At 41.3% G+C, this 144,179-nt stretch overlaps 1 protein-coding gene across 2 annotated transcripts; it reads left to right on the top strand.

Moving 5' to 3' along the window:
• The first annotated feature begins 762 nt into the window (after nt 1-762).
• Nucleotides 763-101,764, top strand: LOC124606755 (juvenile hormone esterase-like). Of its 2 annotated transcripts, none has more exons than XM_047138804.1 (10): nt 763-1,144; nt 48,021-48,158; nt 65,322-65,466; nt 71,335-71,520; nt 81,302-81,495; nt 82,339-82,495; nt 85,105-85,271; nt 88,797-88,941; nt 100,036-100,171; nt 100,676-101,764. In XM_047138804.1, exons 1-10 carry the CDS (start codon nt 926-928, stop codon nt 100,854-100,856), a joined length of 1,668 nt encoding a protein of 555 aa, XP_046994760.1. In that variant the 5' UTR covers nt 763-925; the 3' UTR covers nt 100,857-101,764. The 2 variants fall into 2 exon arrangements, with proteins under 2 accessions (XP_046994760.1, XP_046994761.1); XM_047138805.1 differs by lacking the exon at nt 763-1,144 and adding an exon at nt 11,081-11,227.
• Nucleotides 101,765-144,179: the final 42,415 nt, after the last annotated feature.

The following is a 144,179-nucleotide window of genomic DNA, read 5'->3' on the forward strand; positions in this document are numbered from 1 at the left end:
CGACTACCTTCCCCGTCCTTCCCTAATCCAATGAGACCGATGACTCGCTGTCTGGTCTCCTTCCCCAAACAACCCAACCCAACCCATGGAGTGTGGAAAAACAGAAAAGAGTTGCAGTATTTGTGGCCTCGTGCCACAGAAGTATTCTGAAAGTTAGTTTGATTGATAAGGAATGAGGAGATTCTCCAGAGAATATGTTCAAATGGCTCTCAGCACTATGGGACTTAACATCTGAGGTCATCAGTCCCACAGAACATAGAACTACTTAAACCTAAGTAACCTAAGGACATCACACACATCCATGCCAGAGGCAGGATTCGAATCTGCGACCGTAGAGGTCATTTGGTTCCATACTGAAGCGCCTAGAACCGCTCGCTCACATAGGACGGCAGAGAATATGTAAAACACTGAGAAGAAGAAGGGACGGGAGGAAAGTACGACAGCAAGACATCGAGGAATGACTTCCATGCTACTAGAGGAAGCTCTAGAGGGGAAAAACTGTAGCAGAAGACAGAGATTGAAATACATCCAGCAAATAATCGAGGACGTAAGTTGCAAGTGCTACTCTGAGATGAAATGGTTGGCGCAGGATGGGAATTCGTGGCGTACCGCTCAAACTGTTCAGGAACAGATGACAAAAATAGAAAAAAAAAGAGAAAAGTTTGGACTGCGAAACAAACTATACGAGAGAACACTAAATGAATCGTTCCTTGCTTCAGGCGGCAGATTTCCCTGTCTATTTTCTTTATATAACATGAAAAGGGAAATCAGTCGTTAACATCTGGCTCATGAGTGTACGCAGCTTGCTCCATACGCCGTTCACTTGAGCAGCGCGAAGAAGTTGGCACGGTGGGAGGTACCTAGTTAGCGGCTGAGCGCAGCAACGGAACACAGTGGCGCTGGCTACCGTTTTATCAGACGAAAGATGGCCGCGCGCCTGTACGCTTCGATGACGTCACTGCTGCTGCTGCTGCTGCTGCTGCTGGCAGCCTCGCTGAGCAAGGCGGGCGAGGGCGAGCGCGTGGCAAGGACCCGGCTCGGCGCCGTGCGCGGCGTCCACAAAGAGTCCAGCAGTGGTCGCCGCTTCCTGGCCTTCTACAACCTGCCATACGCCAGGCCGCCCGTGGGACCTCTGCGATTCAGGGTGAGTACTCAATGATGAGTCTTAAGAAAACCACAACAGCTGCTATTTCAGGTGCATTAATTAAGAAGCGACCGGTGTCATTGTATACGCGGGGCCGGCCAAACGCTGCACAGTGTGCAGACGTGCGGAAGTGCTGCACATGTGCGCACGTGTGCGACAGCGAGCGACAGCGACATCTGTTATTAGACATGTGTCCTAAATGATCGGCGGCGGCTTCAATTCCCTGTGGTACAAGCAAGAGCGCAACATATCCAGTCTCGTTTACCCCTGGTGACCGTAACCTTAACAGAGAAGTACTGAGAAATGGCAAGTACTGTGAAAAAGCAAAGGACGGGAGATCTATGTTCTCAGTCGTTTAAAAATGACTGGGAACTGCAATTATTTTTTGTAGCCGTTGGTGAAAACTCACAGCGATTGCTGTGCTGCCGAATAATAGACGTCCACCGTAAGTTTTCAATTGAAAGACATTACAATACATATCACAAAGACGAGTGTAGTGTACTCAACAGTGAAGAACGGCAAGCAAAATTAAATTTCCTTCAGAAAATGGATGAGACACATCAACTCGATTTCACTGTACGTCAATGTAACTGCTACTTCTTGAGCTCTTAGTTTCTTGTGTTACATTTATGTCTGTTTTACTGTACACTATACAATGTACCATTTTCAATTTTCCAGAGTGACAACCACACTAAATCTTCACTGCGAGCAAGTTTTAAAATCGCATTAAGAATTTTACAATCTGGGAAACCCTTTTCCGAAGGGGAGTTTGTGAAAGGGTGTCTGATTGATGCTGCAGAACTCGTGTGTCCCACGAACGTTAGCAGGTTTCAAGAAATCAGTCCATCCAAACAAACGGTGACAAGACGTATCAGTGCTATGGCCAGCGATCTGCACAGGCAGCTAATAAATAAGGCTAAATACTTTGTTGTTTCTCTGTTGCGCTCGATAAAGCAACAGATCTTACAGATACAGCCCAGGTTGTGATATACATACGAGGTGTCGATAACGCACTTTGTGTAACAGAGGAGCGACATCTGTGCCTAGAAACATGCACTACACGAACGCTGACGGCTGCGCCGTGCACGCTGTGACCCGGAAGTTGCACATGTGCAGGAGCACCGCACGCGTGCAGAATTTCTGGCCGGCCCTGCTGTATAATAACGTTGTCTGTTGACCAAGTGGGAGCTGTCACCTGAGGCTGTTGGTATAGAATGAAAACAGCAGTGCGTTAATACGTGCACCTAAAATAACAGCTGTTGTAGTTTTTTTTGTATTCGTATTAATCAGCTGTGGAAGTACAACGTCAGTATTACTCAAAGGTGTCACTGTGCCTGCGCATTGAGCCGTAAAGAGCAGTAAGTAAGGCGACCCACTATATTCGTAAGAATGCTATGCAGTTTGTTGAGTAGGTTACTACGCCAGCTGATGTGCAGAGCGTAAAGAAAGCTTCAGGTTTGTTTTATAGCCTTAATCGCATTTAGGTGCACTTGATTACTAGTTCCGGCATGGATAAGCTGCCATCTTCAGAATCTCAGTGTACAGTATATGAAATCATGCTGTACGATAAACCGCACGTTTGTCTTTATACCATGGTAAAGGACTCACAGAGACTAAAACATTAAGCCCTTTAAGAAAAATAAATGTCCTCGTAGCAGCACAATCATACATGTGTGACACATCAGGAAGTGCCACATGTGTCTGAATTGACTGGCAGCACACGTGTATGACTCTGTTGCGATGATAATGTTTTACTCTCTTTCCAGCATGATTTCACAACCTAAGCCGAAGATCTGAAGACGGCAGCTTAGCCCTGCCGAAACTACTAATCCAGTATACCTACATGTGATCAAGGCAATAAAAACTTCATATCTGGTTTTTTCTCATTGAATTCATGATCGCTCTCCAGCTGACAATGTGTTAAAAAGAAAACAAAAGAAAAAAACAATCCGGACGAGTGCGAGTAGGATTTGCGCTCCGAGGTTTCCGTAAAAATTTAACTATGAATATAAAGGACAGTCTGAAAACCTTGTAAGGTTGTTGAAACGTAGGCTGTGCTGAGATATAGTTGTCAAGAGAACAATTCTATACTTTGCGCAGTTTCCGAGTTGATTGGAAATGAAGTTAGCCACTCAAGTCACTGCACTCGCGTATTCAAGCGAACCGCCACATAGTGTCAGCTGTTCTCATGTTGTAGGAGTTAGTGTACGAGCCTGCTCAGACTTTGGCTTACTACCGTCCCACGTCTAGATTTTTGTTTCGCGCTCTCGTTCGGCTCTAAGAAACCAACAAAGTACATGTCTGGCGACACCGTCTCTGCCGGGCCGCCTCAATTTGCGCGAGCAACGACCTTATTGCCTAACTTCAATGTTAATTAACTCTGAAACAATGTAACATATCCAATTACTTTCTTCACAGTTATTCCCCAACAAAGCTTATCCTAAAACACCCTTACAGACCCTTTCTGGCCTCTCTCTATAAGATGGAAGACAAATTAGAATGAGACAGATGGCGAAAAAGTAAGTAAATTGTTTATTACTTTTTCTAGTTTCTTCCCAATACTACGTACTATAGGGATATATGACACTTTTCCTATACATCCTATATAATAATTCTGTGATGGTGTCCTTTGAATCTCACTACAAGAACGACGGCTGCTTTGTCAATTAAAAAAACGTATTGAGAATACAGAAGGTCTTGGAACTGAGAACAATACGAAATAAAATATCCGCATTTGAAAACCAAGTGAATTATATTACTACCAACACTAACGGCGCAATTTACGCTAAAAACGTTGGTGTGACAGCACGGAAAGGTTATTCTTACGACAGGCCTACTTCTCCAGAAATTTGAACTTCTTTTCGGAACTCCAAATTTCTAAACGTTAATTGCTCTAGATATTCATGCTTTTACTTCATGTGTCTGACGATATTTTCGATGGTGCGTACATTACTTTTCATCGGTGAAAGGACAATCAAAATAAATATTTGATGTTCAATAACAAGGGCACGGTTTTTGTTGTACCGTTTTTTGTTTATTTCTATTTAGTTTTCGGCTTACTGGGCCATCTTCAGGAAACAATTGACCAGCGTTTCAAAAAGGGTCATAGAACAGATATACATAATTACAGGCCTACATCGCAAACGTCAATTTTTGTACAGTTATATAACATGTTTAGTGCTAGACCGTTATGAAGCTCTAAGACAACTAAAAATCTCCTCCATAAAGTGACCTCTTATGAAACTCCTCTTTTTCTGTTCATCAGTGAGATGCATAGCGCCGTATGCGAAAGCAACCAGCTACATACGGTGCTCCTTGACTTCAGGAAAAAAATGGTTCAAATGGCTCGGAGCACTATGGGACTTAACATCTGAGGTCATCAGTCCCCTAGAACTTAGAACTTCTTAAACCTAACTAACCTAAGGACATCACACAAATCCATGCCCGAGGCAGGATTCGAACCTGCGACCGTAGCGGTCGCGCGGTTCCAGACTGAAGCGCCTAGACCACCGTGGCCGGCCTTCAGGAAAGAAATTATGAGTTCACAGAGTGTTGAACTAACTTATGGGTCTCAGAATTTCCTTGCATATAGAAATGAACACAGGCAAAGTCTCACGTATACGTTAAATAATACTTAAAAATTGTCAGAATAATTATTTCCATCTGTAGCTCATCCCAGCAGACTGTGAAACTACAAAGAAATACAGTTTTGATAATTACTGTGGGATCTTAAGGACTGTCCTTGGCTTACTGATTTCGTTTGGTGCGAAACAGACGCCGTAACACATAGGCAATGAGAGTCTCCTCCAGTTAGCTGCAGTCTTCAGTACTACGCTATCACAGATTCCTCTATTTATTTAATGTAACTTAACTCTATCACGTCCGTAGTTTACGTGGTTTCTGTGTGCCTCTGGTATCTTGATGCTAACCCAAAAGAATCTGTCTGTCTGGTATTACTCATTTAGCACATTTAAAAAGTCAAACGTCAACATTCCTTCGCTCTGAAAAAAAGGAACCGCGGAAAAGAGCTGCCGGTAGAAATGATCTATTTTACGTAACAAATAACATCATATCGATAAAATAAAACAGCCTGCATGGACAATGTTTTCATTCAGAAAATAATAACATAGAACATGAGTTAAAGCTGTTGCAGAGCTCAAAAGGCATGATTTTATACAGCATTTTTAGTTGTGCTGGGAGATAAGTGAACTCATACTACGGAAGAGGTAACGTAATAGTGCCATATAACCAATCGTGATGAATGACTGGACTCTCAGCGTACGCCACTCTGTCCTCAGTCCGAATCCGTGTACGAATATACCCTGTGTTCACGTACTGGATAAGCATTATAGCGAGGGGTAAAGGGTTATATAGTGCTAGCTATATTTGGCAGATGCGCTTTTGACACACTGTGAACCGGTAAAATTACTCACACAGAGGAGCAAAATAGTGATTACATTGTAGTCAGATCGTCCCGAAAGACAAATCACGATACCAAAAAGGTATTTTTGAAATCGGTATCATGACAACATTTTATTGCAACTGCTTTGCGAAAGAAGCCTATGGTTAAAGAATTGGGATCTGTGACGCATATTGAACATTAAAAATACCGTAAGCCACTTACTAGCAAGGAATGTATCTCTTCATCTTCAGCCTGTGACGTCGGTATGTATACCTGAACTATCTCTGACGGTTTTGTTAACCATGTTAAACCATTTTCGGCTACTGTTGATATTACTACACATTCGTCTGACCAAAAATTCTTATCATCTTTCCAGTTCACTTCACTGGCCCTCACTACATCTGTACTGAACCTTTGGAGTTCGTTTCTCAGATCTTCCTCCTTTCCTACTACTTTAAGACTTCTCGCGTTCCATTCTCAGACTCGTAGAATGTTATTCCATTGTCGGCTATTCCATCTTTCCCTCATAGTCACTTTCTCTTCGGCAGCGCTTCCCCTCCCCCCAGGGGATTTCTACAGAGGAGATATTCGGTCTCCAGGAGTGCCGTAACATTCTAGCAAGGAATGTGTTATAGCATTCTACAGCAGACCGACATCAAGAGATTTAGGCCTATAGGTTTGTATGTCTGTTCGACGACCACAGACAACGGGAAATACCTGTGCTTTTTTTCAATCATTAGGAACGCTTCGCTCTGCCTTTGAATTTTGGTACACTACTGATAAAAGAGGGACAAGTTCTTTTGCATATGCTTTGTAGAATGGTGTCTCATCAGAACTAATGGACTTTCCTGTATGGATTGATTTCAGTTTTTTTTATCCCAAGGTCACTTATTTCTAAGTTCTTGCGACGATTTAAAGCGGGAACAACAAGACACAAGATGTTTAGTATTTTGGCCTTCACTGAGTCATTTTCGTTTTCGATGCCGTTATTGTGACAGTGTTTGGAGAGATGACTTAGATTCGATAGCTGATTTAACATAACACGAAAACTTCTTAGGATTTTCTATCAGGTTGGTAGATGGAATTTACACATATCAAAAAAAGTTTTGCATCACCCTGGTTACCAGAACTCCTGAAGATAGACGTGGACTGTGAATATTTTATCACAGACATAGTCCCTTTGACTGTTCATAGATGTCACTAAACCTGCCAAGAGATGTAAACAACCATGCATGAGTAGTGCTTATTAGACACAGGGCGTCTGACAACTGATCAGTTCCAGTCATTCCACCAGGAAGGATGTACATGGCTCGTGTTGTCTGTAGTTCAACCATACCATGCCTAGGCAGTCAATACCGCGGTTCGATCACGTCCGCATTTTTTCTTTGTACTAGGAAGGGCTCTCAATAAGGAAGGTGTCCAGACGTCTGGGAGTGAACCAAAGCGATGTTCTTCGGATATGGAGGAGATACAGAGAGACAGGAACTCTCCATCATACACCTTGCTCAGGCAGCCCAAGGGCTACTACTGCAGTGGATGACCGCTACCTACGGATTATGGAATGGAGGAACCCTGACGGCACGCCACCATGTTGAATAATGCTTTTGGTGCAGCCACAGGAGGCTGTGATATGACTCAAACTGTGCACAACAGGCTGGATGATGCGCAACTTCACTCCTGTCGTCAATGTGTAAGTTGCCAGCTTGAATGATTATCAATTTCGCACCTTACATGAGATTTTATACATCATAAATGGTAGATGAAAATTTCACCTGACATACTTCGGCAATAACGGGCAGATTTGCCTGTCAAAATCTACAGTACGTAATGCAAAGAAATGACACTCGATTTGACGGTTTTAACACACCGAACCCAAATCCTGCATGTAAAAGAGCAAAAGCTGAATAAAGCTGCTGGAAGAAAAGTTTTTGTTTGGGAACAGACACGAGTAGCGCCGTCACGGCCCTAGTACAATGGAACTCTTCTAAAAGGGTTCCGTGACCTGCGGCGAGAGGGACAAGGAACTCACTAGGCGGTACGTCGAGGGGAGCAGGTAGCGGCGCAGCACTGCTTGCGATGGAGAAATCTTTTAGAAAACTCTGTTGTGGAATTTCCCGACTGATGAAAATAGTCCAGCGATGCAGTTGATCATGTGAAATTCTCGTGGTACACTCATGATGTACGCGTGTAACTTTTAGGTGTCAGGAGTGGGCACAAAATTTCCGATTGGCTGAAATAAACTCGGAAGGAGTAGAAAGGGGTGATATTTCGACGAAGTTTAAAGGTAGACCCTTTGCGATTGGCAGAGGTAGTTTCCACAAGATGAAAGGAATGCTCCCATTGGTTTAAAAAAGCCGTGACGTGAAGCAGGAAAGGACACAGACTCTCCTCTGAACCAGTGTCAAGTGTAGAACAGGGCCCATCTATATGACGCCAAAAGAGGAAATTTGTGTGAATCCTGCGTTCACTTTGGTTGAAATTCAGCTAGAAATAAGCTGAAGAGTCGTTGGCTCCAATAGCAGAGAAACGAAACAGCCACATAGTTAATTGTTCTTGCAAGACCTGGGAGGGCATTGAAGTAAAAACGCTGCACCATCTATACATGTGTATATCGCCATATTTTCCAGACTAGGGATGAGAGCATGTTTTCTCGCCTAACTAGAAACATAGGACACTTTCACTGATGAAATCAGTAAAGATTTTGATTAGCTTTTTATAGGATTTTCAGAGGGCAAGAGCAGCAATGCAGCCGACAGCACAGTGCAGCTAAAAGATAAATGCCGTTGGCAGAGGCATAAACTTGTTGCTTCACGAGCTGGCGTCCACTGTGAACTCTAGAGACCTTGAGTAATCTTTTGCTCATCTTGTCACAAAAACTAACCATCCTCCGTAGACTTAATTGTCATCCTAAATAGTACCGAACTTAGAACCGGAATTGGATGATTTGTCATAATATTGGCAAACTTCAAGGTGTGTAAGTAAGAAAAATCTTGTAGAGATCGTTCTTCAGAAATTTGATATTGTTGTGTTCAGTGTTATTTCTACTAAACAGGAGGTGAAGTGTTATCTCGACAACTGTCGTGAAAGTGTCGTGTCACAATCTATGTAAACTCGTGTACTTCTTTGACAGTAATTCAGGAATTAAACAGATTGTGTACAGCTAATCACCGATGTGCTCTGTCATAGAATAAGGTTTCACTCCTAACCCCAGTCATTTATTCTGGTGCCGCTAACGCACTCACAGGGTGTTTTGCTGATGTCTGACAAATGTGAAAAGGAGTGAAGTGTCAGACTTGGCTAGGTCCACCTTTGCAACCACGACACCATGCAGCTCGGTACAGATTTGCCCAGCAACATGCCGTACGGACTGCTAAGGACTGGCATTACGTTCTATTGACCGATAATTGTCGAATGTGCTTTCAACCAGACAATTCAAAAAAATTCAAATGGCACTGAGCACTATGGGACTTAACATCTGTGGTCATCAGTCCCCTAGAACTTAGAACTACTTAAACCTAACTAACCTAAGGACATCACACACATCCATGCCCGAGGCAGGATTCGAACCTGCGACTGTAGCAGTCGCGCGGTTCCGGACTGCGCGCCTAGAACCGCTAGACCACCGCGGTCGGCAACCAGACAATTGTCGGAGACGTGTTTGGATGCAACCCGGTCAGGCTAAACGCCTTAGACACACTGTCCAGCGAATGTAGCAAGGTGGAGGTTCTCTGGTGTTTTGGGGTGGCATTATGTGGGGCCGACGTACGCCGCTGGTGGTCATGCAAAGTATCGCAACGGCTGTACGATACGTGAATGCCATATCAGCAAACTATATCGGCAGCATATTGGCGAGGCATTCGTTTTCTTGGACGAGATTTCGCGCCCCTATCGTGCACATATTGTGAATGACTTCTTTCAGAATAGCGACATCGCTCGACTAGAGAGGACAGCATGTTCTCCAGTCATGAACCCTATCTAACATGCTTGGGAAGGATTGAAAAGGACTGTTTATGCACTATGTGACCCACCAGCCACTCTGAGGGATCTACGCCGAATCGCCGTTGAGGAGTGGGACAATCTGGACCAACAGTGCCTTGATGAACTTGTGGATAGAATGGCACAACGAATACAGGCATGCATCAATGCAAGAGGACGTGCTACTGGGAATTATAGGTACCAGTGTGTACAAAAATCTGGACCACCACCTCTGAAGGTCTCCCTGCCTTGTGGTACAACATGCAATGTGTGGTTTTCATGAGCAATAAAAAGGGCGGAAATGACTTTTATGTTGATCTCTTCTCCAATTTTCTGTACAGATTCCTGAAATCTCGTAACCGAGGTGAAGCAAAACTTTTTTCGATTTGCGTATTTTCGAATTCGTTTGAACGCTTCACGCATTTCGATCCTTAAAACCGTTTTGATTTCGTTCATTGACTGTGAAGCTTTCGCTGCGATTAAATGTGCAGTTTCCCAACACAGCTGTCGGTCCCTCAAAACTTTTGTCGGTAATTATATATCTCTATAGCGTGTTGTACAAGATTCTTGAACTTCGTCTATTGATGCTCAACACTGTCAGCGCTGGAGACGAAATTTTCTTTTTGACCCTAGAGATAATCAGAAAGCTGCATTCGTTTGGAAAGAATTAACCTAAATTTTTCACTGCCACGGTTGTACCACGTAAATTTTTGATAAAATAAGGATGGGCAATGTAAAACATGGAAGGGACAACGTACCAAGGCATTCTGTCTAGAACTCTGACTTTTGCTGCATTAAAACAGTAGAATAGCACAAAGCGCGGTTGCATAGCAGACAACAGATAAATCGCGAATGACGTCTAAGTTCTTCCCAGTAGGCAAATATCAGTGTGACGGACATCAGACAAGCCGCGAATGGCGTTTAACCTCTACGTAACAGAGAAATACCACAAAAATTCACAAAATACACAGTTGTGACATTTACCTAGCGATTACTACATACCCACGAAAGAGTAGTTTGGTACGTTAAAACATTTCTAAACTCAGAACACCATCGAACATTTTCCTCTTCTTTTCTCATCTCTGCTAAGAGTCTGCTGGGCATTGTTGTACAAGAATGGACATGGCTAAGAGTGCCTTAATCGCAGCTTATGGAACTGCAGTCAAAATAAAGGTTTTCCTTTTCTAGGAAAGTTAGAATGTCAGTCTATCAGGTTTCTCTGTTGATATTTTCCTCGCGCTGTATAGGGCCAGCTATAATTTATCCTGTACTGAGCTGCACTACTTATTATTGCTCAGTGCTAGAGGAAAGACAACTACATACACACTATGTAATGTGATAAACCACAGTAGAGCTCAGAGCTGAAGGAGAGCACCAAGACAAAGGGGCAACCCAGAGTAACCACATTTCAACCACTCCTCCTCCCCCTCCCTCTCCACCCTCCCCCTCCCCTCCCCGCCCCTCTCCCTTCCCCCCTCTCCCCCACGGGCGGATAAGCACGTCGTTGTCGGACAGCTGTGCAGTAGTATGACGTTCAGCCTGCGCTGGTCGATACCGTACTGCTAGTGCTGATGCTGCAAAATTGCTGTTGCCGACCGATCATCTATCCTCTGTCTGCTGCCCGATCGTCTGCGAGATCAGGCAGCCCAACATCCTGACCCCTGCACGGGTCTATGACGTGGATGATCCAGTCAGCTCTGCATCTGGTAATGTATCTTTGGACTACTTCCTCTCCATGGATCGGACATCGCAGCCTGACGTGTTCACAGGGACAACTGTGTTCGCCAGGCCAACCATGTTGCAAATGGTTCAAATGGCTCTGAGCACTATGGGACGTAACTTCTGAGGTCATCAGTCCCCTAGACCTTAGAACTACTTAAAAGCTAACTAACCTAAGGACATCACACACATCCATGCCTGAGGCAGGATTCGAACCTGCGACCGTAGCGGTCTCGCGGTTCCAGACTGAAGCGCCTAGAACCGCTCGGCCACACCGGCCGGCACCATGTTGCAGGCCAGGCGGTAACGCGTCACTTTTCCGACACAGCAGCAGCAGCCAGCGCAGTTGCGCCAGTGCAGTGCTATCACCTTCAAGGGCAGGCCGGAGGTCAGCACGCTGCCAGATCCCGTTAAAACATCTGTGACTCACTCGTTGTCGACGCTAGCAGCACTCAGATCTAACGAATCTAACAAAATGGTTGAAATGGCTCTAAGCACGATGACGTCTTAGGTCATCAGTCTCCTACACTTAGAACTACTTAAAAGCTAACTAACCTAAGGACATCACACACGTCCATGCCTGAAGTAGGATTCGAACCTGCGACCTTAGCAGCCGCGTCGTTCCGGAGTGAATGGCCTAGATCCGCTCGGCCTCAGCGGCCGGCGAATCCAACAAACAGCAGTAAAGGGGTATCGACGAACTCCCTTTTTCTGCCGCACCTATATCCACCTTCCACAGAGAATTGCCCCCCACAGGCAGCCATTTGAGAAACCACATTACAGTTGGTGTTAGAAGTTCTGCTGAACACGGACGACAACTAGAAGAAACCAGCTAATGCCATGGTTCGGCAGCAGGAAAATCGTACCCAGCAGTTTCAGTATGTGCCTATTCTAGGGTTCTTTTGGGCATGTACAGTTGTGTTCTGTATTCTGTCTTCTTTCTTATGTTCTGCGTATTCTGTTCAGTTATGGAGGTAGTAAGCAGCAATATGGCTGTAAAAGTACTAGGTCAGAGTGCGATTCAGCATGTGATAGATCAAGCACGAGGGACGTTCAATAAGTGACGCGATACTTTTTCTCGGCCAATTTCGGTTGAAACAAAGCGTAATTTGTTGTGGAACATCATCGAATATTCCTGCTTGAACGCCTGTTGTTTCATGAACTTCTGATAGTTGGCGATGCTTTCAAAATGGCGTCCGTAACGGAGGTGCGGTCCAAGCTGTGAGCTGTCATTGAGTTTCTTTTGCCGTGTAACCAGTGCATCACACATATTCAGAGGTACTTGCAGAATATCTACGGAGACCTGTCAGCGAAAAAAAGCACGATGGGTATGACTAGTCGTCTCTCATCATCTCTACGACGCCGTCCGCCCCCGTTAGCTGAGTGGTCAGCGCGGCGGAATGCCACGCCAAGGGGCCCGGGTTCGATTCCCAGGAGGGCGGGAGATTTTTCTCCGCTCAGGCACTGGGTGTTGTGTTGTCCTCATCATAATTTCATTACCATCTCCGACGCTCAAGTCGCCCAATGTGGCATCGAATGCAATAAGTACTTGCCCTCGGCGGCCAAGCTTCTCCGAATGGGTGCTCCCAGCCCACAATGCCATACGCTCATTTCCATTTCTATGACGCCGCACAAGTCTGTCCGATCTCCCGTGTGCCAGCCTCCCGCACACAGCTATAACTCCTGCAATGTTAGAACGTCTGGACACTATCATTCAAGGTAATCGACGGATTACAATCACTTCTCTTGTCAACCAAATGTCTCTGTTGGTCGTGGTGACACACTCGTCTAACAATTGGGGTACTCAAAGGTCTATGCCTCCTGTTTTACTAGCTGCTTAACAGAAGAAAATAACGAGGAATGCACGAGCATCTGTGCGGGGTTGCTTGTGCGTTCCGAGGCTGATCGCGACAATTATTTGTTGAACATCATCAGAAGCGATGAAACATGGGTTCATCATTTCGAATCTGAAACAAAACGGCAATCCGTGGAGTGGCACCGTACCACCTCTGCTCCACAGAAAAAGTTGGTAACCGCACCCTCAACCGGTAAAAGCATGGCCACGGTATTTTGGGATTCTGAAGGGATATTCTGTTTGCTCCAGCATGATGCTCCCTCAGGGAACTGATAAAACGACATCAGCATGTACATCGCCACAAAAATGCAAACGAACTTCTTCTTCTTCCCCAAGGCAGCGCTAAACCTCACACAATTCTGTGCCGCCGAGAGGAGCTCGCAAGACTTCATTGGACCGTTATTCCTCATCCACGCTACAGCCGGGATCTCGCACCTTCCGCCTGTTTGGCGCAATGAAGGAAGCACCCATGGGGAGGAGTACGTGAATGATGGGGATTTTATTGATGGAGCTCCGACGCCGACTTTCTAGAGTGGTACCATGTGGACATACAGGCCCTGTCAGCAAGGAGGCATAAGGTCATCTCACTTGACGGAAACTATGTAGAAGAACAGGATCTTGTAACCGAAATAGATGGGAAGATTATTGTGTATTGGAATTCTGAATAAAACCAACCTGTCATCTGAATACAAATGTGTTCTATTCCTTATTGAACAGGTAGAGTAGCTCAGTTGCAGGCAGATTTACGCCAGCTAAGGAAGGAAAGGAGGGAATGGTCATATCCTAATGAACATATGATACTAGCAGCGCTTTATTGTCACTCTATTATCTGAGGAATCAGGGGAAGTTTGCTTCGTGTTTCTCGGTATATAATATAGGTACATCTACCAGTTTGAGAAACTGGAATAATGAGCTGTTATTTACACCTGCTTAACTAAAGTTTGTTGGAGATGCTGCGGCATATTTAATGTGCACTGGAAATTAAGAGAAACACAGTCATTTGATGGTTCGAGCGAAGGATTAGTGGAGAAATAGAGGGAAAAATACAACAAGATGTTACTGTGTGCAATTTAACGGGATACTTGAGAAACGCAGGGTTTGGTCGAGAATTTTGCAGACCGAATTGATGAAATTAATATCATTAGATATCACCTCACTAAGGACGAGAACACTTACACACGCATATTACAGAAAGCCAAACTGAGAGCACTTGATGCGTTTCTAATGGGTTAGCACATGAAATGTCATGTATTGTTCGTATGGATTTCCAAAGGCTGCGAATGAAGCAATAGAAAGCGCGACAGCACTGGGTGAAGCTGATGTCGTAAAAACACTGGAAGATAAAGTGACATTTAATACAGATACAAAAGTTTTAGATGTAGTCATGCAGGGCATATGAAGCATAAGTGCAAGGAACAACAGTGACAAATATGTACACATTTAAGACATTGTGAACGTAACCGCAGTAATAATAGTTTACAGAGACAGGAAAAGTAGCCACAAAGTTTTCCTCCGTGCTGAGTGAGTCAGGGTGCGGTGTGTCCATCGTACAACGTTTCCAGTGAAGGTTATCACATGTCACCTCTGTGTGGAAACAGCGACAGGCAATGTACAAATAAACCCACTACACTGGAGATTAAGCATCACAGGGGTGGGTGTCATGTTGGTTCACTCTGTTCAGTGGATTCACAGAGGGCGGGGGTGGGTTGAGGGTTGGGGGGGGGTGGACGGGGGAACAAATGTCTGGGTTAATGCAGAGGTCCTCCCTATGATTGGCAGAGGCTACGAAATCATACCCGATTTAGATTTCCTTGTTGTGCATCAAGCCAGAGATGACAGAGCGGCATATAGTAGAACTGCACGCAACACCATGTCATTTCGTTTTTGCGGGCAGAAAACCATTACTATCAATAGAATTATTCCAGGCTAGGGGTGGCCACCTAAACTGTGTACAAGATCCCTTAAAGTCAATTCGCGGAGTATAATACCGAAACCACTGGAAAATGAATCTGGCGTGACGTAATGCCTGATCTGCTTGTTCTTATCTGTACTGAACCTTTGCTTGAGATTGAAAAGTCAGAAAAAGCACAATATTTTACATGTAGTTGTCCTACATACAGGAAATTAGTGGAAGCATTGTTGTGCTTGTCACCAATGATAATTTTAATTCTAAAGAGGGGAAACAATCATTTGGCACTCTGATAGCCAACCTGGAAGCACTGGATCAGGGTGAGTTAAACAGGAATTTCAAACTAGTTCACGCAACGCTAGAACAGTCTGTCAAATAACCATACTCATTAAGAAAGTATCAATTCAAGACAGATAGGAGAAGGTGTAAATGGAGAGACTATTGGAGGAATACATGGTGTTACTTGATCCTCCTGGACCATTACCTGCCACACCATTCGCTTTCTATCTTACTCCAAATGAGAGTGAGTTGACTGTCTACAGAGAAGTACACAGACTCCACACCATTTGTAAACAGTCGTAGAAGAGTTTATAAATCAACAACTTTACGATGTTATCATAGAAGAGAATAATAGTCTGTGGTCTGCATGGGTTATCATTGCTCCAAAGACATTATCAGATGGCAGTAAAACATTTACACGTTGTAGTGACTATATACAGTGTGATTATAATAAAAGTTAAACTTTCAAACCGGTGTAGAAGTAACATGACTAGTCAGAATGACGTCAAATTGCAACGGAATATTATCGAAGAAGGTGGAAAACGTATGGCAGAAGAAAAATAAATAGTTACAAAATCTAGCAATAGATGGCATGTTGACTGCAAATGACAAATGTATAATACAACAACGCCTAAGGTGTAAGTTTGACGTTAAACAAACTGTTCTACCCAGGATGCACGGGTGTACAGGTTCAAAAATGGTTCAAATGGCTCTGAGCACTGTGGGACTCAACATCTTAGGTCATAAGTCCCCTAGAACTTAGAACTACTTAAACCTAATTAACCTAAGGACATCACACACACCCATGCCCGAGGCAGGATTCGAACCTGCGACCGTAGCAGTCCCGCGGTTCCGGACTGCAGCGCCAGAACCGCACGGCCACCGCGGCCGGCCGGTGTACAGGTGTTGGTTCAAATGGCTCTGAGCACTATGGGACTCAACTGCTGAGGTCATTAGTCCCCTAGAACTTAGAACTAGTTAAACCTAACTAACCTAAGGACATCACAAACATCCATGCGCGAGGCAGGATTCGAACCTGCGACCGTAGCGGTCTTGCGGTTCCAGACTGCAGCGCCTTTAACCGCACGGCCACTTCGGCCGGCTTGTACAGGTGTGATACTGTTAGTTACGTAAGCCCGTAAGCCCATTCGCCAAGGCAAGGTCATATCATATACGATGGGAAATCGGTTTTTAACTATCCTGAGGCCGAAAACCGCATAAAAATCATCAATGAAAATCAAATCGGATTATTAATTTCGGTGTGACTGGCGCAAAACGTGTTCAATATACTGTCCACCGTTTTCTGCAACAAGCTGAAATCGGGAAATAGCATCCACAACTGATCCAAGTGCTTCCGGGGTCACGTTCAGAATGTGTTGCGCAGTGCGTGCCTTCAATGTAGCTAAGTTTGCAGTCGGAACACTGAACACAACATCTTTCAGATAGCCCCACAGCCAGAAGTCACACGGATTAAGATCAGGTGATCGGGACGGCCAGGCTGCAGGGAAATGGCGGCTGATAATTCTAGCATTTCTGAAACAGCGCTTCAGCAGCTGCTTAACTAGATTTGCAATGTGCGGACGTGCGCCATCTTGCATTAAAATGATCCTATCCACACATCCACGCTGTTGGAGAGCTGGAATGACGTGGATACGCAAAAGACACTCATAGCTCTTGCCAGTGACGGTACAGATAACAGGACCGGAACTAACTGTGTCTTCGAAAAATATGTCCCTATCGTAAATGATGCCGTAAACCCGCACCACACAGTGACCTTTCCATAATGAAGTGGTGTTGGTTGATTTTCCGTTGCCCGTATTCGACAATTCTGTGTATTGACATATCCTGTCAGATGGAAGTGGGCTTCGTTTGTGCACAAAATCCTCCAAGGTCAATCATTGTCCACTTCCATGCGAGCAAGAAATTCTAAAACAAAGGTCTCTTTTGCTGGCAGGTCCACAGGAAGCAACTCGTCCACATGGGTAATTTTGAACAGATAGCAAAGAAGGATGTTCGGGCAATTCTCCGTGCACTACACGTTTGCACACCACCACTCGTCTCCTCCTGCATTGCTGTGGCTTGCACACTAAAAGAACCCGTCTTTTCGAATTTCCGAACCATTTCCTCCAACCCCTCGGTAGTCATCGGACCAACACCTTTTTTCAAACTCTTCAGTGTCTGGAACTTTTGCAGAGCGACACACAGTCATCATTCTGGTAATAGAGCCTTACAAGCAGAGCGCGAGCCTGCATTAGGACAGTCACGGCGAACGTCGCAGATGCGAAAGGAGGAAGAACCATGTACCTGCGTGTTTATTCCAACTTCAGTGCGTCGTACGCATGACAGGTGTTTTCATTTACATATTCTGACACATACGGCCCCACCTAGTGATCTACTTTTCACACTGTTGTGTTTCTTCTGCCGTACGTTTTCCCCCTTCTCCGATAATATTCCGTTACAATTTTACGTCATTCTGATCAGTGGTTTAATTCTACAGCGTTCTGAAAGCTTAACTTTAATTACAAGTGTTGACTGAAAAATAATGCCTTCACCTTCGTAACTCTTCAACAGTTGGAAACATTGGTGTGCGGCAGGTACTGGCTTGTTCCGTAGACTCTTCTCTGCAGCTCCTTTTGGCGGGAAGCCTTATCATTGAACAGTTGTGTTGTAACAGTGTAAAGTATGGAACCCTGCACAAACGGTCAGTCAATTAGATTTAAGCAACGTGCAGTCATTGAATTGTTGACAGCAGAAGGTGTCACCCCAAAGGCGGTTCACCAGAGAATGAAAGCTGTTTGTGATGGTTGTGTTGACGTGAGTACCGTCAGAAAGGAAGTATTTCTGCAACATGTAATGCCAAACCACACACTTCATTTGCCACCACAGCAGAACTTCAGAGACTAAATCCCACCACCATATGGCATCCTCCATACAGTCCAGATTTAGCACTGTTTGACTTCCATCTGTTCCAGATAATGAAAGACGATCTGTGGGAATATCATTACGCTTCTGATGAAGATGTTGAGAGAACTGTGAGACTGTGGTTCATAGTTGGCAGAAATGTATCCATTTGGCTGGCAATTATGTGGAAAAGTGAATATTGACAATTAAAGATCACATTCTAAGGATTATTTCTGCGTTTGATTTATTAATATATTCCCATCCAAAACCAGTTAACGAAGGTGGAGGCATTACTTTTCATTCAACCCTTGTATGATCACCCTGTATATTTGAACCAGAAAGCAGTTACACATGCTAACCCTATGCCTAACATGAAAGAGATTTTAGATAATCCAGCCCATTGATGTTATTTTACAACTGTGGATCTGCGGACTGGGTACGATCAATTAGAGGTAACACATGAAGATCGTCTGAAAACTATATTCTCAACTTCGTCCGGTAATTATCAATGTCATCACAAGGCTTTTGGGCTAAAACACTCTCGAGAAACCTTCCAACACCTATTAGATGGTGTATTGCGAGGATGAAAACCAAAGCAGTGTATGGTCTAGACGATACAGTTGTGTTCTCCAAGGACGCCCAGGTGCCTATATTGTGTTAAGGCGCAATATTGGACCATTTACGTGCAGCACCATTAACGTAGCTTGTAAAAAGGCAATTTTGTATTACAAAAGTCTTTTAATTGAGCCATATTTTTGGCCAGAATGGTGCGCGCATCGATCTACAACTTTATGACGCGATAAAAAATTTCCCAGTACCAACTACAGAGAAGGAGCTGCAGTAATATCAAAGTATAGCCAACTTTTATAGAAAATATATTCCAAAATTCGCTGAAATTGCAATAGCCCTCACACAGTCCTTGAAGAAAGGAATAAAATTCCAATGGTCTTCTGATTGTGAAAGAGCATTTCTGAAACTACAAGATTTAGTGACTAGTACTCCTGTTCTCACTTTTCTAGGTTACCAAAAGCAGTCTGTGCTGCTGTGTAACAGCAGCAGTTTTCCCTTGTTCTGCATTTCAAGACAGGAGATAAACGGAAAATCCGAAATAATAGCATGTGCATTGCGACGACTTGTTAAGGTGGGGAAAAATAATTTAAACTACTGAAACGGAAGTGCTAGTGTTAATATACAAAAAACTTCTATATGCTGTTATTTGTTGATAATGCAGCATTGAAATGGTTACTAGTTATTTAATTCGATGGCGTTAGCACTGAGTGAATTCGATTTTCAGGTAAACACCGACCAGGTAAATCACTTGGAGACACGGATAGTCTCAGTCACAAAATTCAAACCTCGGATAGTGTTGGGATGGATATGGAAAAATGGAGAGATGCACAAATTGCTACCTAGATGGTCAGTGGTGCGGTAGGCACAGCTACAGTTCAGCACAAAAGGTGGGGTTGCTGTAAACGAAGACTAGATGTGGGTTATGAATAGTGGTACCAACAATATTGTGAAACGAATTGTTGAGTCACGTTCATGATTCAATTGTCGTCGGACACGGTGGGTACTCTGCTATGGAATGCAGAATTGTTCAGATTTACTGGTGGATGACAGACAAATAAGATGTCGACGATTACACCAAAAGTTGTCCCTTGCTATTCAAGAGCAGAGCTCATTCACCTAAAGATTACAAGGCAGTGGTTACCAGAGGCAGATAAACCGCTTCAGGTGTTAGCTATCTACATACTCGAACCATTCGCTTATACATCAGCAGAGAACTGTTATATGCTCAAAATAATTCATAATTTCTCACGTTTGGTGTCTATGATAGCAATACACAACCAACAGACAGAAACAGTGCCACAAGTGATGGTTAACCAATGGGCACCAATGACTGTAACATAGGAGACAGTGATAACAGACATAGGAATGAATATTATGGTGGGATTTAATTAAACAGTTCTGCCAGTTATTGTGCCTTAAGATATTCAGTACCAGTGCATTACACTCAAAGACGAGCAGACAGGATCAGAGTCCACCGTAAGATAGGAAAAATGGCGGGTTGCTATGTCAAGTGATTGCAACGATTGGGAAGCGCTATTTCCTTATATATTAGCAGCATATAACTAAGATATACATAAGAATACAGGCTTATATCTTAATGAGGATGTTTTCAGTGAGAATATACTGTCACCTTTTGATGATGATGATGATGTTTGGTTTCTGAGGCGCTCAAGTGCGAGGTCATCAGAGCCCATACAAAGTCCCACTTCTTTCACAGTCCAATTTTTTTCACAGTCCTATCTAGCCACAGTCACGAATGATGGGCATGATGATGAAATAATGACGACAATGCAAACACTCAGCCCCAGGCAGTGAAAATCCCCAACCTGGCCAGGAATCGAACCCGGGACCCTGTGATTGTCTCCTTTTGAGCTTTGTAGGGCCCCTCCAGGAAAAAATACATCATTGGTAATAAACATGGCAAGTTTAAAAAAATGTTTGGGACCAGGTTAAAAAGTTAAACACTAAATTCTTGCAACGACATGAAACCACCCATAATATCTGAGACCAGTGCACACAAACAATCTCAGTAAAATGGAATTGACACTTACTTCACCCAAAGAAATAGAATCCATCATAAAGTCCTTGAAATCAAGGCATTCTTGTGGTTATGATAACATATCAACAAAGTTAATAAAAGAGTGTTCATGTGCACTTAGTCATATCTTAAGTTATCTGTGTGATCAATCGCTTGTCACCGGAACATTCCCAGACTCGCTCAAATATGCTGAAGTTATACCTCTCCACAAGAAAGGGGACAAAGAAATGCCGTCAAATTACCGACCTATCTCACTTTTGCCAGCTTTTTCAAAAATCTTTCAAAAGTGTCTACTTAAGCACCTTAGTGAAAATAACATACTGTCAAAGTCACATTTTGGGTTTCTTAAGGGTTCTGATATTGAGAAAGCTATTTACACTTACAGCAAGAATGTCCCTAATTCATTGGACAACAAATTAGAGGCAATTGGCATATTCTGTGACCTTTCAAGGCGTTTGACTGTGTGAATCACAGCATTCTTCTAAGTAAATTAAAATATTATGGCATCACTGGTAGTGCTGCAAAGTGGTTTCAGTCATATCTTACTAATAGAAAACAAAGGGTGTCATTACGTAACACTTCAGCAGCAGGCAGTCAGACATCATCTGACTGGGAAGAAATTACATGTGGTGTTCCCCAAGGTGCCATACTAGGTCCACTACTGTTTCTTGTGTATATTGATGACCTGTCATCTGTTACATTACCAGATGCCAAGTTTGTCTATTTTCAGATGATACAAATATTGCAATAAATAGTAAATCAAATATAAATTTAGAAAGGGCAGCTAACCAAATTTTCACTGAAATTAATAAGTGGTTCATAGCCAATTCACTGTCGTTAAACTTTGAAAAGACCCACTATATGCAGTTCAGAACTTCCAAGAGATTTCCTTCTGTTGTGTGTATAAAATATGATGACATGGAAATAGGAGAAGTTGAGATTGTAAACTTCTTGAGATTACAACTTGATACTAAATTCAGTTGGGAGCAGTATACTAACGAACTGCTAAAGCGCCTAAACATGTCTGTGTTTCCAATGCGAATGATGTCAGACATAGGAGATATAAATATCAAAAAACTGGCATATTTTGCTTCTTTTCACTTCATTGTGTCATATTTTGGGGTAACTCCACAAACAGAGAAAAAATTTTTAAAGTACAGAAGCGTATAATAAGAGTAATGAGTAGTGTAAATCCAAGAACATCATGTCGAAACCTATTCAAAGAATTGGGCATATTAACCACAGCTTCTCAGTGTATTTATTCCTTAATGAAGTTTGTTGTAAATAATACATCTCTTTTTCCAACTAACTGCTTAGTACACAGTTTCAATACTAGGAATAAGAACAATATACATAAAGATTTAAAATCACTTACTCTTGCCCAGAAAGGAGTCCAGTATTCAGCAACGCATATTTTCAATAAGTTACCAGCAACCATTAAGAGTTTAGTTTCAGACAATGCACAATTTAAACATAATTTAAAATGTTTCAAAGTACTGCACTGAAAAGGTGTTTGAATGTTGTGCGGGTGTGGTTAAATTTAGTGGAGCTAAACTTCTTACTGTTGTTATTTATAGGTCCCCAGACTCCGATTTCACAACATTTTTGCTAAAGCTAGAGGAGGTTCTTGGTTCACTTTATAGGAAATACAAAAAGTTAGTTATATGTGGTGACTTCAATATTAATTGTATAAGTGATTGTGCAAGGAAAAGGATGCTGGTAGACCTCCTTAATTCATATAATCTTATGCAAACCATATTCTTTCCAACGAGAGTGCAAGGGAACAGTAGAACAACCATAGACAATATTTTTGTTCATTCATCATTATTAGAAGGGCATTCTGTTAGCAAAAAGGTGAATGGCCTTTCAGATCATGATGCACAAATTTTAAGTCTAAAAGATTTTTGTGCCGCAACACATGTTAAATATAGTTACCAACTTTTTAGGAAAGCTGATCCAGTTGCTGTACAGACTTTTGTAAACCTTATCAAGGAACAAGAGTGGCAAGATGTTTATAGTGCTGATACAGTAGACGATAAATATAATGCTTTCCTCAAGACTTTTCTCGTGCTCTTTGAAAGTTGCTTTCCGTTAGAATGTTCAAAACAGGGTTCTAGCACAAACAGGCAGCCTGGGTGGTTGACTAAAGGGATAAGAATATCTTGTAGAACAAAGTGGCAATTATATCAAAACGTTAGAAACAGTCAAAATCTAAATGCAGCAGCCCATTACAAACAGTATTGTAAGGTGCTTAAAAAAGTTATTAGGAAGGCAAGAAGTATGTGGTATGCAGATAGAATAGCTAAGTCTCAGGATAAAATTAAAACCATATGGTCAGTCGTAAAGGAAGTGGCTGGTCTGCAGAGACAGGTCGAGAATATAGAATCAGTGCATAGTGGGGATGCCCGTGTTACTGATAAGTCGCATATATGTACAGTACTTAATAATCACTTTCTGAATATAGCAGGTGAACTAAATAGAAACCTGGTCCCAACAGGGAATCATATAGTGCTCTTAGAAAAAAGTGTTCCGAGACTGTTACCTGAAATGCTCCTCCTTGATACTGACAAGGGAGATTGAGTTAATAATTAAATCACTAAAGACCAAGAACTCTCATGGATATGACGGGGTATCTAGCAGAATACTGAAGTATTGTTCCATGTATGTTAGCTCAGTACTTAGCCATATCTGTAACTCTTCCTTTAGGAGTGGTCGGTTTCCTGACCGATTAAAGTACTCGGTAGTGAAGCCACTTTATAAAAAGGGAGACAGGGATGATGTTGACAATTATAGACCTATTTCTATGCCATCGGTGTTTGCTAAAGTTATCGAGAGGGTTGTATATACAAGGTTACTGCAGCATTTAAATTCACATAATTTGCTGTCAAATGTGCAGTTTGGTTTTAGAAATGGCTTAACAACTGAAAATGCTATAGTCTATTTTCTCTGTGAGGTTTTGGACGGATTAAATAAAAGGTTGCGAACGTTAGGTGTTTTCTTTGATTTAACGAAGGCTTTTGACTGAGTTGACCACAAAATATTACTGCAGAAGTTGGAACATTATGGAGTAAGGGGAGTAGCTTACAAGTGGTTCGCCTCCTACTTTAAGAACAGAAAGCAGAAGGTATTCCTCCGCAATATTGAGAGTGGTAATGATGTTCAGTCCCAATGGGGCACTGTTAAATGGGGCGTTCCCCAAGGGTCGGTGCTGGGGCCACTGCTGTTTCTTATTTATGTAAATGATATGCCTTCTAGTATTACAGGTGATTCAAAAATATTTCTGTTTGCTGATGACACCACCTTGGTAGTGAAGGATCTTGTGTGTAATATTGAAACATTATCAAATAATGTAATTCATGATATAAGTTCGTGGCTTGTGGAAAATAATTTGATGCTAAATCACAGTAAGACTCAGTTTTTACAGTTTCTAACCCACAATTCAACAAGAACTGACATTTTAATCAGACAGAATGGGCATGTTATAAGCGAGACGGAACAGTTCAAGTCCCTAGGCGTACGGATAGATAGTAAGCTGTTGTGGAAAGCCCATGTTCAGGATCTTGTTCAGAAACTAAATGCCGCTTTATTTACCATTAGAACAGTATCTGAAATAAGTGACATTTCAACACGAAAAGTAGTATACTTCGCATATTTTCATACGCTTATGTCATATGGTATTATTTTTTGGGGTAATTCTTCTGATTTAAAAAGGGTATTTTTGGCTCAAAAACGGGCTGTTCGAGCTATGTATGGTGTAAGTTCGAAAACCTCTTGTCGACCCCTATTCAATAGTCTGGGAATTTTGACATTGCCCTCACAGTATGTATTTTCTTTAATGTCGTTTGTTGTTAGCAATATTAACTTATTTCCAAGAGTTAGCAGCTTTCACTCAGTTAATACTAGGCAGAAATCAAATCTGCATGTGGAATGCACTTCCTTGACTCTTGTGCAGAAAGGAGTGCAGTATTCTGCTGCATCCATTTTCAATAAGCTACCACAAGAACTCAAAAATCTTAGCAGTAGCCCAAACACTTTTAAGTCTAAACTGAAGAGTTTCCTCATGGCTCACTCCTTCTATTCTGTCGAGGAGCTCCTGGAAGAGCTAAAAAATTAAGCAAATTCCAGTGTTACATTCTTGATTTTCTTTATTTAAACTAACGACTTGTCGCCTGAATATGTTTCTTATATTTCATTTTATCTGTTTCTACAATCGTCTTATAATTTCATGTATTGACTCGTTCCATGACCATGGAGACTTCTCCTAACTGTGGTCCCACAGAACAATAAATAAATAAATAAATAAATAAAATTCTTGGTGGCTAATTCCTTCTATTCCATCCATGAATTTCTCAACAAGTGCAGTAGACCATTTTAATGAAAATTTATTGTACTTTAATTTTTGATAATACTTGGTTGTAACAGCCAAGTAACTACCTACTGTGTGAATGATGGATGTATGGAAAGCAGATGTAAGTCTTAAGTCTGTAAAGAGTAGAAATTTAATTTTAAATCTTGTACATAATCAGACTGTTCTTAATTGAGGATCACTGAAATGAATAATTTACTTTAATTTTTGACAATACTTGGTTGTAATAGCCAAGAAACTAGCAAATTTCTGAATGATGTACTTAATGAAAGCAGATGTAAGTATTAAACATGTAAATATTAGAAGTTTAAATTTAATTCATGTACATAATTTTACTGTTTATTGACTGAGGATTATTAAAATTAATGAAACAAGGTTTTCTAATTACATTTTTTAATGTGTTTAACTGACATGTTCCACACCCAGGATTCCCTCTTTTATGGGTCTATGGAATGAATAATTGATCTAATCTAATCTAATAAAAATCAGTATTACTGAAGTATCATGTCGGCCATTGGATTATGCTAACCAAATCGTATGTATGAAAGGGAAAGACTAAAATATCTGTTACGCATTGCCAATGACCCTATCAAGTGATAGAAATGACGTCAGCTGTTTATGTTAAATTACAACTTCCAATGGGTACCACACTGATTCACATTAGTCGTGTCTCACCTTTTAAAGGTACTTCACATGTACTGTGCCTCCATTTCTGGCAACATAGTTTGCCCCTCATAGCCTTTTTAATGGTACCAAAATTGACGTAATTATATGGAGAAAGGTCCGGACTGTATGGAGGGTGGCCGAGAACCTCCCATTAGGTACTGTGACTCCATTTCTGGCAACATCGTTTGCCTCTCATAGCCTTTTTAACGGTACCAAAATTGACGTAATTACATGGAGAAAGGTCCGGACGGTATGGAGGGTGGCCGAGAACCTCCCATTTGAATTTCTGCAGGAGTGCCGCAACTGTGTTGGCCGTATGGGGCTTTGCATTGTCGTTGGCCGGAATGACCTCACGGGTGAGCTTGCCTGGTCGTTTTGATTTGATCGCTTGGAGAAAGGTGGTCAAGGTTTGCGAGTAACGCTGGGCATTCACTGTTGTCCCGTGCTGAAAGAGGTGAATCAGAAGGAGGTCATCTTGGTCAGAGAAGAACGTCAGCATAGGGGCAAACGATTCACCTCGGATGACGACGTCCAGCTGTACGTGCGGAACTTGTTAACATCGCAACCCCGCAAATTTTATGAGACAGCCATTCGCCGCCTTGTGTCACAGAGAGACAAGTGTCTCAACAGCCAGGGTCAGTACTTCTAACATACAGGTACTGGTTTCTGTAATTATGCCTCCGGCTCGTTTCTTTTTGAACGCCCCTTATATACGGCTGTTTACAATAAAATCACTCGTAACTTTTTATGTAGCAAAGGTCCCAAGTCATTTAATTACTGTATCCAATAGCATATATTTATCATCATTTCGCGGTAAAGCCAGTTTTTGGTGCTAGACTGTTTCTAGCTAACTGGAATTAAGGAAAGGACCCAGCAATATAACTTGCTTTTCACTCAATCGGTTTATTTCACAATATATAATAATAAATATTGTCTTTTGTACAAAAAGAACAAATTTGTGAAGTGAATAAGTTATTACAAGAGAAATCGAAACAACAACAACATGACAATAATTACAAGACGACCGGACCAGCAGGCCGCCCGTTATCGGGTGAAACAGCGGTGTTTACTACCGCGCTGGACACAGTTTCTCTTGTTAGATGTCCTTCTGCAACACATGAAAACTATATAAGCACCATTGGTGAGAAGAGTGTTTCAATTACTCAAACAGGTGACGTAACTTTTAATTTGAAAGCTGCACTCGAAAGGTTCGGGGTTTAGATGCGCACCTGCACTTAAAGGTTAAACAGATTAGGAAACAATTATGTCAATGATAATGCTTACTCCAAAGAAAGCACTCTCTTACTTTCAATCGGCAACCAAGATGCGACTGGATCCCAGCCCGTCCCTTTTGACAATCTTAATCTGACTAAAGCCCTGGTGACAGTTGGCTGATAATATTTAAAAAGTTAGACTGATTGTTAGTTATGAAGACCGCTCTGAAGGAACGTTTTAAAACATTAGTTATGAATACTTATTACACGAGAACTCACTCAGCGGAATCACAAGATCTACTTAAAAATACACCAATAATGACCTGGCTTTTCAAAGACAGCAACGCACATTTTAGTACAATAAGTTGTTTACATTATAAGTAATGCAATTGCAATCAAAGAATTGAACCTGTTAATCATCTAAATCTAACCATAAGACCCCTGTTTGTTTAACGGCAACCTGTGCCGTAGTACAACTGTTCTGACTGGATTTTACGACCACGAGCTGATTCATTACAACATTAATGATTGGGTATAAACCAGAAAGGAAAAGCAATTTAATATCAGGACAAATTTTCAAAAGACAACTACTGTCTAGTACAGTAGTACGGTCTATATTTACGACCAAATAGCCGACCGAGTAAAACTCTGAGGGTCGTGTGTAAACCAGAAAATAATGAAGAGGTCAGGTAGACAATGACACAATTCACCCAGAGGATTACGGAATGTTACTCCCCTTTATCAGCTAGCTGTTCCATGGATCCACGGTGCATCGCGGCAGTTACTGAGTGGTGCGATGACAGTCAGGTAGAAGGGGGCAGCCAGGCCACGAGCGGTCGTCCGACACGAATGTTGCCAACCAACCGACGGGATGTCGGCCTGCTGCTTGTATTCGACGCTGACCCGTAGAAGAACTCGGGTATCCTTACTCTGCGCAGGCCCTGCTTGCGCAGCTCGTGGCTTCGGACGCTCTGACGTCGTGACCACCTCTTGTCGCGACGCTACCGCCAGTCCCCAAACTTGGTACCTCCACTCTCGGGCCAGCGAACTTGTATATACATCGGCAAGCAAAAACCTTCTAAGGACACAGCCAACAGATACTAACTCTTCCTCATAGAAATTGGCAATGGAGCCGCAAGAGGGATAATCGATACTACTATAGAACAGTCTACTAACTTAATGGCGCCATGGCTCACACAGCATATTGCTTTGTGCAATTACGAATTGCACAGTGATTTTTACTTCCGAATTTAGCACAAATGACCTATAATCGTCAATGGCTTACCTAGTAACAGAAGATAGTGTTATATTATTTGATCTGAGGATTATGCACCCAGACTCGGTTTCGAGGGTATACAATTTTGCTCCTAGACGACAAATTCTGTAATGGCTGACTTACTGGGCTGTAAAAGGTGAGTGTGGCGATCGCACTGTGCGAGTCGTCTGACCCGTGTAAGCTTTTCTTCACCGGCAAGAGAGCGCACTTGTAATGTAACCATTACGCATACTCCTGCGCGCAACATTCGAAGAGTGCACGGAACTCGACTGAGATCGCTCATGTGGCTGCCGCCTTTTCGCAGGCGTCTCCGAGCGATGTACACCAGCAATCTCACATCACTATTGCAGGCATCCAGGTGCCATGGTGCCGAGATAATAAATATCTAGCTGTCCGGATGGATAAAAAACTGCTATTCCATCGACATGTGGAATACGACACCCAAAAGGGGCAGGAGCTGATGAAAGTATTGTACTAGCTCTTCAACAGCAGGGAACTGACCTTAGATACCAAGCCCAACTGTAACTATGGCACCTCTGGATGGGCCACCATTAGTGCCTCTTGGATAAAGACTATCCAGCGCCTGCAGAATAAGATGCTTCGGTGGAGCCATTGTAAGATAGTAAAACATTACTCCGCCACCAAGACAGTTAGACCGCTCTACACCGGTGACGCTGTACTACAACCAGCCACAAAAGAAAAAAAAGTAATCTCCGGTGCTAAACCCTCCCCTGAAGATGGGCGAATGGTTGACAGCCAAAAAATCGTGGCAAGAAGTCGACGTCATCCGTCTGCATTCCCGAAATTTCATTCATTATTCTTTACACTGGGAAAATTTCAGGGATCACAACAGTGCTTACGTTGCTGTTGTTTGTGTCCAATCCATGCTGATGTTCTCTTTTTAGCTCGGCGCCAAATTTGACCTTTTTCTCTCTCCGCCCCCGCCCCCCCTTCCCCCGGCCTGTGCGTGACAGTGCGTGAGTGGGTGCACGTGCGTTCTCGTGTGTGTGCGTACATGTGTGTGTATGTGTGTGTGTGTGTGTGTGTGTGTGTCGTTTTGAGTCATCATTTCTGACAGCTCCTTCACGAAATAGTGTGCCATAGCGTAGTGTAGTGGAGCGCAGTATTTTATTAATGAATTTCTTTCTGTTAATGCCTCCTGTAGTTGCAAAGTTTTCTTCTGCCCCAGCCAGTCACATACACAATCAGGGGAAGAGCGAAAGTAAACAAAATTCTAATTTGTCGTCAACTTATATGAAAACACGTGAACGTACACAGCGACTGAACACACTGCACCAACATAAACCCTATTTTCTGCAAAGTGAAAAAGGTGATAATAACAAATGAAGTTTTGCAAAATGATGTATTGTGTTTGGGTGCACGTTTCAGCAATACGTGAGAATGCAGGTGAAGAAAGTTATTTCGAAACTGTATCTAAGTATTCGCAAAATATAGTCGCGAAATACACTCCTGGAAATGGAAAAAAGAACACATTGACACCGGTGTGTCAGACCCACCATACTTGCTCCGGACACTGCGAGAGGGCTGTACAAGCAATGATCACACGCACGGCACAGCGGACACACCAGGAACCGCGGTGTTGGCCGTCGAATGGCGCTAGCTGCGCAGCATTTGTGCACCGCCGCCGTCAGTGTCAGCCAGTTTGCCGTGGCATGCGGAGCTCCATCGCAGTCTTTAACACTGGTAGCATGCCGCGACAGCGTGGACGTGAACCGTATGTGCAGTTGACGGACTTTGAGCGAGGGCGTATAGTGGGCATGCGGGAGGCCGGGTGGACGTACCGCCGAATTGCTCAACACGTGGGGCGTGAGGTCTCCACAGTACATTGATGTTGTCGCCAGTGGTCGGCGGAAGGTGCACGTGCCCGTCGACCTGGGACCGGACCGCAGCGACGCACGGATGCACGCCAAGACCGTAGGATCTTACGCAGTGCAGTAGGGGACCGCACCGCCACTTCCCATCAAATTAGGGACACTGTTGCTCTTGGGGTATCGGCGAGGACCATTCGCAACCGTCTCCATGAAGCTGGCCTACGGTCCCGCACACCGTTAGGCCGTCTTCCGCTCACGCCCCAACATCGTGCAGCCCGCCTCCAGTGGTGTCGCGACAGGCGTGAATGGAGGGACGAATGGAGACGTGTCGTCTTCAGCGATGAGAGTCGCTTCTGCCTTGGTGCCAATGATGGTCGTATGCGTGTTTGGCGCCGTGCAGGTGAGCGCCACAATAAGGACTGCATACGACCGAGGCACACAGGGCCAACACCCGGCATCATGGTGTGGGGAGCGATCTCCTACACTGGCCGTACACCACTGGTGATCGTCGAGGGGACACTGAATAGTGCACGGTACATCCAAACCGTCATCGAACCCATCGTTCTTCCATTCCTAGACCGGCAAGGGAACTTGCTGTTCCAACAGGACAATGCACGTCCGCATGTATCCCGTGCCACCCAACGTGCTCTAGAAGGTGTAAGTCAACTACCCTGGCCAGCAAGATCTCCGGATCTGTCCCCCATTGAGCATGTTTGGGACTGGATGAAGCGTCGTCTCACGCGGTCTGCACGTCCAGCACGAACGCTGGTCCAACTGAGGCGCCAGGTGGAAATGGCATGGCAAGCCGTTCCACAGGACTACTGTAACCTCCCCAAAAAAATTTTAAATGAAAAGACAATATTTAATAGAAATGGGACCCAAACGTAACCTCTCTAGCAATTAAATTTAATGACAATAAAACTGATAATCGAAATCTGACTCAAATATAAGTTCTTCACAAAAAAATTAAAGTCCATTCAGTGATAAGAAAATCACAGTGATAATGATAATTCAATTAAACCGAAATATCAGTCTTTGGCCCTGTGCAAAACAATCAGAATTTACTTCTTACCTCATTGGAACTGCTACTCAAATTTCTGCTCTTATTCTTGCGCACGGCTTGGAGGAACTGCATTGCAAATAATAATATTGTTTTTTTTTTTTTTTTTTTTTTTGAAATTTAACTGAAACTTTTCTTTAAGGGAAGTGGAACGAAATCGTTAGTTCAATTAAATAAATTTTTTTTATTGTAAAATTGCTTTGAAATAAAATTAATTACAATAAATAAACTTTACATTATTTGATGGTTACCTACATTAACAATATACCTCATTCAGCATCTTGACCAGTGTTGCCGACAGACTACATCACACAACCGCACTGGGCTGCTACTACTGACCGACTGCTCTGCATGACGACTACTAGCGTACTGCTGGACGCAACTGAACTGAGCTACTGCTATCGACAGACTGCTGCTCGCAACTCTCGCGCGGTCAAGCGCAGACTAACCACGATAATAGGCTCTCTGGTCAAAGATTTTAACGTGCCTCACCATCGCTGCTATGTTACATACGTGTTTCATAACCCTCCACGGGGGGGGTCAAAAATTTGGCAGCGATGGTGAGTCATTTGGACTTGCCATCGCAAGAAATTTTTACAATTTACAGAGTATTCAAATTTAGTACATAAATTAAATGTGGTGCACACGCACCAAGTACAAAATATATCAGACAAAGACAAAATGTGAGTACAAAACATAGTAGTAAATCAGAAAACTGTATATACAAATTATTTGACAGAAAACAAAGTGCACACGCACTGAAAAAATTCTTTAGCATAAACAGAATGGCAAAAAAAAAAAAATCATACACACTGAAGTATTGAACATACAGAATGAGTACAAATCATATTGAAAAACGAGAAAAGTGCACAGGCACTAAAGTTCAGTAGAAAACATATTAACACATAACATAAGTGCACATGCACTGTAGTTCAGAACATATCATCAAAATAAAAAATGTATATACAATATCAAAGACAAGAGTGCACATATACTGTACTTCAGAACAAATCGAAAAAATGTCTTTAGCATTTTCGCAATAAATAAACATAATGGCAAAAAAAAAAAATCATATCGACAAGTGACATAAGTGTACTCGCACTGGAGTCCAGCAAATCGAAAAAAAAATGTATAACCCATGAACATAAATGATGTTACCAAAAAATGATTTTCACTATGTGACAAGAATTAGGATAGGAAAGGGAAGGATTGTATCATGGTTGTAGCACTTTAGATTGCACACAGCTGTTCTGAAAGTCCATATCTTTCCACAGAAGTACAACACCAAGTGACACAATTTGAAGTTCTTTTCCCATCAGAATTTATCAGTGTAGCCAAGACACTGAACTGTCGTAGTAATGTTCCATGTTCTCATTTTGGCAGTACACTAGGTACACCAAACAGTGGGACCATAATAACGTCTTCATCGCTCACGGTGGTGGACAGCATGTCGTGTCAACACCACGCTCTTACAAGGCACACCAACGTAGAATTAGTGCAAAACCAAATATAGTGCTCCATGATCACTAGGATAAACAGGACAAATGGACATTGCAGTAATTCAGGGTAGTTAGCTCATGAGGTGAAGGACATTAAGTCACATAATATTGACAATTACAGTCTTCATTAGTAGTTTGCGGCATTCATAGCCCAGTTATTGAACATTTCTGTACCAAGTATGTAGTATTACAGAAAAATGTTCATTAATTGTTTTACATAGAATCAGTAGCCTTCTTTTCCTAGTTACAAAGCATTATGAAATAATCGCGTTCTTTTCCAGTTACAAAGTATAGCATAGTTAATTAATCATTTGTCATTCCAATAGTATTAATCATTAGCCTTTCCCTAATTACAAAACATTATTAAACAGTCACATTCCTTTCCAGTTACAAAGTATGGCATCGTTAATTAATCATTTGTCATTTCAATATAGCAAGAATCATTAGCTTTTTCCTAATTACAAAGCATTATGAAACAATCACATTCTTTTCCAGTTACAAAGTATAGCATAGTTAATTAATTATGTGTCATTCCAATCTAGTAACAATCATTAGCCTTCTTCTAATTACAGTTAATTAATCATTTGTCATTCCAATATAGTAAGAATCATTAGCCTTCTCCTAATTACAAAGCATTATTAAACAGTCGCATTCTTTTCCAGTTACAAAGCATAGTTAAGAATCATTAGCCTTCTTCATTAGCTTTTTCCTAATTACAAAGCATAGCATCATTTGTCATTTCAATATAGTAAGTATCATTAGCCTTCTCCTAATTACAAAGCATCGCATTCTTTTCCAGTTGCAAAGCATCAACATTGAAAACAAGAGCTAATTAATGGCATAATTAATAACAATTCATTGAGTGACACTAATTATTGGCACTCAGTGTCCATCAAGTATCGAATAGTATAAAACATTGTTCCTCATTCAGTATTATTCAGATCATGAAGAAGTCAGTATTAAAAATCAGTTAATTACAGTCATAGCATTAATAATCATGGGCATTATAAGTAGTCTCATTACAATAAACAGTGGCAGTTATTAGCCAGTTACAAAGCATTATATTATATATATATATTTTTTTGTATCATTAAGAAGTCATTACTGAAGTGACATACTAATCAGAGCTAATCAGTATTACTCAGAACTTTCTCAAACTGGTATCACTATTTGGGACTGGTAATACATTTTTTTTTTTTTTGTTAGCAATGCATTGCGTTGGGATCGATAATTAATTGCTGAGGCATAACACTATTTGCTTTTGACCTATTGCTGCAAATGAGGATAGTTAACGTCATTCGCCCTGAGTCAGCTGTAGCAAGGTTATGTAACAAGGCAGTATATGTGATCACATTTATAAATGATGGACACAAATGGGAAAAAAATGCAAGTACTAGAACACGTATAATAAGTAACAGGTTTAGTAAGTATCATGAAAAGCTTCACCTGGAAAAAATACAAATGGATTATTGACCTGAAAGAAGAAACGCACACCATGCTGAAAAGTAGTGAACTTCGAATTAACAGGTAGTGAAATGTGTATAAAAATGTGTTCCATAGCTGTCCTTTCCAAAACTTTCCGTCATCCTACTATGCAATATAACACCTGCTGTCAAAACAAACTGCAACAAATACTTAAACAACTACATAGCCTAAATACATAACTTCAACATTATCCTCATCTGTAAAGAAAAAACTTCATTATCAATCACTTCATTATCCACATTATCATAACTTCATTATTATCATCACCTGTAAAGAAAAACTTCATTATTCATAACAGCATATTCTTCATCAATATTCATTATCATCTGCAAAAAATCACTTCATTACTCATTATACAACTATTCCTTATCTTTAGCATATTTCATCACTAAAACTAAGATGTGTAGTTCTGTCTGACAGCCTGCATCAATCACCTTGTATTCTGAAAGAAAAAATTAGTTAAGACTGCTATTCTGTGATGAGTACAGTATATTCTTGTTAATGTTTGTTAATCCTGATCCATTTACTCTTCCTCATAAAGTTATTGCATCTTCTTTCGTTTATTTCGTAGGTGAAATTCCCGTTTCTGTTGAATTTATTTCTTACACGCATCATTTCTGTCTGAAATTGATGAACAAAGATTAATGTCTTGCATTTAAATCATATACCCACTAAATAATGACTGGTTTATGGTAACATAATTAACCATACAGCATAACATGACAGAAAACGTAATATCTCAAAGACATTGACAGTGTTCAGATGCAAAATGTACAGAGAATATCACAATGCAGCAGCAAAAGAAAAATGTAAAACAGTCACGATCTTGAGATGTCATAGAGCAACAAATGTCAAAGTCAACTGGTGTGTGTTATATCTTAACTATTTCACAGTGCATATAAACAAAACTGGAGTACAATCATATACACAAAAAAAAGTGGAAAATGTGCACGGTCTGATGTGTACCGACAAGAAAAGCGACCTGCTAACCTTACCTTGCCGGGCACTTGCCAAGAAAAAATACGATAATCATCAGTAATTGGTCAGGTGAAATAATTGCATTAGTAAATGGCATCATAGTGTGTTGAATCATAAAGTGTCTTCATTCAATAAACGGTTTAATGTTTGAGATATGGTGATTGCCTTTCGATTTTCTGGTTCTCAAAGTTTCGACGTGTACAACATTGGGGTGAGGGATGCAGCGAATCCGATATGGACCTGCGTATAGAAGTTCAAATTTACTGCACTTACCTTTTATTCTGCTGGATAAATAGTGTGTACGTACTAATATCTTCTGTCCAACGTGAAAGTCGCGGCGTGTACAAACCTGTTTTTGCTGTCTTCTCCGGCGCTCTGCGGCACGTTTGATGTTGTTCAGCGCAATGTCAATTATTTCGTGGTGTCTTAGTCGACGACATTTAGGGAAGTTTACTAATTCTTTAATTTTGTTTGGTGGTTCAACGTTTTTCAGTATAACAGACGGAGATAGCATAGTGGATTCATTTGGAATGGAATTAATTACATCTTGGAATGAGAGTATGTATGTATCCCAATCAATATGTCTTTTGTGGCAGTATATTCGGCACAGCTTACCAATTTCTTTCATTAATCTTTCACAGGGGTTCGAAGAAGCGTGGTACTTGGATATGTAGATCGGAGAAATGTTTCTGGCTCGTAACATGCGTGTCCATACACTACTACGAAATTGTGATCCATTGTCAGAAATTACTTTCATCACATGCCCTACATGAAATAGAAAATGTTTTACAAATGCTTTCGAAACAGTTTTAGCAGTAGCTTTGCGTAATGGAGTGAAAGTAACAAATTTTGAAGTGAGCTCAACAGCGACAAAGATGTAGCAAAAACCTCTGTTAGTTCTGGGAATCGGACCAAAAATATCTACAGCGGCCATATGTCTTAATTTAACAGGTACAATGGGATATAAAGGAGGAATATGTGAAGTGGTGTCTGATTTAGCTTTCTGGCAAATTTTACAAGACGCTAAAACTCGTCGTATACGTTTCTCCATGTTAGTAAAATAACAGTTCTGTCTCAGTATAAGAAAACATTTTCGTGCTCCGTAATGTGCGTAACTTAAATGAGTGTACCAGATTAATTTGTTGACCAGTTCGTCAGGAATGCATAATAACCAATTGTTGCTGTCAGGATGAGAGCGGCGAAACAGAATGTCATTGCGTACAGTGTAGTGGTTTCTAATCGTAACATTATTCCTATCTTGCCAAAGGTGTTTAATTTCTTTCCACACATTGTCTTTATTTTGCTCCTTTGCTATGTCCTGTAATGACGATGAAATAAAGTTTTCAAATGCAACTTGCTGAATGTACATGACACTGAAATTTGTTTTGCAGAAGTTGGTTGCTACGTCTTGCTGATTGTTGCCGAGAGAACGCGATAGTGCGTCTGCTATAACATTTTGTGTGCCGGGAATGTGAACTATTGTAAAATTAAATTCCTGTAAATAAAGTTTCCATCTGATTAATCTATCGTGCGTGAATTTGGCCGAAAGTAAAAATTGTATCGCTCTGTGGTCTGTGTAAACAGTGGTATGTCTGCCATAAAGAAAGTGCCTAAATCTCGTGAAAGCCCATACAACACATAATGTTTCAAGTTCTGTAACAGAATAATTTCGTTCAGCGGGTGACACAATGCGACTTGCAAATGCGATGTTTTTAATTACTGTAGAACCATCTTCTTCAATTTCCTGGAAAATGTGTACGCCTAAAGCGGTGTTGGAACTGTCGGTGGCAATGGAAAAATTTCTGGTAAGATCTGGGTGCGGTAACAGTGGAGCATTCAACAAGGCATGTTTCAGGTTCATGAATTCAGAATGTGCTTGCTTATCCCATGACCAAATACTGTTTTTACCTGTTAATTGGCATAATCTGGGTGTGTCTGAAGCAGAGTGATGAATAAATTTACGAAAAAAGTTAATTAAGCCCAAAAAACTGCGTAGTTGTTTCTTCGTCGTAGGAACGGTAATGTCACGTAGAGCATGAAGTTTTTCCGGATCAGGCGCAATGCCCTCTGCTGAAATTACGTATCCAAGAAATTTTATAGAAGTTTTGCCAAAGTGCGATTTACTAAGATTAACTGTAAGTCCTTGTGCATGAAAAGTTTGCAACAGTTGTTCTAAAATCACATTGTGTTCGGACCAGTTAGCTTCTGCGATAAGAATGTCGTCTACATACGTTGTAATTCTGCCCTTCATGCAAACGTGTGTCGGATGGTGTCAAAATTAATAACATTTTCGTGAACAAAATTCTGCGTGTCAAAAGTAATGTTTGCGTTACTGTAATATGCAATCTGTGCTGTGTCTGGTTAAAATCTATCGTATGTGTTATTATTTACGGGAGAATGTTGTGGCATATCCACTATATGAACTGTTCTGTTATTTCTTACTGACGTGTTACGCTATGGATGACACCTATTGTCTGTTTCATTCATGATTATTTGTTGTTGCTGATGTTGTTGCTGCTCATAAGATCGACTGTTATTAAATGTACGCTGAAAATTGTGCTCATCATTTTTTTTTTTACGTCTGTCATGATAGTAATTTCTATACGGCGCATTGCGATACGAGTTGAAATAGTGTGTTGTCTGTACGTAGTTATTTCTTTGCTGCCATGCGTTACTATTTGTTGGAGCTGGGACTATACGTGCACGCGGCGAAACATTAAAGTTTGGTTGACCTTGTAGACTGCATTGTTGGATAGGTATGCTAACCGGTTGACTTTCATGTTATTGTGGTGAAAAACATCTATTGTTACAAAAATGCGTTTGCTGTTAATTTTACACATTCTGATGATTACGATTTTTATCTGTTATTTAAGTTCTCGTGATTCTGGAGTGCCTAATGAAAATTGTCACATTCGCTAAAAATTTGTCACATCGGGTTTTCTTTACATATTCTTAATCCTAGATAGAGCAATAGTTAAAGAGCAGTTTTGATAGATATAAAGGATAGTAGAAGAGAAGGCAGCAGTGCAGAAAACTAAAGATGAAACAGCACTACTACAGCTCGGGGCCCTATGCTCGCTACGGCACATATTCATTAAAGCGTAATGAATCCCCTGAGGTTGATTACGCACTGCAAATAAATTTAGGTTTTTGCGTTACACGCAATAGCGGTAAAATTCCAAAAGTAAATCGCTGTATTCTTGCTAATTCCAGTTTCTGCATAATACGTAATGCTGATGAAAATACAATAGCTAATTGTCGCCTCTGGTTCAAAGCTAGTTTCCCCATTACAGATAATAGCGGTGAAACTACAAAAATAAATTGTCGTATTCAGTGCAAATCGTGTATCTGTGCTCTGTCATTAAATTCCTTACATTTTCTTGCAGATAATATTTTCTCGTAACCAACGTCCTCGTCACTGAATTTAAGAGCACGTTCCGGTTTGTGTGTGAATCTGTTTGTCTGTGTCATTTCGGATTTCAAGTTGCATAGCTTTTCAGATTTTAAGTCGCGTGGCTTTTCGGATTTTAAGTCGCGTAGTTGCTGTAAATTGCTCACATTATACGCGCTGCGTGACTCTGACAAATGCTCGCAACGTGGCGGTTTCTGTGACGTATTGGTGACTGAAATAATTTTCAATTCTGTTACTGTAACACTTTCGTCAATTTGGTTGATCTGTCGTGCAAATTTCTCGTCAACTTCCGTATTCGGAGTGTGTGAAACTTCCACTGACTCTAAATTAATTTCGTCGTGTATCTGTACTGCGTTTTTAGCGCATTGTTCAGTGACTGCATTTCGTGTTCCTGTGTTTCGTTTGGTGAACATTGTTCAGTGACTGCATTAATCTCGTCTTTATGTGATTCTGTTGTGTCTACACGTGTACTACTTAATTCTTGTGCAACAGTGCCAACATTTTCATTACTGTTATTAGCACAAGTCTTAGTATTCACACGTAATTGTTCTTTACTGTCCCGACATTGCACGGTAATAGCTGTATTCTGTTCACTAACTTGTCTGCTCCGTTCGTTAAGGTTGTCTTGTTTTTCGTTCGTCAGTTTGAAACTTTCATTAATTGTTTCGCTAAGTTGTTTGTAATGGTTGTCGACACTTTCATTTACCTGTTTGTAATGGTTGTCAAAACTTCCATTAAGTTGTTTGAAATAATTATTCATCATTTCCTTCCGCTGTTTGTACTGTTCACTAAGTTGTTTAAAATTTTCATCAATTTTATTAAATTTTTTGTCCTGTTCACTAAATTGTTGTTGTAGCAATCTAGCCATAATTTGTTCAAAGCCAAAGTTAGCGTTTATACTCTCTGTGCTGTTTAGTGGTGGATCTGGAACTTTCTCGCTTACTGTAACCATTTGGTTATTCTGAGATTTAGAAAAAGGTTTGTCAGTCGGATGTACACTGTCAGACACTATTTCGGAATTAAATAAATCCGTCGTACTTTCAGTACACTGTCCATTTTCATTAGAAATATTTGTCTGAACGTTACTTGAATTTTCCAAACCGGGTGTGTTAAGCTGGGTAGCGCTCATTACAATAGGGCGTCCCGCGTCATCAATTGTCGTCAAATTAACAGAAGAGACAATTGAGTTCGTTTGTTCATCATTAAGATAAAAGTCATCATTAATGGTTGGAATGCATTGATTGTCAGTGAACGCAGGATTGTCATCATTACTCTGCGTGTCACAATTATTATCAGTCACGTTGTTTAAGTCGGTAAATTCATTCACAATACCTCGCGATACACTATTCACAGTCTTTCGCGGCATTTTTACAGTAGTCACAATTATTCACAAAACAAATAAGCACAATGCAAAAGCAACACACAAATACAACAGAGCAACGAATTGCCGTTGACCTGTAGAAGGAGAGTCACAAAATTACTAAAAGCGTTGCGCCAAATCCTAATTATATCTAAGCAAATAAGAGCAGATATCTGACTGTTGTTCAAAAGATTCTCAACGAAATTCGATCCTGGACTGGGTGTCGCCAAGTGTAACCTCCCCACAAAAATTTTAAATGAAAAGACAATATTTAATAGAAATGGGACCCAAACGTAACCTCTCTAGCAATTAAATTTAATGACAATAAAACTGATAATCGCAATCTGACTCAAATATAAGTTCTTCACAAAAAAATTAAAGTCCACTCAGTGATAAGAAAATCTCAGTGATAATGATAATTCAATTAAACCGAAATATCGGTCTTTGGCCCTGTGCAAAACAATCAGAATTTACTTCTTACCTCATTGAAACTGCTAGTCAAATTTCTGCTCTTATTCTTGCGCACGGCTTGGAGGAACTGCATTGCAAATAATAATATTGTTTTTTTTTTTTTAAATTTAACTGAAACTTTTCTTTAAGGGAAGTGGAACGAAATCGTTAGTTCAATTAAATAAATTTTTTTTTTTGTAAAATTGCTTTGAAATAAAAATTATTATTTGGGCACTTGTTCAAAATTAATTACAATAAATAAACTTTACATTATCTGATGGTTACCTACATTAACAATATACCTCATTCAGCATCTTGACCAGTGTTGCCGACAGACTACATCACGCAACCGCACTGGGCTGCAACTACTGACCGACTGCTCTGCATGACGACTACTAGCGTACTGCTGGACGCAACTGAACTGAGCTACTGCTATCGACAGACTGCTGCTCGCAACTCTCGCGCGGTCAAGCGCAGACTAACCACGATAATAGGCTCTCTGGTCAAAGATTTTAACGTGCCTCACCATCGCTGCTATGTTACATACGTGTTTCACTACATCCAGCATCTCTACGATCGTCTCCATGGGAGAATAGCAGCCTGCATTGCTGCGAAAGGTGGATATACACTGTACTAGTGCCGAGATTGTGCATGCTCTGTTGCCTGTGTCTATGTGCCTGTGGTTCTGTCAGTGTGATCATGTGATGTATCTGACCCCAGGAATGTGTCAATAAAGTTTCCCCTTCCTGGGACAATGAATTCACGGTGTTCTTATTTCAATTTCCAGGAGTGTATTTTCATACAGAAACACTATTCTGACAGATAAAGTGATTTGTTAACTCGCAAACCAAATTTACAGTAACATCATTTAATTGCAGATGACATGCTATTAACACACAGTAGTCTACAGATGATCCTACATTACGCAAGAATGAAGACACATCGTCACTGGTCATCAGGGCTTAGTTCGGAGAGGGGCTCATCACTGAAGACATCCGCGGCACCCTTACAGAGCAGCGGAACGTCGGAGATATTTGACGCAGCATTTTGACCATATCTCACTCGCATCCTGTACCAGTTCAAGTTGCACTATCTCCTCAAACTACTGGAGCACCTTCATCCCTAATAAACTTCCCGTAAACCGGAGTCTGTAGCGATACACGTATTACAATCGGTACCAGTTTGTCAAAGTCTATTTTCGTTTCATGCATTGACAGTCAGTGTCTGTGACGTCGGCACTCTGCCATAGGTACACGCGAGTACGGCGTTTAGTTGTGTGCAAGCCCACTACATCTGGCAGCAGTGGTGAAAATTAACGAAGTGATAAATTTTGCGCTACCTAGCGCCGAAGGTTTGAATGAATCAAATGCATTTTTATCGTATTTTAGATAGTAGTTGTTAATGATAAACGTGTTTAGTACCTAAATTATGTTGTATATGAATCAAACCATTGCATGTCAATTAATGACATAGTAATGTGCATCGAAATACAAATTACGTCAGATACTGTATTTAAACCGGTACAAAGAATGCCATACTATCTTGCATTTTCGTTAGTTTTGTGAGACGTTCTGTAACTTCCTCAGTGTAAAAGTTGCCTAAGTCAACGTTTTGTGAGTAGACGCAGTAAGCGTCGGTAAACTGTGCAAAAATGTTACTTTTGGAATCGACGTTTATGTAGCAGTCGTGCATCGTCGTGACGGAGTATTTTGGCTTAATTTCTACAAGTCCTTAAAAAAAGTCACTATACCAGCAGTGATATTGACTTCGTAATGTACCCTGTAAGTGGTAGCTGGCTATCGGTACAAAGAATTCAGAAGCTTACAGTATGTGGGTTGCACGCTCTTGTACGGAACAAATATTTAATGGATACTGGTGTGTGAAATTGCGTAGCATTCGCTAAGAGGCAAATTAACTGCTCACCAGCTCAACTACATACTTCAGTATTTTTTATTATAGCGGTATGTGTTGTTCAACCAATGAAAAAATTCTCAGGAGGCCTTTATGCAAAGTTAAGATTTAGTTTGGTTGACCCAATCACTTTCAAGCGTGGTACTTTATTCTGAATAATTAACATTTTATTCAGAGAAAATCCTTCATTAGGTAAGTATGGAGTTCAACCAAATCCTCTGTTCATGTACCGAAAATCTATTTCCATATTCAAAAGTTACAACAGAAATCCGATGTAATTTAAAACAAATTTGTTAAAATCAACAAAGCAACGCTATCTGCTAAATAGTAATTCTGCTTCATATAGAAAATGTATCAACTGGCTGATGAACAGACAAGTAAGGAGGCTTCAAAAGGTAAAGTGGTAACGTCCTTATTCAGAACTACGGGCACATAGTATCTGAAGTTAATTGAGAACATTAATTTTATTGCGCAGACGAAATTAAAGTGTTAATCAGTATCACCAGTATCGTTGTGGCATCACGTTCAGTTCAATATTGTCTTTCACATATGTGCTATACAGTGAAATGCTGTATACTTCATGTATAAGCGAATATCTTCTATGGTCGTAAATGCATATACACTCACGTATGTCTGTAATGTGTCCCATTTCTTGTATTTGAGTCCAGCCATTAGTCATCTGAAAATTGCTTAGCAGCTATCAACTCAATTAGTAACTCTCGCTCTTTTCACATTAAAGTTCTAATTAATTGTGTCACGTGTCGTAGCTTGCTCAGCAGCTGCACGTTATTGGCACTGTTCCATAGTCCGCTGCTTCACGGTTAGATATAGGTTATTCGTAATTAGGAAGGGACACATTAACTAAAACGAGTCGGAAGCATCGCAAATCCCAACGTGTGGTTCGGAAGTGACTAGACGGGAATAGAAAAGGTGGATATGGCCAGTAGTGCTATACCACTAGTACGCATTCAGCTATAATTATCATTATCTTCCTACTGTGACGTACGTATAGCAAGTGTTATTAAGAGCCAGTTGTTGCCTGAACGTATTAGTACTCGTCCTGTGTAGTTCAAGTCAAATCACTGCTACATTACTTGTTAAATTGTGCTACTGTCCAGTATCTTATCAGCAAAACAGAAGTTCAGTGTCAAGTAAAGGGAATCCTTGTTGTTAAATTCCTTATGAAACATGATAGTACTGGGTTAAACTTTACCTCATTAGGCTGGTGACCGTTTCCTCTTACACAACTACAGTTTACTTGATTACTAACAGAACTTTGGTTCGATTGCCGTTTATCTTGCTACTGCTTTCTTTCAACAGAAAACTTTAGGTAAACAAAATTAGTCCGATACACACCGTCAAGTTCACAAAATTAAAATCACTTGACAGCAATAACGTTATCGGCAAATTACTAAGTTAATAGCAGCCGGTACTGTTATAAGTGGCTTTTCCCAAAGACAGTTATTGGTTTGTAAGGGGAAGAGAGTTATACGTGGCTTTTCACTTGACAGGGCGGCACTAAGCGGCTCTGTTGGGGGTGGACATTCTTTTGCTCGTTACACACTACAATACAGACCGTAGTATACGTTCTAAGCGCAGGAGTGTAGTACAGGCACTGAATGTCCAGCGGCACGAACTTGGAGTAAATTCAATAAAACAAATAGTAGCAAATATTGCGGGAGTTTAGAAAGTAAACTTTAATTCATATTCAGTATTAAATGGATACAAAAACAGTAGTAGATCAAAGAGAACAGAACTAGACAGTACAGGGTGTACCAAGAAACATCAATGGGTCGGATAGCAGCACAGAACGGCAATTGTCTTACGTATGCGTGCATAAATGATCCGCTTCAGATGAGCTCGTCTCAAAGAAAACAGGCACTAAAGGATGGAGCCAATGAGAAAGATTACCTGGAAGATAGTGGTTATGCGAGTGAATCGGTTCATATGTTCAGTTCTCCAAAAGTGGAGAAAGTACCTTTCGAGAAGCACGAGGTAGAATCAGAACATGAAGATAACGTAGAGCAAGAGGGTCAAAACCTTTGCGCATGAGTGATTTGTTAAAATTTTATGTACACAATTTAATGCACAAGGTAGCAGCATTAATAGTCAAATTAGTGGTCTTGACAACCAAGTCAGAGCACAAGTTAGCGGTCTTGAGAATCAACAAAAAACACAGGCAAATAGTTTTAATAGCCTCAATAATCAAATGAAAACATAGTGTACAAAGATGAGTAAACAAATCGAAAAGCTAGATGAGAGTACTACAGTGAAAGACATGAAACTTGGAATAAATATCATATATACCAATATGGCCACTGTGCAGTGGCATATCAACGAGAGATTCGATTTACAAGTCATAAAAATCCAAGAAACAGTAGAACTTTTAGAAGTAATGAAAGTGGTCGAAAAAGTTTTCGTCCTGAAAACTCAAGTTGTTGACGAATGTAGAAATTAAATCTCGCATTTGAAGGCGACAGCGGCTGATTCTGAGAAATCAGTAAGCAAAGAGTTAAATATTTGTGAACGGGAACGTAGGCAAAACACTTCAGAAATTCAAGGTAAGGTCTGCGACCTTGAAAAGAAAATATGAACGAAATTCAGTTGTGTCATTGACAGGATACGTCATAACAAACTATGAGAGAGTAAAGAACGCTTTGATCCTGCCAAAAGACATACTGGCTGACACCCGTTGGACGTTCTGAAAAACTGCGGAAGGATTTTTTCTAAATGTTTGACAGATCAGGAAAAGATTAAAATAGCTGTCAGTACATTAGCAGATGATGGGGACTAAATTTGAACACTGACCAGATGACGTTTCACGAATTCAAACAAAAGTTTATCGAGGAATACTGGTCAGAAGCAAAACAAGGTTGTTTATGGCGAGGATTCATTATGGCTGTCCTATATCACAATAGAGGCACATACTCTACAAAGATTTCTGTGAATCCTGGTATCGAAAATTGACGCACTTAAGAATTAAACCATCCGACTTGGAGATTATATGCGAGCTGTGGAAAAGGCTGCCAGAGGATTCGAAGAGGTACTTAGGAAGCAATTATAAAAGCTTTTCTGCGTTTTTAGAAAGACTAGAGGATGAATATCATTGGCGAAGTCGTCGTAATTATCACCATAATAACAACAATATAGTTGATTACAATGACAATGAACAAACTGACAGCGATAGGTATCAAGTTAATATTGTTGAAGGAGGTCGGGGCAGAGATCGAGGTAATTCAGCCGCTCGCGAAAGAGGATTTGCACCGCGACATTACCACGACGACAGATTTCCACGGTCCAAACGTAAGAAAATATGCCGGCGTAGACGTAATGAATCTAATGATCGTCAGAGTGACTGTGAAGCGAAGGTCGCTGCAATCAAAGCAACACAGGTGCTCAGGAGTGTGTCATGGCAGATACGCGATGAAACGTGAACCAGCATGCGATCAACTGTTGCTATGGAAGCTGTAATTATGGCAGTAGAACAGAACGAAGGCTTCACAGTAGAATGCAATGAACCTGCTTCGGCAGATAACGACAGTGTGGCAAAATGGAAACGTGAACATGTTCGTAAGTGAGGAAGAAAGCGCCTACAACAGTTTGAAAAAGATAAAGTTTGCGAAAATGAGTTGTCAGGGATTACTAGTTGGTGTGAACAGATCGATGATCTGTATCAAGGGCTAAAGCAGTATGAGTGGGAGAATTTCAGAAGGAAGTATACGACCAAAGGGTTAGGTCGTAGTGACAGGAGAAAAGGGGACGGGGAGAATAGGACGTGGCCCAGTAGTAAGAAAAGAAATAACATCATAGTGAGGAGAATCGAAGAAGATGAAATCCTCAGCGTTGCTAACGAAGAATTCCTGACTAACGATTCGCCAGAAGAACAAACAGTTATCAGAAAACAGGAAGACGTCGATACAGGGGCTATTTAAATATTACTGAATTTCACGAAGACCACACAAAATGCAAAGTAAAGGTAAACTTCATTAGAGAAGATGAGGACGACAATTCAGACAAAGAGCCTGCTGTGGAAAAAGAAAGAACTATTAACATTAGGAGAAAACGGTGACACTGAGTATTTAACTCCCGACAATAGGTCGCATGTGGAAAATAACACGTGTCTTAGAAAAGCGTTTTTGTTGGAATCGAACACTGACGCAGAATGGTCAGATATAGAAGACAGTTCGGACGACGAAAATATTGTAGTAACAGAAATCGAGGAAGGCGTGACGAAATGTTGTTCTGTGCCACCAGACGAAGCAGCTTCAAAAGAAAAACCGAAAGTAAACACAGAACCGGGGTGGCCGAGCGGTTCTAGGCGCTACAGTCTGGAACGGCGCGACCGCTACGGTCGCAGGTTCGAATCTGCCTCGGGTATGGATGTGTGTGATGTCCTTAGGTTAGTTAGGTTTCAGTAGTTTTAAGTTCTAGGGGACTGATTATCTCAGAAATTAAGTCCCATAGTGCTCAGAGCCATTAAACACAGAACCGAGAAAGAAAGAGCCTTCTCCACGGCGAAATGTTATATAAAATGCAAATATTGTTATACCAGATCACTCACACAATGAGGTGAAATGACATTCTTTATCATTGTATTGCTATTTGTGTAAAATGTCTGCTGTTGTGATCTGCTTGTAATTATTTTTTCTCGCCCAACACTGTCTGAGGAGTTGTGGATGTTTCAGTGACGCATCCCCAGCAGGATCACTGAAGCATGGGGCATGTGTGACTCTATTTCCGAAATTACCTATAATGCTGTTATCTAACATGTTTGTCTGGTTTTAGTCAGTTTGATTTCTGTGTAACCATGCTCTTTCGTGTAAGATCGATGTAAATGTTTTATTCATTATTTGTCATAAGTTATACAACTGTAATTAATCTTTGGGTGTAATTTCAAAACTAACGTACCGTAAAGTACTGTAAAAGTTAAAACTTTAATTGTGTTACTGGTTCATGCATTGCTGAAATAGGTTTGTAATCGAGTAAAACTTGGAGGGAAGGCCCCCCGCAACGGAACTGGCTAGGCGGGAATGGAAAAGGTGGATATGGCGGTGGAACTGCAAGGCTCCTGTGTGGCAGGAGTCAGCCAGTGGTTATCAGGCAAAGAGTACGCATCTTATGAAGTGAAAGAGGCGAGAAGAACTGCAAGATTGTATAATATAACTTCGGATGCGGAAGTAATTCGGCTTATTATTCATGGCATACTTTGGTAAGCTCTGTACTAGCAGATATCAGTTCTTTCATTTAGTTACAGTCATGAGAAATGTAAGAATGGTCATTGTTAAAACTGTGATTTGTATAATACAGCCAATCGGTTGCAACAGTGTCTGACTGGTTTCGACACTGACATTGTGTGTCTTCATCAGAAAAACGAAAAACAGCTGCATGCAGTGACAGATGCTAAAACTCAGACATCAGCCAGCTATACGGTTTGTTTAAAACAGGACTTACTGCCCAGAAACTCCACGAAGCAGCCGTTTCCATGTTTTTTCTCACTTCTGTAAAACCTATCACAATAGCATCAATCTCATAACAAAAGAAAAATAATACCCTTCCATGGCCAAGACAACCGTTCCGCACTACGAGAAAGAAACCAGGTAATCCAAAGTTGTGGCTCCAGGATTCGTCGACTGGTCTTGCTTTCAGGACGACCTTATGTATCCAGGGCAGCAGAATGAGATAATGCAGCTGTACGAATTTCTGTTTCTTTTTGTTGCAGAGTCCGCAGCCTCCAGATGCGTGGGTCCACATTCGTGATGCTACAGTGGCAGGGCCAGTGTGCCCACAAAATTCAGCCTTCTCTTCTTCACCAATTGGGGCTGAGGACTGCCTCTACCTTAATGTGTTCACACCAGCGGTAAAGTATACTCTCCATTGAACTTTATTTTTATTGTTGTGTGATGACACAAACTCTGTCCTACTTTCGACCCATTAAAGCCATCCTCCAACGGTATACATCACTTACTGAGTGACCGCTACGGTCGCAGGTTCGAATCCTGCCTCGGGCATGGATGTGAGTGATGTCCTTAGGTTAGTTAGGTTTAATTAGTTCTAAGTTCTAGGTGACTGATGACCTCAGAAGTTAAGTCACATAGTGCTCAGAGCCATTTGAACCATTTAGAACTTACTGAGTTACTTTCAAAAAAAAATGGTTCAAATGGCTCTGAGCACTATGGGACTCAACTGCTGTGGTCATAAGTCCCCTAGAACTTAGAACTACTTAAACCTAACTAACCTAAGGACAGCACACAACACCCAGCCATCACGAGGCAGAGAAAATCCCTGACCCCGCCGGGAATCGAACCCGGGAACCCGGGCGTGGGAAGCGAGAACGCTACCGCACGACCACGAGATGCGGGCATGTTACTTTCCTTGTTTGGAAATTTGTTATAAGGTCTTATGGAACCAAACTGTGGAGGTCATCGGTCCCTAAGTTTAAACACTACCTAATCTAACTCAAACTAACTTACGCTAAGGACAACACACACACCCATGCCCGAGGGAGGACTCGAACCTCCGACTGGGGGAGCCGCGCGGGCCGTGACGAAAGGCCCTAGAACGCGCGGCTACCCCGCGCGGCCAGGCAGCCAGAAATGGCGCTTTTAGTGGTGGAAACATGCACAAACTCCCTAAAAATATTTAAAAAGAAATAATTTGAGATTTAAAGTTTTGAAGAAGGCTTCAGTGGAACGAAATCTGTCCCACAATTATACAGGGTGGTCGGAAATTCCCGTTACAGACTTCTAGGACTTGTAGAGGGAGTGAGTACATCGTATTTTGAATAGGAACCCATGTCCAGAAACGTCAGACAACGAGACTACAGAGCGTCAAAGTTACGGGCGCGGGCGTCTGTAAACGTACGTATACACGGAGTGATTCCGTGATGATGTTACAGACTTTCTAGGATGATGGAGAACGATAAATGTATTAATTTGAAGTCAGGATCCATTTACCAGAAACGAACGAGTCTGAAGTTATAAACGGAAACCGTTCTGATACCTCTGACAGCTGAATACAAGTACCGGTTCTTGTGCTGCGAAGAGTGTAGGGTTGATAACTTTCAGTGGTGGTAGTGAGGACAAAAACGAGAAAAAAATGTCGGCTCTTCAGGTATGCAATTTAGAGCCCACGTTTACTGGAAGTTTTTTCTCGTTTATGTCCACACTACCACCACTGAAAGTTACCAACCCTACAATCTTCGCAACACAAGACCCGGTACATGTATTCAACCGTCAGAGGTATCAGAACGGTTTTCGTTTATAACTTTCGACTCGTTCGTTTCCGGTACAGGGATCATTACTTTAAATTAATACATTTATCGTTCTCCATCATAGCAGAAAGTCTGTGACATCATCACGGAACCACCCCGTGTATACATACATTTACAGACGCCCGCACCTGTAACTTTGGCGCTCTGTAGTCTCGTTGGATGACGTTTCCGGACATGGGTTCCTATTCAAAATGAGATGTACTCACTCTCCTCTACAAGTCCTAGAAGTCTGTAACAGGAATTTCCAATCACCCTGTGTGTACTAAGATGATATCTTTGCCTCTAGCCGGCCGAAGTGGCCGTGCGGTTAAAGGCGCTACAGTCTGGAACCGCAAGACCGCTACGGTCGCAGGTTCGAATCCTGCCTCGGGCATGGATGTTTGTGATGTCCTTAGGTTAGTTAGGTTTAACTAGTTCTAAGTTCTAGGGGACTAATGACCTCAGCAGTTGAGTCCCATAGTGCTCAGAGCCATTTTAACCATTCTTTGCCTCTACAACCGTCCAGAGTTGCAAACGTGTTGTCGATATAGGATTTTGTGTACGAACTGACCTCTCGATGGTGTCCCACAAATGTTTGATCGGATTCATATCACGGGATCTGGGTGACCAAATCATTCGCTAGAATTGTGCCGATTGTGACCGTGTGAGATGGCGCATTGTCGTACATAAAAACTCCATCACTGCTTGTGAAGTCCATGAACGGCTGCTTCCCAGTCAATGATTGGCTCAGTTGGACCAGTTGGACCATTCAATGTAAACACAGCCCACACCATTATGGAGCCACCACAAGCTTGCACAGTTCCTTGCAAAAAACTTGAATCCGTGACTTCGTGGGGTTTGCGCCACACACGAACCCTATCATCAGCTCTTACCAATTGATATCGGGACTCATCTGATCAGATCATAGTTTTTTTATTCGTATAGGGTCAAACAGATAAAGTTACGAACCCAGGAGCGACATTGCAGGCGATATCACGCTGTTAGCAGACACTCGCACTGGTCGTCTGCTGCATAGCCCGTTGATGCAAAACTTTGCAGCATTGTTCTAACGGATATGCTTGTTGTTAAGTCCCACACTGATTTCTGCTGTTATTTCACGCAGTGTTGCTTGTCCGTTGGCACTGACAACTCTACGTAAACGCTCCTGCTCTCGGTGGTTAAGTCGTCCGTGGTCACGGTGAAACGTCCCCTTAGAACAATTATACATGACTGTGCTTAAACTGACACACAATATTTTTAGCGCAACGCACTCTGACTTTCAAAAATCCCTACAAAAGAATGGCCCTGACTAACATTAACCTGTACCTTTCACAAATTACTTACCTCACAAAAATCTTGGTTACTCGAGCTACTGCAATAAAGCGAGCGCCACTACTGCCAGCTAAATAAAAGATTCAAACTACTGAAGGCACTAACTACTGATAGGGATAGTAAGCAAATGAAATATATTAATAGAGAATAAACAATGTATTTACCTTAATAGTCATAATATATATATAGCAGTTCATGACAAATTACAAAACTCCGCCATCTCTCTCCCCACATCCACCACTGCTGGCGGCTCACCTCCAACTGCGCAACGCTACGCGCTGTTCGCATTCAGCTGCCGCTGCCCAACACTACAATGGCAGACAACAATGCAAACTCCAGCAGTGGTGGATGTGGGGAGAGAGATGGCGGAGTTTTGTAATTTGTCATGAACTGCTATATATATTATGACTATTAAGGTAAATACATTGTTTATTCTCTATTAATATCTTTCATTTGCTAACTATCCCTATCAGTAGTTAGTCTCTTCAGCAGTTAGAATCTTTTATTTAGCTGGCAGTAGTGGCGCTCGCTTTATTGCAGTAGCTCGAGTAACCAAGATTTTTGTGAGGTAAGTGATTTGTGAAAGGTACAGGTTATTGTTAGTCAGGGCCATTCTTTTGTAGGGATTTTTAAAAGTCAGATTGCGTTGCGCTAAAAATATTGTGTGTCAGTTTAAGCACAGTCATGTATAATTGTTCTAAGGGGACGTCTCAACTGGTAATGCCTGAAGCGTATTTTTAGCACACTCTTGACACTGTGGATCTCAGAATATTGAATTCTATAACGATTTCCGAAACGGAATGTCCCATGCGTCTGGCTCCAATTACTATTCCGCGTTTAAACTCTTAAATTCCACCGTGCGTCCAAATAACATCGGATACCTTTTAATTTGAATCAGCTGAGTACAAATGACATCTCCGCCAATGCACTATCCTTTTATGACTTGTGTACTTGGTACTGCCGCCTTCTGTATATTTACTTATTGCTATCCCGTGCCTTTTGTCTCCTGAGTGTACATTAACTCTGTTCTGAATTCATCTTAATTACACGGCAAGAAATAATGAATAATAGAAAATATAAAATACAGTGTTACTTATGCCCTTACTTTGCACCGAGTCTCCCTACAATAACGGTGCAATGAAAAAGAACATGCCAAAAGAAATGTTTCCTTTGGGTTTATTTTCTAGCCAGTCTGTCCGTAGTGACTGAATCCCGATATTAAAATATGACTTTCCGTCTCCTATTGCAATATATGATGGGGCAATCAATGAATAGACACATGTGTTGCTGCCCCTTCTTTAGCGCGATAATCTGTTATAATCTTGAGCTGAGAAGATAGGTGGTATTTAACAGACACAGTTTCACTAAAAAAAATACTGAATGAAGTTTCCTGAAGGAATGTACAGGTAATGGTCGTGTTGCTGGGTGAGTGATATTCGGTCAGCTGTCAATTCGCAGAGTCAGTACGGAAGAAGAGGGAAGACACCCAACAGATCATGCTGCTTCATTCATCCGTCACTACTTGCCAGAACAAATTTACATTTATAAATGAACAGCGCAGAAGTTTTGACGTTCTGGAGTCCCTTTTCAGCTTACAAGGCCATCATTATGTTTGATAATAAATCTAAATAAAATAATATTATAGAAGATACACAATTTTACGCTGTTTCTTTGTAGAGAAAACTAAACAGAGGAAATGATATGTTATCGACGGTTGCACTGAGCAAATTCTAACTCGAAATAAGAGGAACAATGAAGTATAAAACTCGAAGAGGAAGGCGAAGAATACGAGGATATGTAAAAGTTATTATCGAGGATGTTGAGCGTAGTCGACACGTGTAGGTGGAATAATATACACAACTTTAAGAGTGGTGAAAACAGAATTAAAGTTGTTAAATAGTAGATGACTCTACGTCTGTAAATCGCAAGGCACGTTGTGTTGTGTAACGTGGGAGGGTTGGGGGTAGTAGGGGGAGGGGCGTACTTCCTGACTCCCCATCTTTCCTGTTCGGTTATACGATCTTGAAGTCTAATTGTACCTTCATGGTCTTTATGTGGAATATATGTAGGAGACAGCAACATGTTGACTGTTCCAGAAACGTATGCTGTACAAATTTTAACGCTAAGTCACACCGTTACGCGCAACACGTCTCGTTTGGAGTCTGTTTCTGAATTTGAATTAGTAACTCTGTATCGGTTCCGCTCTTGCTAAGACCCAGCTCCGGTCTTCGTTACCGTTCACTGACACAAACTCCCTGTGCTCTAGATAAAATTTGTACTTTTCCTACTAGAAAATAATTGTTAGAGCGTCCAACTCGTACATGAAGTTCTTAAACTCCGTTGGGGATAGTCTCTTCGATGAGTAAGCGACTGGGTGGCGTTCACAGTGATGCTCGCGCAAGAGGATGGTTGCAACACCAGAATTAGAGACATCGGTTTAAGCAGTGAATGAAAGCCCAAAATTGGGAATTGCCAGCATAGCAGGGTTGCTGAGATCCGTTTTAATGGCTTGAAAGGAGGCCTGATGACTTTCATCACAGTTAAAATTCCTCACCCTTTCTATGCAAGTTATTAAGAGGAGCTGTCAACTGGGCGAAATTGTGCGTGAATTTACGATAAAAACTGGCAGTTCCAGTAGACCTGGGCAACCATTTCTTATTCTTACGAGAGGAAATATTCGAAAATCCCGTATCCCCTCTTGGTCGATCGTACCGTCTTCTGAGAATAGGTGTCCCAGAAAGAAATCTGTGTCCTAGCCAATGTGATTTCAGATAGCATAACGGTGACCCCAGCTTCTATAAGATAAAGCAGGACTTCATCCATATGCTGAAGGTGCTCAACAAATGTAAAATTATAAAGAACATATCCAAGTAATCTAAGCGAGACTTAAGCTTCAGATCACCCAGCAGAGTATCTAAGATGTGTGACTGCAGCTCCGGCTGACAGTGTCTAAGGAACCCCGTTGCACTAATACAGATTCCAGTTTGTACAATAGGCGGTAACGTGTTTAGAATCTTCGGCCAATGGAATCTGGTAATAAGATTGGTGGAGGTCAAGCGCAGTAAAGGAAAACGCACACATACACACACACACACACACACACACACACACACACACACACACACACACACACGAAACCACGTAACACTATTATGGAGGTCGAGAAAATGAAAGAAGTCCAGAACAACTTTTTGATTTAACACGCTATAGCCCAAGGCCAGTCGGCAGTCTCTCCCTAGCCCCTTAGGCACTAGAAATATGGGGGGGCCACATGGGTTGGTTGAAGATCTAATCGTCCCATCACGGAGCAAGCCATTCACTAATCCGTGAAAACTCTTCTTCCTGGGAAACGAAAGCCTATACTAAGTTTGCCGCACCAGCATCTCACCCTTTGGAGGATCTTATTAATTTTGTTGGTAACCCCTAATTTACTAGTAGAGAATCAGGAAAATGACAAACAATCCCTAAAAGTTGACCAGTTTCCACCAGTCTTAGGTGACTACCCTTCAAATCCAAGTGCTGAGCTGAATACTATGCACCCAGAAAACCTTTACAAGAACGTAACACTAGCCTCTCACTAGGGCGGGCGCAATTTACAAAATAAAACTCTGTCAGTCTAATCAAGAACCAAACTAGTCCACTGTATGAAGTAAAACACCAAAATAAGATTGCCACACAAATTAACAGGCCATGAGAAATCGTGAATGCTAAGCTTCCTGTACATTTCACCTAACTGAGGCAACATCTGTTCATTGACAGCCTAACATCTCTGATTTAAGGGCATCTTGCAAATTGCTCTAAACTCGAGAAGACAATTGTAATCCAGTACGGAGACGGCGGGGATCAAACAAGGCGCACACGGGTTCCTGATTAGGCTCTGCACAAATCTAGTGGAATATCTGACCTGTTATCACCCTAATGTGAGCTCACGGGCTGGGCGGCGCAGGGGTATATCCTACTGCCTGTTTCTGATGGCGTCCACTGTTTCGCCGTGGTCCATACTTTACCGGACACTCGCGACTAAAATATTGCCCATGGCCACACTAGAAAGAAACTTCCGGCTTAGACTCTCTCGGAATGGTGATCACAGATACCGTCCGGCGTTCTAAACCCGCACGTTGATCATCAGCAAGCCACATGCCTTTGATGGATGCAACGAAGGCATCTAAGTCCATAAAGATAGGGGTGTTCCGTGAAAAGATCACTCGTAAACGATCATCTTAGTTCATGCCTTCTAATATATTCTTGTCGACGTCACCCTCTGTGACCTGTAGCTGTAACGCAGAAACCGTCCCGAAAATCTCTTCCATAAGTTTTGTCAGGGTTTCACCAGGGGACTGCACGCTCCAGTAATGTTTGCGCTCAAGTTCACTTTAAATGCGGGAGGATAATTTCAGCTGGATAATCCGTTTTCTCAAGTCGCGGAACTACCACTTCCCTGAAAAGTTCTGAAAATGATCTGCTCAACAACCCACGACTTATACAATATCTGGAGAATAGCACGTGAGGTACCCCAGACATTGGGATGATACTCAAATCACGCAGTTAGCCTTAACTCAACCCGCGCAACCTGTTCAACGGAAAGTTTGGCTATTCCATGAAGCAAATGGACAGTTGGTGAAAGATTCGGCGATGGTTCTATTTTCGGCTCCCTCCCCTTCAAGACCCACTAAGTTGTGCTAACTCAATAATAGCCGAAGTGCCCTCTTCACTCGCCCCCACCATATCATCTAAACGCAGAACACTCAACACACCTGCAATTTTGAAGTTGGGTAAGCAACACAAGGATTATGCTGGTGTTTTCCATGCTCACTTTTAGCTGTCTGCAGTCAGTAACATGATTACCCGAATGAGTAACTTGATCCTGGACCCTACACACATGCAGTTTTGGTCGATTGACTAACTAGAAAAATTTAATGTTTTGACGCAACGCTACCAGAGCTGTCGCATAAGTAGTAAGTGCTGCATTTTCCTTGCCGATGCAATCAGGAGCGAGACTTAACAGTCGATCCATAACTGCACGCAAACGGACTCCTAAATCAGGTCTGGTCGTGAATCGTCTCCGATAACCGAACTGTTAAGGTTGTCGCTCGCGACAAGCGGGAAATCGCGGTTCGTGTCCAGCCGGGCTGAAATTTCCGATGCTGTCATTCTGTGCGACAATCGGATGTTGCCCATATTTCGCAACTGCAAATACAATTCCTGTATTTAATATCGACTGCAGCCGCCGCAGTGTCAGCTACTTTGAATGTGCACGGGTGTCCGAAACAACACTGCATCATACTTCTTACAAACACAGGCACTACGATATCGTATTTATCCGCCGATTGTAGGCTATCGACTTTTGATCAAATGTACGTGAATCTAAAGTAACTAGGTTAATGACACATGGACGATGACGTATCGAAGTTGGGGTCGCCGGCCACTGTGTCCGAGCGGTTCTAGGCGCTTCAGTCCGGAACGGCGCGACCGCTACGGTCGCAGGTTCGAATCTTGCCTCGGGCATGGATGTGTGTGATGTTCTCAGGTTAGTTAGGTTTAAGTAGTACTAAGTCTAGGGGACTGATGACCTCAGATGTTAAGTCCCATACCGCTTCGAGCCATTTTCACCATTTCTGAAGTTGGGTCTGTACCTAAGAGTGCACGGGTAGCCGAAATTGTTATGCGACCGCTCGCTTCAAATGCATAATTCGCCAAAAATTCATCTCAAGGCACATCAACAGATTTTTCTCCTTTTTTAACACCTACCGTATTCAACGCCTTATTTAATGATATCGACTATGACTAACTTGTACAACAAGACCTTTGTTTTGTTTGTACTCGTAATTTTGTTTCTCCATAGCAAGGAGTTCAGTTGGCCATTCCTTTTTCTTCGTTCATTTTTATGTGCGTGTTCTTTCATTTTTGTAAGAACGACGCCGAAGTTTTTAAATATGCACACAATTTTATTTTGCAGAATCGTACATCCAAGTCGTTTCTTCCATGTTTACCGGTTACCATGTATTCCATCTTTATCTATTTATTTTTAGTCCCCATTTTGAGAATTCTTCTTGTCGTTTCCTGAACATGTAACTTGAGTCGTCTTTGTCTGCGCTATCAGGACCTGTCATCAGCGATGCGTGATGTTTACCGTACTTGTTGTATTACTATATTCCTGTTCCACGACATTTCCCCTCCCATTTTTCAAAACTTCTTCTAGGTATACTTTCAACAACGTCGCGGTCTTAGACCCTTAGTTACAATTCTCGGGAATTTTTTTACCTACTGTTACCATATTCTAACAAGCCTCATACAAGTGTCATTGTCTGGACGTAACTGTGGTCGACACCAAAATTTTGAGTTGCTAACCACAACTTCGTTATCGTATTGTATACATTCTGCAGATCAATAAATCTTAAGCGAATCGTAATTCCCAAATTCATTTTTACATTAATCTAATACACACCATTGAGGGGACCCTAGGCGCGGTCTCTATTACTGCCTGTCTATCTGGTCGTTGAGTGTTAGCATATACATTCGTGCACGCCTTCTCAGCTCACTCACAATGCTGATACGACCATCTCTATAGAGCTGTATACTATTCTTCCACGGAGACGCACTGTACTGGGCATACTTTCTCGGGTCGGTCTTTACTGATATGTGATACGACACTTTGGGGTTTCCAGTGACCAACACATCCGCACTCAGTAAGTTTCCAGGCTTGCAAATCGGTCTCTGTCACTACGGATGAGGCACCCCATTGGAGCTCTGATGTTTCACTAACAGTGGACAGCCCTTCGAACCTTTTTCCAGAATGGTTAAGGATACAACTGTCCATCCAGTTCACACCATCACCTTCCGTTCAGAGATAGGCTAACCTAGAGCTCTCCAGTAGGGGGGAAACCGATCAAATGTTGCACATTATACGGTTCCGTGATACAGAAATTTCCAGGATCCACAGGCCTGTTAGCAGCGCTCAACGCAGCAATTAGCCATTTTTGGTCAATTCACTTTCTATACACACAGACTAATCTCAGCCCCTGTTCATTTTCCACTGCGTTATACCATATAATATCACGTAAAAGTTAATTAACCGAAGCATTTAGAGACTAACACACTACCAACAACCCCTAACGAGATATTCAACTGTCTAGTGTGCCGATGCACATGACGGAAACATGCGCTAGTACAATTACAGTATACACAAAATACAAAGAAGAAAAACAAAAATTAACTCTGGACTTTTTTTAGATAGCCCTAAATGTGATACCAATAATAGTATCACAAAAAACCAAATCGCAAATGTCTTAGGTGCAATAACTCACTGACCACACCTGGACAGCACATAGAAACATAACTAATGAGGAAAATAGTGTATATGCTATAGTTAAAATGACTTGTAAACATTAACATCGGATTCGAGTATGTGTTATTAATTTCCACACGAGATAGTGCCAAAACTTCGGGATCAAACTGATGCGGACGGTGAAGGGCTGCTAATATGTTTTGAGATAAGAGACCAACCGTCGGAAATAAAGCGTGTGAGTCAGAATCGGTGTAAGTGGCAGTACATAAAAACATAAACTAAAATCTTCTGTGACGAGTGCATGATGGATATTTTCCATTGGGGTCACATGAGGTTGCTGGTGTACCAAACACCTCCGGAAACTGAAATCGAACACGTTGTAGAACCCTAGATGCTTGTCTGATTGAGCAAAATATGTGTACTATATTTGTGACTATAGAAAAATTTAATGTGCCATTGTGATCACTAGATTCAAATTGGTGGTGCCGCTTTGCACAATTGGTACGAACTAAAATTTTGACGCTGTCGACTCCGACATTTTTCTTGCCAAACTTAGCAGCCTAAATTTCTTACCAAGTGCAGTGCAATAATTTCGTTCGAGCCTGACGTTTCGCCAGCAATGCGTCGTGTCCGCCACTATAAAGTCACAATGGAGGCAGGTAGTATCAGGAAAACCCCAAGATTGGTCCTATACTGCCTTATACCATATGTACGCTGATGATCTCTAGTTGTCACACATGTATGCTGACGATCTCTGACTGTATCTAAGTGCAAAGCCAATAAACCTAAAAAACAGTTAACGAAAATCTCAGTACCGATCTCTGAGCGCTATTAAAATGGGCAGGGAATATAGGGCTACAGTTCGACCCATCCAAAACCCAAGCTGTCTGGTTAGTTATTCTATGATGATTAGCCCGAAATATCGGGAATCCCTACCAACTGTAACCCTAAATGGAAAATACATACCTCTCTCCTTCAGCAAAGAGACTGGGAGTAATAACAGATGAAAATCTAAATTGGTAATTGGTCTGAGCACGTAACAGCTGATGCCTTTTTGCACATTGCCTACAGAAATATAAAAAGCTCTTCCTTCATGACCTGAAAAATTAATTTGTATAATCACTTACAAGTTTATTTTTCAGGTCAAGAAGGAAGAGCTTTCTAAACTTGTATAATCACTTACACCCCCCCCCCCTCCCCCCCATGAACTATGGACCTTCCGCCTTCCATTGGTGGGGAGGCTTGCGTGCCTCAACGGTACAAATAGCCGTACCGTAGGTGCAACCACAACGAAGGGGTATCTGTTGAGAGACCAGACAAACGTGTGGTTCCTGAAGAGGGGCAGCAGCCTTTTCAGTAGTTGCAGGGGCAACAATCTGGATGATTGACTGATCTGGCACTGTAACGCTAACCAAAACGGCCTTGCTGTTTTGGTACTACGAACGGCTGAAAGCAAGGAGAAACTACAGCGTAATTTTTCCCGAGGGCATGCAGCTTTACAGTATGATTAAATGATGATGGCGTTCTCTTGGGTAAAATATTCCGGAGGTAAAATAGGAGTGCGGGTAAGCTACAACAAACAGCATAGTGAACACATTATTGTGGCCAAGATAGACACGAAGCCCACGCCTAGTACAGTAGTACAAGTTTATATGCCAACTAGCTCTGCAGGTGATGAAGTTGATGATATGTATGATGAGATAAAAGAAATTATTCAGGTAGTGAAGGGAGATGAAAATTTAATAGCCATGGGTGACTGGAATTCGACAGTAGGAAAAGGAAGAGAAGGAAACGTGGTAGGTGAATATGGATTGGGGCTAAGAAATGAAACAGGAAGCCGCCTGGTAGAATTTTGCACAGAGCGTAACTTAATCATAGCTAACATTTGGTTCAAGAATCATAAAAGAAGATTGTATACATGGAAGAAGCCTGGAGATACTAAAAGGTTTCAGATAGATTATATAATGGTAAGACGGAGATTTAGGAACAAGGTTTTAAATTGTAAGACATTTCCAGGGGCAGATGCGGATTCTGACCACAATCTGTCGGTTATGAACTGTAGATTAATACTGAAGAAATTGGAAAAAGGTGGGAATTTAAGGAGATAGGACCTGGATAAACTGACTAAACCAGAGGTTGTACAGAGTTTCAGGGAGAGCATAAGGGAACAACTGACAAGAATGGGGGAAAGAAATACAGTAGAAGAAGAATGGGTAGCTTTGACAGATGAAGCAGTGAAGGCAGCAAAGTAGGTAAAAAGACGAGGGCTAGTAGAAATCCTTGGGTAACAGAAGAGACACTGAATTTAACTGATGAAAGGGGAAAATACAAAAATGCAGGCAAAAAGGAATACAAACGTCTCAAAAATGAGATCGACAGGAAGTGCAAAATGGCTAAGCAGGGATGGCTAGAGGACAAATGTAAGGATGTACAGGCTTATCTCATGAGGGCTAAGACAGATACTGCCTACAGGAAAATTAAAGAGACCTTTGGAGCAATGAATATCAAGAGCTCAGATGGAAACCCCGTTTTAAGCAAAGAAGGGAAAGCAGAAAGGTGGAAGGAGTATATAGAGGGTCTATACAGGGGCGATGTTCTTGAGGACAATATTATGGAAATGGAAGAGGAGGTAGATGAAGATGAAATGGGAGATATGATACTGCGTGAAGAGTTTGACAGAGCACTGAAGGACCTAAGTCGAAACAAGGCCCCGGGAGTAGACAACATTCCATTAGAACTACTGACAGCCTTGGGAGAGCCAGGTCTAAGAAAACTCTAGTATCTGGTGAGCAAAATGTATGAGACAGGCGAAATACCCCCATACTCCAAGAAGAATATAATAATTCCAATCCCAAAGAAAGCAGATGTTGACAGATGTGAAAATTACCGAACTATCAGTTTAATAAGTCACAGCTGCAAAATACTAACACGAATTCTTTACAGACGAATGGAAAAACTGGTAGAAGCCGACCTCGGGGAAGATCAGTTTGGATTCCGTAGAAACATTGGAACACGTGAGGCAATACTGACCTTACGACTAATCTTAGAAGAAAGATTACGGAAATGCAAACCTACGTTTCTAGCATTTGTAGACTTAGAGAAAGCTTTTGACAATATTGACTGGAATACTCTCTTTCAAATTCTGAAGGTGGCAGGGGTAAAATACATGGAGCGAAAGGCTATTTACAATTTGTACAGAAAGCAGATGGCAGTTATAAGAGTCGAGGGACATGAAAGGGAAGCAGTTGTTGGGAAGGGAGTGAGACAGGGTTGTAGCCTCTCCCCGATGCTATTCAATCTGTATATTGAGCAAGCAGTAAAGGAAACGAAAGAAACGTTCGGAGTAGGCATTAAAATCCATGGAGAAGAAATAAAAACTTTGAGGTTCGCTGATGACATTGTAATTCTGTCAGAGACAGCAAAGGACTTAGAAGAGCAGTTGAACGGAATGGACAGTGTCTTTCAAGGAGGGTATAAGATGAACATCATCAAAAGCAAAATGAGGATAATGGAATGTAGTCGAATTAAGTCGGGCGATGCTGCGGGAATTAGATTAGGAAAGCAGACAAAGTAGTAAAGGAGTTTTGCTATTTGGGGAACAAAATAACTATTGATGGTCGAAGTAGAGAGGATATAAAATGGAGACTGGCAGTGGCAAGGAAAGCGTTTCTGAAGAAGAGATATTTGTTAACATCGAATATTGATTTAAGTGTCAGGAAGTGGTTTGTGAAAGTATTTGTATGGAGTGTAGCCATGTATGGATGTGAAACATGGACGATAAATAGTTTAGACAAGAAGAGAATAGAAGCTTTCGAAATGTGGTGCTACAGAATAATGCTGAAGATTAGATGGGTAGATCACATAACTAATGAGGAGGTATTGAATAGAATTGGGGAGAAGAGGCGTTTGTGGCACAACTTGACAAGAAGGAATCGGTTGGTAGGATATGTTCTGAGGTGTCAAGGGATTACCAATTATTACTGGAGGGCAGCGTGGAGGGTAAAAATCGTAGAGGGAGACCAAGAGATGAATACACCAAGCAGATTCAGAAGGATGTAGGCTGCAGTAGGTACTGGGAGATGAAGCGGCTTGCACAGGATAGAATAGCATGGAGAGTCTCTGGACTGAAGACCACAACAACATCAACAACAACAATCACTCACACTTCCAATTATTGACTACAGCAAGTTATCCTGCAAGTCATTTCAAAGGAAAGCTCAAGGCACCTGAAACTGTTGAGAATGGTTGTGTTCGTTATATTTGTGATGTTCGATTCTTTGATCATATTTCACCGTCATATGCACAGCTATCCTGGCTGCGTGCAGACAAGAGCAGAGATTTCCACACCCTCTGGCTTCTCCATTGTCTTATCAACGTACACTGTCCCCCATATCTGCGGTAGAGCTTAACCCTCTTGTGTAAACAATGATGGCGGAAACACCCATTCCCATCAGAGCAAAATCGATTCTGTCGCACTGCATCGTTCGCCCATTTTCTGAAAGCCCTTTTCAGTAGCAGGAACCAGACTCTGGAGAGAACTGTTAGCGATCTGTGTAATAGTTAATAAAATATCTATTAAAACAACAATAATGTTCGCCATTGTCCCTGTACGCGCTGATTACCCTTGTACATCCTTCTTTCCAAGCAGATCTTCCTCATGTCCCAGTATTCTAAGTGTTGTGTCTAGACAAGACAGCCTAGACACAATGAGAGGAAGCCGACAGGCACGCGCTAAGCTAAAACAGGAGGGCGTGAGGTCTGAAACAGGATGCGTAATGAATGCTATAAAGAAAAGTACGTAGCTTCTGGAATACTTAACTTTAATCCATCCTTTTGGTACATCTTGAGATTGTGGCGATACAAGTGAGACTCTTTAGATACATGCAATGTTACTAATGGCGCCTTGCTAGGTCGTAGCCATTGACTTAGCTGAAGGCTATTCTAACTATCGGCTCGGCTAATGAGCAATGCTTCGTCCATGTAGTCGCTAGCAAAGTCGTCCGTACAACTGGGGCGAGGGCTAGTCCGTATCTCGAGACCTGCCTTGTGGTGGTGCTCGGTCTACGATCACACAGTGGCGACACGCGGGTCCGACATGTACTAATGGACCGCGGCCGATTGAAGGCTACCACCTAGCAAGTGTGGTGTCTGGCGGTGACACCACACTAAGCTTGTCCAGTCTCCTTAAATTTCATTTCCAACATCTGTTTTGTGCACCCACAAAGTCTTTTTATGTCTGCCACAATCATTATTTTCATTATTGCCATTATTCTTCTTATTATTATTACTATTAAGACTATTAGTAGCAGCAACAGCAACAGTACCAAGTACTGCCACTATTAACTTTATTAGTTCATAGTTAGTATTATTTACTCACATCGTCACTTACAGTAAAATTGATATTTATAAGGTAACTATGATATGAAACAGATACTATATGTGAAAAACCCAGGTTCAGTGTAAGAGTAGGCCTGGCAGCCATAATCAGATGCGGTTATATAAATAAATAAAATAAATCTAACTGTTATTGTTGTTGTGAGTTTCAATGGGAAGGCTGGTTTGTTGCAACTCTCCACGCTAATTTATCTTGTGCCAGCATCTTCATCTCCGATTTACAATTGCATCTTACATCCTTTTGAACCTGCTTACTGTATTTATGTCTTGTTCTCCCTCTACAGGTTTCAACCCCTCCAGCCTCTACACGCTTCTCTCCAGTACTAAATTGGTTATGTCTCAGAATGTGTCCTACCAACCGATCATTTCTTTTAGTCAAGTTACGCCACAAATTTCTTTTATCCTCAAAGCTACTCATAAGGGAACCTCCTCATCGCACCCCCCTCAGATTTAGTTATAAGTCGGCACAGTGGATAGGCCTTGAAAAACGGAACACAGATCAATGGAGAAAACAGGAAGAAGTTGTGTGGAACTATTAAAAAATATAAGCAAAATATACAAACTGAGTAGTCCATGCGCAAGATATGCAATATCAAGGAGCTTCTGAGCCTAGGAGCGCCGTGGTCCCGTGATTAGCGTGAGCGGCTGCGGAAGGAGAGGTCCCTGGTTCAAGTCTTCCCTCGAGTGAAAAGTTTGATTTTTTATTTTCAGACAATTATTATCTGTCCGTCCGTTATGTTTTCATCACTTTTTTTGGAGTGATTATCACATCCAGAAGGAAACCTAAATCGGGCAAGGTAGAAGAATCTTTTTACCCATTCGCCAAGTGTACAAGTTAGTTGGGTCAACAACATATTCCTGTCATGTGACGCACATGCCGTCACCAGTGTCGTATAGAATATATCAGACGTGTTTTCCTGTGCAGGAATCGGTTGACCTATGACCTTGCGATCAAATGTTTTCAGTTCCCATTGGAGAGGCACGTCCTTTCGTCTACTAATCGCACGGTTTTACGGTGCGGTCGCAAAACACAGACACTAAACTTATTACAGTGAATAGAGACGTCAGTGAACGAACGGACAGATGATAACTTTGCGAAGATAAAAAAAGTAAACTTTTCACTCGAGGGAGGACTTGAACCAAGGACCTCTCGTTTCGCAGCAGCTCACGCTAACCACGGGACCACGGCACTCCTTAATCCTTGATGCCTTTCTTGCGCATGGACTACTCAGTTTGTATATTTTGCTTATTTTTTTCATAGTTCTACACAACTTCTTCCTGTTTTCTCGATTGATCTGTGTTCCGTTTTTCAAGGCCTATCCACTATGCAAACTTATAACTAAATCTGAGGGGGGTGCGATGGAGAGGTTTCCTTGTCCGTACGAGTTGTATCGCTCTCTTTTTTTACCCCTGCATAGTCGGAATATCAAAGAGTGTATTCCTGGACTGTTGCTATAGAGTACATATTACTTTTGTCAACAGAAACATTACTACTTATTTCGGACAATCTTAAAGTTCTAAGTGAAGGATCTATTACATGTCGGCCTTACAAATACAAATAGCCCCCCTAACCGGGAAGAGAGGTTAGAAGAATTAGATTTCCGTATCGCGGAGAGGACACTTGCTTTTCAAACCTGAATACGTTCGTCTATTATAAATGTCATATTATTTGCGCAAAGTCTGTTGGGTGTTACATGAAGTTTTTTGGAATCTTTCGGCGAATTAATGATATTACGGATGCTAACGTTTTACTTCCACAGCTGAATCCAGAGCAGCCGCTACCTGTGATGTTCTGGATCCACGGAGGTGGCTGGTTCGCCGGTTCCGCCGTATGGTATGAGCCCAACTACCTAATGGACCACGACGTGGTCCTCGTTACTATCAACTACCGCCTTGGCCCTCTGGGTAAGTAAACTCAAAGAAAAATGGAATACCAAATGACCGAAGTAGCAGTACTCAGTCACAAGTCTTCATGTGGGCGTTTGACCTGATAAAGCGATTTAATGTGTTCTTGTTTAAAAGTACACATAAATTTTTTTGTGATGGCTACCAGAGTAAATTGTAAAAATATCCTCAGCTGTGGGCGTGGTCATATTGTATGAAGAAAACATGAGATTTGTTCAAAGGATGTTCGACAGAACGAAACGATCGGAGTGTATGTACTGAGATACGTAAATAACATATTTGATGTCCACTGACCAAAGAGAAAGCATCATTCAAGTCATAGTTGTTATGGTAACCGAAATTTGTGTGAAAGGTAGGAATAACATTAGTTTGGTAACAACCGAATTCTTCGCTGGGTACTTGCATAGTTTGTTTTTGACTAATTAGTTATCTAGTGATTTCTTCAATGCGCGGTAGTGCTTTGGCAGAACGTTCAATCGTGTGCGGTGGGCTGTTAAGAAACATCCTAAACCTATCGCGTACGTAGGCGCGAGGAAACAGGTAGGCCGTAGGTATAGTAAAAGATTGAATTAATTGTTGTTTTAATATGAAGATAAATGCCCGTGTACCCAGCGTTCCAAATGATTGAGTTATGGAGAGCAATTGTTTCATGAAGAAACGAGTGCGAGTCTGAAGTAAGTAGTATATTTCGTTACGTGCCCAAAGTACAGACAGTTTTAAACGTTGTTTTGTAAGACTGAGACTAGAGCTAGAATTACATTTTGTATGGTATGACAGAAAATAGAGGTATGATGGAAATTAAATGTCGCGAGATCTTAACTGTATTGAGCGTTGACTTGAAGAGTGGATGAAGCAAATGCAGTGTTCATACCGCATGCTTTTACTTTCGCATTGTACAGTGTACGGTGGCGCTGCCATTTGATGTAAACTATACTGCCCTACAATCAGCTAAGCTCTACTTTCCTCATAGTCTGATGCCTGTTTTGGGGAGCGTGTGTTCGCGAAGCGGGTTGAAGCCTCCACAGAGTACTTGGTAGCGCACAGTTTATACATTGAAAGTTATGATTTGGATAATGTTTACGAATAATTTACATGACACATACAGCACATGTGTACACATATCGTTGAGAATGAGTAATGTTTGCGTGTCATGCCGTACAGAGGGACAATTATTGAACAGTATGAAATAAAATCGCCATAATTTCTGAACCATTTGCGTTAGGTCGTTGAAACTGCACAGTTGGCCGCAGGGCATGATTGGAATTAAGATGCGCATGCATGGTTTGGTTTATAGTCTAAGCCCACTTTCATGGGTTCGTCAATAAGCAAAACTGGCGCATTGTGGCGATTGAAAATCCACATTTCATGATCGAGAAATATAATTACTCTCAACTTGTGACTGTGTGGTGTGCAATCTCCAGTCACAAAATAGTTGGTGCGATATTCCTCGACGTCACGGTGAGTACCGAACGGTACATGAAGGTTTTGGAAGTTGATTTCATCCCCATTATCCAAAGTAAACCCGATTTCAACAAGATGTGGTTCATGCAAGACTGAGCTCGACGCCATCAAAGTAGGAGAGTGTATGATATCCTGGAGGAGCACTTTGGGGACTGCATTCTCGCTCTGGTGTAACCAGAGGCCACTGGCATGGGCCTCGATTGGCTGCCATATTCTCTGGATCCGAACACATTCGACTCCTTTTTCTAGGGCTATATTAACAAGGTGTACAGCAATAGCCCCAAAACCACTGTTGAGCTAAAAACAGCGTCGATGTTCCGATATTTCAGCGGGTATATAGAATTTCGTTATTCGGCTGCGCCACATCATCGCCAATGATGGAAGACATATCAAAAATGTCGTAACCTTAATCCGAATATCTGTAGTGACGTTTAAACGTTGAATAAAGTGTGTGCACGCCGTGGTTTATAACTAATTTACCTTTCTTTTATGCAGTTCAGTAATTGTCACCCTGTAAGTACTCACCCCCACATTTCCTACTAAAACTGGAGAGACAATGTAAAAAGTTACACGGTAAAATTTAATTCACTGTGGAAGAAGAGAAAAATGGTGAACTGCAATTTCTCGACCTAAGTATTAGGAAACAAAATGGTACGCATGTTTTTAACATATTTAGGAAACCAACCACAACTGATGTGTTGATACAAAGTAATTCCTGCCATCTTAATATCCAGAAACTTTCTGCTTTTAGATCTTTGATAGATCCTTTAGAGTCACTATGATTGAAGAAGACAGAATGACTGAGCTGAACATCGTGAAACAACTAGCTAGAGCTAACGGATATCACCAAAACGTTGTTAATAAATTAATACGACAGAAACAGCGCGCGAATGCAAGGAAGAATATCGCAATTAATACACTCCTGGAAATTGAAATAAGAACACCGTGAATTCATTGTCCCAGGAAGGGGAAACTTTATTGACACATTCCTGGGGTCAGATACAACACATGACCACACTGACAGAACCACAGGCACATAGACACAGGCAACAGAGCATGCACAATGTCGGCACTAGTACAGTGCATATCCACCTTTCGCAGCAATGCAGGCTGCTATTCTCCCATGGAGACGATCGTAGAGATGCTGGATGTAGTCCTGTAGAACGGTTTGCCATGCCATTTCCACCTGGGGCCTCAGTTGGGCCAGCGTTCGTGCTGGACGTGCAGACCGCGTGAGACGACGCTTCATCCAGTCCCAAACATGCTCAATGGGGGACAGATCCGGAGATCTTGCTGGCCAGGGTAGTTGACTTACACCTTCTAGAGCACGCTGGGTGGCACGGGATACATGCGGACGTGCATTGTCCTGTTGGAACAGCAAGTTCCCTTGCCGGTCTAGGAATGGTAGAACGAAGGATTCGATGACGGTTTGGATGTACCGTGCACTATTCAGTGTCCCCTCGACGATCACCAGTGGTGTACGGCCAGTGTAGGAGATCGCTCCCCACACCATGATGCCGGGTGTTGGCCCTGTGTGCCTCGGTCGTATGCAGTCCCGATTGTGGCGCTCACCTGCACGGCGCCAAACACGCATACGACCATCATTGGCACCAAGGCAGAAGCGACTCTCATCGCTGAAGACGACACGTCTCCATTCGTCCCTCCATTCACGCCTGTCGCGACACCACTGGAGGTGGGCTGCACGATGTTGGGGCGTGAGCGGAAGACGGCCTAATGGTGTGCGGGACCGTAGCCCAGCTTCATGGAGACGGTTGCGAATGGTCCTCGCCGATACCCCAGGAGCAACAGTGTCCCTAATTTGCTGGGAAGAGGCGGTGCGGTCCCCTACGGCACTGCGTAGGATCCTACGGTCTTGGCGTGCATCCGTGCGTCGCTGCGGTCCGGTCCCAGGTCGACGGGCACGTGCACCTTCCGCCGACCACTGGCGACAACATCGATGTACTGTGGAGACCTCACGCCCCACGTGTTGAGCAATTCGGCGGTACGTCCACCCGGCCTCCCGCATGCCCACTATACGCCCCCGCTCAAAGTCCGTCAACTGCACATACGGTTCACGTCCACGCTGTCGCGGCATGCTACCAGTGTTAAAGACTGCGATGGAGCTCCGTATGCCACGGCAAACTGGCTGATACTGACGGCGGCGGTGCACAAATGCTGCGCAGCTAGCGCCATTCGACGGCCAACACCGCGGTTCCTGGTGTGTCCGCTGTGCCGTGCGTGTGATCATTGCTTGTACAGCCCTCCCGCAGTGTCCGGAGCAAGTATGGTGGGTCTGACACACCGGTGTCAATGTGTTCTTTTTTCCATTTCCAGGAGTGTATTACGAGAGTCACAATACCATACTTCGGTGATATTTCGCAAAAAGTGGCTAACATTTTCAAACCTTTTAAAGTTAATACCTCTTTTCAGACCAATAATACGCTGCGGTTTAAACTAAGAAATAATTTACAGCAGGAAAGCGATAAATATGAGACAGCTGGCGGTCTATAAAATTCAGTGTAACACGTGCAAGGCAAGCTATGTAGGCCAAACTGGTAGGTCCTTTAAAGTACGTTACAAAGAACATAGCGATGCTTTCCGACTTAATAATTTCGAAAAGTCAGCTGTAGCCACGCATATTTGGGAAACGGGACACCCCAAGTTGGGAATAGATCAGGATCTCATTATTTTACATATACAGGACAAAGGCAAAAAGTTGGATCTACTAGAACAGCTGGAAATTACTATACATAGCGTGGATAATCAGAACACACTGAATGAACAGCTAACTGGTAATACAAATAGCTTTTTCAAACATTTCACTGGTTTCCTTTAGTAACTACATTTTTAGCAATTGGCAGGATACTATCATTTCATGAGGTCCTTGGAACATGTATACGTTATCTGTTTGTATGGACATCTCTGTGACTTCCTTGTTTACTTGCGCCTGAGCTCACTTGCGTTTCAGTGTCGTGTTTGGCTACCTGGTGTGTGGTATCAACGAAGACGCACGGGCGGTTTACGACGATAGAGGAGAGAGCCATGTGGTTTTATGTTGAACACCACAGGCGACACGATTTTAGAGTTTTTTATATTTTGACGACTATGTGGAAGACACGACTGCAGCAAGGGAAGTAGCCACGATGTTTTAAGTTTATTATCAATTTTATAGTGCCTGGTGCATGTTCTATTTTAGCGAGTTTAAACAGGTTCTTTTACTTTTTATTATTCTGATGATGGCAGCTTGAATTCCGAAACGCGTGAATATTAGTGTTTTACACTGTAAACAAGTGGTTGAACCGATATATTTTTTAACATACGAGGAACCTTTTGCCAATGGCGACTGTTTGTCGCACTGCGCTAAATGGAGGCTTTAAAGGTTATGGTGTTACCCCACTAAGATTTAGCATATGTAACTTGCAATTGAATAAACATAATTATTGAACTTCTTCCCTCTCATTAAGTCACAGATAGCGTTCCCACTTCTCTTGATCTGTAAATCAAATAAATATAGCCGTGGATCCGTTATTCTGGATAGATACTTAGAAGTTATATACTGTAGTATCTGCGATCTGGGAGCGTAGATGTTATTGTACAATACAACTAACACCATACACTAAATGGCGACAAGGTCAACCGACTCCTCGCAATTTCTTCCACGTTTTGATTACAATTCTACTAAGAATAAGGGGGAAAACATTAAACTGAAACCCACTACTTGTGTTGCTGGTACGTCAGATACCGACCGCTGCATGGATACATACAGCTGGGTTTGCTGAGCTCGTTTTTGAGTCTGTAGTAGCTTTTTGAGACGTTAAAGCCTCTGATAAAGTCTCCCGCAGTCGAAGAGGAAACGTTAAGCAGAGAATTATGCCTTGGTCCACGGCCTTATGACCGTAAATCAAGAATTAGCAATATGTTTTCTTGATTACGTTTTCCAGCTGTGTTCCCCATCAGCTAAGATTTTATTATAGGTTTAAGAAATGGACATTATGTCTGATATAAAGTAAAGCAATTCTTTACCCGTATTTGTGGGAAATTTCACAGTGAATAAAAAAGAAGAGCATTTTGTAACATCGGGCAGATTAGCAACTGAAAAATACATTAAGATGTGCTGTAGTTGGTCGTTCTTATCATGAATATAAAAAGCCCGCAGCGCGTGTCAACTCAACAGAGGCAGGAACATGTTACTGTATTGTATTATCGCCTTCTGCTAGTTTTGTAGTAACAGTTAACAAACTGTTCAAAAAAATAACGATTTTGGCACTCGCAGACTTCGCGAAGAATATAGGACGGCGGGACATCTACAAATACATGGTTATTTGGCTGCTGTATTTTGAGATGTGATGTGGGTCTATACTGTACCTGAAGTGATGTAAACATTACTGAAATGCTTTATTTGTAAAGGTTTCCTCAGTACTGAAGATGAAGCTGCTCCAGGGAACTTCGGATTGAAGGATCAGGTGGCGGCCCTAAAATGGGTCAAAGAAAACATTGAATCGTTTGGCGGCGATCCCAACAGCGTGACCATATTTGGGAACAGTGCAGGAGCCGCCAGCGTGCATTACCTCATACTGTCTCCTAAGGCGGAAGGTAAGAATGAGCGATTTGTGTTGAACATCGAGAGACTATTGCCAAATGTGTGTTTACAACTGTAATTTTAAGATTCTGTTCAATATTGACAGTGATACGGGTACAGACGCATCCATATTTATCATTTGTGCGCAACCCAGTCTCTTGGAACTGCAATGAACTGTCACTCCAAGTGTCTGTTCTGAAGTAACTCCTGTGAAGGGACACTTATGGAAGCTGTTCCCCCTTATTAGTAGACCTAATCCGTGTCGTTCATACAATCGAACTTGTGATGGTACTCAACACATTGTAACCTCCCTCTTACTAATCGGCCTATCCTGCTTGCGATATAAAATATGACCGTGGATCGCATGTATGCCTAATGGATTTTTTTCTAATTGTATAAGGCTATCTTCCCTAAGGAAATGATACCGATAAGTAGGAGGAAAGTGCACAACCTCGAAAGTCTACCAAAAGTAAAAGTAATTGAACCGAACAGGGCTATAATTTGGAAAATGAAAGTTATTTTGTGCATTCACTCACGAACAACACTGAACAGAAAGGGGTACCACTGATCATGAATCCAAAAGTTACACTAATGAACGAAAAGGAAGTAATTAACGGTGGTCAGCCCACTAGGGCAATTTAAATTCAAAATCCTGTACAAGATTATGGAAAAGAAAAACATGTATTATTAAACACTGACGTGGCAACTAAAGGTTGCCACGATTTTTCTTTTTCTTTCACACTAATTTTAAGTGAGTTTCTAATGATAAAGAAAACTGAGAAGTCACTCTTACGTTATGTTTGGCATTAAATATTGAAAAAGGGCAATCGAGTAATGATTTGAAAATATGCAATTAAAGTGTATGTTAGTACTGAACTTCGTGACGTGAACAATGACTTTCAGTGACCTCAGCATGGCGTCATAAAAGAAATTTAGAAAAAAAGCAAGCACTTCTTACTTTTGCCGTCACTTATTTTGCAAATTGGATTTCATATTATTGTCTGAACAATTGGCCCTTTCTTACTGACTTGAACAGAATTAAATACTAGAATACATACCAAACCAAACAGCCATGTGCTCCAAGCTATATGTAAAATAAATAAAACTTTCGCACTCTTAATTTGTGCATTGCTTTAGATTTGGATTTTTTCCAGTGATTGATTCTCAAACTTGAAAAATGAAATAGCTTTACTTTAGTCATATACTGAAATCTCTGTTGTACAGCAGTTAATTGAAAGTAGACTGAGGCTAAAATTCTTAAGAGAGAAATTATTCATTAATAAACTAACTGTAACTATACAATTTGTTTCTCATGACACTCAGCATATTAGGAAGAAAAGGAACAAGGATCCTGCTTGGTAACAATGTCTGGGGGCAATGAGGACACAATCGCCCTGAGTTCAACTGATTATTATTTAAATAAATCTTATCAATCAAATCGCATTCAGTTGTGCTGCTGGGTTAGCCGTTAATACTTTCTACCAATGAACAGTATTACTTCAGTGCTTTGCATACGACGAAACTCGTAGCCGACGACGAAACTGTGTTGCTGGAACTGCTGCTGTTGTTGAAGGCGGTAGCACACTGTGGAGCCACGGCTAATTATAGGAACGGGCAATCGTAATTAATACAGCCTCTTCTGCCCGTCCACTGTCCGTACTCCTGCTCTAGACATATGGCCGGCGTGCGTACATGATGCGGCCGAAAATCGTACTCTCTACTGCGAAAGTGTTAACACTACACTTCCGCACACTATAAGCGCTGGAACCTGTCTCTCCCTCTCTCCGCGCGCTCTGCGCAACAACTCCCTCCCCCAAAGATTTTACAACGCACAAGCATTGCTGTTATCGTTGCTAGTCGATGCAAATAACAACTCCTTCGGCTTTTCCCCAGAGCTTATATGGCTCTGAGCACTATGGGACTTAACATCTATGGTCATCAGTCCCATAGAACTACTTAAACCTAACTAACCTAAGGACAGCACACAACACCCAGCCATCACGAGGCAGAGAAAATCCCTGACCCCGCCGGGAATCGAACCCGGGAACCCGGGAGTGGGAAGCGAGAACGCTACCGCACGACCACGAGATGCGGGCAGAGCTTATAACTTTCACAGTGAAACACAGATAAATACAATGAAACGTCAACAGACTTATACCTAAATGTACACATACAGTGAATCAATGTCCTTACTTAATAAAAGAAAGCAATAACATTACAAATATTTAAATACAGTTAAAAAAAAGTATATATTGGTAGCAGGTGCCATGCATCCTGCATTTTCGGTGTTACAACATGCCTACGGAGATAATTGCGAAGGCTATTCTGAAAGTAAGGTCCTTTCGGACGGGGGGAGTGGAAACTACAGTGAAAAACCGACGAAGCTTAGCACTCATGTGTTTGACAAAGCCTCTAGCAAGCCCGTCGACCACGTCATGTCGCTCCTTTTAGTTCTGAGTGCGCAGTGACCGCGTAAATATGCCTAGAAAATAGCGGCTCCCGCAAAATTTGGGTGCCTGGTTTCATGCAACCCCGCATGCATTTCCTTCTTCATGACAATTCTCGGCCGCACACTGCAGGGTAATGAAGACGCTACTGTAGCGTTTTCGATGAATAGTGTTTGATCACCCACCATACCGCCCGGATGTGTCCCTTCCGATTTACATCTCTGCTCGTATGAACTTCTGGCTATGAAGAAAACAATTTGGCACAGACAACGAGCTAGAGACCAGAATAGAAAATTGGTGGAAAGCACAGGCGGAGTTCTTTGATGGGGTTATTGGAAAGTTGGTACAACGATTATGTAGAGAAGTCGCTGGAAAGTGCAGCTAACTGTTGCAAATTTCTTTGCGCTTTTCGTTTCACGACAGAACGGACCTTACTTTTTGAACAGCCGTCGTAATTTGTCAGGCGGTGTCGTTAAGTTCAAAGACGATGTGAGGTCGAATGCAGGAATGGCTAGACAGAGAGGGAGGATAGCCGAAGGTTTCAGGAGACGTCAAAGCTCTTTGAGAACGGGCAGTTGGGATGAGGCTCGTATGTTACTGACGGGTTGGAGAGAGGCTCAATCGTTGGTCGTGTGAGTCTTGGCGGCCTTGACCTGGTTCCTCCACAAACTGAGTCCACGTCACACTCCACTATATTTAAATTGTATTTATCCTATTTAATATTAAAACTGTCTCTCAAATTCAAGACATACGCAAAGAGAGTTGGTTCCGCAGCACATCATACAAAAAAAATTGACAAAATAGAAATTCCGAATATTAGCTGGAAGCGGGCATTGAAATAAATCCAATGAAATAAATCCAATGTGCCGTACCGGGACCCGAACACGGATTATTCGCTTATAGTGAGCGGTCACCTTAACAACTTCGCCTATTCGAACGTGCTTCCCCTTGTATCCAAATTCCCGTATGCCGCGTACTACAGACGCAGTACCCCCAGTCCATTATCATCACTGCTCGCACCAACGCCTAGTTTCCGCAAGAGATCGAACAAAGAGTGCATGAGCACTGAAGGTATATTTATTTGCCGTCAAGGCGCATATATTTATATGTGTGCTGTCTGTTCTTTCAGAAATAACCGAAAGAACAGACACCACACCGATAAACTCATACAAAAAATTAATTACTGCTACAGAACCGCAGTTACAATAAAATGATATCAAAAACAAAAGTAGCTTAGAATGGGGTACTTCTGCTAGTTGTCTACTGCAAACAAGCTCGTCTAGTCACTAACAAAAGACACTTATCTACAGCTATACACACTACTGGCCATTAAAATTAGTGCACCAAGAAGAAATGCAGATGATAAACGAGTATTCATTGGACAAATATATTATACTAGAACTAACATGTGATTACATTTTCACGCAATTTGGGTGCATAGATCCTGAGAAATCAGTACCCAGAACAACCAGCTCTGGCCGTAATAGCGCACTTGATACTTCTGGGAACTGAGTCAGAGCTTGGATGGCGTGTACAGGTACAGCTCTCCATGCAGCTTCAACGCGATAACACAGTTCATCAGCAGTAGTGACTGACGTATTGTGACGAGCCAGTTGCTCGGCCACCATTGACCAGACGTCTTCAATTGGTGAGAGATCTGGAGAATGTGCAGGCCAGGGTAACAGTCGAACATTTTCTGTATCCAGAAAGGCCCGTACAGGACCTGCAACATGCGGTCGTGCATTATTCTGCTGAAATGTAGGGTTTCGCAGGGATCGAATGAAGGGTACAGCCACGGGTCGTAACACATCTGACATGTAACGTCCACTGAAGTGCCGTCAATGCGAACAAGAGGTGACCGAGAGGTGTAACCAATGGCACCCCATACCATCACGCCGAGTGATACGCCAGTACGGCAATGACGAATACATGCTACCAATGTGCGTTCACCGCGATGTCGCCAAACACGGATGCGACCATAATGATGCTGTAAACAGAACCTGGATTAATCCGAAAAAATGACGTTTTGCCATTCGTGCACCCAAGTTCGTCGTTGAGTACACCACCACAGGCGCTCCTGTCTGTGATGCAGCGTCAAGGGTAACCGCAGCCATGGTCTCAGAGCTGTTAGTCCATGGTGCTGCAAACGTCATCGAACTGTTCGTGCATATGGTTGTTGTCTTGCAAACGTCCCCATCTGTTGACTCAGGGATCGAGACGTGGCTGCACGATCCGTTACAGCCATGCGGATATGATGAATGTCATCTCGACTGCTAGTGATACGAGGGCATTGGGATCCAGCATGACGTTCCGTATTACCCTCCTGAAGCCACCGATTCCATATTCTGCTAACAGTCGTTGGATCTCGACCAACGCGAGCAGCAATGTCGCGGTACGATAAACCGCAATCGCGATAGGCTAAATCCGACCTTCATCAAAGTCGGAAACGAGATGGTACGCATTTCTCCTCCATACACTAGGCATCACAACAATGTTTCACCAGGCAACGCCGGTCAACTGCTGTTTGTGTACGAGAAATCGTTTGGAAACTTTCCTCATGTCAGCACGTTGTAGGTGTCGCCACCGGCGCCAACCTTGTGTGAATGCTCTGAAAAACTAATCATTTGCGTATCACAGCATCTTCTTCCTGTCGGTTAAATTTCGCGTCTGTAGCACGTCATCTTCGTGGTGTAATTTTAATGGCCAGTAGTGTTCTTGCTCCACAAGCCATCGTACAGTACAAGGCGGGGGTACCTCCTACCACTACTACCCTTTTCCTTTCCTGTTCTACTCACAAATGAACCGTCTGTACGCCTCAATACGAACATGGTCCTAACTTGAAATTTACGTTGGCGATAGTAGACTCATTCGGCAGTCACTCGCAAATGACGTTTCTCTAAGTATTCTCAATGGTGTCTCGCGAATAGGACGTCGTCATCCCTCCAGTGATCCCCATTTTAGTTCCCGTCGACATCGAGGTCCTTAGAGACGTAGCACAAGCTCGGATTGTTTGAAGGCTGGGGAAGGGAATCAGCAGTGCCCTTTCAAAGGAACCATACAGGCACTGGCCTGGAGCCATTTAGGTTAATAATGGAAGACATAAATCTGGCTGGTCGGACGCCGATTTGAACCGTCGACCTCCCAAATGCGAGTCCTTTGTGCTAACCACTGCGCCACTTGTCTCGATGTCTTCCTTTTAGTCGACTTGGTTGGGTTCCAAAACACTCGATCAACAGTCAAGAAATGGGTACACTAACGTTCTGTACGCAGTCTCCTTCAAGAGGAGCTACACTTTCATAAAACTCTCCCAATAAACCAAAGTGGACCATTCGCCTTCCCTATGGGCAATACACTACTCATGCTGTACTCGAACATTAAGGGATTGTTTCTCCTACTCATCTGCATTAGCCTAAATTCTTCTACATTTAGAGCAAGCTGCCATTCATCACACAAACTAGAAATTTTGTCTAAGTGGTCTTGTATTCTTCTACAGACACTCAACAACTACACCTTCCAATATACCACAGTATCATCAGCAAACAGCAGCAGATTGCTGCTCACCCTCTCCGTCATAATATTTACGTAAGTTTGTATAGAGAATAAGGGAGGTTCTATCACATTTCGCAGTGGCATAACTGACTATACCTTTGTCTCAGTTGGATACCCGCCGTCGAGGACTACGTACTGGAGCCAATTACTTAAGAAGTCTTCGTGTCAAACTGTTTTCAGAAATCGAAGGCTATGGAATCTCCTTGTTGCCTTTGATCCTTGGTTCGCAGTATGTCACACGAGAAAAGAGAAGCTGATTTTCGCAAGAACGGCGGTTTTTAAACGCGCACTTATTTATGTACAGAAGGTTTTCCATCTCTAGGAACTTTATGATATTCGCACTCAGAATATGTTCAATAAAAACTAACGTCAGGGATATTGATCTGTAATTATGTGGATCCGTTCACTTACCTTTCAAATATATGGGAGGCACCTGCGTTTTTTTTTCCTGTCCCTTCGGTTCTCGAGCTGTGCGAGAGACTTGCGGTAAATCCCAATTAAGTAAGGGACAATGCTACAGCGTTCTAACTGTAACACCGAACTGTTACTCCATCCGGACCTGGCGACCTATTTGTTTCCTTCCTGGTGCTTCTCAGTGCCAGGGGTGCCTATTACTATGTCCTCCATTCTGGAGTTTGTGAGGCGGTCAAACGACGGTATGTTTGTACGATCCTCCTGTGTGAATGATTTCTTAAATGCAAAATATAACATTCCAGATTATCATTTAATATCTTGTATTGGCACACTAACTGGATGACGACCGGCTGGATAAAGGCCTTCGACCCATTTAGCGACTTTACGTAGGACCAGAATTTTCTTAGGTTCTCTTCAAGATTTCCGCTGTGGTTAGACAGAGCAAGCTGTATATTTTGCTTACAGACGCACAACTACTTACTGTTCCTTACCAACATCTACATTTTGTTTTTTGAACAACACACTGCTTCATCGGTGTTCTACAAATTTTATTATTAAACCACGTAGAATCTTTTCCGTCCTTAATCCGTTTATTCTGCACGTATTGATCAGTGGTGCGATTTATAGTCAGTTTAAACGTTGCCCTTAAGTCCCCTACATCCATCATCCTGGATCTATATGATATCCATTCATTGTCTAAGTGGGATGCTAACAACTGTCTATCTGCTCTTTCTAGCGGAAATACTTTACTAGCATTCTTGATTGATTTATTAACTTTAGTAACCAAAGTCGCTAGGATGTTATCATGGTCACTAATCCCTGTCTCAGTACTGACGCCGTCAATTAGGTCAGGCCTGCTTGTAGATAGAAAGTCTACAATATTTCCATTGCATGTGGGCTGTCGAACTAGCTGCTCAAGACAGTTTTCGGAAAAACCGTTCAAATAATACTTCACAAATCTGTCTGTCCGTTCCACCTGCAAGGAATCCATGTGCATATCATTGCATTGTATTGTACTGCATTGAACTGGGGGCCTAGAAACGACGGAGAAGCTTCTTCACCGCCGTAGCCCTCAGTGGTTCACAAACCCACAAAAGGCTGCAGCACTCCGCTCATCCAACCGCTGTCCCATAACGAACCCAGGGTTATTGTGCGGTTCGGCCCCCAGGGGATCCCTCGCCTCTCCCCCCTCCCCAGGAACGTCACACACTTGACGAGTATAACCCCAAATGTTTGCGTGGTAGGGTAATTATGCTACACGCGTACGTGGAGACAGTGTTTGCGCAGCAATCGCCGACGACATAGTGTAACTGAGGCGGAATAAGGGGAACCAGCCCGCATTCACCGAGGCAGATGGAAAACCGCCTTAAGAACCATCCACAGGCTAGCCAGCACTCCGGACCTCCACACTAATCCGCCAGGCGGATTCGTGGCGGGGAGCGGCACGCCTTCTCGCCCGGAAAGCAGTGAGTTAGACCGCACGGCTAACCGGACATACTGGGCGGGCTAAAGTCACCACCAACTGATAATGAATGATCTGGTTTTTTTCCGCACCACTGAGCGTAGACTTCCTTTGAATTATAGTTAAACTGTTACAGGGCCGGCGGAAACAACCAATAGTTAACTTTAGTTCACCTAGGCATGCTACTTCCTTCTAGATAACTTGACAGTCAGACTCATTGGCACTGAAAGCGTATAAATTGCTGACATCAATGAACAGCCACAGCAGAACTGACCTCCTGAACGGAGGGTGTAGTTATTTATACAAACATTCAATTCATCGGGATATACGGACGTAAGATGTTTCAAGAACCTTCCAGTGCTGATAATTACTAAATAAATTGCTGTTGTACAAACAGGGCTTCCGAAAGATGATCAGTGTGTGATGTATATGGAGTATGACAACTTCTGTAAAGGACTGTGTCCCTCCATACAGTACGCAGCCACCGCCAGACGGTACTTTGGCCTGTGTGCGTCCATTCCGAATAATAGCAAAAACCGTACTCCCACCCCCACCAACTCCACCACTACCGCCACCATTCCCCAGCATTGTGGAACGCAAAGGAAGTTGACAAGGAACACCTGGGACTGAACTTAGATTAACGTCGTGATGGTCTCTTTACCAAAAAGAGGAGGTTTCTTCTTATGATCACCGTAGAAGGGTGTGAAGGCGCCCAGATAACAACGAAAGTTTCAGGAATGCAATCTCATCGGATCATCTCGGAGATATGTCAGTAATATCGGATATCGGACGCGTCTTGTCGTTATCGAGGGTAATGTTTTTTGTGACACATTGCTCAGTTCTACAGTCTGGTTGTGTTCGATTGCCGGCCGGGTTGGAGATTTTCTCTGCCCAGGATCTGGGTGTTTGTGTTGTCCTCATCATTTCATCATCACCAACATCATTTGTGACAGTGTCTTGGACTATGTAAAAATTGGACTGTGTAAAAATTGTAACTTCGTATGGGCGCTGATGACCGAGCAGTTGAGCGCCCCACAAACCAAACATCATCGTCATCTTCCTTACTCTCGACGATCCCATGATGGAACCCATTGGAACAGGCTTAGGCCGTAACATCCCAGTCAGTTTGAGGAAAACATGCTAAGCTAGATGAAAGTAGATCACAGTGAGTGGGGTGGGGCAATTTTATTCCTTGTTGCCCCTCACTCGATGCCTGCACGCATTTGCAGACACACATCTGGTTTATGGGTAGTTTAGCTTTCGAAAGCCGAATAAATCTTCCATGTACAGTATATACCGGAAGATGGAATCCTATTATTCTCAGGTCTATTACATTCCGAACTGAACACGTGAATTCCAGGATCGCTCAAGCCGGGTTCCTGCCCTATGCTATCAAATTGCAAATACAGGGTGAACTCCTATTTTCCTTCCTACACTTCTAGAGACAAAACGGATCACAAGTCTCTTAGATGCTCTTCACATTTACACTACAGTAGCCTCTGAAATTAACAGCAAATATTGGGACTCTCCACAGCCGCTTTCCTATTTATACTCATGACTGCTGGGGTCTTACGCTGCAAACCTCTCCTGTGTATAACTGTCAAGAAAAAACGCGGCCACGGTGGATAACAGACTACCTGACTTTCTTCATCCAATAATATAAAAACTTTCGTAAATCTATTAAAAGTTTTTGAGCCTTTTTGTAAAAGAATTTATAACAGTTTTACCAACTTTATAAAGTTCTTAGTTGTGAATTTTTTCAATACCAAGTTTAAATTCATATTAACTTTACACTAACTCTAAGGCAGTGGAATATAAGTTTCCCCAGATACCTCATAGATATCTCAGAAAATTTTATATCTAGAATAACAATGTAATACGAAGCTTATTTTGTTAATATTCTACATGGCTTTTCGATGGCAGGCCTCTTCCATCGAGCGATCTCACAAAGTGGTGTGGCGTTGTCACCGTGGGGGTTGCCAGAACCGGCCGCAGCGGAGAAGGCGCGCAGGTTGGCTACCCTGGTGGGATGTCCTACAGAGCCGAGTGCTGCACAGGTCGAATGTCTCAGGAGTGTCGACGAATACAAAATCATCGCCACTGAAGAGAACTTTCATGTACGTTACCGTTTATTGTACGGAAATTAGTAAGCGTCTTCTGCTCAGAAACATAAATTAAGCGGTTTAGTACAACTCAAATAGTTCAAATGGCTCTGAGCATTATGGAACTTAACTTCTGAGGTCATCAGTCCCATAGACTTAGAACTACTTAAACTTAACTAACCTAAGGACATCACACACATCCATGCCCGAGGCAAGATTCGAACCTGCAACCGTAGCAGCAGCGCGGTTCCGGACTGAAGTGCCTAGAACCGCTCGGCTACAGCGGCTGGCTTTAGTGTAACTGCAACAGAGAAAATAAAAAAATAAAATAAAATTATAAAAATCTAATTTTTTTGAGACGGCATACATGAAACAGCGCAAATAAAACATAAAATTCACATGTAGAAAATGAAATTTTTATAGCAATATAGTTTCATACACAGTGGAAATTAACCACGATTACCTTTAAATTTGACAACTCATGAATTAGTCAGATTAGTGGTATTACTTTACACTTAAGTTAATTCAAAATATCTTGCAAATTATTTCCCCCTGTAATTACTTTTCAGTCCTAGAAAGTTTCAAGCTCATTGCCACTGGTGCTCACTTATCCTTTGTTTAAAATAGGAGCACCTGCGAGCACAGTGTACTCAATTAAATATTCCATAATTATTTTTGGTAGTATTTTTAGTGGGCGAAAAAGTACCATCGAGGAAAAGAAAAAAACAAAAGGAAAGTACATACGCTCTAAGTTGATGAAATTAACTTAATGCGTGTTAACTGGAACTAATGTCAGTAATAGCTTTTTCCTTAAAAAATGATGAGTCATTTCCAGTGGGTAATTTACTTATTTTGCAGGAATGGATGTTCCATCCCTTAATACCTTTTCGACCTGTGGTGGAAGATGAAGGAGAAGATGCATTCCTTTCTCAACATCCAGTTGATATGGAGCCTCATACTGTGGTACCATGGCTCATGGGAGCAACAAAAGAAGAGGGATGTTTAGTGACAGCAGGTGTTGTTCCCCATGTTATTAAATTATTGTAAGATTAAGAGCAACAAGAAGCAGCATTTGCCTGCACTACACGCATTACGTGCTACATACTATTGCTTTGGGATTTAAAATCACTTATAATCTTTGTTCAGATTGCTGTTCATAACTGTAGTAATCGCTCTGTGCTGCTAGTTCCTCATATTATTATTCACTGGCGTGTTCAGGAGCGTTGTCATAGAAATATATTCATATTTTGTTTGAGATACAGAGCAGCTACAGTACTAGATCGATGTGTTCTTTGATATCACGCATGAATGCTCGCAGATTCTCTTGTACCGTCTCCTGCATATTTACTCTTATTTCTGACGGCAATTGTCTCACCAAACTGCAATTCGACTTCCAACAAAACAAAACAGAACACGAAAATGAGCTCTCTTTGAGTAGACTGACATTATTACACTAACTTAATGAGTACGTCAATGTGTCCAACAGTACAACAGATATTTGTACAGCTACACCATACCAGACGAAACCTACACCACCTTAAATTTGAGTTATTGGCCAGGATCTTTTACTAGATTCTTCTACGTCTGAACTCTGAAGTCTTGAAATATCCATTTAACTGGATAATTTCAGTCTTTTCTGCTATTCCTAAGAGATCTGTTTAGTCTTAGGTGTATATGAAAGTTGATAATTCTGACGGTTAACATATCAGTCCCACCTGTGCATATACAGAAAAGTTCATAGAGTTATGCCATTGTGTTGCATGACATTTGATTGGATTTGATATTAGAAAAAAGTCTGATACGATTCTTGTTGTATAAATTAAATTTATATGACATTCAGTAAAATCTTAAAAGTATTCATCATCTGCTTTCATGGCGCTGTGTTGCAGAACTAAAACTGCTTTGTATAGTATGGATGTTGCTCACTTTGTTAGGTGTTAGTAACAAGAGTAATATTAACGATACCATAAAAGTAAGATGCAACTAGGGTGCCTTCATGATTTTTTTCTTTTTGGCTGCGTGGAATTTTGAGTAAAAGTAGGTGCAATAATTTATCGACTAACCCTGAGTAATACTGTTCTCGATCTACAAATGGTTTTCCTAAAGGCAAAGTGAGCAGGTGACATTATTCAACTGAAACAAACTCAGACTAGTAGTTGAGAAACTTATTAGTTAAGAAATACGAAGATATTGAAGAAGTTAGAACCACAGAAAAACAATAAGGTGAAATAGTCGGATGAGAAGAAAAGAGCTCATTCTGAGAAAATGAAAGAGCTTAGAGAATCGGGAGAGAAAAGGGAACTATTTACCTTGATATGTTCACATGATCCTTAGTTGGCCTGAAACGAAATAAAAAGATTGAAAACATTCCTTTTCCATACAGTCAGCTTTAAAATGAAAGTATGAAAAATAATCTCATTGGCTAACTGGCTGACTCCCGTATTTCATGATAATGAAGCTGTGTACACATAATACATCCATAACATATGTGCCTTAAAGCGACAGTTTAAATACTGAGTGTAGCCAAATCACTGAGCTTGTTTTTAAGCATGAAGGTTCGAAGTCTGTTTTTAATCAGCTCCACTTTCGGAAACGATCATAAGTGAGAGTTATTTGCTACCATAAGTGATATATATGTTCTCAGGGCGACCTCCATATTTGAAAATCGATATTTTTTTGCTTAATAGTTCCTAGTCTGGACTAAATGAGGTCTGAAAGATGTCAAGCTTTTTTAATAAGTGCTACCTACTTTGCCAATTGAAGTGCCACAAGTTTTACCGGGCGTCCCTGAACTTTTCATGCGTCAGAACGCAGAGTTTGGGAGGCGATTGCTTACTTCATTGACATCAGCTGTCCACCAAAATTCAACCCAATCAACTTATATAAAAATTACTTTTCAGAGGGGAGACACTATAGCATTAATATAAAAACGTTATTTTAAATTTTTGTATTGCAAGTGTCTTTGTGGTGTGGGAGCTTTGAGTGCAGTGTAGATACTGTGTAGATACTACGCCCGTAAATGCAGCTACTAACTACATCCATAGCTTTCCAGAAGCTCTCTCTCTCTCTCTCTCTCTCTCTCTTTCTCTCTCTCCCACCCCCCTCCCTCCTTCTCATGCGCGCGCGCGCACACACACACACACACACACACACACACACACACACACACACACACACTAAAACATGTTTCGTCTCATATTACTAGTTGCTGCTGCAGAAAGTGTTACCTCTACCATCTCCAATACGAGGAAAATGGCCGAGCTCATGTCCCACATGCATGCTCAGGCTTCCAAGGCTTTTCGAGGGACTACTTTCACTGACTTCTCCTTTTATCTTCATTAACATGTGCTTGAGTTAATTTAACGTCGTAGGCTATCCAGTAGAAGTGTTACCCTTTGACTCATTCCGAAGAATATTTATACCTCCACTACTTCACTCGTATGAAGTTGTTTCTCACATCTGTTTCACAGAGCAAGCCGAAGTTTAAATATGGAACGTTACATGTGCTCGCCCTCTCTAACACAATACTACATTTACTAAAATGTTACTATTGAAACTTTTATTCAGAAGTGTTACATAATTAATGTGATGATATTTTACTGTTGCCTCTAACTTTTTCTGCAGCTTTCTTTACAAATGAGACCTTGCTACGGGAGTTTGAACGCGACAGCGACAGATTGTTCCCTTTGACTTTACTATACCGTTCGCCTCCAGAAGCGAAGATCATCACAAAGAAAATATATGACTTTTACTTCCCATCTGGCACTCTCTCTCTTACTGCTCTAACACAAGTAAGTATTAAATCAGTATATCGAATTCACCGTTTGCGGAGGTTAGAAAAATGTTAAAAAATAAGATTTTTGGTTTTTTGTGTATGAAACTTTCTTATCATAGTCAGTCAACAGGATCATAAAATCATTTAGAAAAACCAACGTCACCTTTTATATAGCCGTGATCTAGCTGATGAGGGTAGAGGCCTTCACATTAATGGCACTTCAAACCAACAACCAGGATATGCAACGTGTGATAATTCGGAGACACAAATTTCATCAAACCGTTATTGGCCTGACGGTCCTCTGGCAGCCAAGGGACTTGCTCCATACGGAATACTTTAAACATTTTGAACAATCCAGAGACAATCTACTGAAGTTGCAGCTGCTTCAAACAGTATATTATTTTCGATACCCTTGTTGGTGAACAAAATCCGCCAGACGATCTAAATACGTGCTACGTAGTGATCAGGGTGCCCATTGACTAGAAGAGGGGAGAATACATTAACCCAAACAGATCTCCCTCTGTAGGCCTATGGCAGGTCACTACATTTCCTCTTGTAACGATTTCTGCGCCACTTGATTCATGCCCCATTTTTGCACTGTAGTAAAAACTTCGTGTGATGTAGATTGAGAAAAATGAGTCGAATATAATTTATCTTTCTGTCTCTGGGGTGAATGAAACAGTAGACGCTAGGTGACTAGGGAATTAACAAAACGCAGTGTGAATGAAAGTTATGCTAAACGTGTCTCTCTAGATACGGAAGATCCAAGATCGAAGTGACAGTGGATAATTTAATTAAGAAATCAGCCACTAAATATTAAAAATACCAAGAAGGAAATGGACAAGTTAGCGCTATAAGTCGCTTAGTAATGAAATAGTACATGCGAAGACGGAAAATCAAAATGGAAGAGACAGAGATAGAAATACATTTACAAATGGAAATTGTGGCAGAAATCATGTTGTGTAGTGGAAGAATGAGCATACTGTCGTAGGGCTATTGTAAATACAAGAAATGTATTCTCATTTGCGAATACCTGGAGATTCCATCTATACAGTTTATTGGCTACGTACGAAAGCTTGTGCCAGACCGGACTCGAACCCGGATTCGCAGCTGTAGGCGAGGGGTCGCCTTAACCATTTCGGCTGTCTGAGCACGCTTCCAGGACCGATCGAAACCTCCATGTGTCTACATCCTGCACTCGCACAGTCACTTTGATTACCAGACAGATAGAGACTTTTTTTTATCACTATCGCAGCCTTTGCCTAGGCATGTAAATACTACATGCACTGCTGCAATCTACAGCTGTACGAAATACAAGAAATGTATCCACAACTGCAAATACGATAAGACTCCAGCTGTACAAGATATTGGCGACATAGGAAAATCTGTGCCAGAGCGGGATTCGAAACTGGTTTTTTACTTTACACCAGCAGTCGCCTTAACCACTTCGGCACATATTGCATAGCATAAATTTAAAAACAAATACTGCGAATAGCGTTTACAATGACAGGCCAATCCGCGACGACGACAAGTAAGTCTTTTCCTGTGTGAGAGTCGCAATGATTGTGCGAGAGCAGAGCTTGGACACACGCTAACATATGGAAGTTTGGGGCAGTCTTAGAAGCGCACTCAGATATCCGAAGTTGTTAAGATGACCGCTCGCGTAAAGTTGGAAATAGAGTTTCGAATCCTGATCTGACAAAAATCTTCGTGTGTCACCGATAAATTGTACAGCTGGCGTCTTATCGTATTCGAAATCGCAAATACATTTAATGTATTTCATACAGTTGTAGATTGCAGAATTCCCTTCAGACATAAAAGCATGTCTCAGTAACATTGCATAATAGATCGGTAATCACTCACGACAAATAGTAAAATAAATAAATGTCGTGCAGCTATCAGCCTGCTGGTATACTTTCGTATTTGACGCCACTTGGACTTGCGTCTGTGTTTGGCTGCCTGTTATATCAAGTGGCGACTTATTTGTCCTCAACAGTCGGACTTAACCAATCTCCAGACTTTTCCACCATCAAACAATGTGAAATGGTTGTCGAGATTCGAGCCTGCCGTATCCGCATCAGCAGACGGTGACGCTAGCCACTAGGGAACCGAAACGTTTCGTCCACGTGAAAAATATGAATTCATTGGCTAATATATTTGAAATGTAGGAAAGAGTGCAGATAATATCGCAGGTAAAGTTGTACAGTTAAGTGAGCAGGTAATGACTGACATAGCACTGTATGGTAGAGGAAGTAGGTGAACTCTATTATGATTTATAAAGTAAGTTGGATACATACAAAACAGGAGGCATTTGAGCTTGTGTGCAAAATCTGGGCAACTTACGACATACAATCAGATAATTTCCCAAAGAAAATCACTGCACAAGAAAATGGGACGAACCGAATATGTGAAAACTGTTTGACGATCACAACCTACACTTATAGATTCCTTACTGCAGTAATAAGACAAGAATGCGAAGGTACTAAAAGGAATTCTGTATACTTTAACAAAAGGTAAAGAATGTGCAGAAACAATTATGTGCCCCAAGTAACTAAAAAAATGGATTAATAAAATAAGCCACGTTCATAAATATTATGCTCCTAGAGAAGCATTTAACACTGTAAAGCTGAGCAGCCATGCGAAATCTTGAAGGTAATGAACAGGCAATACGAGGAATGCCCAGAAAGTAAGATCCGATCGGTCGCAAAATGGAAATCACAGCCAAAATTCGAGGTGTTTTATTTGGCATGAGTTAGCTACACCTCCCAGCTACTCCCCTACATACTCACTTCTCCGACTTTGACATATACGTATAATAGCGTTGTACCAACATTCTAATAGCCTCGTCATAAAAAGCAGCAGCCTGTGCCTCCCACAAAGTCTAAACGCTGGTCTTCACGGTGCCAAAATATTGTATTCATAGCCAGCGGTTCACGTGAGCAGAGATGAAAATCAGAGGGCGACACGTCCGGACTGTAAGGCGGGTAATCAATCACTTTCCATCGGAAACGCTACAAGAGAGTCTTCATAGCTTCTGCAGTGTGCGGCTGAGATTGTCGTGACGAAGGAAATGCGTGAGAGTTACGTTCAATGGGGTTGTACGAAGTCAGGCGAAATCTCTCGCCAGGCACACATACGTGGCGGGAGACAATATTTTCTAGGCATCTTTACATCCTCGACGCGATCGACTGATATCCTATAGACACTGCCCAACAATCTGAGCAAAGGGTCATCGGATTTTCTCTCGGTGGTTTTCATTTCATGACCGATCGCAACTTACTTTCTGGATACCCGTTGTACATAGACAGATGAGCAATCTAGTATGTCACTAAATCTCAAATATCTAAGTGATTTAAGAGAATGTACTCATACAAGGTGACTTTATATCCAATTGTTGATATTATGGAGCTCAAGTGATTACTTTGAAACGCTAAACATTATTCTTCATTTAGTTCAAGAGTAATACAACCGCATTTCTAATTTAAATGTGAATTCTAAAGAGATGTATCACTTACGAAACAGTTTATTTCTCTATTTCCAGTTGTACACGGATCGCTATATTACCTGGAATACAGATGACGTGGCAAGAAAGTACAAGGACAGAGCTCCCGTGTACCTGTACCTGTTTTCGTACAACGGCAAGTTCAGTCTGTCGGTATCGTATGGAGCTCAGGACAAGGACGTAGGTAAGACTACGCTGAATGCTGCTCTGCTCTGCAGCAGTCTCAGTGACGCTATTTAAAACCTGTCGTGCTAAGGACCCTTTAAAGTTACTCTAACATATTTCATTCTTCTAGTAATACAACACAGTTTAATGAATAAGTGTAAATTAATGCAACGAAAGACACAGTACTCTGATACGCAACACTATAGGCAAAGCTGTTACGCCTCAAGAACTTACATTTCCTATGTTAGGGTTCTAGTAAAATAAGATACTATTAATTTGATACTATTAATTTGGGGAAATATAACATTTTTACTTCAGCTACTTCAACTTACAAGCGCAACCTTCACCACCATCATTATGACTACCATCATTTGACGTATGCTCCTGGATAGGATTCCGCCAGTCTGCCACTCTGCTTCCCCCAGATATCCCATTGTACGACACTGTTCGCCCTAAGAATCCATTTTATTCCTACATTGTTTACCAGGGTGAGTCAATAAGTTATCAGTTTAGATAATTTGATACAACAAGAGAACACAATTTCTGTTGATACATTCCAACAAAGTCACCCTGATTTTCAGTGCACTTCGTCCCCAGTTGCACAAGCTTTCCAATGCTTCCTTGAAAAGTGGCCTTCGGAGCGCAACAAGCCACGTAGACTCAGGTTCCTCCACATATTGACTCGAGCTGAACCGATGGCCTCTTGAAGCATCTTTAACTGGACCACACAGATGGTAATCTGACTGTCATAGACAGAGACTGTGGTCTCGCAGCGGTCTGCGCTGAAAAAGGTGTTATTCAGGATTTTGAAAAAGGTGTTATTCAGGATTTTGTCACACTAATGGGTCAGGGCGGTGTATACCGCTCCAAGGCTCTCTGAGCAACCCTTACTTTGTGATTGGTTTTCAAACGAAAGGTCAACAAATTATACGTCTATAGGTCTATATCAAAAATGTTAATACACTCCGTTTGCAAGGCTTCCTTTTCAGATTCGTCGGAAGGACAAAAAATTCTGTTTAGCTCAACAAAATTACTGCAGGTCTGTAATATTCTCCTGTCTGTTTCGTTGACTGCCTGAACAGCTGTCTTCCGTTCTCCATACTACAAAAAGCTAACCAGGAAGTTCTAAGATTCTATAGCTAATGTGAATTATTTACTATTTGATGTCTTGGTTTATAATTTTATCTCAGTACAATTGATTTGCATACACACTTTCATACTCGATCTACTATGTTCTTTCATTCGTTTTTGACGCTGTTGTTGTTGTGGTCTTCAGGCCTGAGACTGGTTTGATGCAGCTCTCCATGCTACTCTATCCTGGGCAAGCTGCTTCATCTCCCAGTACGTACTGCAGCCTACATCATTCTGAATATGCTTAGTGTATTCATCTCTTGGTCTCCCTCTACGATTTTTGCCCTCCACGCTGCCCTCCAATAAAAAATTGGTGATCCCATGATGCCTCAGAAAATGTCCTACCAACCAATCCCTTCTTCTAGTCAAGTTGTGCCACAAAATGCTCTTCTCCCCAATTCTATTCAATATCTCTTCATTAGTTATGTGATCCACCCATCTAATCTTCAGCATTCTTCTGTAGCACCACATTGCGAAAGCTTCTATTCTCTTCATATCCGAATTATTTATTGTCCATGTTTCAGTTCCATACATGACTACACTCCATACAAATACTCCCAGAAACGACTTCCTGAGACTTAAATCTATACTCGATGTTAACAAATTTCTCTTCTTCAGAAACGCTTTCCTTGCCATTGCCAGTCTACATTTTATATCCTCTCTACTTTGAACATCATCAGTTATTTTGCTCCCCAAATAGCAAAACTCATTCACTACTTTAAGTGTCTCATTCCTTAATCTAATTCCCTCAGCATCACCCGAGTTAACTCGACTACATTCCACTATCCTCGTTTTGCTTTTGTTGATGCTCATCTTATATCCTCCTTTCAAGACACTAATCATTCCGTTCAGCTGCTCTTCCAAGTCCTTTGCTGTCTCTGACAGAATTACAATGTCATCGGGGAAACTTAAAGTTTTTATTTCTTCTCCATGGATTTTAATGCCTACTCCGAACGTTTCTTTCGTTTCCTTTACTGCTTGCTCAATATACTGATTGAATAGCATCGTAGAGAGGCTACAACAGTGTCTCACTCTCTTCCCAACAACTGCTTCCCTTTAATGTCCCTCGACTCTTATAACTGCCATCTGCTTTCTGTACAAATTGTAAATAGCCTTTCGCTCCCTGTATTTTACCCCTGCCACCTTTAGAATTTGAAAGAGAGTATTCCAGTCAACATTGTCAAAAGCTTTCTCTAAGTCTACAAATGCTAGAAACGTAGGTTTGCATTTCCTTAATGTAGCTTCTAAGATATGTCGTAGTGTCAGTATTGCCTCAAATGTTCGAATATTTCTAAGCAATCCAAACTGATCTTCCCCGAGGTGAGCTTCTACCAGTTTTTCCATTCGTCTGTAAAGAATTCGCGTTAGTATTTTGCCGCCGTGACTTATTAACCTGATAGTTCGTCAATTTTCACATCTGTCAACACCTGCTTTCTTTGGGATTGGAATTATTATATTCTTCTTGAAGTCTGAGGGTATTTCGCCAGTCTCATACATTTTGCTTACCAGATAGTAGAGTTTTCTTAGACCTGGCTCTCCCAAGGCTGTCAGTAGCTCTAATGAATGTTGTCTACACCTGGGGCCTTGTTTCGACTTTGGTCTTTCAGTGTTCTGTCAAACTCTTCACGCAGTATCAAATCTCCCATTTCATCTTCATCTGCATCCTCTTCCAATTCCATAATATTGCCCTCAAGTACCTCGATCTTGTATAGACCCTCTATATACTCCTTCCACCTTTCTGCTTCCCTTCTTTGCTTTGAACTGGGTATCCATCTAATCTCCTGATATTCATAAAAGTGGTTCTCTTTACTCCAAAGGTCTCTTTAATTTTCCTGTAGGCAGTATCTATCTTACCCCTAGTGAGATAAGCCTCTACATCCTTACATTTGTCCTCCAGCCATGCCTGCTTAGTCATTTTGCACTTCCTGGCGATCTCATATTTGAGACGTTTGTATTCCTTTTTGCTGCTTTATTTCCTGCATTTTTATATTTTCTCCTTTGATCTATTAAATTCGTTTTCTCTTCTGTGACCCAAGAATTTCTACTAGCCCTCGTCTTTTTACCTACTTTGCTACCTTCGCTGATTCATCTCTCAAAGCTACCCATTCTTCTTCTACTGTATTTCTTTCCCCCATTCTTGTCAGTCGTTCTCTTATGTTCTCCCTGAAACTCTGTACAACCTCTGGTTTAGTCAGTTTATCCAGGTCCTATCTCCTTAAATTCACACCTTTTTGCAGTTTCTTCAGTTTTAATCTACAGTTCATAACCAATAGATTGTGGTAAGAATCCGCATCTGCCCCTGGAAATGTCTTACAATTTAAAACCTTGTTCCTAAATCTCTGTCTTACCATTATATAATCTATCTGAAACCTGTCAGTATCTCCAGGCTTCTTCCATATATACAATCTTCTTTTATGATTCTTGAACCAAGTGTTAGCTATGATTAAGTTATGCTCTGTCCAAAATTCTACCAGGCAGCTTCCTCTTTCATTTCTTACCCCCAACCCATATTCACCTACTACGTTTTCTTCTCTTTCTTTTCCTATTATTGAATTCCAGTCACCCATGACAATTAAATTTTCGTCTCACTTCACTATCGGAATAATTTCTTTTATCTCACCACACATTTCCTCAATTTCTTCGTCATCTGCAGAGCTAGTTGGCATATAAACTTGTACTACTGTAGTAGGCGTGGGCTTCGTGTCTATCTTGGCCACAATAATGCGTTCACTATGCTGTTTGTAGTAGCTTATCCTCACTCCTATTTTTTATTGATTATTAAACCTACTCCTGCATTACCCCTATTTGATTTTGTATTTATAACCCTGTATTCACCTGACCAAAAGTCTTGTTCCTCTTGCCACCGAACTTCGCTAATTCTCACTATATCTAACTTTAACCTATCCATTTCCCATTTTAAATTTTCTAACCTACCTGCCTGATTAAGCGATCTGACATTCCACGCTCCGATCCGTAGAACGCCAGTTTTATTTCTCCTGATAACGACGTCCTCTTGAGTAGTCCGCGCCCGGTGATCCGAATGGGTGACTATTATACCTCCGGAATATTTTACCCAAGAGGACGCCATCATCATTTAACCATGCAGTAAAACTGCCTGCCCTCGGGAAAAATTACGGCTGTAGTTTCCCCTTGCTTTCAGCCGTTCGCAGTACCAGCACAGAAAGGCCGTTTTGGTTAGTGTTGGAAGGCCATATCAGTCAATCATCCAGACTGTTTCCCCTGCAACTACTGAAAAGGCTGCTCCCCTCTTCAGGAACCTCATGTTTGTCTGGACTCTCAACAGATACCCCCTCCGTTGTGGTTGCACCTACGGCTATCTTTATCGCTGAGGCATGCAGGCCTCCCCGCCAACGTAAAGGTCCATGGCTGACGATAATCGCCAAAGAGACAATCTGTTCGTCACTAGCAAAATGAAAGTTGTCTACGTTATTTTACTTTAACATGATTTTCTTCTACTTTTTCCCAGTTCGTGAGTATTGAAAATACTTTTACGATTGCTAAGAATAGTTGTGGTGAGACGGACTATACTTTTCTGTCTCTTCTATTAGTTCTCAATTACATTGATCACTACAAAGCTAAAACATATGTGAAACTCTAGAACTGACGTATACACTGTGAGTTACTAACTATTGCCACCAAGAATAACTCCGAAAGTGTGATAGGAACTGAAAAGTTTGTGGGACAAAAGTTGCATGGTACAACGGGGGCCATAATATGACGTTGGTTTTTTGTTGCTGGATGGGGTCGTGTCAGAAATATGAAGGTCAGAATTGTTTTTTTTTAATGGGATGCTATTATTTGGTGCTTATTTTCTGATAGCGGCTATCGAGACGAATCCAGTGATGTGTAACAGTAAGGTCTTTTAAGGTCAACGAAGGTCACATAGGTGTCATGAACGTCCATTTACAGAAGATGTCCGAAGTGATGACCATTGGTATCAATGCAGTGCTGCAGTCTTCTTATCATGGACTGAGTGGTATTCCTTATCACTTCGGCATTTATCGAAGTACATGCTGTGACTGTTCTCTCTCGCATATCTTCAGGTGTCGTTGGAACGTATTTATAAACAATGTCTTTTACGAATCCCCACACGAAAAAAAAAAAAATCAAGAGGCGTCAAGTGTGGCGAACGAGCAGGCCACGACACATCTCCGCGTCCAATCCAACGATTTGGGCATTGTCTCTGCAACTCATTTCTAGCCATCAGCGAAAAATGTGTTAGATATTCATTGTGGTGATACCACATTCTACCCCTTGTTCCTATAAGAAACCTAATATTTCTTGCAGGAATGTTGTGTACTTCCTACCATTAAGATTTCCACACCGTTCATTCATCGACAAATGTTTTTGGTATGCAACTTGCCGCAGCCAACATGGATTTTCAGTTGCCCAATAACGCATGTTATGCAAATTATGATTTCCATGGTTCGTGAATGTAGTCTCGTCATTAATTAACATCAAAATAATAATCCCTGTGAGTCTGAAGTTGAACCCATCGGCAGAATTCAATATGACACATACAATCCGTATCAGTTAGTCTCTACCAAGAACTGATTTGGTAAGGATGATATTTATGGCGATGCAGAACACGAGCAATACACCTCTGGCTCTTGCCAGATTCCCTTGCGATTTGACACGAACTAATACAAGGATCTCAAACCACCGTGGCAAGAGTACCAATTTCCGTTTCCTTGTTAGTAACTTTCCTTTGCCGGATATGTTTCCGATGCGTTAAAGGCTCAGTTGTTTGCAGTTTATCATACACGTGTTTAAATATACGACGTGTAGTTCGAGTTCGTGATTACGTTGAGGATATCTTTCAGCGTATAAGTCTCTCCTATTACTGAATTTCGTTGCCATTCTCCGTAAATGAGAAGCAGATCGACTTGTTTTCCGAACGAAAACATTTTTCACATTCGCTTGATTCGACGATACTAGTCTTACCGTTCCTACCAGTGTCGTATTGCAAAAACCGTCGAATAGTGTTTACATGTCAATGGCACGTTAGATGGATACGTCGTATTCGGCGAATATTTACTGTTGCACGATATACGAAAGAAAATTGTCAGAGCATGTGCTTCGATAAGTGCTGAAGTGATAAGGAATACCAATCAATCCGTGATAAGAAGATTGCAGCACTAAATTGATACCAATGGTCATCACTTCTTAACAACTTATATAAATGGGCGTTCATCTTTGTGATCTTCGTTGACCTTCAAAGACCTTATTGTTACACATCATTGGATTCATCTCGATAGCCGCTTTCAGAAAAAAGTACAAACTACAGCATCTCATTAAAAAAAAAGTTGACCTTCATATCTCTAACGCGGCCCCACCTAGCAACAAAAAACCAGCGTCATATTGTGGCCTCCGTTGTCCCATTCAACAACTGTCCCAGAAACTTTTCAGCTACTATCATACTTTCGGAGTTATTCTAGGTGGCAATAGTTAGTGACTCACCCTGTATATTCTTCAGTTACTAACGTACCTCGCATTCCAGCTTTTTTTAAACTCGGATCTTGATAAAAATTGCACAAAAACTTTTTTGAGATCCATGAATCTATAGCAGAAGTATACATGATACTCATTGCTCCACCGTATAATACCAACTATGACTCGACAGTGGCCCATTGTTTCGTATCAACTTCAAAAGTCACCCCTTTAGTCATGAATCTGAAAGGTCTTGTCAACTGAGTTTGTACACTGGAATGCATTAGTACGGTAAAATCACAACTCCAGCTCTACGGAACACTGGACAGTCGTCATCCAAGTTGAGTGTGGTCTTGTCACAGCACAATGTGAACTTGATACAATAATACCAAGACATGATTTACTAGGTCTACAGGAATTCTACGAAGAGACAGATCAACCACGGACAATGTTAGTCGTAGCAGTGGTCAACTCCATATCTAGTTCACGGATCTTGACAAACATTCTCGTCATTGTTTGGTATCCACAAGCTTCATCCAAGCTCGGCGATCAGTATTACAATTTTCAACTCTAGTAGATGTTATGACCAACTCAAATGAACTACGGTGTGAACTCTTCATTGTGTGATGACACGATTCCATCTGCAGTAAGCTTCGTGAATGTCACATGTGTAAGAGGCGATCAGACTGGAGCTTAGCTCTCAACATTCGTTAAAAGATGATCGTCCATTGAGGTACTCATAAAAGTGCACATTGGACTACTGTAAGGTGGAGGACAATTTCCGTCGCAGATGGGTCTGAAATTCACATACAGAGTGAAAGTAGATTCTATGTGACACTAAACTATAGCATGCTTCGTGAGTAAAAAAGTCCTGTAAGTAACTGATTTCAGCTATCAGTCGCCCTTTTTAAATTTTATTGTCAGATCTAGATTTCAGCTAGAAACTAGCCATTCTCAATCCACTATCATTTTTGATCAATGCATGTTGATCAAAAATGGTAGTGCATTGAGAATGGCTAGTTTCTTGCTGAAATCTAGATGTTGTTGTTGTGGTCTTCAGTCCTGAGACTGGTTTGATGCAGCTCTCCATGCTACTCTATCCTGTGCAAGCTTTTTCATCTCCCAGTACCTACTGCAACCTACATCCTTCTGAATCTGCTTAGTGTATTCATCTCTTGGTCTCCCTCTACGATTTTTACGCTCCACGCTGCCCTCCAATACTAAATTGGTGATCCCTTGATGCCTCAGAACATGTCCTACCAACCGATCCCTTCTTCTGGTCAAGTTGTGCCACAAACTTCTCTTCTCCCCAATCCTATTCAATACTTCCTCATTAGTTATGTGATCTACCCATCTAATCTTCAGCATTCTTCTGTAGCACCACATTTCGAAAGCTTCTATTCTCTTCTTGTCCAAACTATTTATCGTCCATGTTTCACTTCCATACGTGGCTACACTCCATACGAATACTTTCAGAAATGACTTCCTGACACTTAAATCAATACTGGATGTTAACAATTTTCTCTTCTTCAGAAACGCTTTCCTTGCCATTGCCAGCCTACATTTTATATCCTCTCTACTTCGACCATCATCAGTTATTTTGCTCCCCAAATAGCAAAACTCCTTTACTACTTTAAATGCCTCATTTCCTAATCTAAATCCCTCAGCATCACCCGACTTAATTAGACTACATTCCATTATCCTTGTTTTGCTTTTGTTGATGTTCATCTTATATCCTCCTTTCAAGACACTGTCCATTCCATTGAACTGCTCTTCCAAGTCCTTTGCTGTCTCTGACAGAATTACAATGTCATCGGCGAACCTCAAAGTTTTTATTTCTTCTCCATGAATTTTAATACCTACACCTAATTTTTCTTTTGTTTCCTTTACTGCTTGCTCAATATACAGATTGAACAACATCGGGGAGAGGCTACAACCTTGTCTTACTCCCTTCCCAACCACTGCTTCCCTTTCATGTCCCTCGACTCTTATAACTGCCATCTGGTTTCTGTACAAATTGTAAATAGCCTTTCGCTCCCTGTATTTTACCCCTGCCACCTTTAGAATTTGAAAGAGAGTATTCCAGTCAACATTGTCAAAAGCTTTCTCTAAGTCTACAAATGCTAGAAACGTAGGTTTGCCTTTCCTTAATCTTTCTTCTAAGATAAGTTGTAAGATCAGTATTGCCTCACGTGTTCCAGTGTTTCTACGGAATCCAAACTGAGAAATCTAGATGTGACAATAAAATTTAAAAAGGGCGACTGATAGCTGAAATCTATTATTTACAAGTCAATATAACAGTCGCTGCGTGCAACAGCCTTCTGAATGGAAGGTAACCTGATAAAATGGTCTTCTGAAGAATGCCTGCGAAAGAGACAGTACTTTTAACAGCAGTTACATACACTGTGTTTACTCGATGAGAAGAAGTTTCCAGGAAAAAGATAAATTTATCGGCTTGAGATAAGTAATACTGGTCTAAAATTTTCTATGGGATAGCTTTACCAGCTGGTTTCGAGGACTTACGAATGATGAGCCTGTTCCTTCTCCTTCACCTGATCTGAGGCTACCTGATTTTTCTTTCGGTTATATACTTCGTATGTCATTTTCTGATCGTAGTTCTCGACGTCAAGGAAATGTACTCCTGTTAACCCTTCAACATCATCACCCCTAATCAAGTCTGTATTTTTAGGACGACACGGAGACCGCCAAAACTTTCCTTGTGGAAGGTCTATAGAGATGATGTCTTTGATGCTTGTACAAATCCATATGCAAATTAAGTAAGTAATGATGTCATCTGGTCTCATCGACGAATATTTTCAACGGTAAATAATTCAGCGCGTGCGATAGCCAGCACAGTCCTTCGAGGTATGAGTGGCATACTTTAGCGTGTTGCTGGAATAAGTCTTGCTTCTCATGCCCTAATCGCCAAAAAAATGGAACATAGATCTCTTATACCATTTTTATACAGGCGCTATGACCCACATGACCACAGCAATATGGCACAGGCATCTCATTGTACAGACTCGCATATAACGTGATATTTATAACGTCCTGAAGAGGGTACCAAGTGCCTGAAACTGGTTAAGGAATTTAACCTTCTTTTATGGACCTGGTTGCTCATTATTTCAAAATATACAAGTTCAGTTGCTGAAAATGGATAAAATACTAATATTATACATCATTAATGGTATTACACATCGTTGTATGTACACTACGAATTGACGTAATTAATGCTATGTGATGCGAGGTATTTCATTCCATTTTGAGTGATTTTTAAGAGCATCCACAACTACCCCGTCAAAAAAATGACGGATATTCTACTATATAAAGCTGCGTTAGGTTAAATTACTTACATTGTTACATTGCATACTTCCAAAGTACTCGCGATGTGTGTTTCTTATTACCTTTTCCAGCGATAAAGTGGAATATAATTAGTGAATGGTTTCCTGCAATAGAACAGACAATTTAGAAAAAAGATAGCATATAGAGTTCTGTAAAACACTAAGACAAATGTCAACCATTACTGTACCACATGAACAAAATGGTTCAAATGGCTCTGAGCACTATGCGACTTAACTTCTGAGGTCATCAGTCGCCTAGAACTTAGAACTAATTAAACCTAACTAACCTAAGGACATCACACACATCCAGGCCCGAGGAAGGATTCGAACCTGCGACCGTAGCGGTCGCTCGGCTCCAAACTGCAGCGCCTAGAACCGCACGGCCACTCCGGCCGGCCCACATGAATAGATGTCACATTTCTGGATACGTATTGATGAAGAAGTGAGCTAATAGGAACATCTTTTTGGACTTCTCAGACAGTAAATTTCAGTGGTTTTTCTCTTCCAATAGTTGTTTATTTGAGGATCAAACAAATCATCATATTACCGTTCTACACTCATATAATTTTATAAGATAATTAGTAGCTTAGGAAGGAAGCACTGATTGCACAAAAGCGAGCAGAAAGACACTATGTTATTTTGATACACAGTTATCTCACGGGCACCTCTTAAAGGAGTTGGGCATTCCACATCCACAAGACACATGTTCAGTGAGGAAGCGCACAATTAAAAAAACTGCTTGAGGAGAATAATTATGTCCATAGCTGCAACACTACAAGAAAAAAAGACCTCTTTTAATCTTGAACTGGAGTTGTCATCGGCAAAGAAGGTAGTTGAATACGAACCGACAAAGACCTATTATCATTTTTCTTAATAACATGAAATGTCCGACAGGTAGTAAATCAAATTTTATATCTGGTCTGAAATAATTTCTTTTGTACACATCCCATACCACACACTTATATCTAAATGAACACTCTCAGCATGATAGTCAGCAGAAAAGTGTATTTACTTTGGTGTAAAATCTATGTTTCATTTGTAACATGTGCAAGGAGAAAGGCTGATGTATTCTTTTTTATTATTGCTTTCGTATTTCAATAGAAATAGTGCAGGTGATTATATGCGTCATGTAAGTAACGGATTATGCAATGATTGTGCTTCATCGTTTGTAGCTGCAAAAAATATTGCAGGTGCATGCCACGGAGACGACTTATATTATTTATTTTCAAACCTCACTTTCTGCCCAGTAACCAGTGAAGTTCCTGAGAAAGACCAGGAGATTGTAAGATTAATGACCAAACTATGGACAAACTTTGCAACAACTGGGTAAGTAGCATAACAATTATAAAATATATGAAAATAAATGTAAATTTTATTGCATGTGAACAACAGCTAAGGGATCTTGCTTTTTAGTACCTATTTGGCCCTGTCCCAGTTAGAAAAGGAAATATTGACTTAGTAGAGAATAAATGAATCATTACGTGTCTCTAATGAAGATATATAATACTGTTTTACGGAACTATTTACCACTGAGACTTGATGTTTATACTTTCTTGTCAGTTTTTTGAACGTTTATATAACTGCAAATCACCCTAAAAATTAAATTGAAATAACGTGTACAATAAAACTGTGCAAGAATTTAATGACAATTAATGATAATACCTGTTTTCATTGTTGTACATAATAAAAGTGGCGGAAAATCTTAGCATGAAAGCTTTGACTGTTTTTCATGTGTTAGTTAACCCATATTATTCTCCGAAAAGTTTGTATACATCTCCAGCAAGCTCGTAAATGTGGATAGTAACATAAAATTGACGCAATAATTTGTAGGAATCCAACACCCAACGAAGAACCACTACATTGGCCAAGAGTCACGTCGGAGGCAGACTTGGAATATCTGGACATAGGTCAGAAGCTGGAAGTCAAGACCGATCTGATGCAGCAGCGAGGGGACTTTTGGAGATCGCTGCCTCTTATACACCATCACAGTGCCGTGAAGGAGGAGCTATAAGCAAATCTGTAACGTCTCTCGGCAATGATTTTACAGTGACAGGTGTGCCACAATTCTGAGTGAAAAAATGTAAAATATGACAAATGAGTGGTATGTTTGATTGTGCCTGCGCTACTGCTCCGAATGTCATCAAATTTTCGATTAAACATTGAAAAAGTAAAAAAATGTTTTGCACCTATCTTCAATTCCCCATAGCCACTGATGTTAACTGTAATAGCGATTAGGTTTTGAAATTTATGAACATGGTTTGACATTAATGTGGTTACTAAATTTTATAGTAGACAGCCACCGCGTGTCAGTCCCCGTTGAAATACTACTACCTTTAGTACTGCCAGAGTAGTTACAATTTTTGCACACGAATTTCAGCAACAGATTTTTAAAGGAATAAATCCGTTGTTCCTGTACTTATCGGCAGTTTCTGCGCTATTGTGCTACCATGAAATGACCGATTCTCGACATCTGCAGCACTCATAAATCGCAGTTGTCGGCGATACCTTGTTTTCTTGCATTTAATTTGCGGTTATACACAGTGCCCCATGTTTTATGCTGAAGGAAATGGTACATTCCGCTGATTCAGAGTCTCTCAGCGTGTAGTTTGGTAATATATTCTCAGGAATGCTGTAACAGTATGTGATTAAAACTTCACAAACTTTCGCCAAATTAATACGCTATCACCGTCAAGTGCAAAATGCTGATAGCTACCGCCTGACAATGGGTTGGACACAATCGCCTGAGAACTTGTATTTTTGTGTCTAATTGATGCAAATGGAAACTTGAAGGGATTTAATGAAATGGTACATTAATTTAACAGATATTGTGTAATCAGTAACATAGAAATCCCTATTATATAGTGAAATATGTTTACATCCAATAAAGCAGTACCCAAATGTGCATATGTTCATTTCTACAAAAAATATTTGTTTCATTTTTATCTGTAGAGATACTGAAAGGATTATGGCTCTTAAAAATGATACTCACTTATATTTAACATCGTATTTATCGAATGGGAGAAGTGTAACGTTTATTTGGGATGTTTTCTGTTACATTATTTCGTAACATGGGCCATAAAAATGCATTAAAATGTTGCATGCAAAGGATCAGTCTGTGTCTGGTTATGTAATGTTCTAGGTATGAATTATACTGTGATGTTGGAGCGTGGAGCGACAGATAAAATTATTTGGTTTGTTATTTTTTGTTTACTTTTTGAACATTTTAATGTTTGGTAGCACTTTGTGATTTTTTGATATAATTGCCTTTCACAAGGGTCTGTGAATTATTTGTGCGAATAGACAGAAAGCCGTACTGTTCCTAGAGTCCACAAACCCACCATTTAGCTCATCGAAACTGTAATGAAATGTTCTAGCACTCTAAGAATGAAGCAGAGGAATCAAGAGCCACTACGATAAATAAAACTCTACTATCGTAACTGAGGAGTATATTCTCACAAAGGTTCACATGCACAAGCCTTAATTCGGAATATTATTAGGGCTTGTTCTATCATTCTGAGCACTTGACGCAGTCCAGAAGGAGTTCTACTCTTAGTTCGTGATTAAATAAAGCAATTAAAATGGAGAATAATCTCAGACGTCGTGCGTTTTGCAGCGGGCTGCACACAAAACGGAACATCGAAAATGGAAGACGGGCTTTCCAAGTAAATTATTAATCCTAATAAGTTCACTTATTTACAGTTTTACAAGATGTAACCAATATCTCGTTGGATCGAAAAAAAGTCACGTTAGTCGTCATTAGTGCCATCCGAGGCTTATGTGGACACCACGGTCGACAGAATGACACATTCTGTAGCACAGCGTAACTCATTCCTTATGACTGACGGCGACCGAATAACTTGCTAGGTGCACACACTTTGGTATTTATATATACGTGGTGCGGACGGTGAAAGTACCTCTCGCTCTAGCCTTGCTTCAGGATCGGCAACAGCGCTTTTCTACTAAAAACTGGCTATGTAGTTGTCAGTTGAGGACCTACAACGATCCCAATGTTTCTCTAGATACGTAGGTCTATTCTCCATTTATACTTTATAAAATTCTCTCCTCTATAACTTTAAATTTTAATCTCCACGGTTGTCACATCTGACGCACCTGACCTAGTCCTCTCGGACTTCCACTTGTTTGGGCCATTAAAGGATCCCATTCGTGAAAGACATTTTGAGGAAGACAAGGAGGTGATTCACACAATGAAGGACTGTCTCCGCCACCAGGACAAGGACTGCTACCGACAGGGCATACACACCCTCTTTTCGCGCTGGAGAAAGGCCATAGAACGGAGTGAAGATTACGTGGAAGAGTGGGGTGTGTAGATAAAACATCATTCTTTCGTGTGTGTAATTCTCATTATATTCAAAAAAGAATTGTTGAAAAATAAAAACTGTGGTGCATTATTTTCCGGGCAACCCTCGTACTTACGCGAAATGCAGTGCTGTCATTTTAGCTTTGTATCTAACATACTAAAGCAAGTGAAACAATACGTTTTCTAATTTTTGGGACAAAATTTGATTTTTGATTAATAGTTGAAAAATCAAAGGAGGTAACTTCATTGAAACTTCTACCATATGTTTTTATGATAAACTGAATTTAATTCCAAAGACGTAAATCCCGAACTTCATTGTAATGCCTTTTAACATTTCGAAAATAATGGAATAATTCAAAAGTGAAAGAGGTAACTTTCCAAAAACCTCTACAGAATGTTTTTACAGCCAAACGAACACAATTCCAAACTTAAAGCCTTCTAACTACGAGGGCTATCCACAAAGTACATTACGTTTTCGTTTGTGTCCGTTAGGGGCGGAGCTAGCGCGGCCAACTCGGTGTCATGGCATTCCGCCGCTCAGTCGGCATCCTGCCGTGCTAGTGAGAGGTTCCTGCTGTACTCCGTTGAGTTACTGTGACAGTTTGAAATGTCAGCGTTAATTGAAAATGCCGCGAAGTGTGAAGTGCGTGCTGTAATAAGGTTTCTGATTGTAAAAAACTGTACACCGATAGAAACCTATCGGCAGCTTTGTGAAGTGTATGGGGACAACATAATCACTGAAGGTCGAGTGCGTCAATGGGTCATAAAATTTAAAAATGGCCGAACTAACGTTCACGACGAAGAGCGAAGTGGAAGACCCAGCATAGTGACTGCCGAACTTTTCGAAAAAGTCGATGCCGCGGTCCGTGAAAACCGTAATTTCACAATAACGGAACTCTCTATGAGTTTTTCACAAATTTCACGAAGTTTGTTGCACGAAATCATTACCGAAAAGCTTGGTTACCACAATTTTTTTGCAAGATTGATACCAAAAATTTTGACAGAGATTCACAAAAATCTGCGAATGGCTGCAGCGTTAACGTTTTTGGACGCTTACGAGAAAGATGGCGACTCATTACTCGATCGAATCGTTACTGGTGACGAAACATGAGCTAAGCATGTGAACTGCGAGACAAAATTGTTGTCAATGCAGTGGGGGCACACAAATTCCCCCCAAAAACCAAGAAATGCATGCAAACAATGTCGGCAAGGAAGGTGATGGCGACTGTCTTTTGGGACAGAAAAGGTGTGATTTTTGTGGATTTCCTGGAAGAGGCACTACAATAAACTCTCAAAGGTATTGCCAAACTCTGCACAACCTCAGAAAAGCAATACAAAACAAGCGCAGGGGAAAGTTGAGCTCAAAGGTCTTGCTGATTCACGACAACGCCCGGGCCCACACGGCAAATGCCACTCGTGAAGTTCTCGAATCTTTTAAGTGGGAGTTGTTTCCTCATCCGCCGTACAGTCCTGACCTGAAACCGAGCGACTTACACTTTTTCCCAGCAGTGAAGAAGTGGTTGGCTATGCAGCGTTTTGATGACAACGCACAGTTTCAAGAAGAGGTAACCACGTGGTTGAAGGAGCGGGCGGCCGAATTTTACGACGAAGGAATTTCCAAGCTCGTCCATCGCTACGATAAGTGTCTTAATATAAATGGCAACTATGTAGAAAAGTAGTATTTAAGTGTGGCTTTCATATGTATATAATAAAAAAAATTTCCAATGCTTTATTTATTTTTAATTCCAAAACGTAATGTACTTTGTGGACAGCCCTCGTACAATGATAAGCGCTTTTAAATTTTCAAAAAAACTGGATATTTGATTAAACTGATTATCGGATCAGGCTGAGATTTGAAACGGTTGACATTGGCTTAGTTTTACATAAGTTGTCCAAGTTTTGCAACAATATTTTAGTATTTAATTCTACTTAAGATTATTTGTCGGCCTGTTTGCGGCGTGCGTTAGGCTCTGCCAACCTGACCTTGGCTTAGCGATACGGAAAAATCAGTATGTCGCTCGCCACAGCAGAGAGCAAACCTCACGTACCTATAAGTTCTTGCTTCTCAACGAGAGGTATAAACTATACTGTGGCGGCAGCGTTATCACACCTCCTGACAGTAAGGAGAATTGAAGACATTGTTCATATGTCCTCAGCAACCTTCCCAAAATATCGTTGCATTAATAAAAAAAGAGTGCTTATGATTATTTGTCACATAGGAAAACATCCCTTAGAATACTACTATTTATCTCGAACACTGTTTAGAAATTGTGAACTATTTATTTCATATCAGGTACATCTGATAAGTACCAATTCGTAAGCTGTAAATTGTCGATGAAGAAATAAAGATTTTATTTCGGTAATGGATGCGGCATTCAACTTTACTGTGTGCTGAAGACAACCTGAACTCTTGAACCAGCAGCAGCTCTGTCACGGGAGATAGTGAAGATTGTGTGAAAGTCTTCTCCAAAGATCGACTGGTTTAACGGATTCCCTCGGTTGACATGACGCAGACGGAACGTGTCGGGGATCCGGTTGGTCGGTCCGTTACTTGTTGGTCATGACTCCGTAGCCACTGCTGATGCTTTGCGGACTCGCTCTCGCACGGAATGGAGAATGGTTCCCCAGGAACATATCGTGGTTGTCTGTGACCCAATGCTATGATGGCTAGAGTTCATGGTTGAATCACGTGAGACTGCACGCAGCACTGAAATCTACAAGTCAGGGATCATTATACTGTTCTGTAAATAAGATCTTATGTGATTGTAGTGTATCTAATTCATTACATAAAGCTCTTTTCAGTGACAGATACCTTTTCTAAATTCATTAGACTCAACTCAAAATGGCGTATTAGGGACACGATAAAGTTACAGAATCTTGGGGAAATTTCGCTTTTATAAAACGGTGGAACCTATAGGACCGCTCTACTCTCTGTGATTTGGTTCACAATTATAGGAAGAATTTGATGTCCCGTGATCCTATGTTAATCTCCTAAAGCAGTAAAGCGCACTTCTGAGAAACACACGGAAACTAAGCTTTAAACATTTCCGAGCATTATTTGACGATAAAAATTTCGAAAATTGTATCGAAATGCATGTACCTCTGTAATTTTCATGAATGTAAAATTATTTTATGATAACATACATATTTTTCTCAATGGTACTGTTTCATTTCTCTAATTTACATTTGAAACCAATTCAAAGTATATATAAACATAACACAGAGGAAACGCCCTGCAGTCAGACTATGAGACTAATTTGTGTTGACAGAAAAGAAAAGGAATTATTCTTGTCGGTATAATGTGTACACTGCTATGGTCACTTTACTTTCTGTATTTGATAGACTGAAGGAAATAATTTGAAGGGTGTGTTGATGGTGGTAAAACTTTACATCAACATTTGTTGTTACTGAATTTCAGCACAATATTACACTTTTATTAACTTTTTTTTTTAATGTGATTGTTTCAATTTTTCCTCTGTAGCAAATCCAAATATTAAGTAAAAAATGCTGAATCAGAATCAATACGTTTACATGAAGCTCCCAAAACGAGATTTCGTAATTCGATTTCACAATACCGCGTCTGGGTGGTCATGCAAACACTTCAGAATCTACTCTGGAAATCCGTTTCTACTTGCCGGTTTCCCAATCCCGCAATTGACTTTCGCTCTCGTGTAAACGCATCCGGTTTTGAAACGTGTTTGGGCTGTCAGGATTCGTCCTGGTTTTAAGAATTTTCGGCTAATAACGGACGGAAAGGCTTTTTGTGCAGTGAAGGATAAGTAGAAATATTAGGCTGAAGCTGTTTACGACTGGTCTAATTAATGAGAAATAGTGATTGTGCTGACTAAATCAAAAATTGTAACAGCTGTTTTATTGGTGCCATAATTACATGGGCTAGCAAATCAGCAACAGACCTTAACATGCAAACGCGAAAGCGTATAACGGTTACGAAATTCGGTCCTTGCCTTTCGGCATGGAAACGTAGCGAATTACTGCTAAAATATTATATTTCAATTTTTAATTGCTAATCACTAAACTTTTTGTTGTTGGAAATGCAAGGACAATTCAATAAAAAACCTCAAAAGCTGTATGAGAAGTAAAAAACTTCTACAAAGTTTGTGTTCTTTTTTATTTTGTCGTAGTATCCTAGAACTATTATGAGATGGGGATGGCACGCCTACCTCGCGAACGGGATGCTGGGAAACAGTGACACGAAACGGCGACACCCTTGCAGGTTTGAACCAATGTGGAGCAGCGGAGTGTCGTTAGACTTCCACTAGATGAGGGGTTGAAAAAAACAGAAATTCACCGTCGGATGGCCCTGAATTATGGTGGTGGATGTTCGAGTCGAACACTAGTGTATATGAGTGGGCGAAGAAGTTCGAACAGAGTATAACAAGTGTTAACGATGCACCATACCCAGGAGGCTTTGTATGTGAAGTCACGGAGAACAGTAACTGATTGCCAGGAATGATGAGCTGATACGCATTAACATACTTATTAGGGTGAGTGATATTGTAACAACGATTAACATTAGAGTCGAAGCAGTCCATTATTTCTTCTTCACACTCAGAGACAAGTGAGAGGCTCTGCTTGTTCCTCTCTGTATTGTGACACAGAAAATGTACAATGTTACTCTTTGCTACTTCACAGCGCTTATTGTTCACAGGCACAGACCTCAAGATAATAACTGTTGCTGGATACTTTGTTGAAACTTAGTTGTTATCCCTCGAATGTGTACAGACATCTGGTAGTTTTACTGCAGGAGCGTCAAAGTGTCACTCTATACTGACTTCGATGCTCGGCTGTGGCATTCTTCTTTATGACACGGCTGTGATGCTGCTGCTAGCTGCTTTCTGGTAATAAATGTCTTGACTCTATGGACTAGCCACTGAAGTGGTTCTATGCACTAGCCGCTGAAGTACTAAATTTCAGGGCTCTCGGGCGAGTTTTTCTCGTAGAGTTCCTTTCCCTGGTTCTTCCAATGGTCTTTCTAGAGCGTTTTGGCTGGTATTACTTCTGAATGTGTTTAGTCACTTTCAAGCTGCCGTTGGGTTTGTCATGGCTTGCACTTGACAGCACAACCATTTCCTCGGCTGGCTGTCAACACGTCTTACTTTACACGGAACTATGGCCCCCTTTCTGTTGGCGATTTGTCTTAACATTATCGAAACATTATTAACATTATCTTAACGATGTTTGTTTCTTTTCGTGATTGTCATGACCGTTTAAGTATGCTGATTCGGAGCTAAGTCCAGCTGAAATTTTGACAAAAGACCAAACAGTATTCAGAAAGAATAGATTAAACACAGCTGGTGGTGGAGAGTTTATTGTTCAATACAGTTTACCTTGCGGTTCAATTGAAGTAGATAATTCCTGTGTTTAAGTTTAGGGATAGGTTATACTTGACAACCAGAGTTCCTTTTACCAAATATACAACTTGCATGATGCATTTGCTGAACTGTTCAAAGAAAACTTGAATCTCATTTCAAATAGATACCCACGCCCTTCCTCCGCACCACAGATGTAGTTGGTGGTGACTTCTGTCTACGCACTATATGTTGTCGAAAATACTTGTTTGAATTCGGTGGTAAGCATGAAACTTCATCGGAAACTGTATTGAATGGTTTCCCCGGAAACTGTTATCAAAAAGTAGTTTAGGAGACAATCTCAAGTGCAAATGTTTGCGAAATCTTACGTGACCTCTTCATAACAAGTAGTCCTAAGCAAATGACAAGCATCATGATGGGTACAGAGATTATTGACCATAATGTCGTTGTATCAAGACTCAATACCATAACATTCAAATCCATCGAAAAGAAGCGCAAAATGTATCTCCTGAAAGAAAGCAGAAACGAATCCGCTTGACGCCTTTCTAAGAGACAGACCACACTCCATCCCATTTGACTACGTAAGCATAGACCATATGCGATTTACATTGAAAGAAATAGTATTGATGGCTGCCGAGGGATATTTAACAAATAAATTAATAAGGAACTGTACTCATCCCCCGTGGTACACAGAACAGGTCTGAATAGTGTTGCAGAGACATCGATAAAACATGTTAAATGTAAAAGAACGCAAAATCCAGAAACTGGCGAAGTTTTACAGGAGCTCAGATTCGAGCCGAAAAGATTCTGAGCATGGGTAAAGTACACCAGTGGAGAGGTGCAATCAATAGCTTCACTGCAGAGTAGCAGTGGTAATGTTACCGATGTCAGTGCCACTAAAGCAGAGTTACTAAACACGGTTTTCCCAAATTCCTACACAAACAGGACGTAGTAAATATCCAGAATTCGAGTTAAGAAAAACTAGCAGTGCGAGTAACGAAGGTATCCTCGGTGTAGCAAAGCTGCTTAAATCACTTAATACGAGTAGAAGCAAGGCCTGCGGTCCAGGTTGCATACCAATTAGGTCCCTTTCATAATATTCTGATACAGACGATTTATTGACAAATAGCCGGCACGGATTCAGAAAAGAACGTTCAAGTGAAACAACGACCTCGTTATGCTATCGACAGGGGATGTCAAATTGATTCCATATTTTTAGATGTGCACAAGATTTCTGACACGATTTTTCACAAGCGACTTCTAATGAAATTGCATGCCTACGGAGTATCGTCTCAGTTTTTCAATTGGATTCATGATTTCTTGTCAGAAGACTCACAGTTCGTAGTAACTGACGGAAAGTCATCGAGTTAACAGAGGTAATACCTGGCGTTTTCCGAGGAAGTGTTACAGGCCCTCTGCCGTTCCTGATCTACATATACGATTTAGAGACCAATTTGAGCAGCCCTCTTAGATTCTGTGGAGATGAGGCTGTCGTTTACCGTCTTGTAGAGTCATCAGTTGATGAAAACCAACTGCGAAACGATTTATACAAGATGTCTGTATGGTGCAAAGAATGGCAATTGAATCTAAATAATGAAAAATGTGAAGTCATCCACATGACTGCTAAAAGAAATTCGCTAAATTTCGGCTACACGATAAATCACACAAATCTACACACTTTGGTTCAACTAAATACTCAGTCATTACTATTACGAATAAACTGAAACAGGCCCAATAAACAGACTGCCTACACAACCCTTGTCCGTTTTCATCGTGGGTGCTGCTGCGCTGTCTGGAATCCGCATGAGATAAGATTGACGAAGAGCATCGAAAAAGATCAGAGAAGAGCAACTCGTTATGTATTATCTCGAAATAGGTGAGAGAGTGCAACGGATATGCGAACAGGGATGGCATACTTGAAAAGAAGGCGGTTTTCATTGCGGCAGAACCTTCTCACGACATTTCCACCAGCAACTTTCTCCTCCGAATGCAAAATTATTTTTTTGGGCCCATCTGCATGGGGGAAAATCATACTCATGTAAAATAACCGAAATCAGAGCTAACTCGGAAAAATTTATGTATTCATTTTTCCCGTGAGCTCTTCGAGAGTAGAACAGTAGAAAAATAGGTTGAAAGTTGCTCGATGAACACCCTGTCATGCACTTAATTGTGAATTGCAGAGTAATCATGTGGATGTAGATGTGCCCCAAACAATGGAGACACCTCTTGTGAGAAGTAAAATTTGGATTCTCAGTTATGCCACTACAGATAAAAACACTAATTATAAAATTACTCGTTAAGTACAGACTGATAAGCAGGGGCACTTACTTTTCTGTACAAAGCGAAATTACTTATATTCGTCGTATCTGTAGAGAGGCACCGACTACCAACGTTTATGTTATCAGTCCGCATCATAAAGACACGTACTGCAAAAGTAACAGCATATTTCCGACAACTGGATATTGAAAGTTTAGTTATCTGGAACGTAATGTGTTGTGGGCGTTAAATATGGCCTATTTTGACAACGAGAATACGTGTATGACGTGGCAGTTAATGAATTCCGGGAGTAGTGTTGCAAATGTTTGCTAATTTCCTGTGGGATGTGTCTATCAAACGTTCCTTTAGAATTCTAATTTAATTTATATGCTTTTTACAATTTGTGCGAAATAAACGCGAGGCAAATTAAAGCATTCTTAGCTTATGTGAAACAAGGAATTTCTCCGGTTATGTGGAGGTCATGTATTGAAATACTGTTCTGATCTGACAAACCACTGCAAGAGATGCTACTATAGTTAGTAATTAGCAATATATACATACATAAGCACCCATGGCTGCTAACTACAAAATGTCGTACAAAGTAGTTGACAGTAATTTGTAGGCATAAGAATTTACACATCATCTGGTCAAAAGTATCCGGACATTTTTTGTAATTCGGAGACATTCATTAGTTGTCGCAAGAAGCGGACACGCCAATATACAACAGGAGGAGAGTACTGTGCTTTCAATAGAAGTCGTAGCAGGGGATTGACTCGGCCAGGAGAGGTCAGTAACTTCGAAGAAAAGTAGGATTGGGATTTTCTCATCGTGTCGACATTGAGATCACTCGTGACGGACCACAAACTCAGGACTTTCAAGGAAAGGGTTGTAAACCGCTCGTGCTCTTTCAAAGAACCCATTCTGCATTTGCCTGGAGCAATCTAGAGAAATCACGGAAAACCTAAAGTGGGATGGCCAGACGCGGATTTCAACTACCGTCCGCCCGAATGTGAAACCACAGAAACATGGACCTTGCCTTTGGTGGGGAGGCTTGCGTGCCTCAGCGATACAGATGGCCGTACCGTAGGTGCAACCACAACGGAGGGGTATCTGTTGAGAGGCCAGACAAACATGTGGTTCCTGAAGAGGGGCAGCAGCCTTTTCAGTAGTTGCAGGGGCAATAGTCTGGATGATTGACTGATCTGGACTTGTAACATTAGCCAAAACGGCCTTGCTGTGCTGGTATTGCGAACGGCTGAAAGCAAGGGGAAACTACAGCCGTAATTTCTCCCGAGGACATGCAGCTTTACTGTATGATTAAATGATGATGGCGTCCTCTTGGGTAAAATATTCCGGAGGTAAAATAGTCCCCCATTCGGATCTCCGGGCGGGGACTACTCAAGAGGACGTCGTTATCAGGAGAAAGAAAACTGGCATTCTACGGATCGGAGCGTGGAATGTCAGATCCCTTAATCGGGCAGGTAGGTTAGAAAATTTAAAAAGGGAAATGGATAGGTTAAAGTTAGATATAGAGGGAATTAGTGAAGTTCGGTGGCAGGAGGAACAAGACTTTTGGTCAGGTGATTACAGGGTTATAAATACAAAATCAAATAGGGGTAATGCAGGAGTAGGTTTAATAATGAATAAAAAAATAGGAGTGCGGGTTAGCTACTACAAACAGCATAGTAAACGCATTATTGTGGCCAAGATAGACACAAAGCCCATGCCTACTACAGTAGTACAAGTTTATATGCCAACTAGCTCTGCAGATGATGAAGAAATTGGTGAAATGTATGACGAGATAAAAGAAATTATTCAGGTAGTGAAGGGAGACGAAAATTTAATAGTCATGGGTGACTGGAATTCGTCAGTAGGAAAAGGGAGAGAAGGAAACACAGTAGGTGAATATGGATTGGGGGGAAGAAATGAAAGAGGAAGCCGCCTTGTAGAATTTTGCACAGAGCATAACTTAATCATAGCTAACACTTGGTTCAAGAATCATGAAAGAAGGTTGTATACCTGGAAGAATCCTGGAGATACTAAAAGGTATCAGATAGATTACATAATGGTAAGACAGAGATTTAGGAACCAGGTTTTAAATTGTAAGACATTTCCAGGGGCAGATGTGGATTCTGACCACAATCTATTGGTTATGAACTGCAGATTGAAACTGAAGAAACTGCAAAAAGGCGGGAATTTAAGGAGCTGGGACCTGGATAAACTGACTAAACCAGAGGTTGTACAGAGTTTCAGTGAGAGCATAAGGGAACAATTGACAGGAATGGGGGAAAGAAATACAGTAGAAGAAGAATGGGTAACTCTGAGGGATGAAGTTGTGAAGGCAGCAGAGGATCAAGTAGGTAAAAAGACGAGGGCTAATAGAAATCCTTGGGTAACAGAAGAAATATTGAATTTAATTGATGAAAGGAGAAAATATAAAAATGCAGTAAATGAAGCAGGCAAAATGGAATACAAACGTCTCAAAAATGAGATCGACAGGAAGTGCAAAATGGCTAAGCAGGGATGGCTAGAGGACAAATGTAAGGATGTTGAGGCTTGTCTCACTAGGGGTAAGATAGATACTGCCTACAGGAAAATTAAAGAGACCTTTGGAGAGAAGAGAACCACTTGTATGAATATCAAGAGCTCAGATGGCAACCCAGTTCTAAGCAAAGAAGGGAAGGCAGAAAGGTGGAAGGAGTATATAGAGGGTTTATACAAGGGCGATGTACTTAAGGACAACATTAGGGAAATGGAAGAGGATGTAGATGAAGATGAAATGGGAGATAAGATACTGCGTGAAGAGTTTGACAGAGCACTGAAAGACCTGAGTCGAAACAAGGCCCCGGGAGTAGACAACATTCCATTAGAACTACTGATGGCCTTGGGAGAGCCAGTCATGACAAAACTCTACCATCTGGTGAGCAAGATGTATGAGACAGGCGAAATACCCACAGACTTCAAGAAGAATATAATAATTCCAATCCCAAAGAAAGCAGGTGTTGACAGATGTGAAAATTACCGAACTATCCGTTTAATAAGTCACAGCTGCAAAATACTAACGCGAATTCTTTACAGACGAATGGAAAAACTGGTAGAAGCGGACCTCGGGGAAGATCAGTTTGGATTCCATAGAAATGTTTGAACACGTGAGGCAATACTAACCTTACGACTTATCTTAGAAGAAAGTTTAAGAAAAGGCAAACCTACGTTTCTAGCATTTGTAGACTTAGAGAAAGCTTTTGACAACGCTAACTGGAATACTCTCTTTCAAATTCTGAAGATGGCAGGGGTAAAATACAGGGAGCGAAAGGCAATTTACAATTTGTACAGAAACCAGGTGGCAGTTATAAGAGTCGAGGGACATGAAAGGGAAGCAGTGGTTGGGAAAGGAGTGAGACCGGGTTGTAGTAGCCTCTCCCCGATGTTATTCAATCTGTATATTGAGCAAGCAGTAAAGGAAACAAAAGAAAAATTCGGAGTAGGTATTAAAATTCATGGAGAAGAAGTAAAAACTTTGAGGTTCGCCGATGACATTGTAATTCTGTCAGAGACAGCAAAGGACTTGGAAGAGCAGTTGAACGGAATGGACAGTGTCTTGAAAGGAGGATATAAGATGAACATCAACAAAAGCAAAACGAGGATAATGGAATGTAGTCAAATTAAATCGGGTGATGCTGAGGGGATTAGATTAGGAAATGAGACACTTAAAGTAGTAAAGGAGTTTTGCTATTTAGGGAGTAAAATAACTGATGATGGTCGAAGTAAAGAGGATATAAAATGTAGACTGGCAATGGCAAGGAAATCGTTTCTGAAGGAGAGAAATTTGTTAACATCTAGTATAGATTTAAGTGTCAGGAAGTCGTTTCTGAAAGTATTTGTATGGAGTGTAGCCATGTATGGAAGTGAAACATGGACGATAACTAGTTTGGACAAGAAGAGAATAGAAGCTTTCGAAATGTGGTGCTACAGAAGAATGCTGAAGATAAGGTCGGTAGATCACGTAACTAATGAGGAGGTATTGGATAGGATTGGGCAGAAGAGAAGTTTGTGGCACAACTTGACTAGAAGAAGGGATCGGTTGGTAGGACATGTTTTGAGGCATCAAGGGATCACAAATTTAGCATTGGAGGGCAGCGTGGAGGGTAAAAATCGTAGAGGGAGACCAAGAGATGAATAAACTAAGCAGATTCAGAAGGATGTAGGTTGCAGTAGGTACTGGGAGATGATGAAGCTTGCACAGGATAGAGTAGCATGGAGAGCTGCATCAAACCAGTCTCAGGACTGAAGACCACAACAACAATGCCAAGCACTGCGCCACCTTCTCTTTTTGGCTTCTCTCGATCTTTCTCTTCGTCGTTTTTACGTCAGTGGTTCTGTGTTGCTGTTGTATAACACCTTTCAGATTCTGTTGATGAGAAACTTCGTTCAGTCCCCTTACGAATCACGTTGAGCTACCGTGCCATCTCATCGCATGGTAGTGACTTAGAACGTGGTCTTCCGATGTCACATATGTTACGTATCTATTATGGATATTTGAAGCCTAATCGAGCTGCTCAATCGACCGTTGGAGATGCGGCTGTGATGTGGAAACGCGAGAGAACAACCATAGTTGGAAAAAGAAAGAACGGCAGATCTCGTGCATACGCGGACAGTGATCGTTGAACAATGCGGAAGGTGGTTGAAACGAAGCACAAGCAAACAGCGGAAAGAACAAGACACGAGTCTGAAGTACTACCAGCAAATCAGCTAGCACTATAACTGCTCGGACGGAGTTAAAACGAATGGTATGCAATGGTCGAGTAGCTCCTCATACACCACACGTAACTGTAGTCAATACAAAGTGACACTATACGTACTGTAGAGAGCAACGCCACTGGGCAGTGAATGACTGCAAACAAGTGATTTGGAGTGATGGATCAAGCTAAGCTCCGTGGCTATCTTATAGATGGGTGTGAGTTGGCCGTTGCGTGTACAGTGTTACGTGCCAACATGTGTAATTCCCTAAGTAGTGTCTGGAGCAGTTGGTGTTACGGAAAGGAGTTGTTTTTCGTTTGTTACGGGGTAGTCTCATTGTTGTGGTTAAGAAAACGCTAAATGCCGAATGATACTAACACATTTTACAGCATTGTGTATAGCTTACACTAGAAGATCAGTTTAGGGACGATGATTGTTTGTGACATTGCACCCTGTCGTAAAGTAGCGTCTGTGAAGCAATAGTATGTGGACAATAACGTTCCTAGCCTGCCCGGAGTTCTGACCTGACCCCAACAGAAAACCTTTGGGATCAGTTACAATGTTGGCTTCGCGTCAGACTCCAGCGTCCAACCCTCCAGCGTCCAGCATCACTACCTTCTCTGACTGCAGCTCTTGGCAAAGAATGGGTTGATCATTGCTCCACAGACATTCAAACACCTCACTGGAAGTGTCTCCAGAAGAGCTGAGGCCACCATGAAGGCGAAAATGTCCTGACGCAGTTAATACATGCCACATGTTCCAAGATTGGTGTTATTCATCTAACTAATATAGATGTCACTATCCCAAACACACACACTGTAAGTTCTCATAGTTAACTTTCTCTGTTGGTGGGCAGAAAATTTCAACATAATCAGTTTCACAGGAATTTCCAGATTCGATATTTTTTCAATTACATGGCAATATTTTATAAGCATTAGATTCACATTTTCGGTTATCCTTGGTATGTCATGCAGGTACAATGTTATCATCGCAGAAACATTGGTACGTACGTGAGTACACGTCGCTGATTACTGATACCTCTAGCAGACGTACCCTCGGTCTAGGATGGCCGTCGCGGTAGCTCAGCGCGTTTGATTAGGGAGCTGACTGCCCTCTGTAATAAAAAGAAAAATGGTCAAGTTTCCATCGATAAATGTTCAAGAGGCCTCATGCAACGTCCGCACAGCTCCGATCTCCCCGAAGAAAAAACACGAACAAAAAAATCAAACAAATTGGGGGAAAGAAGGGGAGGGGCGGGCGTTGAGGGTAGAGTCTCTGATTAGTAGTAATCACGTCTTCGGTCACAGGTTCGAACCCCGCCACGACATAAATTTTGAATAAAAATCATCAGCAATGGCAGCCAAAGACTTCCAGCATAAGGAGTCACACATTTTGTCAATGGCCTTGTCAAAGAGGGCGGAGGAGCCACACAGTTTCAGGGCACTCTCTTGTACTTAGTGTTGGAAACTGCCTCTATGGGTGGAAGAATCAGCAATGATCAAAGCCTTCAAGATGCAAAAAGTATGGAAACCACTGCGTGAAAGACAGATAACGTGTATCCACAGGACATGTGGTCTGTAATTGAAAAAGTGTCGTGTTGATCTCTCCAGTGCCAGAAGGTTCCAAACTAGTCCCCCATTCGGAAGTCCGGGAGGCTGTTCCAAAGGGGGACGTACCCATGAAAAAAAAAAAGACTGAATAATCAAGGAATAGATAAAGTTCTACGAGTTGCGTCATGAATTCTTAGACATTTCAACATGGTAAGGAAGACAAAAAATTTCAAAACGGAAATTCAGTTTATGGCCAGTGAGTATAGGCTACTATCAACAGCAGCAGAAAATGGTATAATAGGAGTAGAATTCGTTATGAATAGAAACGTAGAGCAGAGAGTGAGTTACTGTGAACAGTTTGGTTTTCCCATCAATATCGACAGCAAACCAACGTCGACAACGATAGTTCAGATATACGTGCCGACATTACAAGCTGAAGCTGAAGAGATACAGAAAGTGGACAAGGACAACGAGAAAGTAATTCAGTAAGTAAAGGTAGATGAAAATTTAATAGCCGTGGGTGACTGGAATAAGGTTGTAGGGGAAGAAGTAGAGGAAAGGGTTACGGGAGAATATGGGCTTGATACTATGAATGAGAGAGGAGAAAGATTAATTGAGTTCTGCGTTAAATTTTAGCAAGTAAGAGCAAATACTTTGTTCCAGAATAGCAAAAGGAGTAGGTATACCTGCAAAAGGCCGGGAGACACGAGAAAATTTCAGGTACGTTAAATTACGGTCAGGCAAAGATTTCGATATCAGAGACTGGACTATAGGCGTACCCAAGAGCACATACAGACTCAGATCACAATTTAATAGTCATGAAGTGTAGGCTGAAGAGAGACTAGGCAGAAAGATCACTGCGTAAACAAATGGGATGCGAAAGTACTAAGGTTGAGGAGATACGCTTGAAGTTCTCTAAGACCATAGATATTGCGATAAGAAATGCCTCAACAGGCAGTTAAGTTGAACAGGAAGTGACATCTCAAAGAAAGGCAAAAACAGAAGTTGGAAAAAAAACATAGGTAAACACAGTAACTGCGAAGAAAGCGTAGAGAACACAGAAAAATACTTCAGTTGAACGATGAAAGAAGGAAGTACAAAAAATGTTCAGGAAAATTGAGGAATACAGAAATATAAGTCACTTACGACTGAAATATACAGGGAGTTCAGAGAAACTCAAGCGAAATGGCTGCAGGAGAAATCTAAAGAAATCGAAAAAGAAAAAATGGTTCAAATGGCTCTGAGCACTATGGGACTTAACATTTGAGATCATCAGTCCCCTAGACTTATAACTACTTAAAGCTAACTAAACTAAGGATATCACACACATCCATGCCCGAGGCATGATTCGAACCTGCGACAGTAGCAGCAGCGCTGTTCCGGACTGAACCGGACTAGAACCGCTCGGCCACCGCGACCGGCAAATCGAAAAAGAAATATTTGTCAAATGATAGATAGGCCAACAGATAGAATAGTTAAAGGAACCTCCGGTGAAATAAAAAAAGCAAGGATACTAACATTAAAAGTGCAATGTGAATTCCACTGCTAAATGCAAAGGAGAGATCGGATAGGTGGAAAGAGTACGCTGAAGGCTTTTATGAAGGGAGGGATTGTCTGATGACGTGTTAGAAGAAGAAGCAAGAGTCGGTAGAGAAGAGACAAGAGATCCATTATTGTAATCAGAATATAAAAGAGCTTTGGACGACTTACGATCGAATAAGGCAAAAGGAACGAATAACGTTCCATCAGAATTTATAAAATCATTGGGGGTATTTGGCAACAAAACGACTAGTCACGTTGACGTGTAGAATGTAGGAGTTTGGCGATATATTATCTCATTTTCGGAAAAAAAACATCGTCCACACAATTCCGAAGATTGCAAGAGACGATAAATGAGAGAATTGTCGCACAATTACCGTAACAGCTCATGCATCCAGATTGCTGACAATAATAGTATACAGAAAAATGGAAAATGAATATTGAGATTGTCTTACATGAGGATCAGTTTGGCTTTAGGAAAGGCACCACAAAGGCATTTCTGAGGTTGCGGCTGATAATGGAAGCAAGACTTGATGAAAATCAAGACACGTGCGTAGGATTTGTCCACCTAGGAAAGCGTTCGACAATTTCAAATGGTGCAAGATGTTCGAAATTGAGAGAAAAAAAGGGTAAGCTATAGGGAAAGACGGGTTATGTACAGTATGAACAAGATCCAAGAGGGAACAGTAGGAGTGGAAGACGAAGAGTGAAGTGCTCAGGTTAAATACAGTTTAATCTATGCATAAATAAATAAAAGGAAGGTTCACGGTGGAATTAAAATTTAGGGTGAAAGGATATAAATGATAAAATTCGCTGATGACATTGCTATCCTCAGCGGAATTGAAGAAGAATTACAGGATCTGCTGAATTGGACAGTCTAATGAGAATAGAATATGGATCGAGAGTAAACGAAAACAATGAGAATTAGCAGAAATGAGAACAGCGAGAACCTTAATATCAGGATTGGCGACCACGAAGTGGATGAAAGTAAGGAATTCTGCAACCTAGGCAGTAAAATAACCTATGATAGTCGGAGCAGGGAGGACATCAAAAGCAGACTAGTACTGGCAAAAAATGTATTCCTGGTCAAGGGATGTAAACTAGTGTCAGACACAGATTTTCTTGAAGAAGAAATACTTGGCAGTGTACGTATGGAGCACAGCATTGTATCTCACTGAAACATTTACTGCGCGAGAAACGGTACAAAATGGAATCGAAGAACTTGAGATGTGGTGTTAGAGAACAAGGTTGAAAATTAGTATGACTGATAAGGTAAGAAATGAGGAAGTTCTCCACAGAGTCTGCGAGGAAAGGAATATATGGAAGGCACTGACAAGGGGAAGAGACATGATAGTAGGACAGCTCATAACACATCACAGAACAACTTTCCAAGATAATGGAGGAAGCTGTAGAGGGCAAAAACTGTATAGGAAAACAGAGATTGGATATGCATATCAAAATTAAACCAATCTTTCTGTCTTGGAAACAATTTACTTCGTATGATTTACACAATAATGATACATATGCAAAGATGACACATGTGAGATATCTACTCGCGTGAAAAACTGGATGGTAATTAACGAGTTTCTGAAACCATGGGTTCGTAAATCCGAACTATATGAATGTGATATGTAACCAATAGAAAATCAAAAGCGAAAAATTATGGAAAATTATTTTAAATGGAGTTCAGTTGAGGTTAGACTTCTATAATTCGGAATGAAGTTCATTACTGCAGCAGACGACCAGAAACTGGATTGAAAATTTCAGACCAGAAGATGAGAAGATGTACAGGCAAGACTAATATCGTAATTAATTAAGTGCGAAACATGACAATGGTAGAAAAATCTACTGGTTGTGTCGATATATACAATGTGACGTAACACAAATAAGAAACAGAAATGTAGGGTAAGGAGCATATATGTAAATATTTAATAACTCTGTTGACGAAACATATAATTTACTAGTAAGAAAAGAGCGTTTATTAGCAAGAGTCTTTTAATGTGAGATATCATGTTCAGTATTTCAATTATTATACATTTCTTATAGTCCTTCTTCCATTATCATTTCTTATTTTATTGGTAGTGTGGATGTGACTGTTCAGTGTTACGTGGATTGAAGGAGAATGTGGCAAGAAGACGAATGCTGCTTCATTTTAAGGTTATCGATTTGCAAACAGAGTAGCCATAAGTGATAAATCACGTTGAATTGAAAAGGCTGCAATTCATGTCCACTTTTTGCTGTCGATATAAGTACAAATCGATTAAATTAAGATATATGATACACCCTCTCAGTGGTTGTCAAGGCTGTACCGACTGTGAAGGAATACAGTTGCCATACAGGGCCATGAAAAGGTAGTATGGTGTGCTGTCACAGTTGATTACGGATTTTGTCATGTGAGAAACGAATTCATCTCTGGAAATGGCGTTATGTCCACAAAACCAATTTATCATTTGTCGTAATGATGTCAGTATTACGAAGTTCTTACTTACTATCTTGCATTTTAGTTTACGTTTAAGAGTTGTGTGTGACAATGTTGAAACCCAGCACAGTTGTTTTCATAGCCTACGTCTACGTGCACTGACTCTGCAGACAGGTGATGTGTCTCACACCATCCTAGTCATCCTTGCTGTAGAAACAACTTTGAAACCATATTATATGCAGATTATTAAGTGTTGCGTTGTCTCATCTAAGGACTATCAAATGAAAATTACATGAAAAAGACATCACTTATTTCACCCAAACATTCTACACGTAATTTTAGATACCGTCATCTGGAACCTTATGTCTCTATAAAGGTATGCTTTGTTTAGAATTCAAACCAACCATCGCTGTTTTAGTTCCTAAAGTCACAAATATTTGAAACTACATCATTACTTTATTTGTTTATTGAAGGACATTGAGCTGCACTTGAAATGTTTATTTGCCAAACTGGTATTCGGGTGTACAATCTATCGTCAGTGACATCTGACACAGATATCTATAACTTGGCAACTTTATGTACATAATAGCATAATTTACATATCAGGTAATACGATAGGATATGAAATCCATTCTGTAACATAATACACAGTTTTCTGTGTATATATGCTGTCAGGCCTTAGATAGTGACAATTCTTGGTCACTTCTGACATACCTGTGATACAGTGAAAACGTAAACTGACAGGCAAAGGAGTCTAGATTACCTATCGTTTGTTATTTTTTAAAATCATATACATCTGTGATATGCATTCATAAGCGCAAAGTAAAATCTTTAAGGCAGTTGGTATATGCATTTACGCTATACAAATGTATAAAATTGCAAAATAATCCCACGTATCACGTAAAAATAGAGAATTTCACTTATGGGATATAGAGAGATGCCAAATCGAACTTATTCGGTTAAACGCTGTTGGAATTTTGTATAAACATGTTATTCTGTAACTCTGCTTGTTCATTAAGTTTGTTTCCGATTATTTCGTCATATAGATGTAGATTTCAGTTTCTTCCAGAATATTTAATAGTCTGCCTTTTTCTGCATCATCAAGAATGGTGAGCCGGTATTCTTTTAAATGTGCCCTGAGTGTTGAGGTATTGGCCTCACTAACATTAACATGTTCTCTAAACCTCGTTTTGAAGTTTCTCCCTGTTTACCCAACATAAAATTTATCATATTCCGTACATGATATTTTATATAAACCTGACATATTATACTTTTAGCTCTTATTTATATTCTGCATGAGGCCAGTTGGCAGCCAAGTTTGGCGAAACAACCGGTTTATTTTGTCAGGAGCGTGAAAGCAGCATGGTAAGGTTGTAAACGTACATTTTCCTACTTGCTTCCTCTTTTCTAATGTGATTTGATTTCTACTCTCAGTGTGTTCTTTCTGTTTTTGTGCATAGTTTCATAAACAGTTTTGGGTAATAGCCATTGATAGATGCTGACTTCTCCAGTGTATGTAATGCAACACTAATATTCACCTCGAATGTCTTGCTGACTAAGACGAATTAGCTAAATATAGAGTAGATGGTATTAAAATATTGGTGACACAATTCACAGATATCACACTCCTCTCGGTAGAATCGGCTGCCATTTCGCTGTTTTGTTAATAGATTAACGACATCATATTGTTGTCAAATAACCGTCGAAGTGGTACAGATGTAAAGCGCTATTAATTTACTTTACTATCATTTCGGAAGATACCGTTCACATTTAGTAGTTTCTTCAAATAAATCTATTGAAATAATAGGTGGTTTCGTCAACAGGACAGTCAATGCAATCACAGATTTTGTTCACGCTAAAAGAAGAGTGCTATTTACACGATCAGTACTTTGCATATACAGAAAGAAACCAAAGGTGTTCCTCAGTTAGTACATTTCATTTTCAGCTTACAGTACTTATTTACTGGGCATGCGACATGAGATGGTATCAAGGCAGTATATTGATGATGCATTCGTTGATCATAATGTCCGGCTGTCTGAAAACGAATGCGAAGTGGATGCCACGCGATGATCGCGAAACACTCTCCAAGTGGGTCGCACGCGTCTACCCCGTGTTGGAGGCGTTGCTCCAGGAGGAACCTGTCTGTCGTGCTGTTTCGGTGACTCCCTCCTTCGTGTCGTCTAACCGCCTCTTGGCCTCTCTGCTGCACTCTGCAACAGCCAGCCCTACTGGACTGGTGGTTACAGATGGGTGGGACGCTCTTCCAGGAGAAACTTCCACTTGCTTCCTTACTGCAGCAGATACAGCGTCTCAAGAGCACATCACACTGGTAAGTACAATTCTTAAACGAATAATAAAGAGATTTCAGTAAAATTTTCATACGAGACTCTGTTTTAAACAGAATAATATATCATCTTATGAAATTTTATTAGGTATATAAATATTACCTGGTAGCAAAATGTGAAAATTTGCGCCAGCCTGAGATATTACCTGGTAGTAAAATGTGAAAATTTGCGCCAGCCTGGGACTCAAACCCGGGTTTCGCGATTATCGCGTGTGATCGCATTACGCATCTTTTATTTTGTGGACTCGTATGTTCTTCATCTGGTGTAACCAATAGTGAATAGAATCCAAAAACGGATCAACTAATGCCTATTAAAAACATTCGCCCAAAGTGGGAATCGAATCCCGGTACTATGTACCAAGCCCCCACACCACCTGCTTCTTTTTTAGTGGTAGGTTTAACCGCCATTTCTGTCTTTTGCTAAACAACGCTGTTGTGACAGGAACATATATATATGAACATATAGTGGGGTATGAACCTACCTTCGACACCGTAAACCCTGAAAGTTTCCTTTGTTCCCAAATAACTTCGGAAATCCAACTACAACACAAGTATCCGTTCACTAGACTATCCCTCAAATGCGAAACAATACCGCAAGCGGTGAGAAAAATAGAAATAAAAAAATGAAAGAAAGAGCGGGACTCGAACCAGCAAATCAAGGACCACGAAGCCTCAACACTAACATTTTTTAAGACTAAAACTGCAGCAACAAACAGCTAAAGGACAAAACACGTGCTTTTTCTTTTGCCTACATAAAACAAAAGGCATAATCCGTGAAACATCTTGCCAAAAATAGAAACGAGAAATGATCATGGTAATGTACCTCGATAGGGCGTCTCAAAATCAGTACCAGAAAACCGCCACACCCACTGACCACCTTAACCAATACTCTGTGGTCCACTGACCACCTTAACCAATACTCTCTGGTAAACATGAGATTTAGCATGTTAGAAAAATTGTCCCGAAAATGGGACAATTGCTAGGCGCCAACATACAGTAAGTATTTAGCGCTGGAACTTCAAAATGTCTTCCTCCCACAAAAGCAACAACGAAATTGTTCATTAACCACATCACGGAATTATGCTTAGACTTCGGGAAGAAGGACATTTCCGGCCACAGGATAATGTTGGTGGTGGAAAGTATGACAGCAGTCCCGGTGAGGAAAGCACGTTTGATTCCGTAGCCAGAGCCAGTTCTCCAGATGCACACTGCAGCGTTATATATGCGGAGCTGTGTCTAAAGAACCACATCAGCAATATGTAGCTGCGTCACTAAGTCCATCTTGGAGAAGACTTTCATTAGTAGGAAGTAAGCTATTAATGACTCTGTACCTAGAGGAAACTACTTCCGTCGTGTGAATCGGCAGCCTGAGTTTGGTTCATACAACCTTCCAATGAGCACGCGGTGATAACAGTTCAACAGGATTGGGGCAAACCACTCTGTCCACGGGAACAAGCAGGAATTGTATCGTGACTACCTGTCACCTCAAAATGTCTTCTGCCAGATAGCTCACCGCAACATAAAATTCTCGTAAGTGACGCAATTTGAAATGAATGCGACTTATGTCAACAGGCCAGTGAGAAAATTTACTGGACGCACGAAAGTGAAGAGTCGTGACGTGATTCCATCTGGACTCTCCGTGGGCGCCTCGCGGGCCGATCCAAAACTCCATGGCCACTCTGTCTCTGCCCCTGCTATTCACGACATTATTTGCAATGCCTAAACAGGATTAACTATACAAACATATTCAACGTTAGTATTATTATCGTCGTGTGGCTGTCTAGCCTTGTAAAACTAAGTTATGGTAATATCATATCTGTTAGCCTTGTACCTTGGGTTTTTCGTTCATGATGGCTGACACATGTCCTTCCTCCTCAAATATGCTGCTATCCTGTGTGCAGATCTGGTATCACGATTACTTCCATAACTGTGCAATGTTATCTACATATGTTTACATTCTCAGGCAGCCGTAGTACACTGCCCAGTGTAGGCGACGCCAAGAGGGAGTAAAATCACATTATACATGGTCCAGCCACATTCATGCGACCACTGCCAGTGTTCGACGCCAATAACCACTCACAGGCTGTAGGTGGCACCACTGGCAGTGCAGGGTATATAAAGCGTGTTCAGGGGGGGCAGGAAACAGTACAGTCGTTGTCGTAATGCGGAAACGTAGTGATTTATCTGACGTCCAAAGGGCATGATCACTGGTTTTCGGGCCAGGGTGGAAAAGCATTTCCGAAACGGCTAAATTTGTAAACTGTTCTCATGCGACAGGAGCTAAAGTATAGCTTGCTTGGTAAAATGGCGCTGTTTAAAACCGGCACCCAGGCAAGTGTGGTGCACCATGGCCATAGGTGCTAGTGGTGAAAGAGGGCAGTAGATAAGTGAATGGGCTAATAGGTGTGCAGCTGTTGAGCAGCTGACCGCCGACATGGACGAAGGGGCTATCAACAGTGTGTCGTCAAAGAACGTTTAGCGATCTTTGCAGTGTATGGGCCTCAGCAGCAGGTGCCTGGTTCATCAACCACCGCTGACTGCTGTTCATCGGCGACAAATTCTGAAAGTCACACGGCACTACCGGAACTGGACCTCCACATCTACAAGTACTACTCCAGTGGTAAGTGCAACACATGGTGAGGAAGTAATAAATAGGGAGGGAATTTGAAAATTCTTCGGTGTTCATATTGATGAGAATTTAAGTTGGAAAAAGCTTATTTGAAACTCATAAAACAACTTTGTTTAGCCTCATTCCACTTAGGATCATTGTAAATATTGGGAAGGGACAAATCAGTAATTTGACATACGTTGCGTATTCTCATTCATAACGTCATATAGAAAAATGTTGTGGCGTAACTCATCTTTAAGAAAGGAAATCTTCATTTCTCAAAAACCTGTTACAAGAATAATACGTAGTGTTCACCCACGATCAACTTGTTCTTGATCTGTTTAAGGAAATACGCATTTTTGTCGCTGCTTTACAGTATATTCATTACCCTATGAAATTTGTTGTAAATGTTCCACTGCTATCCAAAAGGAACAATGATAGAGGTAATAACAACGCCAGAAGAAAAAAATAGCCACATTAAGGTTGTCTTTAGCGCAAAAGGGATGCACAACACTGCAACCAAAATTTTTGATTAATTTTGTAGTCATATAACATGCCTGTCAGTCTGAAATACAAAATTTGAAAATAAAATGAAAAAGTTTCTCCCTCACAGCTCCTCGTGTTTCGTATTAGAATTTTTATTATTGTAATTTGTAAAAGGTGAGGGGTAGGAATTACGAACTAATAAGTTTCTTTTTTTCATTAGCATGTAGACATATTTACAACATAACATATTTACAGAGTAAGTTCCACATACTTCCGAGTTATCTTGCAAATGGTCCATGGAATATGAAATTAACTAACTACTTATACGCATCCGTAGTGAGTATTATTAAGCAGATTTAAAGCGAAATATTATTAATTACACTCCGTGAAGGCAGATTTTCGGCCTTTTAAGTTATCTAGCAGTAACTCTTCCAACAGACGAGAAAAGTCATCCGATATCTATCTAAAGGAGCTGTTCAGTGTAATTAATCATTGAAGCTCACAGGTTGCCTTAGGACCTCACCAAAGAATGTTATCAACGGTGCATATCATACCTAAATTGTTATTTTTTTGTTACGCTAGTAAGATTCACTGTGTTTCACTATTTACCGTTGCTAAGGGTGGTGGACGTAAACAGAGATCTACAGATTACTAATTTTTGCTTTGAAAGGTATAACCCCCATTTGATTGTATAACAGGTTTCGTTCCACATTCTAGATTTCGGCATTAGACCATTCTCAAGTGTTACAAGTAACAAAAATCATTAGACTTGAGAAGAACACAGGACATAGTCAAATAATGTATCTTCGGTATTTTGTCAAAATACGACAACATTTGTGCAATAGGCTATTACACAAATGTTCTCGCATTTTCTTTTGACAATATAACCTAAGATACATCTTCCACACGTATCTTCGGTTATATAAACCAATTCTGTCAAAATACGAGAACATTTGTGTAATAGGCTATTACACAAATGTTGACAGTACAACGAAATATACATTCCTTGAAGATGACTTGTGTTCAAGTCTAATGATTTTCGATACTTGTAACGCCTGAGAAAGGTCTAAGGCCAAAACCTAGATTGCGGAATAAAACCTATTGTACAATCAAATGGTGGTTACATCTTTCCAAAACTTTATATGACTGCGGCTCCACACCAAAATAAAATCATTAGACTACTAATTGTTTGCTCTTACTGCAATATTTCTTCCTTATGGTAAGACGATGCTAAATGGCTGATATATTTTCGACGGAAAACTTTCAGGACTCCTCTATATTAACACGAATACGTCTAATTTTGGTATCAAGGTCATTACGTGAGAAAAATATTTCAATTTGGAAACTAGGTTCGATGAACTTTGTAAGGTGCTTCGTGATGCATAGCGACTGCCTTGCAGCGTTTCCCACTGCAGTTTAATCAATGTCCCCGCGATCTTCCCATTCTGACTAAAAAAATTCGCAACGAGTCTTTTGTACGTCTTCTGTTAATCCACATTTAGAAGGGGCCCCGACCGTCGAACAGAACCTACTTCGGAACTGTTGGAGGATGTTTTTTGTAAACATCGTCCATGAATTATACTTTCTTACACTTACGTTTTCTGTGTTTGGCATTTTCTTAATGTTACATCTTTGTGGTCGTTCAAAATTAAATAGATAACAGATACTTCACATACTCGAAAATTGAGAGATTCCTGATGCAGATTGCTGACGGTGTCGTCAAACGACATTCTACCGTTTCCTCTACTAAAGAGCGTAATGTATTTTCTTTATTATTATTATTATTATTATTGTTATTATTATTATTAGTCGGCTGTCAATTCTGCACCCGCCGTAAATCATCTGCAAATTTCTCTTCATTTGTTACCAACTTTCTAACAATGTCGCTTTGCTAAACAACAGCTGTTTCGTCTGCGAATACCCTCATAGCTCTACTTAAACGTTTTCAGTGTCTTTAGAAACATTTGGGCATTGTAATAAATTAGTGGCAAACGGTAATAATTTATGCCAGACCGAATCGTGAACCCTAATTTCCCACTTAGCGCGAGTGGTCGCCTTACGCACATCGGTCATCCGAGCACGTTTCCGATCCGACCCACGCTATCCGCTTGTTGTACACTACTACCGTAGCGGCACCTACCCCTGAACCCCTCCTTTGCCATTTCTTGAGTCGCTCAAGAAATCGGGCTTGGTTTGCATCCTCACCCAAACAATGGATCATTGGTCGTCAACGTATATAGGAGGGTTGTAACTTAAGTAGAGGCAACAATTTATTTATAGCTCGTATAAAATCGATACTTGTTTCAAAGTTTTACTGACCTTCAAAGTAGTCACCATCATTGTGTATAGCCCGTTGCCAGCGATGTGGAAGTCGTAGGATACTATTAGCTACGCCAGTTGTGTTGACAGTTCAAGCGGAGCGGTCTATTGCCCGACGGATTTGTAGCAATTCTGAAGCGAATGCCGTGAAGTGTTTCCTTCAGTTTATAAATCGAGTTGAACTCACGAGGGCTTAAGTCAGGGGAGTGCACAGCTTGAGGCTGCTGCCAAGGGGCATCACTGTGGGGGGTCGGACGCGGGAACGCGAAGGATGTCCAGCACATCTCACATGTCCTCCAATCGGTCCACTGCTGAGACCACCCTGGGTACTGCCTGCACTACGGTTGATCTCTAACCCATGGTTGAGTGGGAGATAATTCTAAAGTTTCGCAGTGAAAGTTTTTCTGAGGGGTCGATCATAGGGCCTCCTAGGTTTGTTCGACGAACAGGTTTCGGGAATTACCTGTGGCTGACGAAGTCTCTGATCCGGATGCAGTTGTCCACTCTGTTCCAGAGGAAACTTCTCGGCTCACAAGGTCTGGGCATTCACACAGGGTGGGTTTTGCTGGTAGTTGGGAGCTACAAAATTATGTGCGTATTGGGGCCCCTTAGGTACATGGCTGCCAAGGAGGGGAAGAAAGCCAGTGTGCACTCTGTGTTCATACAAGGGGCAATCATTCTAGATGTGGAAAGGGTGCTTCCAGATGCCCTGAAGAGTACAGGGTGCAGCCTACTGCAGGTGGTGGCACATGTCGGCACCAGTGACGTGTGTCACATTCGATCAGAGGAGATTCTCTCTTTGGTTTTGGGCGGTTAATGGAAATGGTAAAGTCTTGCTTGCTATGTTAAGGCGGTGGTCACCATCTGCAGCATCGTCGACAGAACCGACTGTGATCCTTTGGCGCAGAGCCGAGTGGAGGCTCTGAATCAGAGGCTCAGGCGGTTCTGTGACCGTGTAGGCTGCAGATTCCTTGACTTCCGCCATCGGGTGGTGGGTTTCCTGGTTCCACTAAATAGGTCAGGAGTCCACTACACACAGGAAGCTGCTACACGGGTAGCGGGAACTGTGTGGAAGGGACTGCGCGGTTTTTTAGGTTAGCGGGTCTCAGAAAACCACAGAAAGGGAATCAGTCTAAAAGGGGCAAGTAAAACACAGTAAGGTAGTTGTAGAAACGATCAGTATTGTGGTTGTAAATTGTCATAGCTGTGTTGGGAAAGAACCAGAGCTCCAAGCCCTAATAGAAAGCACTGAAGCTCAAATAATTATAGGTACGGAAAGCTGGCTATATCCGGAAATATGCCCAGCCTAAATTTTTTCAAACGACCTAACAGTGTTCAGAAAGGATAGATTAAATACAGTTGGTGGTGGGGTATTTATTGCTGTCAGAAGTAGTTTACCTTGTAGTAAAATTGAAGTAGATACGAGTTCCTGCGAAATAGTATGGGTAGAGGTTATACTTGACAATCAGACTAAACTATTAATTGGATCGTTTTATCAACCTCCCGACTCAGAAGATATAGTTGCTGTACAGTTCAAAGAAATCTTGAGTATCATTTCAAGGAGGTACCCCACTCATACAGTTACAGCCGACGGAGACTTCAACCTATCCTCGATAAGCTGAAAAAATTGTAAGTTTAAAGCCGGCGGCAGGTATAAAACGTCATCCGAAATTGTACTGAATGCAGTCTCAAAAAATTATTTTGAGCAATTTGTTCATGAGCCCACTCGAAGCGCAAATGGTTGCGAAAGCATACTTGACCTATTAGCAACAAATAATCCTGGACAAATAGAGAGTATCATGACGAATAGATGGATTAGCGACCACTAGGCTGTTGCTGCTAGGCTGAATACCGAACACCTACAACCATCAAAAGAAACGCAAAGTACATATATTTCAAAAGCTGATCTTCCGATCTCATCACGTAAGCGTAGAAAAGATGTGGATGATTTCAAAGAGATAGTATCAACGGCAATTGAGAGGTATATACCACATAAATAAATATGTGATGGTACATCCCAAATTTTAAAGAACTCAAAACCCCCAAGATTGGCAAAGTTTTGCAGAAGTTCGAAATATAGTCCATACTTCAATGCGAGATGCTTTTAATAATTTACACAACCAAACTATGTCTCGGAATCTGGCAGAAAACCCAAAGAGATTCTGGTCAAACACAAAGCACACCAGTGGCAAAACGCAATCAATACCTTCACTGCGCGATAACAACGGTGAATTCGGTGATGACAGTGCCACTAACGAAAAGTTATTAAACACGGTTTTCCGAAACTACTTCACCAAAGAAAACGAAGTAAATATTCTTGAATTCCAATCAAGAACAACTGCCAAGATGGGAAACATAGAAGTAGATATCCTCGGTGTAGCAAAACAGCTTAAATCACTTAATAAAGGCAAGGCCTCCGGTCCAGATTGTATACCAGTCAGATTGCTTTCGGAGTGTACTGGTACAATAGCTCCATATTTAGCAATTATACTAACCGTTCGCTCACAGAAAGTTCCCGCACCTAAAGACTGGAAAATTGCTCAAGTCACACCAATACTCCGCTGAATTACAGGCCCATATTACTAACGTAGATTTTCAGTAGGGCTCTGTAACATATACCTTGTCAAATTGATCCATAATTTTAGATTTCCAGCATGCTTTCAACACCGTTCCACACAAGTGTCTTCTAATCAACTGCGTGCCTGTGGAATATCGCCTAAGTTCTGCAACTGGATTCGTGATTTACTGTCAGAAACGTCTCAGTTCCTAGTAAAAACGGAAAGTCGTCGAGTAAAGCAGAAGTAATATCCGGCGTTCCCCAAGAAGTGTTATAGGCCCTCTATTGATCCTGATCTATATTAACGACATAAGAGACAAACTGAGGAGCCCTATTAGATTGTTTGCAGATGATGCTGTCATTTACCGTCTTGTAAAGTCATAAGATGAGCAAAATGTTTTAGATAAGATATATGAATGGTACGAAAAGTGGCAATTGATCTTGAATAAAGAAAAGTGTAAAGTTATTCATATGAGTACTAAAAGAAATCCGCTAAATTTCGATTACGCGATAAGTCACACAAATCTGAAGGCTGTAAATTCAACTAAATACTTAGGGATTACAATAACGAATAACCTAAACTGGAATGATAATGTTGCGGGTAGAGCAAGCCAAACACTGCGATTCATCGGCAGAACACTTAGGAGGTGCCACAGGTCTACCAAAGAGACTGCTTACACCACGCTTGTCCGATCTATTCTGAAGTATTGCTGTGCGGTTTGGGATTCGCATCAGGTGGGACTGACGGATGACATCGAAAAAGTTCAAAGAAGGGCTGCTCGTTTTATATTATCGTGAAATAGGGGAGACAGTGCCACAGACATGATACGTATATTGGAGTGGCACTCAATAGAACAAAGGCGTTTTTCGTTGCGACAAAATATTCTCATGAAATTTCAATCATTAGTTTTCTCCTACGATTGCGAAAACATTCTGTTGGCACCTACCTACATAGGGATAAATGATCATCACGATAAAATAAGAGAAATCAGGGCTCGCACAGAAAAATTTAAGTGCTCGTTTTTTCCGCACGCCGTTCGAGAGTGAAACGGTAGACAGGCAACTTGAAGGTGGTTCATTGAACCCCCTGTCAGGCACTTTATTGTGAATAGGAGAGTAATCACGTAGATGTAGATGTAAAATCCATCGTTTGACCATCGGACATAGTCCAGTGTGGATGACACAGTAATAAGCATCCCTGGCGAACAGAAACAATTAAAAAGCTGAAAACAAGTAAGTCGCCAGGTAAGGATGGAATCACAGTTCGGGATTACAAAGAGTCCTCCACTGCATTGGCCACTTACTGTGGATGCATTTATCGTGAATCTCTAGCCCAGAGCAAAGAGCCAAGCGACAAGGAAATCTGCACTCCTGTGAAGAAGAAGGGTAAAAGAACGGACCGGAAAAATTACAGTCCAGATCCTTAATACAGGATTCCAGCCGAAGTCTATAACCTATTCTGAGTTCGGATACAATAAATTTCCTAGGGACAGAAAAGCTTATGTACACGAAACAGCTCGGTTTTAGAGAGCACCGCTCGTGTGAAACTCAAAAAAATGGCTCAAATGGCTCGGAGCACTATGGGACTTAACTACTGAGGTCATCAGTCCCCTAGAACTTAGAACTACTTAAACCTAACTAACCTAAGGACATCACACACATCCATGCCCGAGGCAGGATTCGAACCTGCGACCGTAGCGGTCACGCGGTTTCAGACTGTAGCACCTAGAACCGCTCGGCCACACCAGCCGGCTGTGAAACTCAGCTTGCCCTTTTCTCACATACTTCGATCTAGGGGAACAGATGAATTCCATATTCCTAGATTTCCGAAAAGCATTTGACAAGGTATCCCGCTGCATTCTGTTAGCGAAAGTAAGGTTATACGGATTAGTTTCCCAGATTTGTGAGTGATTCGTAGACTTCTTAAGTAATAGAACTCAGTACATTTCCCTCGACGGGAGAACCCAGTGCGTTGGCCTTGATAGCGAGTGTTGATCAGAGACGAGGATGTCGTCAGCCCTCCAGGGAAGTTGTGATAGGACAACTATTATTTTTTACATACATAAATAATGTGGCGGACAGGGTGCGCAGTTGTTTGCTGATGATGGTGCGGTAAACGAAAAGGTGTCGAAGATGAGTGCCTGCAGGAAGATACAAGATGACTCACACAAAATTCCTAATTGGAGTGATGAATGGCAGCTGGCTCTAAATGTAGAAAAATGTAAGTTAATGAGAATGAGCTGGAAAGAAACTCGTAACATTCGGATACACCATCAGTGGTGTCCTACTTGACACAGTCATGTCGTTGGAATATTAGGGAGTAACGTTGCAAAGCGGTATGAAATGCCACGAGAAGTTGAGAATTGTGGTAGGGAAGGTGAATGGTCGACTTCGGTTTATTGGGCGAATCTCAGGAAAGTGTGGATCATCTGTAAGGGAGATCGCATATAGGACACAAGTGGAACCCATTCGTTGGCACTGCTCGACTGTTAGGGATCCCAACCAGGTCCGGTTAAAGGAATACGTCAAAGATATTCAGCGCCGGTCTGGTAGATTTGCTACCGGTAGGTTCCAACAAGAGGCAAATATTACGGAGATGGTTCGTGAACTCCACGGGAACTCCTGGATGGAAGGTGATATTCTTTCCGACAAGCACTACTGAAAAAATTTAGAGAAATGCCAATTGAAGCTGACTGCTGAAAGATCCTACTACCGTCAAATTAGATTTCGCGTAAGGACCACGAAGATAAGATAAGAGAAATTAGGGCTCTCTCTGCATGTGGAAGAGGAAAGAAAGCGACTATAGTGGTACAGTGTGCCCTGCGCCACGTACGGTGCGTTTGCTTGAGGTAAATATATGCAGATGCAGATATAGGGAAACTCAAAGAGTTCTTCCTATGAGGCAACCGCAACTACAAAAGTCCATTTTGAAAAATGAAGAAAACTAGAGCGCAGTTGCTTAATCCACTGTCTTTTACTGGGTGCGCGACCGGTTTTGGAACAGCTACAGTTCCATCATCTGGTGTAAAACGTAAAATCGCTAGATCTACGAAGGTCATCTTCACCCTACTGTTGTCATGGAACCAAAGGTTAAAGAGACAACAAATTGAAGGACTTTCGAAATCCCGCTTATTCCTACCGGATGGACTGACCTTCTTGTATCACCTTATCTGGTTATTCCTCTTGCGGACGCGGCTAGAAAAGGGCATGTATCACGTCACTCACTCACACCGATGGTGATGTGCTGACGTCCCAACGTGACGTTTCCAGCGCGATCTGTAATTACTTTACCGACCTTTATGATGTCCTTGCTGATGATACGATGCTTTCTGATGCATTTAATCCTCTCCTCATGAAAGAATGGACACAGTCAGTTTCAGGCTGGGTGGAGGAAATCGCCGGGACTCGACGTATTCGTGAGGACTGTCATTTACCACCATGGAAAATCATCAATGAATCCAAACTAATTGTAAAATGATTTAGACAACGTATCTGGATGGTGCAAAAAGTAGCAATTGTCACTAAATCATGAATAGTGTGAAGTCATCCACATGAGAACTAAAAGGAATCCGCTAAATTTCAGTTACACCAAAAATCACACAAATCTAAAGGCTGTAAATTCAACTAAATTCTGAGGAGTTACAATTACAAATAACTTAAATTACAATGATCACATAGATAGTATTGTGAGGAAAGCAAACCAAAGATCGATTTACTGGCAGAAAACTTTGAAAATGTAACATATTTACTAAAGAGACCGCTTACACTACGCTTCTCCGCCCTCCTCTGGTGTACTGCTATGTGGTGTGAGAACAGCATCAAATCGGATTGACGGAGGACATCTAAAAAGTTCAAAGAGGGGCAACTCGTTTTACATGATCGTGAAATAAGGAGAAAGTGCCGCGGATATGATGCACGATTTGGGGTGGAAGTCGTTAAAACAAAGGTGAAACAAACCCGTAATGTGTGGATACAGCATTAGTGGTGTGGTGCTGCTTGACAGTCACTCATTTAAATATCTGTGTGTAACGTTGCAAAGTGATATGAAATGGAACGAGCATGTGAGAATTGTGATGCGGAAGGCGAATGGTTGACTTTGGTGTATTGGAAAAATTTTTGGGAAAGTGTGCTTCACCTGTAAAAGAGACCGCTAGTGCGACCTGTCCTTGAGTCTTGCTCAAGTGATTGGGATCCGCGCCAGGTCGGATAAAGGAAGACATCGAAGCAATCCAGAGAATACAGCTATATTTGTTGCCGATTGGTTCGAATAACACGGAGATGCATCGGGAAATCAAATAGAAATCCTTAGAGGGAAAGCGACGTTCTTTTCGAGGAATACTATTGAGAAAATTTAGAGACGCGGCACTTGAGGTTGATTTCAGAACGCTTTTACTGCCGCCAATTTACATTTTGCATGTGTGCCACGAAGAGCAGATACGAGAAATTAGGGCATATATGGAAGCATATAGAAGGTCGTTCTTCTCTCGCTCTGTTTGCAAGTGGAACCGGAAAGGAAATGACTGATAGTGGTTAAGAGTACCTTCAGCCACGCACAGTACGGTTCTTTGCGGAGTGTGTATGTGTATGTAGCAGATATAGAATTTTATCCTGAAATCAGACCAGACGGGTGCTCTGTTAGATGTACGAGAGTTGTCCCAAAAGTAAGGTTCCCAGTGAGCTACAGCCTCGAGGGAAGGCGCTAGGCTAAATCCGACAACAGTGCAGTGCGCACTAGTTCCCCCACTGTCGAGCCCACCCACCTGCGATTCGCCAAGTCTCTCAGTGTTGGCGTAGCAGCAGTCAGAGATGGAAGTGTTGATCGCCGCTCCCGCCAAGTGTGAGGCTCGAGCAGTACTTCGGTTTCTCCACGCAAGGAAGTTACCGCCCATGGAGATTCATCAGCAGTTGACTGAGGTTTATGGTGAAGATTGCATGTCCGTTCAGCATGCCCACAAATGGTGCAGGCTTTTGCTGAGGGTCGCACGGAAGTTGACGATGAAGAACAGAGTGTAAGACCGCTGGTTTCGGATGCGATTGTCCAGAAGATCAACAGTGAGCTGCTCAAAGATCCGAGGGTCACTGCCTGTGAATTTGTTGAGCGCATTCCTGAAGCTTCCCACGGATCAACTGAAAGAACTTTGACAGAAACGTTGGGCTATAGCAAGGTGCGTGCTCGCTGGGTCACCCAGATGCTGACTCAGAGACACAAAGAGCAACGCATTGACTGTGCTGACAAGTTCCTTCAATAGTGTGAGGGGGGAAACAACAAGGAGAAGTTGTTGGGCTCTATAGTCATGGGAGATGAAACGGAGATATTTCATTACACCACAGAAACAAAACAACAATCTCGTCAGTGACGTCACTCCCGTTCGCCACTGCCAAAAAAATTCAAACAATGCCAGTCGACAGGAAAGGTTATGGCGACTGCGTTTTGGGATCGGAAGGGAGGTACTACTCATCGATTTCATGCAACCTGGGACTCCCAAACTCTGACAGATATTGTGGAACGTTGACCAAACTCCGGCGAGCAATCCAGAATCGCCGGTGAGGATGACTGATCGAGGGAGTAGCGCTTCTTCATGACAATGCTCGACCCCACGTCGCTTGTCAAACACAGGAGCTTTTGAAGAAATTTGGGTGGACTGTTATGCCTCATCCCCTCGTAGAAATCATACGCTTCAATGGGTTGGCGGGAGACTTCTTCGACTTAGGAATACAAAAGCTGGAGCACCGTCTTCAAAAGTATGTCGAAAAAATGGAGACTATGTTGAAAAACATACAAACGTGTGAGCTTATAACAATAAAGAATGTCTTCTGTTTCTAAAAAATACTTTTAGTACAACCCTCGTAAATATAGTAAGCGGCTTTCAACGCTAAAAAATTTCCTTGTTGAAGAAACTCCGAGAGGTAGACAAGATATCTAATAGAAAACGTTTTGGTTTTTGGAAATATTTTCATGTGTTCCTTTTGTTTATTGTTCAATGCAGACCACTCTGACCTATGAGTCTATTGTTTCAAGTTTAGCCATTAATGACTATGAGAGGGAAAAGAAAGGAGGAAATTAAACCCAAACCCAACACTAAACTTACTCTCGAATGGAGGGATGGATCACGTTTACCGCAGTCCCATACCCTCACCTTATGACAAACTGCTGACAGCTTTTGAAATTAATCCTGGGCATGGGTTGTGGGGTTGTGATCATAAACGTTACGATACTACATAGCCTCTTCTGCAAGAAAAGGCGAAACACTGGTGATGAACATATTCTCTTCCATCAGGATTTGAGCTGTCTCACCATTAAGTTGAAGGCTGGTGCACCAGCATGAATTAGTAACCTCGACTACTGAGGGTGGTACGGGAGCTCTACTTTGCTCTTTGCCCTGAGTATGATTCTCTCCCGCAGGTGAGAACAGCGCCCGCAGCAACCCTCGTGGTGGTTGTCGTGTCAGGTGAGATGGCAGCAACCACCGTTGTGTCCCGTCTTCATGAGGCGGTAGTTGCCGTTGACGCTGACATGGAGACGCGGCGCACGGTTGTCATCTCTTGCGATAACACCGCTTGTCACATGAGGGACTGCTGCAAAAGCCAGGTACGGTGTGTAGTTCTCTACCCAGACAGTGTGGCTCACTTGTTGTGTTTCAGATATATGTAAACAATGGATGTATTTCATGTACACTGTAGTAATTAAATTTTTCCCCCACATTGTAGTTCTCCCTCCAACTTCTAACCTAATTATGTTGGGTCTTAAAATTAGAATTCATTTCACTCGCATAAAAACAGCACATGTCAAATTTTCTTATCAAAAGTAGAATTTTTTTGGCAGCTAAAGACATATTTTATTACCAACTGAAGTCGCGAAAAAAACTGCATAAGTTTCTTATTTGGCAGTTACTTCAACTCAGAATCTCAGACCAGCGCTTGCACGTTACGTCCTCAGTTACTTGTTGGGTACTTATTTCAGTCTCTGACTTTGTAACACTACGCTACTGCGCACGATACTTATTAAAGCCTGTACTATAGTAAGTTGACGGGCTTCACCTTATAAGAAAGGATTTTGGTATATATGTTGACCGCGTGTACCTGAATGGAGGCCAAAATCTGACTTTCACCCACTCAGTAACAACAATGATATGTCAAGCAAGTCTGAAGTGCAACTACACGTTAGGACGGACAAGAAACAACACAGCAGATGCTACCAAATTGTTAATAATACGGTCGCCAGCCTAATTAGGCATTAACTGAGTTTCTTCCCAGTACAAGTTGATGTACGTTCATACCAAACAACACGTAACAACACTGCATATTATGGCAAATTTTAGAACCAGGAAATCTACTGAACTAATAATTTCACTTTCTGTACTAATATGGACAAGCCATAAATACACAACAATACACTATAATGTTTACTACAAACTTCGTACTGTCTATTGATCTGATTAAAATCGGGCATAGGTTACCCTAGAAATAGCACTTTCGAAACACACATACAATGTCAATTTTGAAAAAGGTAAAACACTAATAAATTTTGGTTTTATATTAACTTTAACTTTGCTGGTCAAATCAATTCAGTACACTTCTGAATTTAAATGAATAGAAAAGAAAAAAAGGGGGGGGGGGGACCCTGAAACTGATATGATCACTGTACTGAAATTTTTGATTATCGAAATCGTTAAGCACTCAAGATTTCCAATATATGAGTTACTACTCTTTTTGTCTTATTTCTTGCTTATTTAACTACCATTATTTTTGTCTCAAATTGACTAAACTTCATTACTAAACCAATTTCAAAATTATCTTCCAACTGTGTCAGACCTATATTATTTGCCTATATATTCATTAACAACAAAGTTCTTTACACATCTTTCTAACACAGATAGGTCTGCAGGTAATTATTATTAACATAAACATTAAATCTTCATTTCGGGACACTCGGATTGCACAACATGTGGAAAGGACCCTGTCTAGGTTAGTGATTAGGATAATTAATTGATAGGACAGTTCTGGTAAAAGTTAAGTTGTTATTGAACAATAAGGAATAAAAGTAACACTGGTCCACACGAATACAGTACTAAAAGTTTCAACCTGTTCGTATCGATGTGGCGGTTGGCGAGCGGCGAGATGACGAGGCGCAGAGCACACATACAAGCACAACTTTGGCTCTTGATGTATCGGCACTTTACTTCTTCACAGCGTCGCAATATTTTTCCATTTAGTGCCAATGGAATACTGCCATGGTGTATAGGCGTCGGAAGCGGCACATCCGAGGCTCAACGAAATCACGTTTTCCAGGAGAGCCTCCTCGATCCAGAACGTGTTACTCAGACCGATGCCCAACTCCGACTACTACTGCTGAGCCCGTTATGCCGTACCGCGCCCGTGTGCATTTTCCCGCGCCCGCCTGCCATCCACCTTTTACCGCTCCCTTACACATAGGGTATTCACCAAAGGTTTTGCACTCCACATATCCTAATACATTGCCTACGTATGGACCAGGCGCATAATTACAACTTTAACATCTTACAACAGTTTCAACATTTCTTACATTTCCATTTTTTTATAATATTGCTTGCAATTTGACATAAATATTAATATTCAAATCGAAAATTGTTTACAATTTCTTTAACACAATGGCAAGAAAAGAAAAAGAAATGAAATCAGAATATCGATTACACTAATTTATCGAAAATCAGAAGAAAAAATTATTATATGTACAATAGTATAACGTTGTTGTTGTTACACATGCCCCTCTTTCCAGTAAATTTCACTAAGTGCAAATTTGATGGGAACACAAAATTTTTATATTTATAGTGGTTCTGAATCTTTGTGTGATTGTCCCATAAAAAAAAAATGTATACCAAAAACTTCCTTTCACTCACATTATATAGGTCTATAATTTTTTAACATATCAAGAACATTTACTTATCATTTGCTTAAGTGCCTTTGGCACAGTTCAACCTCCTATCACAACATTATTTAAATAGCAAATTACTCATTTTTACTAAATTTCTCAAAGAAATAATTTCAAAATCTGGAACCCAAACATTTAACTACAAAAGCAAATGCAAATATCTATATACACTATAAGACAATTTGTTGCTGCTTGCATTTAATGGCAGTCCATTTCCTTACTTACTAAAAAAAAAACACAATAATATTCAGAAAATTTACTACACATTTTTGCTGCCTATTATTCAGATTTGGGCAGTCCATTTCGCACCATTTTATCACATCACCTGTACCACACTTACAATTCTCCATTGACTATTTATCTGCCCTCATTGGTATTTGGCAGTCCTTTAAATTATGACTCATATACTGCCCACCTTGATTTTTTTTTATTTTTTTTTTTTTTTTTGACAGCCTCATCTTTTATCTGGCTTTCAGCAATTGCTGTTTCTTTTCAGCCCTTTGCTCCATACATCTTTACATTTACGGTACATTTGGTAATCTGAAACTCACATAACTACGTTAGCACACTGACATTGGTATACATACATTTACAAAGATTTGTTACATTTGGAATAAAATAGTTTCAGCAAAGGATACAGCACATTTACTGTAGATTGCTTTCTGATTGTACTTACGTCACTCTCTCCTAGGAACATTCAGTTTCAGGTCCACAACATTTCTTACACCGAAAGGTCTTTTGGATTTTGGGTAGATCAGGTAGTAAGCATTATCGTGTGGAATGTTCTGTATTATATAGGTCCATTATAAATATATTTAAATTTGGAAATTTCATGGTTCAGTTCACTAGATTTTTCATGGGTTTTGAAAAGAACATAATCCCCAATTTTAAATTTTGAAACTTTCAGATTTTTATCGTGTCTTTTAGATCTAGATTCAGCTTTTTGCTTTGCCCTTTTTCTGACTGATTCTTTCTTTTGACTCAACCCCAAGCTTGTACATGGTGGAAACTCTAGTTTTTCTTCAATTAAACTTTTACTTCTGTTGCCTAACAAAATTTCTTCCGGTGGGAACCCAGTAGTTTCATGATGTAATGTGTTCATGACATTCTCAAAGTCCGATATAAACTTGTCCCAGACTCTAATTCATGCCCCTTCCTGTTTTTTCCGCAACGCACCTTGGTCGACTGTGACATCGTCCCAAGACACGTTCCTGACCTGTGAACCATTTATATCTGGTGGCTTTTTCGGTTTCTGGAGTTCAAAGTCTTTACTTACTTGAACTCGTTGCAAAATAAGCACTGAGTCGTCAGGTGGCTCTTTCTTTCTTTGTTCAGTCTCAACATCTGGATTTTGTTTTGAAACTTCGTCATCATTAGGTACATTATCGCAATTAGCTGTGCCCCCATTATTTTCACTAGTACCGAAATATTCGTCATCTGAACACTCGTCAGAATCCGACCATTCTGGCTCGCTTTCAGGTTCTAACATAAAAGCTTTTCTGAGACAGGCACTAAGTTCTCCCTCTACATTTTCGTCAGGCTTTAATTTTAATTCAATATCCTCTTTTGGCAAAACGGCCTCATTATCAGCTTTACTCACATCCACTGTTACTTCATATTTAGTGTAATCCTCGTGGACTTCAATTACTTTTAGGTAATTACCTGCCTCTTCCCCACCGTGCCTTTCGGTAGCAGCTTGTACTGTTGGCGGATCATTAACGGAAGTTACTTCCTCGTCTATGCTTAGGATTTCATCCTGCAATTCCTTCCTATCTTTAACCTTCGTCCTATCGGCAGCACGCGTACTTTGCGCGGCGCTATTTACTCTCTCCTCTTTAAATTCGGGCCATGTCACCTTATCGACGTCCCTACTATCTCCTTTTTCACTGATTAACCTCCTTGCCTCATACTGTTTCTTAAAATCCTCCCACTCACATTGCTTGAGGCCTTTGTACAGATCGTCGATCTGCACACGCCAATCAGTTACTTCTGCTAATTCATTCTCGCCATTTACTTTATTGTTAACGCTGCTAACCGCACCTCTCTGTGTATCCACAGTTTCGCCTATTATTTCCTTCGCCACGGAATTACCACTCATAGTGTATTCACCAGTTCTTACGGCTATGTTCGTACCTAATGCTGCCGCATTGCTAGCCGCTTCTCTCTGAACAGCTGTTCTGCTAGGCTGGGCCGTTGCCCTCTGATGCTCCACTCGCCTGTTAACAAGTATTGCTCTGCGCGGCGAAGATGACTCATCCGCGCTTGCACCAGACGCTTGTTTCGCAACAACACGTTGCGTTGTTCCACGCCTGTCTCTAACCTGTCTCATAATTTTACTGTCAGTCCGGTAACATTTCTTAAATCGGGGCCGGTATATACTGTCTGCTTCCGTTTGGCCCGCAACGTTCGCGGAAATCAGTTTCCCGCGTCGTTATTATTTAGCGCGGTGTACCCTCTACCGCGACCTGGATAACTTCCTCTTCCTCTTCCTCTGCCTCTACCTCTCTGTATCATATTGACGCGAAACCCATCGCCGTCATTTCTCTCGTCATTATTACGGTTATTCCTGTTACCAAAATTCTGAAAATTGGTACGACTTTCGCGCCAGTGGTCTTCGTCTCCGACCCTTTCGAGAACTGCTTGGAAGCTGCGATGATTGCTTCCCACGAATCTCTTCGAATCTTCTGGAAGCTTTTTATATAGCTCCCAGATGATTTCTGAATCGGATCTTCTTCCTCTTAAATGCGTCAACTTCCAGTACCAATATTCGCAGAAATCTTTCAAAGAATTCCTGCCCCTGTTATCATGAAGTTTGGCCATGATAAACTCGCGCCACAAATGATCCTGTTTTTGTTCGGACCAATATTCTTCTGTAAACATTTGCTTAAATTCTTCGAACGTCATTCGTTCGGTATTCAAATTAACTCCCCAGCGCTTAGCGTCACCTGCTAAGGCGCTAATTACTACGTTTATCTTTTCCTGACCAGACAAGTGTTCAGGAAACATTCTCTCGCAATTTTTGATGAAATCTAACGGATGGCATCCGTTATGTTTCTTGGCGGGATCGAAGCGTTCCTCACCTTCTAACAGCTTCATAAGTGGTGTGCCATTACAGACAACACCAGGTCTATCTTTAATTTTACTCTCAAGATCGAAAATTTTGCCTTGAATTTTCGAAGTATTTTGTTCACATTTTTGTACACATCTGGTAACTTTCTCGCCTAAATCTCATGCAGTGTCTGAAACTGCCTTTTTCAACTGTGACATTCCATGTTGACATTCGTTTACGATCTCAGTTCTGAAACCGAAAACTTTTTCGTCTACTTTTGTTTCAACCAGAGGCTCTACTTTCTCTTGGATGTTGAGAATTTCAACATCAAACCTACTGTTAATGTTGTCAATTTCCCCCTGCATAGTATCCATATTTTTATTAATTGTGTTAATTTCAAACTTCATAGTATTTACCACAGAACTTAAATTACCCACTTTTTGTTCTACCTGTTCTATTTGTTTACTAATTTTAATTCCTTGTTCTTCGACCTGTGCTTTAACCTGGTCAACGTGTGTTTTAAGCTGACTAACCTGATTACTGACTTGTTTTTGAAGCTGATCATTCTGTGTTTTGATCTGCTCACTCTGTCCTGCAATTTGTTTGGTTAATTGTTCAAATAAATCGTCCATGCTTAAAATTTTCACACTGTTTTGTTCTACGGAATCGGTGTGTTCCGATCCTACCTCAAAATTTTCTTTCGATTCTTTCTTTATCTGTGGAGAATCAAATATGTCAGTGGATTCGTTCACGTACGCACTATCATCTACAAAGTCGTCCTCTACTTCCTGTTTTATTCCTTGCTGTGTTCTATGCAATCTCGACATTTCAATCTGTTCGTTAACATGTTCGTGATATTGCATGTACGCCAATTGTCTTCCGCTAACGCCATCTGTTATCTGGCCGCGTACACT

Source organism: Schistocerca americana, chromosome 3 (assembly GCF_021461395.2).
Source record: "Schistocerca americana isolate TAMUIC-IGC-003095 chromosome 3, iqSchAmer2.1, whole genome shotgun sequence".
In the NCBI taxonomy this organism is placed as follows: Eukaryota; Metazoa; Arthropoda; class Insecta; order Orthoptera; family Acrididae; genus Schistocerca; species Schistocerca americana.

Coding starts and splice junctions, on each gene's coding strand:
- LOC124606755 (XM_047138804.1), top strand. CDS start 926: ATGGCCGCGCGCCTGTACGCTTCGATGACGTCACTGCTGCTGCTGCTG. Junction 82,496..85,104: donor GGGATGTTTAGTGACAGCAG/GTGTTGTTCCCC, acceptor CTTTTTCTGCAG/CTTTCTTTACAAATGAGACC. Junction 100,172..100,675: donor ACAAACTTTGCAACAACTGG/GTAAGTAGCATA, acceptor AATAATTTGTAG/GAATCCAACACCCAACGAAG.